The 107,845-nt window shown below is 35.0% G+C and overlaps 1 protein-coding gene across 1 annotated transcript; it reads left to right on the forward strand.

The window, feature by feature from the left end:
• The first annotated feature begins 21,300 nt into the window (after nucleotides 1-21,300).
• On the forward strand, nucleotides 21,301-101,402 carry LOC129270684 (AP-3 complex subunit delta-1-like). Its single transcript, XM_064106430.1, has 32 exons — nucleotides 21,301-21,392; nucleotides 22,491-22,652; nucleotides 28,540-28,647; nucleotides 29,347-29,412; nucleotides 30,776-30,839; nucleotides 31,259-31,398; nucleotides 32,220-32,293; nucleotides 35,717-35,766; nucleotides 36,766-36,815; nucleotides 41,120-41,168; nucleotides 41,492-41,637; nucleotides 43,265-43,413; nucleotides 44,600-44,726; nucleotides 45,415-45,597; nucleotides 46,537-46,692; nucleotides 51,723-51,868; nucleotides 53,313-53,405; nucleotides 59,117-59,337; nucleotides 60,812-60,859; nucleotides 64,981-65,067; nucleotides 70,804-70,964; nucleotides 71,928-72,007; nucleotides 72,274-72,451; nucleotides 72,995-73,153; nucleotides 76,047-76,166; nucleotides 78,655-78,792; nucleotides 79,867-79,914; nucleotides 82,319-82,456; nucleotides 87,957-88,097; nucleotides 88,582-88,667; nucleotides 94,145-94,352; nucleotides 97,205-101,402. Exons 1-32 carry the CDS (start codon nucleotides 21,318-21,320, stop codon nucleotides 97,298-97,300), a joined length of 3,747 nt encoding a protein of 1,248 aa, XP_063962500.1. The 5' UTR covers nucleotides 21,301-21,317; the 3' UTR covers nucleotides 97,301-101,402.
• The last annotated feature ends 6,443 nt before the right edge of the window (nucleotides 101,403-107,845 follow it).

Below are 107,845 nucleotides of genomic sequence, written 5' to 3' on the forward strand. Positions count from 1 at the left end.
CTTCGGAATTACGAAGTGTAACAAAAAAAATTAGCTCGCGCTTCGCGCTCGCACTATTTATCTTTTTAAATCAGAACATTGATATAAAAAGCAATTTAGCTGATCTGTTTACCCTGTATAAGTATTTTTTGATGAATAAATAAAATGAATAACTTATAATTGTTGAAATATTTATCGTCTTCATGGCTAACTGCAAACAATCCTCATATGTCCTTTTTTCGATCAGGCCAGATTATATTAAAAATTTCTGCTTGTGCTTCGCGCTCACACTAATTAAATACGCATCTTCTTCAGGATCACAAACATTGCCGGGAATGTTCAATTTTCAGAACAAAATACAAGAAATTTCCACCAAAAAAAATTAGCTCGCGCATCGGGCTCGCACTATTTGAATAGGGCTTAGATTAAATATATTCATTTTGTTTTAAAAGAATAAAGCTAAAAAGTGACTGTTACGACTACCCCTTCAAATAAACAAACAAAAATCAACTTTGACCAGCCTATCAGCCCAGGTAAATATTAGTGAAAATTTTGTCGCCCCCCCCCCCACTGGCGGAAAGCTGGATCCGCCCCTGCCCTGGCCGTTGGTGAATGGGTATTTCAAGTTTCTCATTTGCAATGTCTTGTATTCATTTTGCCAAAAATAAAATAGATAAATATATTTCTATAACAACACTACTATATACGAACAAGTATATTTTACATCATAATATCGGGATAAATAATACTAAAAAAAAAATAAAAATGAAGCGACATTCAAAAGGGTGGTAAAACAAACGGGGAGGAGGGCACACCCCAAACCCTTGGTCGCAGGTAGAGGTAGAATTTAAAAAGATAATGTCATGCATAAAAACATGAACTTGTTATCCTATTTCATCATTTTTTTTTAATTTCTCTATCCATCTGTTTCTAATGATATCTAAAAGGTACAGTTTCATTCATTAACAATAAGTAAATTCAGAGAAGAAAAAAATGATGATGATCTTCATGCGTGTATACGACAGTCAATGCTAACATTACGATCCGTCAGCCTATACTCTTCTAATCATGATCTTGTCATACGATCCTCATAAATATTATGATGTTTAACGGCAAATTATTGGACACGCCATATCCCCACCTGACATGGGGAGATACAGGGGCGGGTCCAGGCTTCGCCAATAGGGGAGGGCCCGGAATTTTTTCAGCCATATTTTCCTAATCGGCCGCTCGAAGTTGATTTTTGTTTGTTTCTTTGAAGGGGTAGTCAGTCCTATATAGTTTCTTTTTAGCTTTATTCTTTGAAATCAACATAAATATATTATAATCTCATAAGCCTTGTTTAAATAGTGCGAGCGCGAAGCGCGAGTAGAAATTTTTAATGTACGTTTTGATCTAATCGAAAAGTGACCTGTTAAGGACTGCTTGCAGTAAGACATGAAGACTTTACATATTTCAACAATTAAATAATGCGAGCGCAACGCGCGAGCTGAAAGTTTTTGACATTTTTACCAAAAGAATGGAGATTCCAAGAATTTTTGTAATCGTGAACAGGATAGGAAATTGATGTGAGCGCGAAGCGCGAGCGGAAAAATTTGAAATTTAGACTTAAAACGGGACACTCTATTCATGTTTTGTAAATCATGAAAATGATAAATAATTGGGGATCTTCCTACATTGATAATGCAAGCGCAAAGCGCGAGCTGAAAATTTTGACATTTCTACCAAAATAATGGAAGTTACAAGCACTTTTTGTAATCGTGAACAGGATAAGTATATAAATAAAAATTCGAGATTCAGACCACCAAACCCTATTCATGTTTTGTAAATCATGAAAAGGATGAGTAATTGGGGATCTACGTTAATAATGCGAGCGCAAATCTGAAACTGGATAATGATTGAAATAGAGAACAAGCTGCATGCTTATCTGAATAAACATGCGCGCACGTGCATGTGTTTCAGATTTAGGGGGTGTTGCAAGAAAATATTTGCGATCAATAATATTGTAAATATTCTGTTTCAATTTTACAACTGATAGATCAACGTTAGATGTAGCAAATCAGATTAAACTTCTTGTTTCAAGGAGCAGATTAGCAACCAATCACTAATTTACAATTAACTGCAAGACATATGATTGATTTAGGGACCAATAATTGACTTGCAATTCATCGCAAGTTTCTTGCAACACCCCATTAGACTTAGAATCTGGGCATTCTGAATGCATTTTTTATCATGAAAATAAATAAAGCGAGCGTGAAGCGCGAGCAATAAAATATTTGATATTCCGATCTAAAATAAAAGGGTAAATTTAAGCTCTATATTTCAAGTACTCTTGTATAAATTATTAGGGGGATATGGATCGCACTTTATTTTTTAATGACAAAGAGCTGATATTTTTCATTATCTTAGCCTCTTGTCGAGGCCTTGGTGGCTGCTTCCCGAGCTCGCCGGGCCTGCCTAATTTGCGAAGCGAATTAGGAAATCCCTCGCTTCGCTCGGGAAGCAGCCGCCAGGGCCTCGACAAGAGGCTATCATTATCATTGCTTTGTGTTTTGATATATATAGGACCGGGACATTTGTCATATGAAAATGATTGCTATCTTCGTAAGCGCGAGATGAAACTTGTTGATATTCCATTTTGAAAAAAGGACAATTTAATTATTGAAGTAATATCTTAATAATTAATTATTAAGCCTGTGAGAACGCAGAATCTGGAAATTTTAAGCACTTTTGTAATTATGAATAGGATGCATGAGTTGATATATTATTAATGCGAGCGCAAATCTCGTGCCGAAATTTTTGATAAACTGTCATCATGGTCATGAAATGGAAATTTTAGGTACGCTAAAGAAATAATATTGAGATATACATAACTCACCAATCAAAATGCGAGCGTGCAGCGCTATAACTGACACTTTTTGACAGTCATACCTGAATAGGGATATTTCGAGAACTTTATGGAATGCACGAAAATAATAGGTACCTGACAAATCAAATTTCCCGAGCGCACAGAAAATATTCATATTCAGACCATAAAACTGACAATTTTACAAAGCACTTTTAGAAAATCAATTTGTAAATCAGTTCTATTTCCGAGCTGAAATATTTTTTGTATATTGACTTCAAAACTTGATATTTTAAGCTCTATATTGAGCAAGATATGTAAATCACCTAATAGGCAATGCGAGCGCGAAGCGCGAGCGAAAATTTTATATAGTGACAAGAATTTTTAAGTCTTCCCTCATCTTATTTTTTTCGCTCGTCTTCCTTCTCTTATTTTTATTTTTTTCTCCTCTCTTTTCACTTTTTTTTCTTTCCCCCCTTTTTCTTTTTTCCCCTCCGGCAATAGGGGGGCCCGGGCCCCTTGGACCCCTTGGATCCGCCTGTGGAGATATATCCCCCATTCCACCCCAGTGATCGATACCCACGAATGAGCCCCCCCCAAAAAAAAAAAAAAAAAAAAAAAAAAAAAACACCCAAATATGATGATCATCGGTACCACTGATGATGATGATGATTATTATTATTATGTTCTTAATGTGCGTAATTTGTTAAGCCGGGAAAATGAAATAAACTCCCAAGTGGAAGTATTCCCGAACATGTCCATTTATGGGTTCATGGTATAACGCACATTGGTGTTCATATTAAAAAATCGTTGGGTATGCATGCGGTGTGCCTTTCTACTATACAATAATTGGCAAATACATTTTTCCATCACTCACTAAATTGTCATTTTTGGCAAGAAAGTGGTTCAGCTTAATCGTATCAACTGATGAAGTATAAATGGTAAAATACAATACAATTCATTTCGAAACAAAAATGCAAACAAAGTCTATGACTGATATCGAAGGGAAAGGCTCACTATTTCCTTATCGACGTAGATGCCATTTTATACCTCTGCTTTATTTTCGCCTCTATCATTTTTACTTTTTTTTCTGTCATTCTTTCCTCTGCTATTTTACAGGCTGCCCATTTCATACTTCCGCCATATTATTACCTCTACCATTTTTACCTCTGGTCTTGCATCTGCCCATTTTACCTCTGGCCATTTTTATCTCTGCCATTTTTACCTCTGGTCATTTTTTTTCTGGTAAATTTTTACCTCTGGCCATTTTTGGCCATTTTTACCTCTGGCCTTTTTACCTCTGGCCATTTTTACCTCTGGCCATTTTTACCTCAGCAATTTTTACACCGACCCTTCAATTGCCTATATTATGAAATAAGATAATTCCTTGCATTTACACGACTTCTGTTCTTGGCATGGGTGTTGATCGGTATTCTTGGTTGGGGGGGATGATTCACACAAAAGTTCTTGTGGATGGGGATCTTTCAACATTACCCCCACTAAAATCACAAGTTAGGACATTTTGGAGTAATTGATATGCATGGTGTTCTCGGAAACTCCTTCATTGTTGTAGTGTACTGTACTTATATAATTTTTTTTGAAAATTCAATTTGTGTTACAAGTAAGCCTATTCTAAACTCATACGAAAGAAAAAAATGACAAAAATTGTCTGGACCATGTGCATAGTGATCTGTTTACTGAGCATGATGTATACACAGGGGCGTCGATCCATTTTTCAGATTGGGGGGGGGGGGAATCATGAATCAACGTTCCAAAGGCGCTCGATCATACAAAACGAACAAACTCACCCACACACTAGGCCTATATTATATATATATATGCATACATATATTTATGACTCATGAGAAATAGACACATATCTTACCCTCACCAACAATGCGAGCGCGAAGCGCGAGCTGAATTTTTTTAGTATGACACGAAAACAGGAAAAATGTACCTGTTTAGGTTTGTTTGTAGTAACTCATGAGGAGCATAAATACATGAATCTCACTAGAGAGCGAGCTAAAAATTTCTTTATATTCTGACGTGAAAGCTTGATATTCTAAGCATTTTTGGTACCAATGATTAAGATGGGTATCTAGAAGAACAATAGATGCGAGCGCAAAGCGCCAGCTGAAAATTTTGATATTTCGATCTGGAAAAAAAAGACAGTTTAATGGACGCTTTTAATAAAGAACAAGATATATATATCCATCAAAGATTATTGCAAATCGAAGCGGGAATTCTTTTGAGGTATAGAACTGAAAGCGGGACATTCTATTCACCTATTTAATCATGAAAAGTATGGGGTTTTGGTACAGAAATGATGCAAGCGCGAAGCGCGAGCTGAAAATTTTTATATTCCAATCTGAAAAGCAGACATTTTGAGCACGATTTTAAATCAAAATCGAGTTGGTATCTCAATCTCGCTTGCTGGTTTCAGTGTAGCATTACAATCTTATTTTTTAGTTGCAAATGCGGAATTATTGGGAGGTGGCAAAACGATATGTTCCCCCCAAATATTTTCATTGGTGGGGTGATCGCCCCCCCCCCCCCCGAATCGACGCCTCTGTGTATACAATGTCTCTCTTAAATCTAACCCGACTGGCAATATCTTTTTTCTTAATGCATGATGATAACATGCAGATTCGGACCAATTAAGACTAGCACAAATTACAAACTATGTGGCTTCTCGTGCGCCATCGGGCTTACCGTCATTCCATAGAGCTATTACTGTATGTAATAGCTATATGGTCATTCCTTAGACGATTTATCTTGCCACCCTTTTACTCCCGTTTATTGTCCACCCTTTTGAATTAATTGATGTATTAAAATTATTTTTTTCACCACTGGTGGGATGGAACACCCTATCAACAAAAGTTGTTTTTCGTTGGGGTCCTTTTATGTCATGTGTTAAAAATATCATATACAAAAACATTTCACTCTTTTTCATCCTGAACCTCCACCCATCTGTTTAATAGTCCTGAAAAAGAATGTTTTTAATTAATAACAATATACACAAATTGCGAAGGAAACAAACTGATTGATGACATAATCATCACTATAATTATCATGATCAAACTTTTAATTTTTTCATCATCATTATTATAATTTTTCTACCCTAAATTATTGGGGGGATGATAATACAGGCCATCCCCCCCACTTGAAATATTGGGGGGGATATATCCCCCCATCCCCCCCGTGATCGACACCCATGGTTCTTGGAACTGTCACAATAACTGGAACCATACACCAGACGATGGCCTGTACTGCAGGCCACCTGGTGATGCAGTGTGCAAGTATATACATCATCCGATTAAAAAAAAAATGCTTACACCTCTTTGTTTGCCTGGTGGGACGGGGGGGGGGCAGTCAAATATATTGCTGTACACACGCGTGACCAAGGAATTTCCAAACACCCCCTAAACGATCGAGTTTTTCTCTGTGTGCAAAATAACCCCCTAAAGTTTTTCGCCGGCTTTATTTACACATTTTGGCCCCTAAACAAGTTGTCGCAAATATATGACCTCGTGGAAAAAGCTTGGGGGAAAAATACCCTAAAGACGTTTGGATAGTCTTTAAAAAAAGCTTTTGGGGAAAAAACATACCCTAAATACGTTTGACCCTGCGATTGACCATTGACCAGTCTTTCAAAACCACCCTTTTTCTTGAAATTCGGTGTTTTGGGTATACGAGTTCACGCGCGGACTGCGTCCAAAACTGAAAAAAAACACCCCTTTAAGGACGTTCCACAGTTAAAATGAAGTCCATGTAATTTTCACCAAACTTTGCAGAGAGATACTTTGGTATCTATGCATTAAGAAAATGCAAAAAATAATATAGGTTCATGTGCTTATTTTTTTTCTACGGGTCTTCAAATTCGCCGTATTTGAATGATATGCAATCTTGCGCAATCAAGAGAATTAATGCCTCTCTTAGACCTCACGAATTCACCAAATGAGTTTAAATCATCTTTACTCAGTGGATACCGCATCAAACTTCATCAAATTTTCAAGATATATAAAAAAGTGTATACCAAAGTAAGAAAAAGTATTTTAATTGGTAAAACTGTATCCATTTGGAGTCAGCAGCGCCCTCATTTGGCAAGAATGGTGCAAAAACTCGGAAAAAACAAATCTTCAAAGACGTGAGTATACTCAAAAATTAAAAAAGTATTTTGTAAGCTGCACTTTTTTCAAAATCCATGTCATTTTCATCACATTCGGCTAAATTGTAGAGGAATGCATATCGAAGGTGTAGGAAAGTTAAAAATATGGGGTCCAAGTGCTCGTTTTTTAACTATGAGTGTCCAAATTGATGCGAGTTGGCATGAAAATCGCCTAAAAAGCGCCGAAAACATGCAAAAGTCTCTTGATACCCTTTAAAATGCAAATGGTTCCATATTTCGCTCCCAAACGTTCAAAATCCATGTCATTTTCATCATACTCTCTACATTTGTAGAGGAATATATTCTAAAGGCATTGAAATATTAAAAATATGGGGTCCATGTGCTCGTTTTTAAACTATTGGTGTCCCAAATGTTGCAAGTTGGCTTGAAAATCGCCTAAAAAGCGTCGAAAACATGCAAAAGTCTCTTGATACCCTCTAACATGCAAATGGTTCCATATTTCGCTCCCAAACATTCAAAATCCATGTCATTTTCATCATACTCTCTACATTTGTAGAGGAATATATTCTAAAGGCATTGAAATATTAAAAATATGGGGTCCGTGTGCTCGTTTTTAAACTATTGGTGTCCCAAATGTTACATGTTGGCTTGAAAATCGCCTAAAAAGCGCCGAAAACATGCAAAAGTCTCTTGATACCCTCTAACATGCAAATGGTTCCATATTTCGCTCCCAAACATTCAAAATCCATGTCATTTTCATCATACTCTCTACATTTGTAGAGGAATATATTCTAAAGGCATTAAAATATTAAAAATATGGGGTCCATGTCCTCATTTTTAAACTATCAGTGTCCAAAATGTTGCAAAATGGCTAGAAAATATTGAAATCCACCTAAAAAGCGCCGAAAACGTGCAAAAGTCTCTTAATACCCTAAAATGCGAATGCTCCATATTTCGCTCCCAAACATTCAAAATCCATGTCATTTTCATCATACTCTCTAGATTTACAGAGGAATATATTCTGATGACGTTAAAATATTAAAAACATGGGGTCCATGTGCTCGTTTTTAAACTATCAGTGTCTGAACTGTTGCGAGTTGGCTTGAAACAGCCCAAAATGCGCCGAAAACAAGTAAAAGTCTAATAATATACCGTCCAAAATATCTAAAATACGAATGGTTCCGTAGTTCTGCTCCCAAACATTAAAAATCCATGTCATTTTCATAATACTCTCTAGATTTGTAGAGGAAAGTTTAAAAACGAGCACATATGGACCCCATATTTTTAATATTTTAATGTCTTCAGAATATATTCTTCTACACTAAATCTAGAGAGTATGATGAAAATGACATGGATTTTGAATGTTCGGGGGCAAAACTACGGAACCATTTGCATTTTAGAGGGTATATAGACTTTTGCACGTTGGCGGCGCATTTTAGGTGGATTTCAATATTTCAAGCCAACTTGCAACACTTTGGACACTGATATAGTTTAAAAACGAGCGCATGGACCCCATATTTTTAATATTTGAATGCCTTTAGAATATATTCCTCTACAAATCTAGAGAGTATGATGAAAATGACATGGATTTTGAATGTTTGGGAGCGAAATATGGAACCATTTGCATTTTAGACGATATTATTAGACTTTTGCACGTTTTGGGCGCATTTTCGGCGATTTTCATGCCAACTCGCATCACTTTGGACACTCATAGCTAAAAAACGAGCACATGGACCCAGTTTTAACTTCCCTACACCTTCGATATGCATTCCTCTACAAATTAGCATAATTTTATGAAAATGACATGGATTTTGAAATAAGTGCAGCTTACAAAATACTTTTTTAATTTTTGAATAGATTCACGTCTTTGAAGATTTGCTTTTTCCGAGTTTTTGCACCATTCTTGCCAAATGAGGGCGCTGCTGACTCCAAATAGATATAGTTTTTACCAATTAAAAGGCTTTCTCTTACTTTGGTATACACTTTGTTATATATCTCGAAAATTTGATGAAGTTTGATGCGATATCCACTGACTCATTTGGTGAATTCGTGAGGTCTAAGAGAGGCACAATTCTTTTGATTGCGCAAGATAGCATATCATTCAAATACAGCGACTTTGAAGACCCGTAGAAAAAAAATAAGCACATGAACCTACATTATTTTTTGCATTTTCATAATGCATAGATACCAAAGTAACTCTCTGCAAAATTTTCATTTCAACTGTGGAACGTCCTTTAACGCGTTTTTTCCTGGTCACGCGTGTGTACAGCAACTATATTCAAATTCAAATTTATTTATTTCACTTCCATCAATTGTACATACATGAAATGTATACCATATATAAACATAAATATTTGACTGCCCCCCCCCCCCCCCCCGGAGGAGCGCCATCGAAGAGTACACAATAGGCAATAAAGAATATCGAGAATTTACAGACAACATACTAAATATTGGGGGAAAGACTTTATTTTGGACCCAAATTTCCCGGCCAAATTTGCTAACTGATTTTAAGCACATCTTGTGTTGTCAGGGTTGGGTTAGGTCACTTAGGTGATGTTATAGAGAAAGTGCTGCTGCCCGCCGGAGTGCTGCATCCCGCATCATAGGCCTGCATCACTGCTTTCATCAAGAGATGTAAGAGCTAGAGGGGTGTGACGTGTCCCATCTGCACAATCACGTGACTGGTGGCTCTGGTATAATAATGAGCGACTGCTCGCTAGCTATGCTGCTGCTAGCTAGCTCGATCTATATCTCTGTAGCTGTGTGTTTGTAATTGCGATGTGGGGAAAATTGTGAAGCGTACGCGATTTGTCAGTCACGTCAGGGCACAGAAATGGCGATGGTGAAGTAGAGTATACGTATGGTGGACAGAAACCATATGATAGTCGAATTCGTTTCCATATTTTGGTGAATTGCACACGCTAGGAGAAGCCTAACAATGGCTGTGACACTAAAAAAGGTGAAAGGGAGCTTAGAGCGAGTGTTTGAGAAGAATCTGCAAGATTTGGTCCGTGGTATTCGCAGCAACAAGGATAATGAAGTAAGATTAAGAAGAAAGATTTTTGTCTCACTCTTGCCAATGTTTGTTTGTCTTTGTGTGCATGAAACCGTGATGTGTCTCTCTCAGTCTGACTGAGTAAAGACTGTTTTCTACTGAATGAGACCTCAGAGATTCAGGGAACCCCCCCCCCCAAAACCACTAAAACCATAAAAAATGTGACCTAGCCTAAAAATGATCTAAAAATCATGAAAATAAAAGATTGTTGTGACAATGCAACCAGATCGAGCTACCAAGTCTCACGCATTGTGCGTGAGACTCACGCATTCAGGGTCCGTCTCACGATCTCACGCATGGCACCAATTTTTCTCACGCATCGGGACCCGACAGAAAAAAAGAGAGAAAAAGTAGCATTATTCGCTAGATTATACGCACTGGCCGACCGCCTTCGCACGCCGTCGCGTCTACCCCGGCACGCGAGACGAATCGAGAGTGCAGTCAGCGCACAGCTAGTACGTGATACGATGAATCGCATGTGTGCATCGCATGGTTTTGTACTATGGATCGATATCATGAAGCCCATATCAAACGCGCGCGCACCTTTTCGAAACGTACAAGTGTAAGTACTGGTCGCGCGCGCGCAGAGACGCTAAGTCATGAAATTCTCACGCATAACATTTTTTTTAACTTGGCATCTCTGATGCAACGTGCATTCTGCCCAACTTTGGCAAAAGGAAGCAAGTGACACATCACATCAAGTCATCATTTGGGACTGGGGCCCGTTGCAGAAAGAGTTGCAATCAAACGCAACTCAAAAAATCTTGCGCAACCTGATTTTCAGCCAATGAAGCACCCGTATTCGGGACTTGCGCTTGATATGTCGACTTGCGTTTAAACGCAACTCTTTCTGCAACAGGCCCTATCATGATCAGTCAAATTTGAGTTGGATCAATTGTTGTTTTCTGAAACAAAAAGTATGTTGCACGTTCGGGCAAAATTTGGAGAAGAAATGGTCGTTCTATGGAAAAATATTGAAGAAAATATGCTGTTAGATTGCATATGAACACACATTGCTCATTTACAACAAAGAAATGATACTTAAGCTTATATAACTAATAACTTGCTTCCTTTTGCCAAAGTACGGCAGCATTGACTTTCTACATGCTACATGGAACTGAAAACCTTTTTCAAATATCTTTTACGGTTTTTGCTGAATAATTTGAATTTCAGGACCATTTTCAATTAGAGAACATATATTTTACATTATTTTGGATAAATTGGGTAATCAAAAAAATGTTTGACATTTTAGGTTCAAAATCATCCAATTTTGTGTGTCAAGGTGTAATAATTACCAGTAGCAAATGTCTTTATCATGGGTATTTTCCCCGGAGGGGCCACTTCCATTGACGAGTGGATACCATGCGCGACCTTGGGGTCTCGAAAAGCACCCTAAACACGTATTTTCCATATTCTGAAAATGCACCCCTTAACAAGTATTGGCGTCTGAAACCCTACCCTAAACAAGTATTGGATACAAAACGATACTCTTGGCAAGTATTCCCTGAAATGAACCCCTAAACAAGTACAGCGATATTTTATTGTTGTCACGGGTCCGTCGGTCGTCGGTTTTACCTTTACACACCATTTGGTTTAGTACGGCCCCACCTTCCACACCTCGCGCAAATCGGACTCTTAACAGGTAGTGTCTTATCATCCCCGCAAATTTGACCCTTAACACGTAGCTTTCCTAGCGAAATAGACACCCTTTTTTCATTATTTTTGTGTTTTTGACACCCTTATCACGTTACGTACGTAACGTGCCCTATCTTGAAAAAGACATCCTTTTTACGTGTTTTATTGGTCGCGCATGGTATCCACTCGTCAATGTAAGTGGCCCCCCCGGGGTATTTTCAAATTTTTCATAGAAAATGTTGTTATCTACTACAAATCGGATGTAATTCCGTTACCATAAAACTGAAAAAGTTTTTCTTGTGAACTAAATCGTTACTTGAATTTTATATAATTCAGAATTCTCTGATTTCATGTGACTTACTAAAGACTTAGCAACATTTTAAAAAAATATCTTTTCTAATTCTGCTGTAAATGTGGTAACGGATTTACATGGTAACAGAATTACCATTATCATATCTTTGAAGGGGTGTGCGTTAGCCCACTTTGTTCTATTAGCATATTGATATCTTTTAGCTGTAGTTCATAGTTACGAACATTAAAAGCCTTCTGATTAGCTATTACACTCAAAATCAGGATGATATTATAAAATTACTTGGCAGCAAGCTCCCATTCAATATTACATTCAGAATAAAGGCTTATAATGTAAATTGGCATTAATAAAGTATATTGATGGAGCATACAATGTAGGTGAATGCCTTTCGAATGATTAATGGGCAATCACTTCTTGGGTAGTAGAAGAATGATGTTGCAGGATGATCCAAAGAAATTGTCATTCAGATGGATTTTGCCAAAAATGTCACTGCCATGAACAAGTTCTAATGAGGTCTAAAATACTGGACGCACAATCACAAAATGACCATGTTCACTGTGTGTGCCTAGGAAAAGAATGGCATTCACTCCTTTGTAATTGCCTCTGATCAACTCAACCTCAACAGTATGCAGTGAACTTTTCTATAAAAAAATACAAATTCTTGGATGGCTGGAAGTATTTGTATACTCCAAGGAAGTGGTTATATTTTCAGATGGTGTTGCCTAATAATTTAAGTGATATCTTCTATGTAACTCTCGAAGGTCGCAAAGTTGCATTGGAAGATCGGAAATTCTTTGCAACAAGCCATGGTGAGGGGCCAGAATATGGCATTGGCAAACAGTGAAGCGAGCAGTGAAGTAATGAGTGGAAAAGGTGAAGTGAGATCCATAATTTGCAGATGTTACAAGGGCCACATGCCAAAAACATCAACATACTAAATCTTGATATGGATGACATTTACCAAAGTATGGTGGAATTTGACAAAGATGTTGAAGTTGTCTTAATAATTAGCACCAAACCAAGGGCTCTCTGGCCCTATGCAATGGATGTTCAGAAACATGCAAGTTAGTATCATCCAATAATCACTGCTTCATGGATGGAGCCAGTAACACTGATGACCCTTCAAATAAGGATGACACACAGAATGAACACTCCTCGAAGGAGAGGATGGTGATGATGTTGAGACCAACAGTGTCATCAATAACAAAACATTTGAGAACATTAAAGACATATATTACAGAAGACAAACTCAATTGGAAATGGGTAGAAATGTACAGTGTTCTGCTGTGAAAGAAATTCAAAGAGGGACGGGTGGTATTCTGAGATAAAATAAAATATTTTATCTCCGTTAAAATAAGTGACATAGAATAACCTTAAATCCTTTCCGAAAAGGTATTCTAATAATCATTTTATCTTCATTTTATCTCTGTGACATATGCCTATTTATGAAGCAATGTCCAATGAGAAAGGCTGTTTTATAGCTCACTCATCTCATTCAACCAATGAAAAGCCTTTCTGCCATGAGGTTCGGCAAAGGAGTGAGATTGCACCAATCAAATTCATATGTGCTTGCACTATACACTAACGCTTCGTTACAGGATTCTTAAGAAAAAAATGAATAACACTTTATTTTAGATGTCGATATCACATCATTTTATGCCTCATTTCATTTCAAAGACAATATTAGTCAATAAAGTCTTTTGAAATATTTCTTAAACCTACAAGAATAATGTTAGAGTATTACTGTCAATGATTACATAATTTCAGGGTTGTAATAAAAAACGTTTTTTATTAAAAAAAACAAATAAAACGTTTTTTATTGTTTTAAAACGTTTTAAATCGTTTTAAAACGTTTTTTTCCAACGAACGATGAAATTTTCTGTAAATAAATTAAACTATACACTTAATACAGTACAATTTAAGCTGTTGATGTTTTAAATTCATTTTTAGAGTAAGTAAAAGATAACTACATTTTTTGTTACTGAATTTCCAATAGAAAAGTTCATATTTTCCCCAAAATTACTAAATCATTGAAATTGAATGCAAACAAGTAAGTTGACATTTTATAAGTTTATTCCTCATACATTTACATACATGTACATACTTTTGGGTCTCGTCAATCTAGGGGGTGAGAAGAATTCGCACAATGTAAGAAAATAACATAATCTATAGACTATGTGCTTTCAAAGCTTAAAGGAATGGTCCGGGCTGAAAATATTTATAGCTTAATAAATAGAGTAGAATTCACTGAGCAAAATGCCGAAAAATTTCATCAAAATCGAATAACAAAAACAAAGTTATTGAATTTCAAAGTTTAGCAATATTTTGTGAAAACAGTCGTCATGAATATTCATTAGATTAGGTGGGGAGATGATGTCACGTCCCCACTTGTTCTTTTGTATTTTATTATATCAAATTAGGTTTATTCAAATTTTTTCCTCCAAGAACTAGAAAAATTGGATTGACAACTGATTTAGTGCATTAGATATTCACTGCTGCAACTTATTTCATTATAAGGGAGACATATTATTCACACAAGTATGAAATAATGAAAAAAAATATGACTTTATGTAATAACATAAGAAAAAGGAAAGTGGGGATGTGACATCATCAGCCCACCTAATGAATATTCATGACGACTGTTTTCACAAAATGTTGCTAAACTTTAAACTTCAATAACTTTCTTATTTGTTATCCGAATTTGATGAAATTTTTCGGCATTTTGCTCAGTGAATTCTACTCTCATGTATTAAGATATAAATATTTTCAGCCCGGACCATCCTTTTAATTTGATTTTAATCAATTTTACCAATTTTAGTGCATGAAATACAAGTTTGGGTTTAAATTGATAAATAAACCCCCTGAACTGCTTATTTTTTTAATTGAGGAATTAAAGAATTTAATTTTGAGGAATTAAAAAATTTAAATATTTGTACAGTTTTTTGGTTAGTTTTTTTTTTTTTTTCAATCGTTTTTTAATGGAAATTATTGGCAATATTTTTCCAATCGTACAAATATTGATACAGATACGAATGTTGGCGAAAAGTTCGCATTGGCTTTATACATGAAATCACGTTATTGAGCAATTCGGGGTCTGACATGCACTTGTGTAATATCATAATCGCATACCCATGCATCCCAAAAATAGTCTTGAACAATATGGCATGGCCCTGTCGTGCTTATGGATTTATCATAGAAATTTTAGGGGGCCATTACAGTCCCCTTGGACTGTTAGGGTTAAAGGTCAAGTGCACCCCAGAAAAATGTTGATTTCAATCTGTAGAGAAAATTCAAACAAGCATACATGTAATGCTGAAAGTTTCGTCGAAATCAGATATAAAATAAGTTACATGTATGACATTGTAAAGTTTCGCTTTTATTCACAAAACAGTAATAACATCTCAGTGATATGCAAATGAGAGAGTTGATGATGTCCCTCACTCACTATTTATTTTGTTTTTATTGTTTGAACAATACAATTTCAATTTTTTCAGATGACCTACTTGACTGAACCAAAAAATGTTAAAACAATGGTAGTTCCATATGTTCAGGGAAGAATTAAACTTTATTTCACATGACAATGAGAAAATAACGAAATACAAAATAAATAGTGAGTGATGTCATCAGTCCCCTTCATTTGCATGCCGACCAAGATGGGCATATAACTGTTTTGCAAAATTAAGCAAAACTTTATTATTTTGCATCTGATTTTGACGAAATTTTCAGCATTCATTTTTCTTGGGGTGGACTTGTCTTTTAAGGTTTGCTTGCTGACTATTTTATACTGAATTTAAGTACTTTTCTTCATATTTACAAAGCGCAAAGTTTCACCTGCTTTTGTGTGTACCTCAAGAATACAATGTCAGTTTTACAGTCTATTTGTAAAATATTATGCTTGTGCAACACTTCCATTTCATTCAAGTTCCATATTTGAGCTTATTTTAAAGCACAACACTCATGTTTGTTATAATGAGAATATTCTTAATATAGATTGATGTGCACAATTGAACAAGAGGATTTCAAGGAACATGACAAAGGGATGGAGAAAGGGGGATAAGGGGGGAAAGAGAGAAAGAGTGGTGTCGAGAAAGAGATCTACTTAGAAGAAAATAATGTGCCACTTAAGAAATAAAAGTATAAAAAAATATTCATCTAAAATCACATCCATGACCATGCATATTTATAACACACAAGTCTATGAGGTGTTTTAAAACGCGTTTTAAAACATGTTTTAAAACACACCGTTTAAAACGTGCCAACCCTGCATAATTTCCATTATTTTTATTTCAAAATTTTGAGCAAATTCACCAAGAAATATTGCTGAAATTCACAATGGATAGAGAGGATAGCCTCCATCTGATTTAAGTTCATTTTATTTTTTCTTCAAAGGAACATTGGTGCAGGCACATCATCTGTGTTCCAATGGTTGGATACGCCATGGAAATGTCTACACAGGCACTGCTTTGTCACATATCTTTAGATACCAAAGATAGAAATTTATCTTGGATATATTTTCATACATGTATTTTATATGAGAGGTAAAAACTTTAGAGATAAAAATGAAAAAGTCATGGCCTCAGAATACCATCCCATGTCATAGATATGACAAGATGATCATCAAATCACTGTAGTTTCTCAGTGTCACATTTGGGAAATGCATCTGTCCAGAAGATGATATTGACAGTTCTCAGATAGACAAAGGCATCTTTACCTTTGAAGAAAATTAGATTAATTGCTACATGTAGTTGTCCACAACATTCTTTCAAAATGTGAAAGTCAAAACTACATTATTTTCATGTAGTTTCATCATTGTTTCTCGTTTTCAGTATATTGAACTACCAGTAAGTAGAAAGTTTTCAGTTTAACTGTTTTACGATGCCAATTGTATGTTAAACTATGTTTCTTTTGAATATTTAATGATTTTTAGAATATCTTACACTACCATTTACAGAAATTTTTGACTAAATATGTATATCTGATCACATGCTGTCCTCAGTTTTTGTAAAATTCCTGATGTACATGTACACACATACATGTATGGCTGTAGTCTGTGTAATTCCGTTACCATGGGTATCAACCAAAAAATTACTTTTTTTCTTTCCAGGGCTCTTTTTGGAGAAACTTAAAAATTTTCCAGGGCTACTTTTTCATTTTCCAGGGCTCTTTTTCCACTTTCCAGGGCTACAATTTCTGGAGCTATTTCGCGGCTTTTTTGCGTTTGTGTGTGTGTGTGTGTGTGTGTGTGTGTGTATATATACACGGTAGCTAGCATATACCAGGGAAGTATAACACTTCCCTGGTTTGACCTTCGCATTGTTTCTTCGAAGTGATGGTTTATGATTTTAGTGTTGTGATGATAGATTGATTTTGATGCTTGAACGATATCTGAGTTGATTCATGGACCTAATACAGACCTATTCAGATTAAATCATGGAGGTAGAACCTCCATGAATTAATCCAAGTTTGAATGTTTGATACTTGGTTGACGTGAGCTTTGCGTGTTTACTATTTAGTGTTATAGCCCATTTGCCAAATTAATCTAGAAAGATCTGTATTCGTGTCTAAAGACAATGTAAAAGAAAAAGAAAAAGAAAAAGAAAGTTCTGAATTTGTACAATTCTGAGGTAATTTATTTTATCATACAATATAGGTACCTGCAAATGTTATGAAGTTGAACAAATATCCTTCGTACATATTTGACTGAAAGTTATTTAAATGACACTTTTTAAAAAAGACTTAAAATTATTCATACAAAATAATGATATAAGTCATAAAGGTCATTGAATTGTTAAGCCTTTCGTATCAGTTACACAGATTCATGACAAAAAGACCTACCAGAACCAAAACTGGCAATTTCCATCATCCATCATGAATTCCTAGCCTTGCACGGCCTCTAATTGAAATGAACTTATCCACGTCTTTGCAAATTTTACCTGACCTAATTTCTCCACACAGTGAGAGAGGCCATGTGGCAGCCAAACCAAAACAGAATGAAAAGGGCGGCAATCTCGTACCCCCCCCCCCCACCACCACCACCACAAGAATATCAGATTTCCAAACATGTGCTTCTCAAGATTGTGCAATACATGACGGAGACAAAGAAAGTTATGTAAACAAATTGCCGAGGGTTGATGTCCCTGAATTAAGGGGCTAGTCTACGTTTTCAGTCACTTAAGAAAATGGCGAACTGGCCAAAGGTGAAATACATCATTGAAAAAAATTAATGTTTGGATTAAAATAACGAAGATTAAATGAAATATGACTGAAAAATATCCATAGTTGAATCTCTACTTTTATTACTGACAGAACAATAACATCATTTTTTTATTAACTTCTTGCCAATATTCCAATAAGGCAAGACTCCCATTTAAGACTAGCAAGCAAATGTTATCAATGGGATTTTGGAATGAAAGAAAAAAAAATCAAAGCGTGATTTTTTTAAAGGGATAGACGAGACTCTTGTTTTGAACAGAGATATAAAAATATTTAAAAACAAACAAGAGGTGATAAACACTTCTTTAAAATTATAATGAAGTTCGTAGTGAATTACAACTTGTAAAAGGATAAATTAACAAGAATGATAGGGAAATAAAGTTTGGAAGAGAAGAAGGAATGAGGAGAGACAAGCTTTGGGGGGAAGGATCAAGATGGGTGGCTGCAGCTCGACATGGGGCTAGAGAGTGTACATAAATGGGAGGGGGGGGGGGAGCAATCATCTATCAAGTCGCCCAAAATCTTACACCTTCACCAAACTTCTCACACAATCCACACACAAATCCCAGTTCATGATACAATCACAAGTGTCGCTCAACACATGCGCACGTGGTCTCTACTGGCATTTTACAGTCACACACACAGAAATACACACAATGCACACGATGCATCACCATACCACATGCAGTCACACTGAGCCTAAAGCACACAAGCAGAGAAACGTTCTGCTCGAAGTATATGACTCCTCGGCTCCAAATTCTACATTTATTTTATCTCAGTGCTTGGAGTCGGCGCTGGGGCCGATTTTCGTCCATGAATGAGAGAGCATGGCAAAGACTCGAGTCCCTTTATCTCAGCTCAGAACCGCCGCCGCTTGGTACTCGAGTCTCCAGAGATCAGGGTCGACTCCCCGACTCTGGCATTGAGAATCGGGTAGACTCGATTACCCGGCGCTGGCTCCCAAGCCTAGTTGACGGGGGCGATTATGAGTTTTGCAGTCGCCCTCGTGTGAATGTTTTTAGCCCTTTTCCGGGGCTCTTTTTGGACTTTCCGGGGCGAATTCGCCCGCCGCCCCCGTGTAATTTTTTGGTTGATGGGTATAATGAGGATTCTTGGTCCTTGCATTATTCTTTTCATCAGCACAGGAGGCAAAAAGTGGCTAATTACTCCTAGTACCCCTATAGTTGAAAATGAATTAAATTTTGATCACCACTGATCCCTAATATTTTGAAAAATTGTGTTTATTCATGGTAGAGCCACTTATTACATAATATATGTATTTTATTTGATATTATAGATGTGAAGGACTAAGTTTGTAATAAGTATTAGAAAAGAGTACATAAAGAAGCTTTAGAGGCATTTCTTAAGTCATAAATGCCTAAAAATAACATTTTCCTTCATAAATGTCAGAGGCGTAATTCTGTTACCATTATGTGTAATTCCGTTACCATGTACTTCCCCAAAAGAAAGACCGATCATAGAAATTTGTTGATGATATTTGTGACAAATTTTCTTTCAAAATAAAGTTGACATTATAATGATTTAAATTAGACATTAGCTTGGAGCTAGTGTGTTTTAGATTTCAGAGAAACTTTACTTATACTTATAGATGAGCACAGACTAATACAGTCCATAGGATAAGTGAGCATGCATCAAAAGTTGGAAATTGAAAAATGCAATTTCCATGTCACATACTCATTTTGATGGGATATAAAATGAATAATGGCAAATTCAGTTTCAAATGTGACTTAGTTGTTGTTCATCCATCTTTTTATCACCTCACACTTTCCAAACTTTTTTACACTTTCATGGTTGAGCAAGCACACTTGAAAACTTAGGAATAAATACTATTCAAATTGCATAAATGCATTATTTTCCAAACAATTTCTCAGGATCGGTTGAATTTTTGGACAAATCAGTGGTGGATACAGAATTTGAAAAATGGGTAGAGGGAACAAGCTATTGGGGGAGGGGAGCCACTAACTTTTTCAAATTTTAACATGTATTTTTTTTTAGTTATGGAGGATACTACCATAAACCCCTATGATGATACATCACAAAAAATTGTGCTCACTCAACCATTAACATACGCTATCAAAATTTTGTGTGGAGTGGCTAAATGAGCACCTTTAAAATTCACCAAAAAACAACCTTTGCCCAACTTTGTATATTTTACACAATCTGAAAGACGACTCTTTTGACTTTAGAAAATTGTCATTTTTAATTCAATTTTTGATTACTCATGCATGACTCAACCGATCAATTTCATTTTTAAACAGTAGATGCTTAATGAGTGCAGAAAATCATCTACGAAAAATAAAATATTATATCTTAAAATTATTCTGTTCATAAGTTACAGCATTTTGATTTAGGGGGACTTACTTTTTTTGTTGAGTATATTTCCACACCTTAAATTGAACAAGAAGAGCTTGAAAATAGTAGTACTGAGCAGAATTTTTCAATTATCTTGCTTGAATTCATCCACTTGAAACGTTATACCTGTTCCATTTTGTTCTGTTTGCACTTTTAGTTACTGTACTCCACTGCAGAGATTGCTGCAATATCGATAGATCCCTTCTCCTCTCCATCTTTTTCTGTGCTAACATGGCTATATGTTTATGTTCTCTTCAAGTAATAAAAAGTATCTTGTGAGGGAAATTTTCGACAATCACTTTCTCATTTTAAGGGGAAGATTTTGCTATGCTTTTTAACATCCAAAAAATTCAGATCATCGCCAAAATAGATCACAAAGCAGTTTTTCCGAATTTTCCTAACTGCTGGCTCTCTCACTCACGGAATGTATAGCTTACATAAAGGCCCTGTCGCATGTTCTGTGTTCTGTGCAAGCCTTGCGAGTGAATTGTGAGTTACTAATTGTGAGTTATGATCTCACATGCTATAATTTCATGAAATTTGAACATTCATCCATTCTTTCATTTAGAGTGGGATAGATACGTGTATATGCTAAATGCACAATATTTTTGTATGTTTTTGTAATATTTCTTTGTTCTGAGATAGTGCCTGTTTTTTCAAAAGGGAATGTGCCTTTTTCCCTGCCCCCCCCCCTCACCTTAACCTTTACTCTGCTGCTCCTGATTAATGTTCACATAATTGTAATTTGTCTTAACAGGCTAAATACATCTCATCATGTATGGAAGAGATCAAACAAGAGCTCAGGCAGGAAAATTCTGCAGTCAAAGCTAATGCAGTGGCTAAGCTGGTGTATGTAAGTATACATTCCTTTCACAACCAAAGATTATCAAGAGTTATTTATTCAATAGAATTAATTTTCAATATATAGATTCTCAAACTGTAAATTTGTTTAAGATATAATTGTAATATTCTGAAGAGTAGAGCTGCGAAATCAATATTGATACCGAGTTTTTATGGATACTGAAATGTGTTAAATTCAAGGTCTCTTCCTCATGCACATGAATCCCTTTCATTATCTGTTACATGTAGATGATAGTCAAACATGACTGGTTAAACAACAACATCTGAAAGATATTGTGTAATTGCTGAGAAAAAGCAAAATAAACATGACATTTCACCAAATTGTCTGGTCTTTTTCCAAACAATGATAGAGTGTCCTACTCCCAAATGTGCTTATCTGTGTTAGCAGTCTTCAATGTGATCAATTTTTAGCTGAAATAGCAAGATTACAAGTTTTCAATGTAACTGTCCCAGATCTAAATGTAGATCTAGGATGACGACATTTAACCTTGGTTTTACAGACTTTCTCATGAATTTATCTTTACTACTTCAGCTACTTTCATTTTAAATCTTTAAATCAACCAAAAACATTTTTAAATGTGACTTTTATCTACTCCACTACAGAATTTGCAGTGGAGTAATAAAAGTTGCAACAATACCCAATTCCCAAACAGAACAAAATGAATTCCCATGCAACAGGAATTATTAAATTTCAGACCAATATGTTCAAGCAAGAAAACTGAGAATTCCTGCTATTGTTATTTTCATAGCTGTACTTGGTTGCATTAAGGTTTGTAAATATTGTTTCATTTTGTAGTTTTGATAAATTATGTGCGATGTTCTACCAAAGGAGGGTTCCCTGCAAAAAGCCTGGAAAACATTGCTATGTACTTGTCTCTGTGAAAGACCAAACAAATTTCAACTTGTGCTTGAATTTTTTCTCAGCAATTATATGTACACAATTTCTTCGAGAATCCTCTGTTTGGCAAATGTTACATACACCTGTGGTCATTTCATTGGACTCTGTACAAATTAATTATGAAATCACTGTCTATTAATGTGTGAATGCTTGTAAACGTTTAACCAACATGTATGTATTTTTTTTTCAAAGCTGAACATGCTGGGTTATGACATCAGCTGGGCAGCTTTTAATATCATTGAGGTGATGAGCTCTCCTAAGTTTACCTTCAAACGAATAGGATACCTAGCTGCAGCTCAAAGCTTCCACGAAGGTACAGATGTACTCATGCTCACTACTAATATGATTAGAAAGGTATGATCACATTCTTATTTATTTGTCTGACATTTGATTTGCATGTTTTGCATGTGACGTTTGATTAATGATAGTAATTTATAAATGCTCTTTGAAAACAAAACAAAGAATACACCCTGGCTGAGAGCTCACCACAAATATAGAAATGTCTGATTTTATTTGGTGTTTTATTCAACATGATAATACCAATTAGTAAATATTCTTGAAATATGAAATAAAGAATCTTCATTTATTTACATGTTTTATTCAGCCAAAAAAAAAACGTGCACAGGGTTTAGGGCAGTATTGAAATGTCCAAAATTGCCCTTGTAAGTTTGAGAATAGCCAAGATTTTATGAAATTAGCATTTGATGAACTGAGCCTAGAAGAGAGAAAAACAGCCCCTTCACTGAAAATATTTTCTTCATCTGTCCACTTTTGGAAATAGATTTTATATTCATAATTTGAGTGAAAATTCAACAAGAAATCCAATGCAATAAAACAATACATGTACTTGGAAATGAAATTCATGAATTGCAAATGGTTGGAAAATCACAAGTTAGAGCAGCCAACACTTTGTGTTGGTAATTACAGAATATAATTCTGTTGCACCTTGTATACTGTACTGATGATGATCACATGACTCTCAGGAAGTGAAGCAAAAAGGTTTTGATCTCACTCATCTTCCTACATGTACTACCTTTGAAATAATAGGGGAACTAGTTTACTTATCAGTGTAAGTGAACTACAAATAGCTGATTCAAGTACTGTGATATTCCTTTATTGTTTAAATAATAGAATATTACACTGTAGTTCTCTATTATTAAAAAGCAGTTTGAGTTTTTAATAATAATAATACCAACATTTCTATATCACCTTTTCTAAGAAAGGTACAAAGTGCATTACATTTAAGGTATTTACAGTACTTAAAACAAAACGTAAACATGAGAATGAAAAGTATAGAACATTGAAAGACCAATGCTGGCAAGCAGGCATTAACAAAAAAGACACTTTCTTGTTTCAGGTTAAGCCTTGAACAATTTGCTACAGTTTTAATGGAATTGGAGTCGTACAGTATACATAATGTACGTTGCTTGACTGTTTTAGGGCAAAAGTTAGTTTATCAAACATTTTTGACAAACTGTTTTCTGATTTGTAACCAAATCTTGTAGAATTCTTGAATACATACATGTACATATATTTAAAATGTTCACGCCATGTATCTAGAGCCTTTTTTAAATTGATAATTCAATCAATTTATCGTATGAACATGTTCATGTATTTATTACATTTTTTATTCATTTTTGTCTCGCCCACCGGAGGTGAAGGCGAGTCTTGGGGATCCAAATGGTGTCCGTCCATCTTATGACGTACATGTATAACTTGTTATTGGTGGTCTGATTGCAACCAAACTTTGGGTGGTAGATGCAATAGGGGTACTATGATGTTGCGGTGTTGTCTGAGGTAACATACATGTAGTGTGGTCAAAGGTTATATGGGTCACATCGTTGTAGAGTACTTGCAGGTTTTTTTTTACATATATCAAAGTTTATTTAATAATAATAATAGTAATATTGGTATATTTACCCAGGGTAGCCACTTCAGTTTCGAAAACTGTTCTACCAGCGGGCCCTGCTATTATTATTACCCCGGCTTTAGCTGAGCTGCCTAGGCGCTCAAGCATTCAAGGAATTTTTCCTACCGGGTACCCATTCACCTCACCTGGGTTGAGTGCAGCACAATGTGGATGAGTTTCTTGCTGAAGGAAATTACGCCATGGCTGGGATTCGAACCCACGACCCTCTGTTTCAAAGTCAGAAGACTAATCCACTGGGCCACAACACTCCACGTTTGCAAGACTCTAATACATGTACATAACACACACTATTTGCAAGACTCTAACACATAACTTGGCTATTTTGTGGTCCAATGGCAACTAAATTTGATGATAGATGCACTAGGAGTAACATCATGCTGAGGTGCTGTGGGAGGTCACATGGTGAGGTCAAAGGTCATTTGAAGTCATGTGTTAACCTGCAAGACTCTCTTATGATGCATAACTCGGCATATGTTGCTCCAATAGAAAATCATCTTTGGCAATTAGGCTTGAGTGATTACCTTTATTTTGAAAAAAACGTTTAAATGTTATTAATAAACAAACAAAAAATATCTTCCTCTAAAGTTGCTGAAATTTCAAATTGTATATCTTTACATCCATGAAAAATGGCCTTCTATTTTCTGCATTTCTTTGAAATTAGTTTAGTTAGAAAGTATCAAGAAAGTGAAGAGTATCCCCTTCTTTCTTGATTCTGAATTTCTTAAAGATCATTTTCAGTTTATGTCACATGAGATCAACCAACATCAATATCTACATGTGGGACCAAACTATGAAAGTTTTGGGCAATACAAATATGGTCATTCCATAAATTGACCTAAACCTTACATTTTGAGACCATGGACAAGAAAAGAATAAGGGTTTGAATCATTGATATCAAACTCATTTGCATGCCTTTTGGGTCCTTTTCTCAATTTGAAAAAAGTAAGTAAATAAAATATTGCTTAAAGGTATTGTTTAACTTTGTGAGCAGCCGATTTAAAAAATTCTCAAACCAAGATGAAACATGTGTACAAGTGCATGTATTAGAACTAATAAACCCTGAAAACGACCATTATTGAGAATGAAAAGCTAAAACTACAAGGCAAACCCCGATTTTGTAAATAGGCGTCTTATAGACGCCTATAAAATAGTACACATAAGTGTATGGGATGAAATTAAGATGGTGTTTTCGGTCACTTTATATTTCAATTTTTGAAGCACTAAATAATTATTTTCGAACGCAATTTTTTCTGGGCTTCATTTTTGTAACATATCACAGACACAGGTGACAAGTGTGACCTTCTAGCTCAGATTTTTAAAAGTAAAACCAATGTTAACCAATCACTTTAACCCATAATGCATGCTACAAATCCAGGTGACTTATTCTTGGCTTATCCATTGGCACAAAATGTAAGTTTAGGTCTATTTATGGAATGACCATATTTGTTTTGCCCAAATTTTTCATACTGTGGTCCAACATATAGATATTCATGTTAGTTGATCTAGTGTGACATCAACTGAAAATTATCTTTCAGAGTCTAGAAAGAAGGGATATTCTTGATTTCTTGATATTTTACACTTAAATCTACTAATTTCAAGAAAATATCAGAAGTAGCTGAATGTTTCTTGGATGTAAAAATGTGAAATTTTATAACTTTTGGGGATTTAAAAAATTTATCCCTTTATAACTTTATATGGTTGTCACAACACCTGTCTTCAATGGTTGTTTGAATGGCGTTTAAACGTTTAGAATCGGCCCTATTGGTGATAGATGCACTTGGGATTTATTCATGTTTGTTTGGTGCCTCCAGAGGTCACATGGTGAAGTCAAAGGTCATTTTAGGTCAAATGTTAAATTTTACCTATAGCACTCATGTGGCAGATAACTTTGCAACCCTCGTACACTTTGGTTATAGATGAACTGGGGGAAGATATGTGTAACGCGGCCATTAGAGGTAACATCACAAGGTCGTGTTCATTTGAAGTCAGACTTTTACAAGTGCCAGCAAGACACCGTTGTGAAATCAAACTTGGTTGGGGATGATGTACTAGGGAAATCTTCATATTACATACATGCATGTAGTCATGGGTGGGCGAGACACAGTTTGGCTTTTCTGTTTTTTTCTCTTCATTTGTCTACTTATTCAGGTCTCAATGTATTGATTTATTCCATTGTTTATTTATTGATATATTATGTTTCAAGTGGGGGGGGGGGGCAGAGGATGGTACATAATTTGTATTGAGATGTTTTCAGAAAATTCCCATTGCTAAAAATAAAACACATTTTGTTGAATTGATACATGAATGATGAATTATATTGCACCGATGAAAAACAACAGGATTTGAATAGCCACAACCAGTATGAGACAGGCATCGCTATCACAGGCTTAGCATGTATTTTGACCTCTGACCTTGCCCATGATCTGGCCAATGATATCATGGCGCTGGTAAGTTTTAACTGTGCCATCTAAAGCGTTGTGGATCAGTCACTATTATAGCCCAACCTCTGTTTTATCCGCTGTGGTATTCTCTGTACTGATATCTGTTACAGAACATGGAATTATCAAACATTTAAGAAAGGCAGTTTAGCTGCTGGGGCCTGGAAATAATTTTTAAAGAGGGCATGCTGGTTTGTTAAAAAACTTTCAACCCCCCCCCCTTAAAAAAAAGGTTTCCACTTTAAGTTTAAACAATGTCATTTTGGCCAAGAAATATTTGACAAGCAAAAAAAGGTTTTTGTTTCCCACTCACATGTATGTATGAAGGAGATTTAGGTCAAATCTCTACATCTCTACATTATATCATACTAACCTCATTTCCAGGGGGTGCTACAGCATTCCAGGGCCATGCAAAATTTAGAAAACCGGTGCAATAGCAGAGCATGTACACAGAATACCTTGAGACTATGTTTTTGACATTGTGAAGTACATGTTTGACCTTTAGTGTTATTTGTAGGATGTTCTTTTTATGGTTAAGACAGTACTCTTTTGTCTTTTTCCTAAAATCGTGAAGCCAGTTGAAAGTTGCTTGAATTTTAATTGTTGCTAATCGATTGACTATTAACAGCCCCTCTATTGGATCCACTGTTTATAGCCATTACAAGATTGAGAAAAAAAATGAGAAAATAACATTTGCAGCATTTTGATAAAACCTATTGCAGTTAGTATTTTATAAGGACTAAAAAACATTTTGGTGAGGAAATATATTGGCTCTATTGGTCATCAGTGGCTCATATTTGTCTTTTCTGTCAATCTTTATTTTAAGCTGGAAACATGATATAGGCTTGCTATTAGTGGGAGTGTTAAGCCTTGGACCCTACTGTGGTTAAACCTTCTGTCCTTTGTCTAGATCTTTCAACTGGCTCCATGATTTACTGAAATTACCACATTTTAAGTATTAAACCAGTGAAAAGTGTTGATATTGTGCTTTCTTTACCTTTCTCTTCCATTTTTCTTATTCCAATTCTGATTTCCCACTTTTCCTCCCTAATCCCTACCTACTTGTATCCTTCCTTCCCATATAAACTCATGTTTTCGTTTCATTTGAGTTGATCCTTTACTTGTTCTTTGCACCCCTAACATTGCTCCAAATTAATGTTTTGTTTTGAAAATCATCTTTCATCATTATGTCTTTAAAAAAAAACTCACAATTTTCTTACTTTTGATATTGAAAATTCTAAATCATTCCAAATTTCCTTTTCCCCATAATATGGTGTTACATTTGTCAAATTTTTACTTATAAAACTATCCTCCCCACCATGTACTCTCTGTTATGCCTATACTTACGGAATTCCTATCTTTCTTCCCACTTCCTAAATTCGTTGAAGCAATGCCTATATATCTAATGCTATCTAACCACCCACCTGCAACCTTATTCCTCAAACTCCTCTTCTTCCCACCACATTCATTGAAATTTCAACAAAACTTCTGTACATTGCTCTTTACATATAAAAATCCTATCATTGATTTTCCTATTCACGATTTTTTGCTTCCATAATAACAACTCTACCTACCCCTTCCCTTACCCCCAATTACATCCATTAATTGATCATCTATAATATATTTGCCCATATACATGTTAACCATAAATTAACATCCCACCCTATTCATCTTGTACCCCGGATCCCACTTAATTGCCTCTCTTTCATCTTCTCCCACATGCCTCTAAATTTCTACCCCTTAATATTTTACCCCATAAACTTTTCTGTCATCCCATCTATCTAAACCACTCCTGCATTTCCCCCTTGTTACCCCCACTGGTACCCCCTGTCTACCGACCCCCTGCCTCCTCTCCTCCGTACCCCCTTTGTAGGATATTAACAGTGTCAGCCAGTATGAAGCAGGTATCGCCATGGCAGGGCTTGCATGTTTCACTTCCCCTGATATTGCCAGAGATCTGGCCAATGACCTCATGAGTTTGGTGAGTTGATATGACCCCCTTTGACCCCTTATGACCCCCTTTGACCCCTTATGACCCCCTTTGACCCCTTATGACCCCAACATGAAGTACCATTGACATCCCACTGTTTCTTTGTCCTTATATAGGAGAGCTTACATATTTTGTAAAACTTGTGTCATTTGTATTTTTCTTCCCTTAATACATGTAGTATTGTCTTAGAAATTGTGATATATATTCATATCAGTGTTCTGTATTCTTATTATATTCCTGCACAGTGCAGTGTCTCTATCTTTGTTTTACCTAGTTACATAGATTTTGGTATATATACATACATGTAGTCAATGTTGATTTGAGTGTGAATTGTGTTTTCATTATGTTATTATTTAATAAATGTATCCCTAGAATTAAGAGGGATGTTTACAATTTACTATAATACATGTATGTTTTACTTTTAACTGCTATATCCTTTATGATATGTGAAATAATCATACTATACATGTACTTCTGTTTTGTTTATGACTAAAAAATATTAAATATAATGAATGAGATGAATTTTCCCTACTTAAGAAAAAAATTAATGAACGTTTAAAGCAAATTAAAGAAAGAGCTGTAGAAATATGAGGAAACTACTTGTTCATTTCTGTTCTAATGATGCATTTATTGAAATTTTTGTTGGTTTTTCTAATGTTGATTTTTTTTCACAACACTTACAAATTATAGATGGCATCTACAAGACCCTATATCAGGAAGAAGGCAGTGCTCCTTATGTACAAGATTTTCCTCAAGGTAAGTGATATATGTTGGGGCATTAGTCTACTGGTCACAAGGTACCTTTTATCATGCTTGAGTCTATTCTATTGAAGGTACTGACTCTTATGAAGTATGAGTTATCATAATAATGGCCAAACAAAGCTATGTGTATAATTTTTTTCCTTGTTTAGTGAATCATCATCTCAAAGCCATGACAGGTCTTAATGGTTTCTATGAGAAAATATACTGCTTTATATTAGGCCTGAAATGATTGTGTAATAAAATTACATGATGTTTGGTCCCTGATAGCCTACAAAAAGCAACTACCATATTTTCACAAGAACTTGTATTGGAGCTGCCTGTATTTCTTGCACATTCAGTAAATCAAAAAATCCCTCAAGAGCTGTTAATTTCATATGGTTCAGAAATGTTTTTATATTTGGAGAATGTTAGAAATCTTGTTGAAGACTTGACCCTAAAACCGCAGGGGGGGTTGAATCAACCCCCCCTCGACATTTTCTGCGCCAATTCCGCTGCGCAAAATTTTTGTCCACACCCCTCGCTGACTTTTTACTTTGAAGTCTTGCGCATCTTTAGAGACCAAAATTGCTCCTGTGTACAAAGTCAATGTAAATTGAGTTTTCTCATTTTATTCATAAAGATTATTTTTACCTTTATCAGCTAAAATGAATTAATTTAGCATAATTATTCTTCAAAAAGGTTTTGCTATAAATTTAGTGAAAAAAAACAAAGAAAAACAAAAGGTTGAAAAACAAAGAAATGCATTAGATATTCATAAAACAATAAAAGACATGAGAAATTCATTGTCATTTTTTTATTTGTAATTGTTAACAACGGTATAAAGAATATTAACACCAAAAATTTGCATTCTAGGAGCTTTTATAGTGAATTAAAGCAAAAAATTGAAATTTATGCATAAATTAGCATAATTAATTCATGTAATAAAAAGCCGATTGTTTTAGAAAAGTCTTGTAAATTACATCCCACACTATTACCATGTAGATTTTCACAGCGTTCGCGTGATTGGCAGCCGAGATCTCAAGGGGGGGGGGGGGGTTGATTTAAAAAAATCCCGGTCTGGTTAGGGATAAACATGTATGTGTATAAAAGCTTGAGTCAGGTGATGGTTAATGCTCTGGGCAGTTTGACCATCCAATCTTAATGACAATCAAGTCCTTCCTAAATAATGACAACTTTGATTTTTCACTTGTTTCAAGCCATCATCTGATACAGTCCTGACTGTTATAAGCTACTGAAATCCTTGCATCTGATTGGGTCAGAGCAAAACTATATTAAAGTGAAACTCACCATTTGTTACATGAACTGCTCCCATATGATACAGTCATGTGCTGATTGTGCTTGTCTTTTTTTTGTTTAGTTCCCTGATGCCCTCAGACCTGCCTTCCCAAGACTGAAGGAAAAACTTGAAGATCCAGATCCAGGTAATGTCACAATATCAAATTTGACATTTTTGCATTCAGTATGCCCTAAATATTCAAGTTTCATTGAAATATTGCGGGAGAGCATATAACTAATTGTATTTTTTTTCAATATAATTATGTACAAATAACAGTAATTTTGCATTGTTACCATTGATATAAGACACTAGAAGTAATCCATAGTAATAGGAATTTAACCCCTTGGCCTAGAGGTACAGTGTGTCTTGCTATCAATCAGGAATGTGATTAATGAAAAATTGAAGCTATACCCAATGCAGTATGTGTTGCCATTCCTGAAACATTATCATTCCAGAAAATAGATGAAGGGAGGACATCAGAATAATGTTTTTTCACATCTTTTTGACTGGAAGGTTAGTGCAACAGAAAGATAATATATCCAATGCATTCTTTCTTTGGTTTAGGTGTCCAGTCTGCAGCAGTCAATGTCATCTGTGAGTTAGCTAGAAAGAACCCTCGCAATTACCTATCTCTAGCTCCACTATTCTTCAAACTAATGACATCATCTACTAATAACTGGATGCTTATCAAAATTATTAAACTGGTATGTATGTAGTTTTTATGGTGTATGTTAGAAATTATATTCTATTGAACATAATGGCAGTTGTAACTTTTTCAAAATTCAGAATCCATTAAATTTTCTAATTGATTGTAGACCTAACTAAAATATATATACCAAATGATTTAAGTAGATATTGTGTAATTGTTGAGAAATTAGCAAAATAAAAATCATTATGGCATTCCAATGATTTGGTGACAGATAACCTTGATTTTAAAGGGGAAGTTGGATTGAATAGAGTAAAAAAAATATACCGGTGAAGGTTTGATGATAATCCTTCAAAGAATGACAGGATATGAACTTTTTAAATTTTTGATTTGTGACGTCATATGCGAGCAGCTTCCTCATATGTTCTGGGTCCCGTAACACAAAGGTTTAGTGATTGATCGTAAGCTTGATTTTCATGATTGATTGTACATTGTAGTCAATGCAATCAATTGTAGAAAAAGTTTTGCGATCATTGCTAAGCTTTGTGTTATGGGCCCCTGTAGTATAAATTCCATAAATTTGAAATTTTTCTCGCCTGCAGAGCTGAGCATGACTATAGACACAGCTTTTCTGTTTGCAGCGCACCGTCGTCGTCAACATTGATATCTTACAATTGTGTGTATGCATTGAATATTTTGTCAATTTGCTACAGCCAAGCTTTTATATCAACACATGATCTCTGTAATGTTTTAGCACATTACCATTTATTGAACAACTGCACATAGAGTGTATTCAGTGACCCAAAACTGAAAATATTTCCTAAAGAAAAAACATATCTTGGAAATTCACATGTGAATATATTGATTTTTTTTGTTTAGTTTGGTGCCCTCACACCGTTAGAGCCTAGACTTGGAAAGAAATTATTAGAGCCCCTCACTAATCTCATTCACAGGTAAGACTGCAATTATTAATATCTTATAAAATGTACATGTTTATTAAGACCATGGACCTGAAAGAAATGGACGATTAACGCGAGCATTCTTTTGATGCAATCATAGTCGACGTATCCTGATTATGTGCATGTTATACCTCATTCACATTTGCTCTACTGCGGCCGTATAGCGAGTCGAAAACATCCGTTCTAACATTTTTTGTACTAGCTACATTTACATGCAGGTTATTTTAAATTTGAATAAAATTGAATAGAATGGTTGTTTTTTACTTGCTGATGGCCACCGTCGGGAAAATGTGACTGAGGTATTAATGAGAACATACAGGTGTTTTGACAATAGCGGCTAGTAAGGCGTATCTGAACTTTAACAAAGGAATCTTTTTCCTAGTCTTGGCATTTGTTGGCTGTTGCCTTTATCAGAATATACCTTTCTATCAATATGCTTCAGGTAATTTGGAGCAGGAAAATTGAAAAGCAGACAATTTTTGTGATACAAATTTGTTATCCATTTTCAGGCTTCCGCACACTAATAATGACTTTAATAACAAGAGAGACGTGTCCCCTAGAAGCTGTGTGCCATTTTTCTCTGGAATGTTATGAGGAAATGTTCAAAATTGTGATTATGGGCTAGTCCACAGGAAGGTGGACGTGACACTAAAATTTCAAGTTCATCAAATTGTTAAGAAATTATCCATTATGATTTGCACACACTCTGAATTTACAGAAACGAAAAGAATTACATCATTTGATCAAATATTTTCTGAGATACAGCAACAAACATGGGAAAGATTTTAGTCACCCAAACTGCTAAAATTTACATACCTAACTAAAATTGTATTTTTTTTAATGGAAAAATATTGTTAAGACTTCTACTAATTTGATTTATACTTATGCATATAAGGTCTCCTTCAGTCCCTAGAAGGAAATTTCTACATCACAACCCAAAAATATCTCGCCATCACAAATAAAATATGCACTTGAGCCATGTAACACGAGTTACCAAAAATATGATTTTTCATTCTGAAAAAATCAGTAGAGCTAATTTGTTGGCAATCATGATTTTCTAAATTCATTACCCCCTAATCCTGTATTAAATCAAGATGTTTCCTCAAATAAACACTGTTATTATCTCTTAAAATGCCAACAAAAAGTGTAACGCCAGTTACCACATTGTAACGCGAGTTACCACATTGTAATGCAAGTTACCATATAAAAGTTCCCACCAGCATGAGCAGCTCTCGACCAGTGCATGTACTTGGGCTAAATAAAGGTGTGGTAAACATGAGATGTAGTGTTATGCAGACCATGATGCACTGTAAAGCACAAGATGGCAGCCTAAATGAGGTCAATTAAGGCATAATCAAGATCATACTCAAGGTCAAAAGAGCACATGGCACATTCCTGAGCACATGGTACTTTCACTTTCTATGTACAAACAGTGAATGAAAACCAAACATTTGAAAACCAAAAATTCATCTTCTGTATTAACAACATCAAGACTAAAGGAGGGTATTAAAGTCTATTTTATTAATCTTTACCTATATTTTAAAAGGAAAGAAAAGTTTAAAGATTTAAACAGAATGTTGAGTTCTGGAAATGATGGGGAAAAAAATTTCTCACAGAATGAACATAACTTGAACTAATTTTTACATGACATCTTTCAATTGATTTTTTGAGAATATGTACGAGTAGAAATAGTATCAGTAATAGTAAAAGTAACAGTAGAAGTAGTAGTTGTAGTAGTAGTAGTAGGAGTAGAAGAAGAAGTCATAGAATTACTAGTAGACTTTATTGGATGTCTTTATATCGCTACATACATTTGTGTGCATCTGTAAAAACACTTAAAGGAGAATGAAACCCTTGAAACCAGCTGAATCCATATCAAAGAGAAAAATCAAAGAAACATATTGTTGAAAGTTTGAGGAAGATTGAATGAATAATAAGAAAGTTATGAGCATTTGAATATTGAGATCACTAGTGCCATGTAGATCCTCCCATCGGCAATGCGACCAAGATCTGTGATATCACACACGTACAACTCCCTCATTACTTTAGTACTTATTTTACTTATATTTTCACTTTTATAGAGTCTATCACAAGGTGAGGTGTTCTCTTTATAAGATGACAAGTACAGAGGTTTCACAACATTATATAATTGATGAATCGTTTGTCATATGATTAGAATGAGCAAAAAGAGATGTTTTGGGGTATATTTTCACGGTCCAAATGGGAGAGTTGTACGTGTGTGACATCACAGATCTTGGTCGCATTGCCAATGGGAGGATCTCCATAGCATTAGTGATCTCGAAATTCAAATGCTCATAACTCTTTTATTGCTAGTCCTATTTTACTCAAAGTTTTGTTGATCTTATTCTTTGATTTTTCTGCTTTCACAAAAGCTAACTTGCTCCAAGAGTTTCATTCTCCTTTAAATCAAGATGCAGTGGCAACAGAATAGTTGTCTCCCATTAATGTGTGTCAGGCCATTTGAATAGACATAATGTAACGTGAGTTACCTATATATTTGGTACCTACACTTTACTTGTTCATTGTTTATTAATTTTTATATTGTAAAGTTATGAGTCATAACCTACTATCAAGTCAAGGTAGGAAAGCTTTCACCAAGATTGGCTAGTATGAGGAGACTTTGCCAAAAGTTGCTCTTACAGGATTGACCATGTTCTTTTTTTTGTAATGCTAGTTACCAAACTTGAACGATTCAAGAATCGAGATATGTTTTTCCTTTGTTTTATTTACTTGGTTCATTTATTGGTTCATTTAGTTCTTCTATGTCTACCCTACCCATGTTGAAAAAAACAATCCTAGCAATGACAAAGATAGAGGCATACTATCCTGTTAATGTACCCATTACTGTATGTGTTACGCTAGTTACCATGGAATGGCCCTTATAAATTATAAACAAGCTCATTTCAGCCTTTATCTTGAAATATGCATACATTTTTTTTCAAATAAAACATATGGAAATAAGATTAGCATTTGTCAACCAGAACTGCACATTCATTTTTCAGGATTTAAGTGATTTGTTATCTTCTGCACATACAATTTGTGTAATATTTTTGTCTAATCACGAACACCTCTTTTAACTCATGTCCTTATTGACAGTGACCATGATGGGATCACAATAAATAAATATGAAGAGAATGTTATTAAGATGATAGTCAAATAGTGAATTCATTAATAACCGATGAATGTCCAGCTCTCTCCGGTCCATGTTTAAGAAATTAAAATCAAATATGCCTGTTACTAGGGGGCAAAAATCTTGCTAACTATGCCCTTTATAGTAACCACCTTAGTTTGTTGTTTTGCAGGCATGGTCAAATACACTGGTCAATCAGATGATTGGATTATTTGATATTTTAAAGAGTGGTTTATAAATATTCTATTACTATTTTCACTCCACAGTACTTCAGCTATGTCCCTGTTGTATGAGTGCATCAATACAGTCATATCTGGTAAGAATACATACCCTTGTTCATCTCATTATTTCAGTACTAGTATGAGGGGGCTAGACATGGCGTATGGGACAAAAAAATGTAATAGCTGCGAATGAGTGAGCAAATTTTGTAATCTTCTGTGATACAGAAAATAAAATTCTGTGTTTTTGACGAAATAATCAGAAAATTATGTAATTCTTGTATTTCTTCCCTTTTTTTTTTTTTTTTTTTTTTCCTTGGTCTCATTTTTTTTTTTTTTTTTTTGGGGGGGGGCATGGCTTCCAAGTCCCCTCCTATGTGTATGCCAGTGCTTAATAAGAACTTAGCTTATCCTTGATAAAAGTCATTGAGCAAATTGATCAGAGTGATCAGTGGATAGATATGTTTTTTAGTGGACATTACTAATTGAATTAAGCTCAAGTCCCCAAACTATTGAAAAACCCTGAATTATTTGAAAAAGATATATATATATATATATGAAGAAAAAAATTTTGGATATAATTTTGTTTACAAGTTGGTCGTCTTATTGAGGGTCCAAGAATTCCAAAATGATTATTTCAATTGACGTACGTACTAAATTGTGAAGATTTTTAGATATGCACCTGCACATGTGTATACATCCACTGTTTAAAAGGGCATGTACATGTAATTGAGGATAATCTTTTTAACTACCATTTCTTGTAGGTAAAGCTCATGGACGTAGTATGTCTTTTCTTTTAATTTAAGCCAGTACATTCATTGTACAATTTCTGTTTGATGTAATTTCTACATGTACTATGATATCTGTTTAATTGTCTGAACGTTTTCATTCGTCTGTTTGATTTTCAGTTAAATTTTTTTATACAGGATTATTGTTTTTTACTTCAGGGCAGTGGGAAGTGATTGAAGCTTTGCAATTTTGTTCTTCCATCCTTTTTTCTCACTATTTCCTCACCCCTTATCTATTCTTTGCCCCTTTCCTCCTTGTTTACTTTCATCTGGTTTCACTTTTTAAAACTATCTTCTGATAACCTGCAGTTTTGATTTCGTTGTCTTCAGGAATGCCCGATCACTCTGCATCGATTCAGGTAAATTGGCAACATTCTTGTTTTATTGAGAATGAGGTGCAGTAAGAAATAATATTTGGTGTGTTGAACAATGCTACAACTCATGCTTGGTATCTCTAATTATTCAAGAGAGAAAGGGAGAACTTTGTTGATAAGTAATAAATTCCATAGTACTCATATTTGCCCTATTATACAGTATAGAACGGAAATGATGTAAATCTTACATGGAAGGGTCTGTGTAAGGAAGGCCTTTTGTCTCAATGATGTGCCATGTTTTTGACAAAGTATATGCAGACCTGTTGTATTGATCAATTTACTTTTAGCAAAAGTATTTTTGAAATAAATGATATCATATTTTCTTGTTATTTATTGAAATTGAGCTAGATGATATGCTTGCCAATGTTTACTAAATGCAATCAGCCCCTGAATTATGGAAAGCCAGCTGCTATAATTTGTTGTCTTGAATACACACATCTGATCCCTGAAAGATGATGTAGATCTGTACACCTGTCATAGATTTCACCACATATATTAATTGACCTTACAATTTTCTTTTAAAGGATACTCGTAATGCATATTGCTTCTTGATGACAAATTATGACTTCACTGGCTTTCCATATTTGGTATTAATGTGAATTCATCACAATATCTTCTTTAAACTGGGCCCGTATGTATGCCATGGACCAGGCTTGACTCTCCATGAAGAGATTAAAGCTGATGATTGAGAAAAACCTATCCAAACAGAAAAGGTTTTAAGACTAATTAGTGGTTGTACATGCATATTATCCTGGTTATTGGTTAACATTTATTTATCACATGATACTGAAATAAAATCATTTCCATATGATGGCACGGTTTACAATCATTGTACAAACTTTAAAATTATCATCTTCTCTTTTAAATACCTCTATCATTTGAAACTTATAGATTTAAACAATAATCAAGTGACAAAGTTCTTTCTTCCTCTCATTTCATTCTTTCTCATCAAAGGGGGCATGTAGAATTGTATTTTAATTGGATTCAGAAATGTCCATGCTGTTTTACAAGATATCTGTAGTCATTAATAGTACTCATTTTAGAGCATGCTATATTTATATCTTCAAGATATCTCATTTATATCACTGGCAGAGATTCAAGAGGTGTAACTATCATTCAAGTGGGGGGGGGGGGGGGGGGTGGGGTTTAAATAGGGTGATGCCACTAATCTCTGTCCTTGCCTAAAAGTGTTAAAACCTTCTATTTTTATTCCCAACTCCACCATTAATTACTTTCAATTTTATTGAAGTGCTACTAACAGAACCATCTAAAAAAAAAAAAAAAAAATATTGCACTTGCACAAAACTTTTTCAAGCTTCTATGATAAAATATAACTGCCCAAACATCAATATATTTAGTGTGATATACTATTCACAATGTAAACATAAATTTAGCTTGTAATCCTAGGGGTGTTTCACAATGATTTAAGTATGACTTAGAGTAGCATTTAAATGCCAATTCATATATGATTTACAGCGTGCAATCTTATTGGTTGATACGCAGTAGTATGCATCCTCTTGGTCATGCCTTTTATAATGCATGCAACAGGACATTTAAGCGCGACTCTAAGTCATACTTACATGTAAATCTTTGTGAAACACCCCTGATAGCTTAACATGAAAGGGGAGAGGTATATGGTTCTTATGTACTCAGTGTAGGTTCTTTTTTATTTCAAAAACAATTGTGAAAATACAGAACAAGTTAACCTGCGTGTTTAAACTGAAACATGTATAGGTGAAGGGGGTAGGAAAATTATTTCAATTAAAAGTTTTTATTTTTAATGATTATTTGCATGAAGGAGCTTGCACTGCATGAAAAAGGAGACATTTAAGCATTCATTAAAATGTTCTTTTTCTTGTTCCTCATTTTAAGCATGGGGAATGTGCATTACTTTTGGTGGTGTATTATCGATTGATTCATGGACATAGTGATCATACATGTCTCTTTGTGCATATGTTTCACTTTAAGAGAGGGAATATGAGACTAATAAGTTTTTGTCAGTTGCTGACATACATTTCTACACCAGTTTAAATGTATTATCCTTGATAAATTCTTGGAATTTTGTAAATATTTAAGATTCAATATTATTTATTGGTCCATGAATGCAACCATACAAAGAAATTTTGTTTCCAAATTTTTCGGATGATGTATACACATAAGATGGAAAATACAATATACCATAATAATGGAAAATTATACATAAACAAAATAACGTAATGACTCAAATTAAAGGCCTTGGGCCCGTTTCATAAAGCTGTTCGTAAGTTAAGAGTGACTTTAAGAACGACTGGTGATCCTTTCTTGTGGTAAATGATGTTTACCATCATAATGTTAGTGATTATTTAGCACGTAAGAAAGGATCACCAGTCGTTCTTAAAGTCGCTCTTAACTTACGAACAGCTTTATGAAACGGGCCCCTGGTCCCACTGACCGACGGACTTATTCATAACGGATACAGCGGACAAGCAAAATTTTGGGGTGGCTCCATCCGTTTTTATCCGCTCCAGATAATGGACAAAATGGGTGGACAATGAAATCGCAGTGGACGGATGCTCGATGGATATAGCTCTAGCGTATGAAACGTGTATGCAAAGAGTACACAATGGATACATAATGTTTTCCAACGGATGGCAAGATTCTTCTCCATGTTACATCCTCTCTGCATCCATAAGAATGCATGTCACCAAATTTAGACCTTTTGTCAATAGATTTTCCTGAGATCTTGCTGGAAGGGCATTATCCAAGATGGTTAAATATTTGTTTTAGAATGTGAAAATAAAGCCTTTGCCATCTAATAGTTCCAATTGATAAGAAGTTTGCATCAATTGATAACATTTGGTGTAATAGTTATTTCCCAAACTGTGAACTATTATCATATGAAAATTATGTAACATATTCTTGGAGAAGGAATCTGAAAATATTTGTTTTTTTAAATAAATTTGTTTGGGAAACATGTAGATGTATAAAGGATAATGTTTATTTGGTGCAGTTTGATTGCCTATATAAGACTTGCTGGTAATCTTGATAACACCTGCATTGATTTGGTCAGTGCATTACTGGTAATAAATACCCTATGGGAGTGGACAAAATATTGATAATCTATAAAAATTTACATGATCTGTCTTATCACATTCTGTCTGAATTGTGCTACCACATCTGTTATATTGATTGTTTCTACTAGCTATGTATATGTATAAATGCCTTTAATAATTTGATGAAATGTCCATCTAGGCTGTGCCCAATTTTCTGTATCACCATTGAGTGTATAAGACAAACTTCCAATAGGCCAAATGAGCATGAGACTGAATTGGCGTGCTGGGACATGGTTGCCAAGGTGGTCATTACCTAGAACATTTGGCTTACTGGGCAATTAAACAAAGCCTTAAATAGTATATCAATAGTGTTTAGCCATACTGGCATCCGACAAGATTGACAAGTGGTATATAATACTAGCCCACTATATCTGTACACAGTTCATACAACAATAATGGTGCACGATATATATATTTATGTAACCACTTGATTAGCTAGAGACTTACATAGTCTAGTAACGAAGTGGGTCATCTGAAATCCATCATTATGCTTTTATAACTTTGAGTGTAATTTTGTTTTCCCCATCAATGGCAAATGTTATGCATTTGATTTTTTTTTTAATTTGAAATGAAATTGCACTGGACTAATCATTCACATGATTTTGAGAAAGAGAAATTGGCTTAAACTAATAAATGTTGCAAATTTAGTGAAATTATTAGTTTTGTGATAATATCTGCATAGTATGAAACATACTAAGTTCAAATATGATGGAACTATTAGCCCTGTATATTTTTCTTTAGGTTGTGATATTTAAACATAATATTTTGTAAAGGATGTTATTTATTTCCTGTATTTTTTTATGAAATCAAACATGCTATCCCTATTTGTCAAGATTAACAATGAAAGCTTTGTTATCTGTATTATTAAAAGAGAAGTGGGTAGAGATGCTTGAAAATTCTAAAGCTGATTTTCTTCTTTATGAGGTTTGCATTTTTGAAATAACATTTTCATATTACATTTGTTTTAACTTTAACACTTGTTTTTTTTTCAATAAATGTTTTTATTAAATTCTTGAAAAATATTAGTATGATACTTAACATAGAAACAAATGCATATAATATGTGTGTTTGTATATATTATAATTTTTTTATAATATACATTTTTCTATTTGCTGTCTAGCTTTAAGAATTTATTTGCTCAAATCTTTTCCATTTATTTTGGTTTGTTCTGTATGTATATGGTCTCTATCTTTTTAGCTATGTGTGCAGAAACTGAGGATTCTAATTGAAGATTCAGATCAGAATTGTGAGTATTCCATTCATATTTTTGAGTACCATAAATTTAATACATGCATGGTGTTCCTAAGTTTGTATATTTATCTTAAAGAATATAGAATTGAGGAACTTATGTTGTTACAAATTTCAAGCTGACACTGTAGGCCTATACCCCCATGAAAAATATGAATGTAATGATTTAAGATTCCTTGATCGACTATGCTATCTACAAACTAATAAAGTCTATAGTCTCTCGAGCTAGAGGACACCAAAATAAGTAAAGTATTTATTGTCACACTAATCAGATAAACATTTTCTTTGCATGATATTGTTCGTGTACATTTTTTTTTCCAGTGAAATATTTGGGTCTCTTGGCCATGAGCAAGATCTTGAAGACGCACCCCAAGTCAGTCCAAAGTCATAAGGATCTTATCTTAGACTGTCTAGATGATAAAGATGAATCTATCAGATTAAGAGCCCTTGATCTTCTCTATGGCATGGTAAGACCATCCTAGAACCTCTTTCTATTATGGTTAGGTCTAAAGTCATAAGGATCTTACCTTAGACTGTCTGGATGATAAAGCTATTTTTGCGCATGCGGTGGGGTTTCCTCAAGGTTATCACAGGTTGATGTCACTGCCTAAGCATGGATCCGGTCGTATCTCCACTGCAGATGACAAATTGTGAATATCAATTGGACTTTGTCAGAGGAGGCTCTCTGGAAGTATGGTGTTCCACAACGTTCCGTCCTTGGACCGCTACTCTTTACTCTGTACACTGCACCTCTTGGAGATATTGCTCGTCATCATGGATTGCAAGTTCATTTCTATGTGGATGATACACAATTGTATGTCACCTTCGACCCAAGGGTGAGAGATAATGATGCTGATGCTCCTTCGTGTCAGACTACCTCCCTAGCAGAAACTCGGCAATGGATCGTATGAATTTTGTCAAGCTGAATGATGACAAGAATGAATATCTACATTTAGTCTTTTCTTCACCACACAAGAATCAAGATTATCTCACGAAATCTTCAAGTTGGCTGTGTGTCTGTCCCTCCTTCAGAGAATGCTCGTAATGTGGGTGTCTTCTTTGACCAGTGTATGAAGATGGACAAGCATATTTCCAAGGTATGCCAAGTGACCTACTACCAGCTACGAAACATATGGGCTATTATAAGATCACTATTCGCTCATTATTCAGCAGAAAGCCAAATTTATTCCTTAATCACCTCCAGGATTGACTTCTGTAACAGTCTGCTGGCTGGTCTTCCTTCCACTATGCTGAACAGACTCCAGGGCGTTCAGAATGCTGCTGCTCACTTGCTTACTGGTACAAAGAAATATGACTACGTCACCCATGTTCTCATGGAGTTGCACTGGCTACCAGTTCTTACAGGATCGAATTCAAAATCCTTTTGACTTTCAAGGCTGTCCATGGTTTAGCTCCAGCATACGTGACCTCCCTAATAGAACAATGCCGTTTACGTCCTGGCTTGCGCTCATCTATTACTGGTGTCGCTCTTGATGTACCCATCACACACCTAAAGGGATATGGAGATCCTGCCTTTTCATCTATTGCTCCACGCCTTTGGAACTCCCTCCTTTCTTCGCTCTAGGAAATTGATAACATTGATTTCTTCAAATCGTCCCTCAAAACTCTCTTATTTCAGCAGATGTGTAGTAATTAGCTTAATTTGATGAGCCTGTGCCTATGAATGTTTTTAACAGAAATATGGCACAATATAAATGCTGTGGATCATCGTCATCACCGTGCGCATGCAAAATACACTAACGTAAAGATTAAGGACTGCACTGTTTGCCAGTTTTATGAATTTTTTGCATATTTTTCAAAATGATGAAAAATGTAATAAGTCAGTGGGTTTTCCTAAGGTCAGTCAGGTTATGGCAAACATTTTATTTTACCCTAAGCAGAGTCTGCAAATATATACTAGTGTACATGCCTCAACATAAACCAACCTATAATCCATGGGTCATGACGAGGTTAGTCTATGAAACAAGAAACAAAGGTCATCTTTTATACTGCCAGCACTTGAATGCATGATTTCATTATTGAAAAAAGATTGCCACTTATTTAATTTTAAACGAATGTAATTCTCAACTTTAGGTTTCTAAGAAGAATCTGATGGAGATAGTGAAGAAGCTGATGATTCACGTTGACAAGGCAGAGGGATCGATGTACAGGGATGAGCTTCTAGCCAAGATACTAGAGATCTGTAGCCAGAATAACTACCAGTACATCATCAACTTTGAGTGGTAAGTTATTCATACTGCAACCTGTAGAGCACTGTCACATAAATGAGAGGTTGTGGGTTTGATCCCTGGCAGAGTCATATCAAGAGTTTTAGGTCACATGACCAAGGTCAAAGGTCATTTAGGGTCAATGAACTTTGGCCATGTTGGGGGGAAAAGTTGTAACGTCTTTTACAAAGACCCTTTTTCAAGCCTTCTGAACATTGTTCATGATGAAAATGTGGAATTCGTTTCCGATAAAATGGAATCAAAATCATGATATTAGGCTTGTGACTTTTAAAAAGTGAAAATTTTGCCTTCTGGCGATGCTCACTGAAGCATGACATAAAATATGTCTGTAATATTCACTTGGAGATTAGCTAATAACATTACATAAATGCCCATGTAGAATGATTTGTAAAACTCCTCTTGGTTCAGAAATTATGAATGTTTGAGGGGGGACTTAATTATTATACTTGAGAAAAAAGAAAATGAGTTTGCCTCTTAGGCAGGGTTTTCTTTTCATCCGGGGCTTTTTAATGACGGTAAATAATTTAATCACCCAAAATCCTGCTATAGGGGGAGGCAAAATCTTGCAAATTGTCAGGGCTTAAGCACTACAAATATAATTTTCATATCATTATTGATGTAATCAGGAATGAAATGCAGGATATGCCTATGTAATTTTGCATTGAGCAGTGGCTCTGCAAAAAGTAAAGAGAACAATGCTCTGGGGATATAAACTTCTACATTACACAACCTTCATTCTAGGTGATTGATAGAAAATGCTGTTTATCATATTAGAGTGCCCTGGGATCAAATCATAGTCACCACAGATCATAAAATGTTAAAACTAGTCAATTGCAATATTCACATTCTCTCCAGGATGTTTCATCAATCTGATTGATCTAGTGTCAATTGCTTGTTGACAATTGGCCAGGCAGCTCAAAGCTCTTACACATGGCTGACACACATCCAATCCAATTCAATAGTCATTCATTCATTTGGTGGTGGTGATGATCGGTGACATGTTCTAGTTGCATATGAAGTGGTGCATAACTTAATGAAACATCACAGAGTTGATCAATTGTTCATTATAATTGGTTATTCCTATATTACCTGGTATGGATTCATTGCAATTGTTTTAGGCTATCATACTGTTATATTCTGTATTCCTGTAATCCAGTGTATATGTTTTCATTTCTTTAAGGTATGTGAGCATCTTGGTAGAGCTGACAAGGATAGAAGGTACTAAACATGGTCACCTGATTGCATCTCAAATGCTGGATGTAGCAATCAGAGTCAAAGCTATCAGACCATTCGCTGCACGACAGATGGTAAGATGGAAAACTACTTATTGACCATTTCTTACAATATTGAGTTTCTATGGATTTCCTACAACTTAACCATTCTAATTTTAGGGGATACAAGCTCTGACCAGTTATTGAGTTTTATTTTTTCCTGGAAAAAAGTCTTTGTTTCCTTTTTGTCAGTAAAAGATTGTAGGAATTTAAAAACAAATAAAATATGAAAATATGCTATAATTGTATGTTATTTACAATTGCAGATACATCACTTCAAATGCTATGATATAAGAATGTATACAGCATGTAAGAAACTAATAGATACAGAGAGTTTTGCTAACCATACATGTTATCAGGGGAGCTACAATCATTTTGTAGGACATACAAATTGATATTTAAATTTACTTTCATTTTATATTTGACTTGTTGAAAAGAGCGATGAATTGATGCTGAATGTAGAATTCATTATAGTTTAGACTTCACATTATAGGAATATTCCCTCAGGAGTAGAGATTGTTTGTGCATTCTATTTGGCTAGCCAGAATACAATGATCAGGGTTATAATGTGTCTGTAAACCACTTTAAGAGAAATCTTTCAGATGTGATAAATGCTACATAAAAACAGAATATATATTCATTGTTATTATTGTTGTGGGATTGAGGAAAGAGCACAATTATTCCTTTGGTTGTATCCTGATGCTTATTGCATACTCACACACAGGCTACCCTACTTGAAAACACTCACCTACTGATTGGTACTGCAGCACAGAGGAACGGTATATGTGAGGTGCTCTATGCTGCAGCATGGATAGTAGGGGAATTCCCTGAATATCTGACGCAGCCTCACACAACCCTGGAGAATATGCTTAAACATAGGGTGACTGTACTACCAGGCCATATACAGGTAACTCCATTTCTATGGTTGTTATATATCCAAGGCTTTACCAATTTCAAGGAACATAGCCATCCTAGCATAGTGAGCACTTCTTGCATGGTTTATTATGAAAAGAACTCTTAATAATAATTTTGATAATTATGATAATAATGATAGTGGCCATGTTTCTGTGCTCATGGCACTTCAAGAAAGCAAATGTACACATGAATGATAGTTGAAATGGAAGAGAAATGGAATAACAAATAGAAATGTCCCTGAACACAATATATTATTATATCATTAATGAGAGAGGAATGCTTATGTTTTCAGTTGGGGCTTGAATGTTTCTGTTGAAAGTTGGCGTAATGCGAAGGTGAAAGATTTGCATAGACATGTGAAAAAAAAATGTTAGAAATACCACATGATGAACCCAACTGTAGTACCACTATGGTTAAAACATTGATCTCATAGCAATCATACATGTACATGCAAATATGTGTTAGTGTATTCATGGAGAATCAACACCTGCAAGTAACACACAAATGCATAACATTAAGATGGTCTTGTAAGTGGCATTCTGACTTGATGCTTCATCCTTAAAATTGAAAATAAAAATCCATATTTTATTGTCTGAAGTACAAATCTAAAATAGAAGTAGTACAAAAATTCATTTTGCCCAATTGATCATGGGCCCGGCACTCTCTGTGCAGCAGCAGATTGACAAAGCTCTTTCCCTTCAATGTTGAACGCCTAACAGGGTAGCAACAACTCTCGTCTTTTTACTTCTTTTTTGTCTTTCGCGGCTGGGGTTGAAATCCTGACATCCCTGTTGTGAGACGGATGCTCTACCGTCAACATACTGCCTAGTGTGTGTGGTAAACCGTCATCCCTGAATATTGTTTTTACCTCCATGAATGAAAACCTTTGGAGATCATCTTTTTAATATGCCAGTTTGTTATTTATCCATAGGGTATCTATGTCCAGAACATCCTGAAGCTTTATAGCAACATCCTAGTAAAGATGGAGGAGGATGAGAGCAAGGAAGATGTAGCCAGGGTCACCCAGCTACTTATAGAAAAGCTACCATCGTTTGCTGAGAGTGCTGACCTTGAGGTTCAAGAACGGGTAAGAATTAATATCTCTGAGCATACATTCTTATCTATTTAGTTGTCTTTGCAAAGTAGTTCAAGAAAATAAATTTAGGATGAACTATGAGGGACACTCGGCTTCTTGTTATACCCCCACCAAACAAAGTTTGAAGGGGGTGTATATAGGAATCATCGAATGGTTGGTCAGTTTGTCCATTGCAAATGCATTCCACATCCTCAATTTTTGTCTCACCTGCATAGCAGAGTGAGACTATAGGCGCCGCTTTTCCGACGGCGACGGCGGCGGCGGCGTCAACACCAAATCTTAACCTGAGGTTAAGTTTTTGAAATGACAGCATAACTTAGAAAGTATATGGACCTAGTTCATGAAACTTGGCCATAAGGTTAATCAAGTATTACTGAACATCCTGCCTGAGTTTCATGTCACATGACCAAGGTCAAAGGTCATTTAGGGTCAATGAACTTAGACCATGTTGGGGGAATCAACATCAAAATCTTAACCTAAGGTTAAGTTTTTGAAATGTCATCATAACTTAGAAAATATATGGACCTAGTTCATGAAACTTATACATAAGGTTAATCAAGTATCACTGAACATCCTGCATGAGTTTCACATCACATGACCAAGGTCAAAGGTCATTTAGGGTCAATGAACTTTGGCCGAATTGAGGGTATCTGTTGAATTACCATCATAACTTTGAAAGTTTATGGATCTGATTCATGAAACTTGGACATAATAGTAATCAAGTATTACTGAACATCCTGTGCAAGTTTCAGGTCACATGATCAAGGTCAAAGGTCATTTAGGGTCAATGAACTTTGGCCAAATTGGGGTATTTGTGGAATTGCAGCCATAAATTTGAAAGTGTGTTGGTCTAGTTCATAAAACTTGGACATAATAGTAATCAAGTATCACTGAACATCCTGTGCGAGTTTCAGGTCACATGATCAAGGTCAAAGGTCATGTAAGGTCAAAGAACTTTGGCCACGTTGGGGGTATTTGTTGAATTGCCATCATATCTCTATAAGTGTATTGGTCTAGTTCATAAAACGTGGAAATAAGAGTAACCAAGTATCACTGAACATCTTGCAGAGCTGCCAAATAGTACGATTTTGTCGTATTCCGTACGATTTTTCACTTAAAATACGACACTAGGATTTTTACAAATAAAATACGATTTTTTGAAAATATAGCTACTTGTATGGTAAGGCTCGACATAACAGAAATCCACCTCGGGCAATCATTATTGAAAAATGTTAAGTTTTGGTGGCCCGAATCGGGCAACCAATAATTTTCAAAGTAGCGCAATTTTTCTCCCGATTTTGCACCATTTATCAACTTTATACAGTTCAAATTGCAACCAATTCGTCATGCGCCCTTTTTGTTGATCTACACACAAATACACACACACATGACAGTACATAGGCTTACCGCTCTAGCATACAGTAGCTATTATGCAGCCGGCCGGCTGGCGTGCGTGAGCTTTGCATGAAACCACTGCAGCTACATGTAGCTATCTGTGCGCTATCAGCCTATTCAGACTCGGGGAGCTACGATACGAAATGTTGCTGCTAAGATATCTTCCACAGAACTTTGAAAATCTATTTGCAAGCATTAAAAACAGGAATTATGACCTCTCTTTTGACTCAAAAAGACCGATTTCCAAATGTATTAATACACATAAAAACACATAGGTGAGTACATCACAGTCCCATATGTGCATTTGTATGTATGTTGATACTTGGTTTCTTTCGAAGCTGTGTCTTTTCTAGCAAAAAATAAGCAGACAGTTTTTTCCTTTTTGTCTCACCTGCATAGCAGAGTGAGACTATAGGCGCCGCTTTTCCGACGGCGACGGCGGCGGCGACGATGGCGACGGCGGCGGCGGCGTCAACACCAAATCTTAACCTGAGGTTAAGTTTTTGAAATGACAGCATAACTTAGAAAGTATATGGACCTAGTTCATGAAACTTGGCCATAAGGTTAATCAAGTATTACTGAACATCCTGCCTGAGTTTCATGTCACATGACCAAGGTCAAAGGTCATTTAGGGTCAATGAACTTAGACCATGTTGGGGGAATCAACATCAAAATCTTAACCTAAGGTTAAGTTTTTGAAATGTCATCATAACTTAGAAAATATATGGACCTAGTTCATGAAACTTATACATAAGGTTAATCAAGTATCACTGAACATCCTGCATGAGTTTCACGTCACATGACCAAGGTCAAATTACAGTGAGCACAACAAAATAATGAGATGTATAGTAGGAAAGTACACGACGGGTATGAATAGGATTTTTTGTCTAAAAATAGGATTTTTTGGGTGAAATAATAGGATTTTTTGTCAAGTGTGGTTGGCAGCTCTGATCTTGTGCGAGTTATAGTAGTTTTCAAAATCAGCACTGCTGCTATATTGAATCGCGTGATGCAGGTGAGACGGCCAGAGGCATTCCACTTGTTATGGAAATTTGGCTCACACTTTGGTCTTAGGATAAAGATGTGCAAGAAACAGTTTTTGTATGTGTTGGATATTGTGTTGCCATGGTATCGATATATCGTGGAAAAAAAAATAGGTAAAAATATTGCATTTTGAACTTTTTTCTCAGTTCTTAACCAGTTCTCATGAAGTTTGGCACAGACATTGGTCTTGAGATAAAGATGTGCAAGACATATTGTTTGCATGGGTTGGAAAAATAGTGTTGCCATGGTAACAATGTATTATGAAGTGAAAATTGGGTAAAAATCTTGTGGTTCAAATATCATCAGTTTTCCACCAATCCTCAAGAAATTTGGCTGACACATTGGTTTTGAGGTAAAGATGTGCGAGACACATTTTTTGTCTCACCTGCATAGCAGTGTGAGACTATAGGCGCCGCTTTTCCAACATCAAATCTTAACCTAAGGTTAAGTTTTTGAAATGACAGCATAACTTAGAAAGTATATGGACCTAGTTCATGAAACTTGGCCATAAGGTTAATCAAGTATCACTGAACATCCTGCCTTAGATTCATGTCACATGACCAAGGTCAAAGGTCATTTGGGGTCAATGAACTTAGACCATGTTGGGGGAATCAACATCAAAATCTTAACCCAAGGTTAAGTTTTTGAAATGTCATCATAACTTAGAAAATGTATGGACCTAGTTCATGAAACTTGGACATAAGGTTAATCAAGTATCACTGAACATCCTGCATGAGTTTCACGTCACATGACCAAGGTCAAAGGTCATTTAGGGTCAATGAACTTTGGCCAAATTGGGGGTACATGTATTTGTTGAATTACCATCATAACTTTGAAAGTATATTGGTCTAGTTCATTAAACTTGGACATAAGAGTAATTAAGTATCACTGAACATCCTGTGCGCATTTCAGGTCACATGACCAAGGTCAAAGGTCAATGAACTTTGGCCGAATGGGGGTATCTGTTGAATTACCATCATAACTTTGAAAGTTTATGGATCTGATTCATGAAAATTTGGACATAATAGTAATCAAGTATCACTGAACATCCTGTGCAAGTTTCAGGTCACATGATTAAGGTCAAAGGTCATTTAGGGTCAATGAACTTTGGCCAAATTGGGGGTATTTGTTGAATTACCATCATAACTTTGAAAGTATATTGGTCTAGTTCATTAAACTTGGACATAAGAGTAATCAAGTATCACTGAACAACCTGTGCGCATTTCAGGTCACATGACCTAGGTCAAAGGTCAATGAACTTTGGCCGAATGGGGGTATCTGTTGAATTACCATCATAACTTTGAAAGTTTATGGATCTGATTCATGAAACTTGGACATAAGAGTAATCCAGTATCACTGCACATCCTGTGCGAGTTTCAGGTCACATGATCAATGTCAAAGGTCATATAAGGTCAATGAACTTTGGCCAAATTTGGGGTATTTGTTGAATTACCATCATATCTCTGTAAGTGTATTGGTCTAGTTCATAAAACGTGGACATAAGAGTAACCAAGTATCACTGAACATCTTGTGCGAGTTATAGTAGGTTTCAAAGTCAGCACTGCTGCTATATTGAATAGCGTGATGCAGGTGAGACCGCCAGAGGCATTCCACTTGTTTTGTATCTGTGTCGGAAATTGTGTTGCAATGGTAACTAACAATATATTATATGACAAAAATTAGGTAAAAATCTTGCAGTACGAACTACCTCCTCAGTTCTTAACCAATTCTCATGAAATTTGGCAGAGACATTGTTCTTGAGGTAAAGATGTGCCTTGTCCATGAAAAGTGGGTATTTGGGTATCAACGCAATACAGAACAGCATATTGGTCAATAAATATTGATTCACTTTTCATGATCAAGAATATTATGGTCATATTGTGTTACCACGATATATCTACATAATCATAAAACCATTATCATATATTCAATTTTTTTTTTTTCAATATCGCATATCGATAATGTCAAAATATCACCGTGCGCTAGATTTCTTTGTGTATTGGGTTGATCTTTTTGGTAGTCATGTTAATAGAGATTTCTTGTTTCAGGAAGTAATGAGGGAGTCATGAAAGACATTTGTACCAAAAATTGCTATTTCCTTAGGCTTTATTTAGTGAGAAATGCCCAAATCTATGATTTCTCGCATGAATTAGCATAAATTAATTAAAAAATAAAAGGACTTACGGTAAATTTAGCTATACAGCTTTGTAGATTACATAATTCTTGACCCTTATGCAAAATTTTGAGGCAATTGTGTGACCCATGGTTGAGATCTCGGGGGAGGGGGGGGGAGGCATAATGGCCCCTCCCCGGGAATAACAAGCTTTGAAATACCCCGGGAGTATTAGGGTTAATGTCCAACAGGGATTGTATTATCCAAGATACTGAAGGTGATTGATTGCCTTGGTTGCATGGCATGCTGCCTTACAATTTGACTCATTACAGATTCTGGTTTTAAGGCAGTATTTCAAATAACTGAAATGCCATACTGAGGGCTATTTCTGGGGGCTAATCTTGATAACATCATATTAGTGCACATACCATCTTTCTCCCATAGATCTACTGTTTGATTTCCTTTCTAGGCATGCTGCACCTTACAGCTGTTAAAGTATGTCAACAAGCTCCTTGAGAAAGATGAGTGTGTAGCAACAGACCTAGCTGATCTCTTTGTAGGGGAACTCAATCCTGTAGCACCAAAGGCTCAAAAGAAGGTTCCTGTACCAGAAGGGTAATGTATTTCTGCTTTTAAAACAAAAAATTCAAAATCATTATCTATATAGAGTGTTTTTATTGATGCATTAAATATGTGTATCTTGGTTTGCATCAATTCCCTGTTCAATACGAGAGCATGTTGAACAAAGTACTGAAATATGACGAATATCCCATAGGCTACTGTACAAAACTTGCTGTTCAATGTTACTATATTGAACACTCAAATGCGCAGAAAAATACAAGGTATACAACATAGAAATGTTAGCTTGTTGTACGCAAGCAAATGGAACTCTGAATGTTAAACATTAGTAGCATTGCACACGTACCATCCAAAATATCTTGACATCTTATTATGATTCAAATCATTGTGCTTAGTAAATAAATGCAGGTACAATATGCATAGGGCTTATCGGCTAAAAGTGCATTGCTGCTGCAGATCAGATGCACGTTTGAGGGAGTTTGCTTTGTTTTCAATATTTTTTTGTTATTTTCATAGATAATCATTAGAAAAATATTGAATATTGTTTGTATTTTCGCTAACATCTGTGGCGTTGTACAACACAAATAGCGAGGCTTTTTCTTGCAATGGTGCAACATTTTGGATTCGGTGAAAGAAAGAGACACTCTAAGTCTCGTTGAATAGAGCATCGTTCACCTCATTGGAATCTTGTATCATCACACTCATGCATATTCGCTATTTGTATACAATGGGATGCACAGCCTCGAGCACAGTGATACTTAATAAAAGAAGGTAGATTTTGATTGAGCAAGTCATATCATAAAAAATTACATGTAAGTCGCATTTCTATGGTCGAATCGATCCTATTTTATGAAGTAAGACCATATGAACTGATTGTGATACAAGTTAGTGAAGTGACTTGCTCAATCAAAATTTTTCTCTTTTTTTTTTTTTTTGGGGGGGGGGATGGGATAGATAATAATGATTTAATTGGATAGCTTTATTTCATAAAATAAAGAAATATTCCACTCACTCGGGCCAATATTCCACTCATCTGCGATTCATGGAATATTGGCCCTAATTCTTGGAACATCTCTGATTTTCTATATTTAACTATCCAATATAATATAAATAACAAAGAATCATTAAAGGTATCAACTTGGGTCATGTTTACATATGATATTTGATGAGATACTAAGGTCTGAGGTCACACAGGTCATTGTATACAATATGAAATTGATGTAAATTGTAATTGCTTGTATTAAATATCCATGTAGTTTTAAACAGAATTTATTTACATTTTCTGTTTCTCTGTTTTTTTTTATATTCATGAAAATGAAACCATAGAACAGGCTGATATGTATAAATTAGAAATGTGTAACTTACTTGGAATAGGTTTTTATGCTATACAGAGATAAAATTGTCTTCTTCTTTCAATTCTTATATCTTGACATGTAGTATTTATCCATGCAATTCCAATGTGTGTGTTTTTCTTTTAAAGCCTGGATCTTGACAAGTGGATCAATGCTCCTCCATCTGATAGCTCTGATGAAGAGGTTACCATAGATACCATGTTTATCCATGATGCTCACAGGTAAGAATAGGGCGCCCTCTAGCTCACAATGTTTTTTGTAGTGTACTGACTTAGGATGGCAAATCGCTCCATTCCTGCTGCTAAATGCATGTTATATGCTTCAAGTCAACAAAATCATGATGACATAATGATATGATTATGGTGTCATGAGTTGTTTTAACCTTATCTAGGCCGGGGTATTTTGGGAGATCATATGGTTGGGGGGACCTCACAGGCCCCCCTTGAGATCTCCGCCATCGATGGCGTGATCGCGCCGAAAAATTGACACGCAGGTTGTCTGGGACATAATCTACAAAATTTTATCATAATTTATTTCATGCAAAGCCCTATTTAGTGATTATGCTAATTTATGCATAATTAGTATTATATTTTTCCTCTAGCACCCTAATTAAAGCTCCAAATGCTCAAATCTTTGGGATATAAACTTTTTGTGGTGTTCTTAGCAAATGTGCAGGAAAAAAATTGCGATAACAGATTAATTTCTTTTGTAATATATTGTTTTTGCAATTTCCTATGTATTTCGTCATTTTTAGGGACCTTTTGTTTTTCATTGTTTTTTGATGAACTTTGTTGGGGACTCTTTTATATATCATAAACAGCATAAAACAAATCCATTTAGAACAGCAAAACTAAAAATAATAATACTTTCATGATTTTTGTTTGAATACACAATTTGCATTGACTTTGTACACAAAATCACGTTTTTGACCATTTTTGGGTCTGACATGCACTTACAAACTGTTGCGTAATTTTGAAACCGTGTACCCAGGCATCGCAAAATTGGTCTCAAAAGTATGAGGCGCCGAATGTACCAATATTATATAGAACAATTATTTGTTATATAATCATTATTTATTAAATAATAACTATTATTTATATATAATTTACATTTTATTTGTAAATAACTACTATTATATAAAATATCATTTCTAATTATTTATATACAATTCCAAGTAATACTTCATTATTTGTAAATAATAATAGTTCGACATTCCATTATTTATAAATAATGATTATTTGTTTTTCATTATTTATAAATAATGATTATTTGTTTTTCATTATTTATAAATAATGATTATTTGTTTTTCATTATTTACAAATAATGATTATTTGTTTTTCATTATTTATAAATAATGATTATTTGTTTTTCATTATTTACAAATAATGATTATTTGTTTTTCATTATTTATAAATAATGATTATTTGTTTTTCATTATTTATAAATAATGATTATTTGTTTTTCATTATTTATAAATAATGACACTACATACTTCATTATTTATAAATAATTGCAATTCGTTTTTCCGTTATTTATGAATAAGTTTTCTATTATTTATAAATAATAATTATTTATTATCAATGCCAGTGCACATTTCTTTATTTATAAATAATTTGTTGAGTTTTCCATTATTTATAAATAATGATTATTTGTTAAATAATGAAAACGTCTACTTCATTATTTATAAATAATTTTTTCGAGTGCACCATTTTTCTCATTATTTATAAATAATCATTATTTAATGTTCGAGTTTTCCATTATTTATAAATAAAGATTATTTGTTAAATAATGAAATATCTACTTCATTATTTATAAATAATAATTTTGTTTCAATATCCCCATTATTTATAAATAATCATTATTTATAGACAATTTTTACAGTTTGCCATTATATACAAATAATCATTATTTATATACAAATAACCATTATTTATTAAATAATGCCTTTATTTATTAAATAATGCCATTATTTATTAAATAATGGAAAACTCGCTATAACATGCAAATGTGGGACCGCCCATGATATGAATATTCATGATGCGATTTCCTTTTTCGTGATTTTTCTTCACAAATTTTTGTCCATTTCCTTTTCATAATGACATTTCTTGAAGCTATTTTCTAGGGATTTGGTCTGATTGTAATATTCTTCATTTTCTATATAACTTCGTCTTCGTAGAAATATCAAAAAGTGTAATTTTATACGATTTTTCCTACAGTTCACAATCCCCATAGGCGCGCGTGTATCGTAGGGACAACCGGTGAATCAACGGAGTGCTCTTCATCGAAATACTACGTTGGTTGGTCCCCGGAAGTGGCGGGCGGAATTTAGCCCGAATCCTCGATGGAAGTCGATCAAGTGCATATGAGCTGAGAGAGTGAAATATCAGTGTACTTGTACAGGCCCTTCTACTTTTTATAAATATTTCTTGTTGCTTTTTTTGTTAAGTTAATTTTTCCTGGTGTAGAGATAAGTTTCAGTTCTAATAATGCACTTCAAATACATTTTGGAGTGTCTGTTTGAGGCGTTTGGGGCGATTTCACCCTGGCCCCAAAATGCTCGCAACGACAATACGGGGGCATGATGACCCCTAAATTTTTAAAAACTTATTTTTCTATTGAAAATTATCACAAAATTCACCAAAAGTGTGCACGAAAGCCTTCGTATTTCACTTTTAAAACTCCAAAAAGTGCCCAAATGACAAGCTTGGTCGCTTCGCTGTGTCGCTTTCAACTTGAGAAAGTTTACGCGTCTGATTCCCCCCCCCCCCTCCTCCGAAAGAAATTCTGTATACGGCCATGCTCTAAAGAGCCTGGCACATTGATTTATGTATACTTCATTTTCATTATTTTTATCTCATTATCATCATGGCCTTACGCATAATTTTTTCCGGGGGGGGGGGGGTGGGGGGAGCAGGACGCGCGTAAACTTTCTCATAAAAATCTTGAAAAAGCGAAGCAACCAAGCTTGTCATTTGAGCTTGGTCGCGTCGCTGTCTCGCTTCCAAGATTTTTTTGAGAAACTTTACGCGCGTCCTAGCTGCTCCCCCCCCCCCCCCCCCCCCCCCCGGTAAAAATTCTGTGTAAGGCCATGATGATAATGAGATAAAAATGAAAATGAAAGTATGCATAAATCAATGTGCCAGGCTCTTTAGAGCATGGCCGTATACAGAATTTCTTTCGGAGGAGGGGGGGGGGGGGGGGGGGAAGCAGACGCGTAAACGTTCTCAAGTTGAAAGCGACACAGCGAAGCGACCAAGCTTGTCATTTGGGCACTTTTTGGAGTTTTAAAAGTGAAATACGAAGGCTTTCGTGCACACTTTTGGTGAATTTTGTGATAATTTTCAATAGAAAAATAAGTTTTTAAAAATTTAGGGGTCATCATGCCCCCGTATTGTCGTTGCGAGCATTTTGGGGCCAGGGTGAAATCGCCCCAAACGCCTCAAACAGACACTCCAAAATGTATTTGAAGTGCATTATTAGAACTGAAACTTATCTCTACACCAGGAAAAATTAACTTAACAAAAAAAGCAACAAGAAATATTTATAAAAAGTAGAAGGGCCTGTACAAGTACACTGATATTTCACTCTCTCAGCTCATATGCACTTGATCGACTTCCATCGAGGATTCGGGCTAAATTCCGCCCGCCACTTCCGGGGACCAACCAACGTAGTATTTCGATGAAGAGCACTCCGTCGATTCACCGGTTGTCCCTACGATACACGCGCGCCTATGGGGATTGTGAACTGTAGGAAAAATCGTATAAAATTACACTTTTTGATATTTCTACGAAGACAAAGTTATATAGAAAATGAAGAATATTACAATCAGACCATATCCCTAGAAAATTGCTTCAAGAAATGTCATTATGAAGAGGAAATGGACAAAAATTTGTGAAGAAAAATCACGAAAAAGGAAATCGCATCATGAATATTCATATCATGGGCGGTCCCACATTTGCATGTTATAGCGAGTTTTCCATTATTTAATAAATAATGGTTATTTGTATATAAATAATGATTATTTGTATATAATGGCAAACTGTAAAAATTGTTTATAAATAATGATTATTTATAAATAATGGGATATTGAAAAAAAATTATTATTTATAAATAATGAAGTAGATATTTCATTATTTAACAAATAATCTTTATTTATAAATAATGGAAAACTCGAACATTAAATAATGATTATTTATAAATAATGAGAATAATGGTGCACTCGAAAAAAATATTTATAAATAATGAAGTAGACGTTTTCATTATTTAACAAATAATCATTATTTATAAATAATGGAAAACTCAACAAATTATTTATAAATAAAGAAATGTGCACTGGCATTGATAATAAATAATTATTATTTATAAATAATAGAAAACTTATTTATAAATAACGGAAAAACGAATTGCAATTATTTATAAATAATGAAGTATGTAGTGTCATTATTTATAAATAATGAAGTATGTAGTGTCATTATTTATAAATAATATAAAAACAAATAATCATTATTTATAAATAATGAAAAACAAATAATCATTATTTATAAATAATGAAAAACAAATAATCATTATTTATAAATAATGAAAAACAAATAATCATTATTTATAAATAATGAAAAACAAATAATCATTATTTGTAAATAATGAAAAACAAATAATCATTATTTATAAATAATGAAAAACAAATAATCATTATTTATAAATAATGAAAAACAAATAGTCATTATTTGTAAATAATGAAAAACAAATAATCATTATTTATAAATAATGAAAAACAAATAATCATTATTTATAAATAATGGAATGTCGAACTATTATTATTTACAAATAATGAAGTATTACTTGGAATTATATATAAATAATTAGAAATGATATTTTATATAATAGTAGTTATTTACAAATAAAATGTAAATTATATATAAATAATAGTTATTATTTAATAAATAATGATTATATAACAAATAATTGTTCTATATAATATTGGTACATTCGGCGCCTCATACAAAAGTTGCACAAGACTTGAAAGTAAAAAGTCAGCGAGTGCTGTGGTAAAAAAAAATTTGTGCGGCGAAAATATTGCGTGAATCGTTTAAGACCCCCCTGGCCTAGATAGGGTTAAGTCATAGTCATTGAGTGATGTCATCAGTTTTTTCTGTGCATTTTTTAAACATTTTTTTTTTATTCCTCATATCCCATTGACCATGTACACATGTTGCTGAGCCTTGTTGGACCAAATCTTTATTTTATTTTCTCTTGTCTGAAGCAACTATGGACAAATTATCTATCTTCACCCAGGAGTCTCTTTTGAGGAATTTTTTTAATGGATCCAGTGTTTTGCTGCCTTGCAGACCCCCCCCCCACAACTCTTTCCTCTGAAACATTTGTTGACACCTCATCTCTTATATACTTGTACACAAAATGTTCTGACCTTTATTGTGCCATCTATGAAGAAACCTTTAACTTGTTTTCTCTTGTCCATAGCAGTGTTTTGTGATTTTCACTGATACAAGCTATCTGATTAGCTAAGAGCAAATTATTTCACTGACAAATGATACAAGCTATCTGATTGGCTAAGAGTGAATTATTTCACTGACAAATGATACAAGCTATCTGATTGGCTAAGAGTCAATTATTTCACTGACAAATGATACAAGCTATCTGATTGGCTAAGAGTCAATTATTTCACTGACAAATGATACAAGCTATCTGATTGGCTAAGAGCAAATTATTTCACTGACAAATGATACAAGCTATCTGATTGGCTAAGAGTGAATTATTTCACTGACAAATGATACAAGCTATCTGATTGGCTAAGAGTGAATTATTTCACTGACAAATGATACAAGCTATCTGATTGGCTAAGAGTAAATTATTTGGTGAAATTAAAACAGTCCCCTGAACAAATCTCTGCCTTGTTTTTTCTTGTCCAAAGCAGGGTCAACCATCAGAAGGTAGTTTATGAGGAACTAGATGAAGAGGAGCTTGAGAAGCGTAGAGAAGCTCGACGTGTTGAACAGGCTAGTAACCCACATTACCTCAAGGACAATCGCAGCTCAAAGAAGAAGAAGCTTAAAGACCTTGCTGCAGAGAATGATGGTGTTACTAACAATATTCCTGTGGCACAGATTGACCTTAGTGTGCCTCTACACGTCCCAGGTAGGAATGTCTTTCAGTCTTTCTCCTATCTTTCCCATAGATATCTTTGTTTACTAATCAATTTCTTTTTAATCCTTTAGGATTTGCACATAGACAACCTGCTACCATTAGGCAACTGGCTCATTGCTTTTTATTCTATGTTGCATATTACTACTATTTGCATCAAGACTTTCATGCACTAGATAGATATTTTGAATATATTTTCTAGGAAGCATTATTTTTATTTCACCGACGCACAATCCAAATTTTGATGGGTCCTTACCCAGCTGTCCTAAAGGGAAGATATTTTCTACTCACTTCAATGGATTGAATGGGTACCTAGTAGTTACACAGGTAATGATTAATGCAGATCATTGGCAAAAGATGCCATTGAATATGACATGGATATCCATGGTTACAAATTTTTTATGATATTTATTTAATTTTTGTGTACTGTTGTTAGATTTTTGAGCTTCATTTCTGAATAACTTCATATTTAAAGTACTATTATCATTCTTTATCATTTCTGTTAGTTAAAAAGGGACCTTGTCTATTTGGAGTCCTTTTTGTAGTGATTTCTTTGATCAACACAAATCAGTGCCCCTATTGCTTGAAATAGAAACTACATTGCTTCTCATCTTGTGACATTAAAAAGATGTAAATGTTATTTTATTACAATAATGTACAATTCAAGATCACTGGGGATGTTATGCAACATCAACAAAAAAGACAGAAAAACACGATTTGTTTTTCTGTTTCAATAGTTGCACATATGTGTATGATTGTTAATCATTTCTTATATATTTTTAACTGAATTTATCCTTCCTACTCATACTATATACTGTATTTGCACAATTTGAACCTTTCATTCTACTTAATGTATTTGATGTATCGCATTCATTATCACTTCTCTTTGTATATATTTCATATTATGTAATGGTCTCAGTATCTTGCTTTGATTTGCCTTTTCCCTTTGAATCTGTTTTATTGAGTTCCGTAGTAATGTCCTTTGCACTCCTTCATTGTTACCCTAAGAAATGGAATATGGCGTATAGGTTTTACTCTCAGCGACAGAGCAATGAGTTCATGAGAAGGTCAAAATTGAATGTAGGAGCTTAAACTGTGTCAAGCTTTGGGTTTTAGTTGATTTTTCGTAAACCATTGAAGTATGTCACTCTTATTGGAAATTACAGTTTATTTATTCTTTTTGACACTGTTTTTGCAATCAATGCTTGTAGAATGATAGATAGAGGCTTTGAGATGCTTTGAAAATGCCCACTGCCTAATATTTCATTTTGTCGCTGTCTTTGCTAAGCAACAAAAGTATAATAACCACAGGCAAAAAATCAACTCAAATTTGGTATTGACCCAAGACATAGTGCAGTGGACGTTGCTACGGGTGTCCTAACCCCTCAAACATTTTTTACTTGCATAATTATGGACCACTTTTTCTCAAATTTTACTTGATCCACTAACACACTTACATGATGTGTAGGCATGAAAAAGGGCCGGCCTAAGCCCCCAGCATACGACGATATTCCAGGTGACGTGCATGATTCTTGATTGCATAAAGCTTGTGCTCCAGCACTTTCTTCCCTTCCCTCCTCTCTTCCACACACACTATCACATTGCACTTTAGTACTGACTGTCATTCCCAATGCAGAAGACCATTCAAATTAATGTACCTCAAACACCTTTAGGAAATTGTGTTGGATCTCATAGACACATTGTACTACTGAAGATCTTTTTGTACGCCCGTCCTGACGGGAAGTATAATGGTATCACGTTTGGGGTCCGTCCGTCCGTCTGTCTGTCCGTCCGTTAACTTTTCCTTGTAAACGCGATAACTTTAGTTTAACTTAACCTAGGCTCATATAATTTGGTATGTATGATACCAGCATGGGTCCCAGGAAGCCTATTGATTTTGGGGTCAAAAGGTCAAGGTCACAGTGACATATTTTCATCTTACCCTTCTGCAGTCGTTGTAAACGCGATAACTTCAGTTTAACTTAACCTCGGCTCATATAATTTGGTGTGTATGATACTAGAATTGATCCCAGGGAAGCTATCAATTTAGAGGTCAATAAGTCAAGGTCACAGTGACATATTTTCATCTTACCCTTCTGCAGTCGTTGTAAACGCGATAACTTTAGTTTAACTTAACCTAGGCTCATATAATTTGGTGTGTATGATACTAGCATGGATCCCAGGAAGCCTATTTAGTTTTAGGTCAGAAGGTCAGAGGTGAAGTCGCCACCTTCTACTTTTCTTGCTCGACCAATAACTCCATTTTCCGCGTTACAGGCGGGCGTATAATGTGCTCGCCTTAGCGACACTCTTTTTCTTCATATTCAACCCTAAGATTGCTCTAGCTATCTTGAATGATGTATTGAAATGGACAATTTTGCTAGACTATTATAGTAAATAATGCATTACCGGTACTTGAAAGTTGCTAATTCCAATCAATTATCTATTAGACATTAAATTTTCTGAATTTTTGCAATGTTGAATCTAGTCAACTGAAGCGGCATTGGGTATTAACTGCATTATTGCTCATTTTTGTTGCAAACATTTTGACAAAAAATATTTAGCCAATATGTGGAATTCAGCTTTATATCTGACCCCTTCCTGCTCAATTTGAAAGAGCAACTGTCTCATGATACATGTAGATTCCTTCTGCTGAATATGAAGCATGCTGTCAACGTATGATTGAAGTCACTCACCTTTGAAGTATTGTGTACATTGATGTGAAGCTCTATTTCTGCTTGGATGTACTGTACATTTAATTTTATATGTGGTGGGCGTTCTGCTAGATTGCTTTTATTGTCGTTAATAAAGTTCTTATCTTGCAAACCTGTCAATGTGCGGCTTCATGTCTATGATGAATTTATTTTGTTTCATTTTTGTCTCGCCTGCATAGCAGAGCGAAACTTATAGGCGCCACTTTTCTGACAGTGGCGGTATCGTCAGCATTGAAATCTTAACCAAGTTTTTGAAATGTCATAACTGAGAAAGTTTATGGATATATTTCATGAACTTAATGGTGATAAGGATCACTGATCATTCTGCATGAATTGCAGGTCACATGATCACGTTCAAAGGTCATTTAAGGTCAACAGACTTTGACCATGTGGTATCAACAAATTTTTAACTAAGGTTAAGATTTTGAATTTTTAAGATAACCTTACAAGTCCCTGTTCTAAATAACTTTCAAATAAATATATTGGCAAATGAACAGATGTAATTTCAGGTCATTGAGAAAAGGTCAAATGTCATTGAACTGAGAGATTTTATTATCAAATGAATGTTTTATTTTACTCTATTTAACTGAAGAAATAGAAATAGTTGTTTTCAGAGTCAGCACTCCTGCTATATTGTATTGCATAATGTAGGCGAGATTGCCAGATGCTGTCCACTTTTTTTAATTTATTAAAAAAAATATTTGTTTTACTCAGTGTATGTTTGATAAATTACTTATCAGACGTTATTGTGATTTACTGTATTAGCGGCTGAATGGTACGTGTGATGGCAGTACATGTACACTGCAAATGCTTTACACAAGTGATATACAATGTACATTGTTCATGGAATGATGTCTATTAGATATTCTCATCTTGTTGCAGATGATGGGAATCATTATTAAAAAGATTAATATAATTGTTGTTGTTAGCAGCATTATTCTTATTATTTTGTAATTATATCATTATTAAATTATCACTGCATAGCAGATGTGAGAACTTGAAGCTGTTGGCAGCATTAATTTGATGAGTATAATTACAGATTACTGGTTCAAAATCTAAGTTTATTTTAGTTCAATTAACCTTGAACTAGGAATGAGTATTATGTTCATAATTTTCAAAATACTAGATCAAATTAAATGAAACTGATATGAGATTGTCATTTGATATCACAAAAGATATGAAATTAATAACAAGTTTCTCAATCAAGGTCAAAGGTCATTTGAGGTCAACAAACTGAGTGCATTTTTTTCTCCCTTTGGGAAAAAATATTAATCTTGGTTGTTTTTTAAGTCACCACTGCTGCTATGAAATTGCATAATGCAGGCAAGACTGCCATAGTTCTTCCATTATATCGTTATTTCTCCCCCTCCTTGGGGGGGGGGGGGCATCTCAGAAATAAATTAGTATTAAACATTGTTGGTTCCTGGACCTGAGTTTACCCATCTAACAAAGACTCAAGCCAGTGCAATAGCTGCTTGGTTGATTAGTCTGCTATGCAAACCCTTCACTCAAGTAAAGTGGTCTGAATTTACAGCCTTAACCCTATCTAGGCTGGGGTATTTTGGGAGATCTCAAGGCCCCCTTGAGATCTCGGCCATCGATCGCATGAGCGCGCCAAAAATTTGCACACAGGTGTTTTGGGACATAATCTACAAAGTTGTATAATCATTTATAACATGCAAATTGCTATTAAGTGATTTTGCTAATTTATGCATAATTATTATGCAAAATCATACTTTTTTCCTCTAACTCCCTAAATAAAGTTCCAAATGTTCTAATTTTGGCATAGCAACTCTTAGTGGCGTTCTTAGCAAAGTTGAGTGAAAAAATTGTGATATCCAACCAATTTCTTGTGTATTATATTGTTTTTTGCAATTTCTTATGTATTTCTTTGTTTTTTGGACTTCTCTTGTTTCTTTTGCTGGCTTAAATGGATTCATTTTATGCCCAATTTATGATTTCAAAAGGGTACCCAACAAAGTTCATCAAAAGTTCAACAAAAGTTTCATCAAGCAATGAAAAAAATTGAAAAAACAAACAAAGTCACAAAATAATAAAATGCCACAGGAAATTCATTACGTTTTGGTCATTTTTTTGTATACGATTGTTGTTAGGAATGTCAACATTAATATTTGCACCAAAAATTAGTATTGTACTTGCTATTTTAAGTGAGTTAAAGGCAAAAACATAATTTCATACACTTATTTACTTACCGACGAAGATTCTGCTAGGATCGAAAGCTTAGGCCCCTTTTGACTTTTGACTTAATTAATTGACAGATATTTAAAAAAAATGAATTAAGAAGAAATTTACACCTTTTAGTTTACGGTGATCTGAAGGGGGGGGGGGTTCTATTTATAACACTGGTTATTATATACAGCAACTTGATATCATGAAATAGTTAATAATAGTTCTTGTATAACATATCTATGTGCTTCCAAAGCACTGGGATATTATTACCCCAGCTCTAGCTTGGCAACTGTAATTATTTACAGCTCACAAAACTATGCCATGGATGGATTTGAACCCATGATCCTCTCTTTTAAAGTCCAGAGACTACTTCACTGGGTCACAACTCTTTTCTATTGATATATCATTCAGTAGTTATACAATTTAATCCAGAAAAGACATTTACTTGTATAGTCAAATAGCAGTTCTGGCACTTGTTGGCCTAAAATTGTAAAGATTTTAACAGTAATGGTCAAACAAGAAAAATTAAATACCTCACCTCTGGTGAGACAAAGTTTATAGTATGACTTATAAAGTGCCATATCCACTCTGTAGAGTTTCCAAGGTTCTTAGAGAATTAAGAAGTTGATAGAATCATGGACATGATAGAATCTACATTAAAGTTGATCACATTGATGTGAGGTATTCTCTTTATCTCCTTGTTAATAACTTATTATTGTTTTATGCTTTCAAGATGTGGAAGATGAATTTAATCAGACCTGCCGCCTTTTAGGTGGAACAAGTAGTAGTTACAAACCATCTCTTCCTGGCTATCCATCTTGTAGGTATTTTCATAACATAATTTGAAAACAAAATGCATTTTCTGAAGAGATCCACAAAGGGGCATGAGGGTAAATAGATTTAGATCCTGCATGTAACACTCAATTTTTGGGAAAAAATTTTAAAAATTAAATTCTTGATTTACAATTAGATTCCTGGCAGAACAATTGTTAATAAATGCAGCTTATAGCAATAAGTTATTTTTTGTTTCTCATTTGACTGATTTTCAAAGAATATTTTTCATTCTGAAAATATATCTGAAAATATATACATGTATGAACATTTTTGGAGTTCAGAATAAAGGTGTGTGGATAAGTCAAATATTGCATGTTGTAACTTCTCCTTTCAGATTGGGCTATCTAGCATAGTTATATCTATTTCGATTTTTTAGTATAAATTTTATACTGTAGAACATTGCTGCAGGAATATAGAGATTGTTAACATCACTTGTGATTATCTTGAGATATTAGTCAATTTGACAGTCCCATAGGCTCAATATACCACCTAGAAATGCTCTTTCCCTTGTTGAAGTTTTTTTCTTGATTCATGTTCCTATGAGGTTCTAGAACAAATTCAGCATGGTTGTCCAAATAGCAACTCTCAACAATTTTGCTAACTTGCATGAATCCAAAATGGCCGCCAGGTTCATATTGAAAACTTAACTTTTTACCCCTTGCTCTAGAATGATGAGGAATACATGTACATCTTTTTAAGGTTTTTGAGGTATGTAGAATCCATTTCTTTTATCATTTTTGCCATATAAGGTCATCTCCAGCTCAAATCCAAGATGGACTCAAGGTCAACACCATTTTGAAAAATTAAATTTTGAATCATCTGCCCCAGAGTGATGAGGAATACCTCTTTTATGGGTTTTGGGGCGTGTAGAATCCATTTGCTGTTTATTTTACCGTATTGGATCATCTTCAGGTCTAATTCAAGATGGCCGCCAGATGTCATCTTGAAAACTTCAGCTTGATGACCACTTATCCCAGACTACTGTATAACAGATCATTATAAGAGGTTTAGATAATACATTGAATTCTTCTTGAACAAGTTTAAGAAGTTTAATTGATTATTCTTAATCTCACTCGTCATCCTCTTCCTCGTGGTCTTGACCATCTTGATCTATTAAGACAAGGCTCAAAAACCTCCTCCTCGACATTCTCCATCTCAACACTTTCGTCATTTCTCCATGGTAGCACTTCCTTAGATCTGATCACATCCATCCAAAGACGTTTGAGTCACTTTACATTTGGTATAAGAAGATTGTTGTATTCAACAAGTACAAAGAAATCTCTGCCAAGGATCAAGAGAGAATGCGAAGGGCTGGTGAAGTTATTATAGACTATGAGTTCTCCATCAACAGTAATCTGCCTATGTCATCATGAAGAGCAAGAACAACTAACGGAGTATGGCAAGCGTGTTGAGTACCTTCAATCTAGGAGAGCATACAACAATGGAGACACCACTTGACTATGATGTTGAGGCAGATGTCACTATGATCTCCTATGTCTTCCAGGCTACCAGCTGTGGTCAGAAAGGGATTCATATGCTTAGTGATGACTGACATTTTTGTCCTGCTTATCTATTGGGTTTATCAGGCGGAGCTACAGTGCAAAGTACAAATATGGAGCAGTGGGATGGTACAGTTCTGGATATCTATGCACCCTTTGTTGACCTGGGATCAAAATGTTTGCAGTTGCTTGGTGTACATGCCCTCAGTGGATGCGACACAACATCATCCATATGGCAAAGGCAAGATAAGTGCACAGAACACACTAATAGTAATAATAATAATCCGCTTTTATATAGCGCTTAATACATCTGAACGACGTGTCTAAGCGCTTTACAGATATATTATTACCCCGGTCATCAGATTCAATCAGTCATTCCCGCACACAATGTGTGCACATCCTCCACTCCCTGGGGAGTATTCCAGTCAGTTGCCTGTGAGGCACTCACAGTACTGGACAAGCTACAATGACTTTCACATCCTACCGGGTACCCATTTAGCACTTGGGTCGAGAGTGGCAAAGTGTGGATTAACGCCTTGCCAAAGGACGCCAGACCGCGATAGGATTCGAACACACGACCCTCTGCTTACAAGGCGAGAGTCGGAACCACTACACCACGGCTCCTCCACTACTTGCTTGGGATTTTCCAGGTTTGTCTAATATACTTAGAAATTTAGAGACCACTACCACAGATCTGATGGAAGCAGCAAAACCCTTCTTTCTTGCTCTGTATGGTCAGCAACCAGACGTCTATGGAGTCAGCTCGCTTTGCCCTCTTCATAAAGAAAGAGAAGATCCTAAACTGAGCAATGGCCCTGCCTCCAACATGCAATAACCTATTGCTGCATGAGCTTCAAGCTTATTTACATGTCATGTTGTGGAGAGCTGTAAATCTACTGGTCAGCCCCACCTGAGGAGTCAACTGATATTTTGGATGGGAGATCCGAGATGAAATCCCTGTCATTGCTCAAGGTGACCCTGCTTGGCCTGAACTGATTGATGTAATTCACTGTCAGTGTAGGGCACATGATAAGCAATGTACACTGGGATATGTGGATGCCACAATTAGCATTTCTCCTTCTCCTGTAAGACATATTGTAACTGTTCTGGTATAAAAGTGAAATGCAATCCAAACACTGTCAGTCACAATGTCCAAGTTGGAAATGACGAAAGTATCAAGATGGAGGATGCCGAAGAAGAGGTTTTTTAAAGATTTGTTTAGATCAGGATGGGGATGTCCCTCAATACCTTGAGGACAAGTAAACTTCTCAATCTTGTTCAAATTAGAAATTTGTTTTGTGGTTTTTTTCCCCCAAAGGCTGAAAAACACCCTAAAAAGAGTTATTACTCATTCTGGGGCAAGGAGGTTCAAATTTAATTTGCAAGATGGTGTCTGGTGGCCATCTTGGATTTGACCTGATGATGACCTTATATAGCGAAATGAGAATAGAAATTGATTCTACACACTCCAAAACCCCTTCAAAGAGACATGTCTTCCTCATTATTCTGGGGTAGGGGTTCAAAGGTTAAATTTTCAAGGATGGCATCTTGTGGCCATTTTGGAGTTATGCAAATTAGCAAAATTGTCCAAAGCTGCCATTCTATGACCCCATGGGAACTTAAATCAAGAAAAAATTTCATAGCAAAGAATATTTCTAGGTTAAAAAAATGTCAAATGAACAATAGTAAGTTGTTAACATTGTAATTGCTGATCACCTCAGATAAATTGTTACAACGCAAAAATATAAATAAAAAAGATTTTAAAATCTGAAGACAAAGTGCTATACAGCACGTCCCAAAAATAATGTCCCTCTGACATAGGGCTGGATTAATTATAAAATTTTGTAGTATTCTCAAATACATGTTCATGAGTGGAAAGGTCATCTCGTGATCTAACTTCTATTAAAATGTCATTGTTCGCGCTTTAGCGGTTTTGACTACACACTCTTTTACGTAACAGTGGTGCATTGTCTATGGCATATTAACCCCCAATTTTTACATCCAGGATCTGAGCAGGGACATTTCCCTAATATCCAGGCTCATCAAATTATAAACTTGGGCATGTTCAGAAGGACAAGAAACATAAAATTAAGTTTGTTTGATAAGGGGAATCAGTGCACCATCTTGGAAAGAAAATGTGAATGATGGATGAGTAAAATAAGCTGAAAAATAAAGGGGAATCCACAAATTAATCACCCTTTGCAAAAAGGAACTTTACCTGAGAAATATTTGTTTTTTTTTTCTTTTTAAAAGTTACATTGAATTAACTTAACCACAGTAGCTTTTTAACTAAAAAAAAGTAATGAAAACAAAAGCCTGGTTAGATCATGGAGATTGCCCTGGTCAGATGAGGGAATTCCTTGGTCAGAATGTTCAAAGGGGGTTGATATGCTAGAAAGTGCAGAACACACAGCAGTGCTACATACGTGCAAACTTGGAATGGGCTGAAAAGCACCACTGTTACATAATAGACTGTGTATTAAAAACCACTGAAGCGAGACCAATGAAATTTTTATAGAAGTTAGAACATGATGTGAGCTTTCTTGTTCCATACATTTCACTGAGAATAATTTTTATTTTTTGAAGTAATTTAGCTGCATATCAGAGGGACATTTTTTTGTGACGCGCTGTATTGATGAATGGATGCACATACCCTCCTCTCTTCTTGTGTTCATAAATCAGGGTGCTAGTAACCTAAAGACATTTATCCTCATTACCAAGTCCCTCTGAGAAAACTGTTCTCTAAATAAAGCATTTTTGTTTTTATTAGCAGTCAGGTAGATAGCCATTGCCTCCACACACATATCTTTATCTGCTTACTCATATGAATTTTTCAGTGCTTTGTTGTTTTATGTTCTCTTAAATGATGTTAAATCATCTCTTTGTCTTGCCTCTGGAGGTGAATCCAAGACTTAGGGATCTAAACAGTGTCCATCCGTCTGTCACAAATGTCTTATGACACATAACTTGGCAACTGCTGGTTCAATTGCAACCAAACTTGGTGGAAGATGAAGTACATGTACCATCATGTTGCGGTGCTGTAGGAGGTCAAGTCAACAATCCTTTGTTGTAGAGTACCTCCAGGACTTTTTTTTTTGTATGTTAAACTTTGCTTGCAAGTCTCTCTTATGACACATAACTTGGCTATTAGATAGAAGTGCATTGGTTCCTTTCCAAACTGAGATCAAAAGCAGTCTCGAGCCTCCTGAAGTAAAGCTTGCAATAAGGAGAATTTGAGCAACGGCCGTTACCAGCGGTCTGCTTCTTGAAGCAGACTTAATTGTCAAGATCATTCCATTTCATGTGAGGCTTGTTTAGAAGTTATCAGTTCACCAATTATCACCTTTGGTTTTGTTCATTACTCAAATAGAATCAATTTATAGACAAAATTTGAAACTTTATTTTTTAAAGTGCTTGTTTCGAATGCATGAGTCTCAAGTGTTATGGTGAGTTTGTGTCAACTGCAATCCTGTTTGTGTGGGTTTATGTTGCCTAATGCAAGTATTCAATTTGTGTAAATTTGTCTGCTTAAAAATAAATTTTCTCCTTTATTTTTCTAAAAAAAACACAAATTATTTACGCAGGACATGTACAGTAATTATGTGTTAGCTTTCCAGTAAAGATGTAGCTAGATGATAAATGCAAAGTTACGCACTCACCCCTCCCCTTTTTGGGGGAGAATTTTATCATCATTATACTTTCAGATCTTCCATTTTAGTGAAGAATTTTTAAAAAGTTTTTTGACCGGTAGAATAGATAATGAACTTTTTAAATATATATTTTTATCTGTCATAAGCATTAATTTTGTTTCTCCTTTCGAAGTGCAAAATAATGTTTGCTTTTCTCTAGCTGCCTAAAAAAAATTATTTCAATTACATGTACTGGAAATTTGTAGTTTGTAGTATTTTATTGAAATTATATAATGTGTCTCTTTTTTTCCCCCTTTCAAACTCTCATCCCTCATTCCGTGGTTCAATCTTTCTACCCCCCCTCCCCCTGCCATGTATCCACAACTGACTTCTCTCTCCTTTATACCTTTTGCTCCTTTTCTGATTTTCCTGCTTCCCTACCTCTCTTTGGGTTTCTACGCTTTTCTGAATCTACTCACTTATCCCAAACTTCATCTGTCTTTATATTGCGCTTATTTTCTTTTTTATTCAATGCCCTCCCCCCCCCCCTCCTCCCTCTGTCATCCCTTTGATGTTCTCTCTCTCTATATTTAGGGGTTAATCTGACAGATCAGTACATGCAGCAATCCAAGCCTGGTAGCAAGAAGAAACACAGGAAGCATAAAAAGGGCAAGAGAGGGCGCCATACATCTGTATCCAGTGATGACATTCCAGTTGCTCACCATGTGGACATTGTTGGAGAAGAAATGCCAGAGGTAACCCTTAATTTTAATTAAAATTTAGACCCAATACGAGAGCATTGTGTGGTATAATTTGAAGTCTGCACTGAAACCTAGATTTTCTTGAAAAGTTTTGTACATTCCTACCGGTTAGTTACATGCTTAATGTATAAAGCTTTAAATCCAATTCTTTTACTTATACTTGTCACAAAGGTTTGTGTAAATTGAAAAAAGGTTTAACCCTAAAAGGCCCGGGGGGGGGGGGGCGGATCATTACCTATATGGTCCACTGCAAATATCCTCATTGTGGTCCCACATGTTTGAATTTGAGTGTGTTTATCCGAAGTTGAGATTGCAAGCATCATATGACCCATCATATTATGTCATTTCTCATTATTCGCCGAGTCCAAATGGCTTTGTAAAGGCCTGTACAAAATTATGATTTTCTCTCAAAATATAAGACTGGCAACACTGTCACCAGATTATGAATGAAGCCTCATGAATATGTATACATGTAAGTACTTTTTACCCTTGTCAGATTTGTGATACGGTTAATAATAGAGGGGTGAATCTTTTGGAAAACGTGAGAAAATCCCAAATTTTTCCTAATGTTTTTATAATTTAATGATTTTTTAAAGTTTTAAGTACATGAAAGACAGCTAAATGGAAGCAATAAGAAAAACAAGATATTGACTTGGATCCACTCTGTGTTTGATGCATGTAAGAAGTTTGTTGGGAATTCAAATTACAAGTACTGTTAATGAGATGTAAATTTGGGTCTTGTGCTCATGTAACAGTGATTTTGATCAGTTGATAATCAGAACTTGCAAGATAATTTTGATATTCCATGACCATTTTGTGATAGCAAACCTTTGTGCTGCAGGGCACTGAAGTCTGGATAAAAAAAAAAAAAGATATCTGTTGCAAATGGAATCATCCCATTTGGTCACCCTAATCTACACAAGAGAATTAAATTGTCTTTTGATTTTTCTTTGACAGGGGGCTGTGCTATCAGATCATGAAGAAGATACAAGAGCTCTAGATGATCCTCATAGAGCATTGGACATTGATTTAGAGAGGTAAAGTAGTATGGACTATTCCTGATGATAGTTGTGGTGATGATCATTGATGATGATGATGATGATGATGATGATGATGATGATGATGATGGTATTGATGATGATGATGATGATGATGATGATGATGATGATGATAATGGTGATATTGAATAATGATAACAAGTATATTATCTTTTGTTCCAGCATTGATTCAATACTAATATTGGGAAATGTATACCCCCACTGTGTCATAGCCATATTTGTTCACTTTTCTTGACCATTAACAGGCCACTGGATGAGAGTGACCGTCTCCCAGTGAGGGTGCATCGGAACGCACCTGAACTGACCACCACACAGGAGGAAGTAGAGGTCAGCAAACTCCAAGATAAACCAAAAAAGAAGAGATCAAAAGAAAAGGAGAGAGAAAAAGAGAAAACTAAGAAAATTTCCAAAGAGAAGAAAAAGGTACTTTTAATTTGTAATATTCATAGTTTTGTTTACTTTTATTTAACATCAATAAGATAAGTACTCACCATTTCATATAGAATTACTTTTATTTTACATCAATAAGATAAGTACTCACCATTTCATATAGAATTACCTAAAAAGTAAATTATATGCATATTATTTTTCTTTCATAGAAAATTTATTTAGGTTTTTTATTTAAATATTTTGAAATTAAGAATGTTTCCATGGAAATCTTCCACACATTCCTTACAAGTTATGAAATGTAAACTGCATAAAAAATTATCTGAAATAGAGTGTGGTACAGTGTATGTCTAATATTTCCTAACATAATGAATATTTGTAAGTTTGTCAATGTCTCTCTCTCTTGAGACAAAATAGTATTTCCTGCTGTTGCAACTATTGTTTTGTCAGGAAACACCTTTTTACAAAAATTTGTGTATCATAAAACATTTTAGATGATTTTGTCGTATTTTGAATAAATTCTTAATATCCTGGAAATTTATTCAATAAAAATGAGGGATTTATATCTTGCTCTTGTAGAAGAAGACTAAGTCAAGTAAAACTGAAGAAGGAGGAGCTCCAGCTGACCAGGATCTAATGGGAGAAGATACAGAGGAGCCTACAGTCAATGGTGCAAAGGAAGAAGCTCCTTCTACCTCTCCCTCTAAGGAACCTATCAAGGCTCCTGCTGAACCAGCGGTATGTCAATTCTTTCTGGCTTGCTTATTTTATCATGTAAATTATGATACCTTTAATCTATATATATTTTGCATGATTTTACAGTGTGTTTATATTGGTGTAAAAATGTTTAGTGTTGGGTTAAGGATGTACTGCAAAGTGAAGGGAGATATAAAGGTGGTTTGCTGTGAGATGAAAGAAAGTTGTCTAAAGCATTGAAAGTTTTTTGAAACACCATACTTTGTTTTTAGTAAGATGCATCAGTCCATCAAGAAATGCGCTACAGTCCGTAAAGAGATTAATCTGATTGGTAGAACTCAAATAAAACAATTTTTTATCTTTCCACAATCAATTTTGTTTTTACCTTGTGAGCTTTCACCTACTCGTTCAGTACTTCAGACTAGCGCTGACTCGCCATAGATGGGGTAGTATTGGTAGCGCGGCAGTCCGTGAGAATGGGAATGTACGTAGTTGTCCAGCGTCTTGGTTCATGGAATGTGCCTGGTTCTTATGGATGTGACTGGTTCTTCTGGATGTGAATGGCCTTCCTGATCCATCTTGTGTATTTATTGTCTTCTCTAGCTAGGATTGGCTATTATTCCAGTTTTTGGTGTAGTTCTTTGGGCTACATGGTCACTGATAGCTGACTTAGAAATGGTTGACTCATTCTCCTTCTTCCTCGAACTTGTGAATTGGACTTTGCTCAGAGTCTGTTTCTTCTTTGAGTTCAGACTTCCTCACTTCAAACTTCCTTGCAGTTTTTTTCGATATACACGTCGTTGCAATCTTTGCAAGGAATTTGGTACACTACCTCTGTTGAGTCCTAAGCTAATCTTTTGTCCTTTGGATGGACTAAGGACGTTGCGGGTTTAGCGAGAGGACGCATAATGATGGATACATTGTACTTGTTGAAGGTCTTTTGTATGGCATCAGATGTATCCTTTCTACTACCATTTGGCTTCTTTTGTGTCTCGGTTACCGGCTTTATCAGTTCTTCTGTCTTCTGAAAAGACGCCCAGTCTGGATAGGCACATTTCTTCAGACTATTTGATGATGTCTTCTTCAGTCTGAACATCATCTGGTTTTGAGATGATGCTATGTGCCCTGTCAAGAAGAGTGAGGTAGACTCCAACTTTCTGATACGGTGAGTCAGCGCTAGTCTGAAGAAGTCTGCAGAAACAAGTAGGTGAAAGCTCACAAGGTAAAAACAAAAATGATTGTGGAAAGATGAAAATTTGTTTTATTTAAATGCGCTACAGTCACTGTGCTGATGGTTTATCATTGGAAATTTGATAGCTTTAATGTGGTCTGTCTAGTTTGTAGGACGTTAGTATACATTCAAATATGATGTAGCATGTTGGTGTTTGTCCCGAGGCACAAAACTATTTCAGTAAAAATAAAATAACCTTCATATGGCACTTTAGAATGATAGACTCTGCATATCATGTTTTCCTTTGATTGTAGCATGTGTAGTACATAAGACAAATTCACCTGAATGAATATAAACTGGGTCCCAAAAGAACTCATCAAACTTCACAAGTGCACTCCACAAATTCCTCTCAGTCAAAATGAACAAAATTTGTATACAGTCTAGCTTCAGTAATTTTTAATAAGCACATATCATTAATTAAGAGATTGGTTTAATCACAAAGAGGCTGTAGCCCCTCAAATCATCGGTTCTGGGAAGCGTTTCATGAAAGAACTTGTCGGACATTTTATCCGACAAGTCCTGTTTTATCCGACAGTTACCATAGTAACAGTGCCTCTCAGCCAATCAAAACCAAGGAAAGTTGTCAGATCTGACATCTTGTCGGACAAAAATATTGATGAAACGGTCCCCAGGAATCCAAATTCACAAAATGGCAAAAGAAAGACCAATGAAAATAAGATGGGATTAAACAAGCTTTCCAATTTATTAAAGTTCACAGTATGACCATTGGCACTTTTAATTGAATGCCTCAATAACTAAGAAGTTACAAGAAGTTCAAATAAACATTTAAAACATACCTATTGAGGACAAAGAAGCATAATGCATGGATGGACAGCAGTTAAACAAAGAATGACATGGTATAACCATATCTCATTTTCATTGTTCTTTCTTTTGCCATTGGTTTCCGGAACCCATTGATTTGAGTTGCGCAAGACTTGAGAGTAAAAAGTCAGTGAGCGACACGGTCAAAAAAATTTGCACGGCGGATTTATCGCTAAAAATTCATTGTTCTTTCTTTTGCCATTGGTTTCCGGAACCCATTGATTTGAGTTGCGCAAGACTTGAGAGTAAAAAGTCAGTGAGCGACACGGTCAAAAAAATTTGCACGGCGGATTTATCGCTAAAAATTCAGCCCCCCCCCCCCCCCCCCCCGTTTTCTTAGGGTTAAACAGGTAGAAGGATGGAGCTATTTTACGCAACCTTCTGGCCATATATTTTTCTTGTAGTGCTGTGCATTTATTGTAAAGCACTTTGCATTTTGGGTACATAATTCACCCATAACAGAGGTGCCATCTGAAATACACAATCAGTCAAAGAAATGGCAATGATGGTGTGCTTAATACCTGTGTGCATTATAGATACACCTGTAATGTCATTTGATAGAAAGCACATGTGATCTATTCATCTTTGCCATCCTACAAAAGTTGGAAGGATTCAAACAAACTTCCCACTACAAATTCAAGTTTTAAAAAAGTAATTAATGTATGTTTTAAAATTTGTAATACTCATAAATATGCATTCTTTGTATATTATTAGAAGAAGCAATCTTTCTATTGTAGCCAATATCACACTCGACAGTTAACTATGGAATATTGACATATTTTTATAGTAGATATTTGCATGCTCACCTCTTTATTGTTTATATTTTGAAACACCCTGTAGCATGGCATTGTGAGATGTATGTATTTCTTTCTTGTGTGACAGGTGGATGATCTAAGCTTCTGGTTATCCCAAGATACATCCCAAGTCACACCCATTCAAACCCCAACCCCCACCCCTACCACCAATGGACAGGGTTCCCTGCAAAGTTCTATTGTAGACCAGGTTTGTTCTTTTCAAATCCATGTTTGATCCATTAAAGCTGTAGAAACTGTAGACAATTTATACCTCAGTCACAATTGCTCTACGGCGGTGGTACAGCGAGTCAAAAACCACCTATATGTACCTATTACAAAAGAATGTTAAAATGGCAATTTTCGTCTCGCTGTACGGCCGCCGTAGAGCAAATGTGACTGAGGTATTAGACATTGATGTTGTGGCATGTTGTTTTTTCTGCATGTTTAATTACACGGTATCTTCTTGAAAATTAATGAATATTAAGATACATCCAACACCCATTTTTCTCCATTCTTCACTTGATTAACTACTTGATGTTTCGAGAGCAACTTTTCGTACATGTATGAACTAGCTCATGTAGATGCCAATCATTTGAAACCTTGATATTTATCTTCTATTTTCTCCTTTTCTTAAAAAAAAGATCTGACAATAAGCAGAGCACTCCGTTTTCTGTGTATTTCACTTCACTTTGATTTGTTTTGTTCTGTTTTAGGGGGCCGTGAGAATCCCCCCATGTGCAATTTCTAATACGGATATTTCCAATAGGGATATCACAATTCTATGATTCAGTAGTTCAAATTGCACAGGTGGTAGATCTCTCAAGTCTAACACATTTAATGAGCGATTATACTAACCTCGCATTGACGTGATCTGTCATCTAGATCTATCTTTACAAATCGGATCCTATTCTTTACAACATCAAAAATTTAAGTTGTGAGTAACTTGTAACTTAGATTTATTTTAATTCCTGTTTGGGGGGTGACTTCCACCTAAAAACGTCTAGGGTTTATTCCCTTGGGTATATTCACTTGTACACTTGTGCTGCCAGCTAATGGCAAGAGAGGCAATGGGAGACCTTGCTGCCTGCCTAAACTTATGGGGAGAATTCTATCAGTTAGGCCTCCAGGCTGTTGATCTTCCGGTTCATATTATTAATTTATATTTCATCTTTTTTTCAACAGCTGATAAAGTTTTGATGATTTCTTTATTGTGATGTATATTTAAGTTATACATGTAAATGAATACTTTCTCACCGAATTTAGACTTTCTAAGAAATAAATGCATTTTCTGTAGAGATCTGCATTTTCAAGTAATTTCTGAAAACGTAGGATATAAAAGATATATACTGGTTGTAGGCTGTGTAGTGATACTAAGAGGCTGCTGTACTGGAATAGGCAGAGTAGAAATTAGATCTTGAAATAATTTCTGAACTGTCCAAGTTTGCCTCACAGTCACACACACACCACACACCCATGTTAAACATAGATTTTTTTTTTTTTGGGGGGGGGTTAATGATTTAAGATGAAAAATAAATAAGCACACATTTATATTTCTATGGTGATGTGTGGGTGTGTATGGGTGTGAGAGTGTAAAAATGTATTTTTTCAAAACTTAAATCTAATTTCTAAATATCTAATTATGACAATGCTAAACATGTGCCAGCCAGCAGGAAAAGTTGTGCTGTGCAATGAGGACACCATTTTCTATTCATTTTCAAATGTTGGCAGGCTTGTTAATCTGAATTCTGATAGAAGTTGTATTCATCTGCCCACCATAGGTGTTGCCAGAGGTATTATGTTATCCATTGGTCCTTCCCGTATTTGCTCTCAAAATAACCCAAGAAGCCTTTGATGGATCAATTTCATATTTTGATTACGTGCTTATGGGAGTAACATTGACCTGCTTTGGGATATGGAGGTGAGATACTCAAGGACCTGGCAATGGAGGAGGCATAAATGTTGACCATGTGCAGTTGAGAATTCATCTAGTATTATTGACACTGATCCTCTAAAATATGACCCTGCTGTTGCAATAAATCCAACCTGAGTTGAACCATTGAAATTTTGAGCTAATGATTTTATGAAATTTGCTTTGGCTGTAGTTGTTTTGATAGAACAGGAGCACATTAGATATAACCTTTAAACCTAACTTTTAGCCTTACCTTTATCGTAATCCTATCACATTATTCTGATCCCTAAAAGCATACCGGAACCTAGCTCTAAACCCGATGGGTGGTATTCTTAACCCTAGACCACACTTTTTTGAAGTGCTTGTTGTTATCTTATTAAACAAATTAAAATTCTAATCCTCCTGCAAAAAGTTATTCAAAAATTGTGTTGTGAAATGGGAAGAATTGGATAAATAGATATATGAGTTTATAATTATTTTGATTACCGGTAAATATATGGTACTTTATTTTGCCATGAATTAGGAAGAATCGAAGCCCAGCATTCCGTAGAATTGTTTAAATTCTTGTTTGGTCTAGGGTTAAATCTAGGGTTAATTATCACCCATCGTCTTCTGAAAAAAAATTCAAGAGCAACGTAATAAGTAGTAAAATAGTATTTATTTTATAAACACATGAAAAACCCCAAAATCATTGAAGAAAGAAGTATCAGGTCACCCTTGGGATCACCTCCCATAAGTTCAAGATGATTGGATTTATTATTAAATTTGCTATTGATCCTAATAACAGAAGCCCTCCAAGAAACATCGCAAGGACAAGAAGGGAAAGAAGGATAAAAAGAAGAAGAAATCAAGCAAGGAGAATTATGAAGCAGTAGGAGAGATAAAAGACATCTCAGTAGAACAAACACCAGATCCAATCATTCCTGTAAGTCATCATGAGAAGGATGATGAGGAGAAAGAGCAGCAGAATGATGGTGATGAAAATGATGATGATGATGCTGATGCTGATTATGATGATGATGATTGATGATAGTGATGGTAATGATGATGATGTTGTTGATTGATGTTAGTGATGGTGATGATGATGATGTTGTTGATGATGATGATGATGATGATGATGGTGATGATGATGATGATGATGATGGTGGTGATGATGATGATGATGATGATGATGATTGATGATGATGATTGATGATAGTGATGGTGATGATGATGATGGTGGTGATGATGATGATGATGATGATGATGATGATGATGATGATGGTGGTGTTGATGATGATGGTGGTGGTGGTGGTGATGATGATGGTGATGATGATGACGATGATGGTGGTGATGGTGATGATGATGATAATAATGGTGATTATGATGATGATAATGATGATAGTGATGATAATGATGATGGTGGTGGTAATGGTGATTATGATGATAATAATGGTGATATGATGATGATAATGGTGATGATGATAATGGTGATTATGATGATGATACTGATAAGTGATGATAATGATGATGGTGGTGGTAATGGTGATGGTGGTGGTAATGGTGATTATGATGATAATAATGGTGATATGATGATGATGATGATGGTGATTATGATGATGATGATGTTAATGATGATGATAATAATGATGGTGATGATGATGGTGATGATGTTGATGGTGGTGGTGGTGATGGTGGTAATGACGATGGGGTTTGGTGGAATAATGAGGTTTAGGAAGAGATGATGATAACCAATAATTCTCTATGAACTTTATTTCATGAAAGTTGTTTGGACTTTGAGCATTGAAGTATGAATTAAAAAACAAATACAGTTATCATTTCATTGTATGAGGAGTTAAAAATAGTTTTGAAAGCATTTTTAACCTTTCTCCTTTACATGTAGAATAATATTACTCTGAATCAAATTTCTTTACTTTTATGTGGGATGAAATTTGGAGATAAATGCAATGTACCATAATAGTCTTGGTAATAAATGTTATTTGCTTTAAATTTTTTTCAGGCCATGTCAAGTTATAGGCTTCTTGCTGAGAATGAGTCTATTAAGATGGTAAGTGATCACAATGTCTTGCTTTACTTCCATTCACCTCTTTCATTCTTAATTCAATTATTTCGCTAAACTTTTGACAGAATGGAACCAATTATAGAACTTTTCGTTTTGCTTAAATGAATGAATGAAGAAACGTCATCACACAAAATGTTCATAGGCATGGAATACACCTACTGATGAACAATTGCACCTAGTCCCTATTTAGTAATCTATTTAGAATTTAATAATAATAATAATAATGGTGGCTACTTATACAGTGCGTCCCAGAAAAAACGAAACCGAGATTTAGCGATGATTTATCATAACTTAATCATAAATACAATAGACAAATGACCTACCAATTTAAAGCTTAGAATCTCCTCTATCATCTGAAATTACTTAGATTATTTATTATTCACGCATGAGTGAGCAAAAACAATTTGAAGAGGGGATACCAAAAAGTCACTTGGCAGGCTGTATCTGGGTTTCAAAAAGAAAACCACAATTTTAAAAAATTCAATATCTGCTCTTTAATTTGATACCTCAATTACAGAAAATGGTCAAGAAATAACAAAGTTCTGGCTATTTGAAATAAGGCTTGAATTTCAATAATTTCATAAAATGAAGAGGTTTTCACCGGTTTCCCACAGAAGCTATCACACAGTTAACAAAAGACTTAATACATGGCTGATCGTCAACAAAACGGAGTGTCGAGTGAGTTTAAATGCTAGCCTGTAAAACCTCTTCATTTTATGATTTTATTGAAATTCAAGCCTTATTTCAAATAGCCAGAACTTTGTTATCTACTATTTACTAAATCTCGGTTTCATTTTTTCTGGGACGCACTGTATAGTGTACAGGTCCACCTATATGGTGCTCATGGCGCTTTAAAAAAGGCCCTGTTGTTATTATTACCTCGGCTAAGCTAAAGTTACCCTTACTATCTATGCATATATCTTTAGTATTCATTAACTTTGAAAGCATCAAAACTCAATATGCTTCAGCCAAAAGCACTGGTCAAAATTGATGACATAATGCTACAAATTTACAACATAATTATGAATTATCTTCTCCTTTTTTATTCATCAGGAAAATGAAAGGGCAAGTCCATCCTAACAAAAGGTTGAAATCAATAAAAAAGAGAAAATTAATCAAGCACACCCCCCCTAAAAAAAAAGAATCAAAATTGGATTGAAATAGGTAGTTAAGACGTTTTAAAGTTTTGCTTAATTTCACAAAACAATTATGTGCACATCCTGGTCAGTATGCAAATGAGGGGACTGATCACATCACCAACTTGCATTTTCTTTTGTATTTCATTATATAATACATGAAATATCTATTTTCTCATCATGCTCTTGTAAAACAAAGTTTTATTCCTCTCTGAACACGTGGAATTACCATTCTAACATTTTGTGGTTCAGTCAAGAGGATCCTTATTGTCAAATCTGGAAAAATTGAAATGTTGTATGATTCAAACAATAACAAACAAACTCTCTTATTTACATATCACTGAGTTGTGCATATAACTTTTCTGTGAAAATAAGCGAAACTTGAAAATGTCATAACCTTATTTTACTCCCGATTTTGATGAAATTTCACAGTTATGCTTGTTTTTTCTTGATTTTTCTTGTTTCAAATTAACATTTTTCTGGAGTGGACTTGACCCTTAAGAACAAAGTCCATTTAATTTTTGTTTTTAGTCTCAATAATCTCCTCTACATTTAGTGTTTGTAGGAATAGAATAAAGTAGAGGGAGTGGGTGATTTCTTTGAGTGTCAGGTGAATCTGGCTACACCTGTGTTCGGGGACTTAACATGATTTAAAACCTGTATTAGTACTACTACTACTTTTGTGGTTTGATTTTTTTTTTTTTATGCCCCCACAGACGAAGTCCAGAGGGGGCATTAAGCGTTGCCCCTGTCCGTCCGTCCCCCCACTTGGTTTCCGTGCAATAACTCGAAAAATATTAATGGATTTTAAAAACTTTTGGTGTGTAGGTACATGACACCAACATACAGACTAAGTTCGAATTCGGAGTCCGCAGGTTGAAGGTCAAAGGTCACAGCTCATTAAAAATGTGAGTTGGTTTCCGCGCAATAACTCGAAAAATATTTAATGGATTTCAAAATTTTTGGGTGTGTAGGTAGATGACACCAAAGTACAGGCAAAGTTTGAATTTGGAGTCCTCAGGTCAAAGGTCACAGCTCATGTATGTGCGAGTTGGTTCAAAGGTCTAAATTTGTTAATTATATATATGCATTTTGGTTTCTGCACGATATTAAGTTCAATTATATTGAATGAATTTCTGATCGCGTAAAGCGGGGACATCTGTGTCCTTTGGACACCTCAAATTTCTAGTTTTTATTTGAGTCTTGGCTCTTGTATGATTTAATTATGCTTTTGTGGAATGTTATTTTGATAGACATATGAGACAAGGGTAGATCCAAAGCAGAACTCTCAAGTGGTCATCTCTGTCATCTTTGCCAATCTTACTTCATCACACCTCAAAGCTTTAGAATTCAACGTTCTTGATTCTCTCAACACCAAGCTTATACGAGAGGTGAGTTGCCAGGTTGAAGACATTCCAGTTACCATGAAATCCATGTCATTTTCACAAAATTTAGCACAGAGTTACTTTAGCACCTAAATATGCCAGATATTTCATGTGCTTGGTTCTTTGCTGTGAAGCTTTGAAGTTTACCCAAATAAAGTTTCTTCAGAATTATGTAATCAAATGAATTGGGCAGTTTTAGACCTCATGAGATTACAACATTGACTTCCGCTATTATTCTGTCAAAGTTCATGTAAATTTCATCAAATTGTACGGTAGAATTCAAAATTGTTTACTTAAGATACAGAATCTCTTCATATGGCTATTCATTAAAAAAATGTAGTGCGTGATCACAAAAACTAATGAATCTCAAAAAATTGAAATCTCCAGAACAAATTTAAGAAGTACAATGAAAGCTGCAATTTATTCAAAACTCACATCATTTTCTTTAAAATTTTGCATAGTTGTAGAGGAAGGTATACTTCAGAGGTGTACTAAAAAAAATGGGTGTTCATGTGTTTGCTTTCAAACTATCACTACTTTTGATAGAGCTAATGTGCTTTTAAAAATACGAAATGGATTGGAATGTATGACTGAAATTGATTTGAATCAGTCCTGACTCTTTGATGAATGGCTTGGAATGTATGACTATGAGTTTGATTTGAATCAGTCCTGACTCTTTGATGAATGGATTAGAATGTATGACTGAGTTTAATTTGAATCAGTTCTGACTCTTTGATGAATGGATTGGAATGTATGACTGTGAGTTTGATTTGAATCAGTCCTGACTCTTTGATGAGTGGATTAGAATGTATGACTATGAATTTGATTTGAATCAGTTCTGACTCTTTGATGAATGGATTAGAATGTATGACTATGAATTTGATTTAAATCAGTTCTGACTCTTTGATGAATGGCTTGGAATGTATGACTGTGAGTTTGATTTGAATCAGTTCTGACTCTTTGATGAGTGGATTAGAATGTATGACTATGAATTTGATTTGAATCAGTTCTGACTCTTTGATGAATGGATTAGAATGTATGACTATGAATTTGATTTGAATCAGTTCTGACTCTTTGATGAATGGATTAGAATGTATGACTGAATTTGATTTGAATCAGTTCTGACTCTTTGATGAATGGATTAGAATGTATGACTGAATTTGATTTGAATCAGTCCTGACTCTTTGATGAATGGCTTGGAATGTATGACTATGAGTTTGATTTGAATCAGACCTGACTCTTTGATGAATGGATTAGAATGTATGACTGAGTTTAATTTGAATCAGTTCTGACTCTTTGATGAATGGATTGGAATGTATGACTATGAGTTTGATTTGAATCAGTTCTGACTCTTTGATGAATGGATTAGAATGTATGACTATGAGTTTGATTTGAATCAGTCCTGAATCTTTGATGAATGGCTTGGAATGTATGACTGTGAAATTGATTTGAATCAGTCCTGACTCTTTGATGAATGGATTGGAATGTATGACTGTGAATTTGATTTGAATCAGTTCTGACTCTTTGATGAATGGATTAGAATGTATGACTGTGAGTTTGATTTGAATCAGTCCTGACTCTTTGATGAGTGGATTAGAATGTATGACTATGAATTTGATTTGAATCAGTTCTGACTCTTTGATGAATGGATTAGAATGTATGACTGTGAGTTTGATTTCAATCAGTTCTGACTCTTTGATGAATGGATTGGCATGTATGACTATGAATTTGATTTGAATCAGTTCTGACTCTTTGATGAATGGATTAGAATGTATGACTATGAATTTGATTTAAATCAGTTCTGACTCTTTGATGAATGGCTTGGAATGTATGACTATGAATTTGATTTGAATCAGTTCTGACTCTTTGATGAATGGATTAGAATGTATGACTATGAATTTGATTTGAATCAGTTCTGACTCTTTGATGAATGGATTAGAATGTATGACTATGAATTTGATTTAAATCAGTTCTGACTCTTTGATGAATGGCTTGGAATGTATGACTGTGAATTTGATTTGAATCAGTTCTGACTCTTTGATGAGTGGATTAGAATGTATGACTGAGTTTGATTTGAATCAGTTCTGACTCTTTGATGAATGTATTGGAATGTATGACTGTGAGTTTGATTTGAATCAGTCCTGACTCTTTGATGAATGGATTAGAATGTATGACTGAGTTTGATTTGAATCAGTCCTGACTCTTTGATGAATGGATTGGAATGTATGACTGTGAGTTTGATTTGAATCAGTTCTGACTCTTTGATGAATGGCTTGGAATGTATGACTGTGAGTTTGATTTGAATCAGTTCTGACTGTTTGATGAATGGATTAGAATGTATGACTGTGAGTTTGATTTGAATCAGTTCTGACTCTTTGATGAGTGGATTAGAATGTATGACTATGAATTTGATTTAAATCAGTTCTGACTCTTTGATGAATGGATTGGAATGTATGACTGAGAGTTTGATTTGAATCAGTCCTGACTCTTTGATGAGTGGATTAGAATGTATGACTGAGTTTGATTTGAATCAGTTCTGACTCTTTGATGAATGGATTGGAATGTATGACTATGAATTTGATTTGAATCAGTTCTGACTCTTTGATGAATGGATTAGAATGTATGACTGTGAGTTTGATTTGAATCAGTCCTGACTCTTTGATGAATGGATTAGAATGTATGACTGAATTTGATTTGAATCAGTTCTGACTCTTTGATGAATGGATTGGAATGTATGACTATGAATTTGATTTGAATCAGTTCTGACTCTTTGATGAATGGATTAGAATGTATGACTGTGAGTTTGATTTGAATCAGTCCTGACTCTTTGATGAGTGGATTAGAATGTATGACTGAATTTGATTTGAATCAGTTCTGACTCTTTGATGAGTGGATTAGAATGTATGACTGTGAATTTGATTTGAATCAGTTCTGACTCTTTGATGAGTGGATTAGAATGTATGACTGAATTTGATTTGAATCAGTTCTGACTCTTTGATGAATGGATTGGAATGTATGACTGAGAGTTTGATTTGAATCAGTCCTGACTCTTTGATGAGTGGATTAGAATGTATGACTGAGTTTGATTTGAATCAGTTCTGACTCTTTGATGAATGGATTGGAATGTATGACTATGAATTTGATTTGAATCAGTTCTGACTCTATGATGAATGGATTAGAATGTATGACTGAATTTGATTTGAATCAGTTCTGACTCTTTGATGATTGGATTAGAATGTATGACTGTGAATTTGATTTGAATCAGTTCTGACTCTTTGATGAATGGATTAGAATGTATGACTATGAGTTTGATTTGAATCAGTCCTGACTCTTTGATGAGTGGATTAGAATGTATGACTGAGTTTCATTTGAATCAGTTCTGACTCTTTGATGAATGGATTGGAATGTATGACTATGAATTTGATTTGAATCAGTTCTGACTCTTTGATGAGTGGATTAGAATGTATGACTATGAATTTGATTTGAATCAGTTCTGACTCTTTGATGAATGGATTGGAATGTATGACTATGAATTTGATTTGAATCAGTTCTGACTCTTTGATGAATGGCTTGGAATGTATGACTGTGAGTTTGATTTGAATCAGTCCTGACTCTTTGATGAGTGGATTAGAATGTATGACTGAGTTTCATTTGAATCAGTTCTGACTCTTTGATGAATGGATTAGAATGTATTACTGAGAGTTTGATTTGAATCAGTCCTGACTCTTTGATGAGTGGATTAGAATGTATGACTGAGTTTGATTTGAATCAGTTCTGACTCTTTGATGAATGGATTGGAATGTATGACTATGAATTTGATTTGAATCAGTTCTGACTCTTTGATGAATGGATTAGAATGTATGACTATGAATTTGATTTAAATCAGTTCTGACTCTTTGATGAATGGCTTGGAATGTATGACTATGAATTTGATTTGAATCAGTTCTGACTCTTTGATGAATGGATTAGAATGTATGACTATGAATTTGATTTGAATCAGTTCTGACTCTTTGATGAATGGATTAGAATGTATGACTATGAATTTGATTTAAATCAGTTCTGACTCTTTGATGAATGGCTTGGAATGTATGACTGTGAATTTGATTTGAATCAGTTCTGACTCTTTGATGAATGGATTAGAATGTATGACTATGAATTTGATTTGAATCAGTTCTGACTCTTTGATGAATGGATTAGAATGTATGACTGTGAGTTTGATTTGAATCAGTCCTGACTCTTTGATGAATGGCTTGGAATGTATGACTATGAGTTTGATTTGAATCAGTTCTGACTCTTTGATGAATAGACTGGAATGTATGACTATGAATTTGATTTGAATCAGTTCTGACTCTATGATGAATGGATTAGAATGTATGACTGAATTTGATTTGAATCAGTTCTGACTCTTTGATGAATGTATTGGAATGTATGACTATGAGTTTGATTTGAATCAGTTCTGACTCTTTGATGAATAGACTGGAATGTATGACTATGAATTTGATTTGAATCAGTTCTGACTCTATGATGAATGGATTAGAATGTATGACTGAGTTTGATTTGAATCAGTCCTGACTCTTTGATGAATGGCTTGGAATGTATGACTATGAGTTTGATTTGAATCAGTTCTGACTCTTTGATGAATAGACTGGAATGTATGACTATGAATTTGATTTAAATCAGTTCTGACTCTTTGATGAATAGACTGGAATGTATGACTATGAATTTGATTTGAATCAGTTCTGACTCTTTGATGAATAGACTGGAATGTATGACTATGAATTTGATTTGAATCAGTTCTGACTCTATGATGAATGGATTAGAATGTATGACTGAATTTGATTTGAATCAGTTCTGACTCTTTGATGATTGGATTAGAATGTATGACTGTGAATTTGATTTGAATCAGTTCTGACTCTTTGATGTATGGATTAGAATGTATGACTATGAGTTTGATTTAAATCAGTTCTGACTCTTTGATGAATGGATTGGAATGTATGACTATGAATTTGATTTGAATCAGTTCTGACTCTTTGATGAGTGGATTAGAATGTATGACTGTGAATTTGATTTGAATCAGTCCTGACTCTTTGATGAATGGATTAGAATGTATGACTGTGAATTTGATTTGAATCAGTTCTGACTCTTTGATGAATAGACTGGAATGTATGACTGAATTTGATTTGAATCAATACTGACTCTTTCTGGGCCCTGTAACAAAAAGAACGATTCTTATTGGTTCCTAGTCAATCTACTCCGCAAAATGCAGCAATGATCTTGATAGGCCCTTTTATTTAGTGATTAATCGTAAACTTTTAGGTTGCAGGCCCTGGTATAGATTAGTTACCATATTACATTCAAAGATTTCAGTTCTCTATTACTTCAAAATGAGCTATAGATTTTGAAAAAAGAAAAGAAAAAATATTTTGTTTTAACACCTCTTTAGCTGTAAAGCCCAAGTCTATTTTGGTTGTATTTTGGAAGACTGATTTGTTATTTTTGTATACAGGCTGGAGCATCACAGCATGATGGAGTGAATGTTCCATTCCAGCTTCCTCCAGAAGCATCTAATGAAGGACAGTTTGCATTCACCATCCATGCTATCACCATGCCACAAAAACTCAAAGGAACACTCACTTATATGGTCAAGGTAAGAAGTCTGACACACTGATTGTCAGAGTTTTGTAATGCATGGCTGCATTGGTCATATAGTGTACTACTGTGTATATTGAGCTCTGAGATTATGCATTTATTACTAATAAAGCTAAAGCCGGGGTAATAATAGCAGGGCCCGCTGGGAGAACAGTTTTCGGAACTGAAGTGGCTACCCTGGGTAAATATGCCGCTATTATTATTATTATTATTATTATTATTATTTAAATACTGTGTTATGTGCACTTTGTCTTCGACTTTTTTTAGTCCAATATAAATCTTTATGAAACACCCCCGTAAATTGATAATCATTATTTTCAATATTTTGCTTGGAGTTAACTTTGACTGGGAGACAAAAGAAAAAAAAAATAATTCATTGCTTGTAACCCTTGGGTCTCTCGTCCCAAAATTGCTTCCCCAATTGAGTTACGATTGTGTTCATAACTATTAGAGTTGCCTTTCTTTTTGTTTATCCAATATAGGATGATAAAGGCTCAACCAGCGAGAAGATAGATTTCAAAGTTAATCTTCCAGTCTCTGCATATATGCTAGCCACACCATGCAGCAGGTAAACTTCTTATTATTTGACCTTTAACCCTATCCCCCTCCCCTCCACATTTTTCACAATAAATCTGTGATGCGAAAAGATCGCAATGTCTTGTAATTTTTTTCTTTCCAAGTCTCACACAACTTTTAAGACCAAATTTGTGAGATACCAAGTATGCGGTTCCGAAGTTGCGTAACACTTTGTAAGTGCATGTTAGATCCAAAATTGCTCAAACATGTGATTTCATATGCAAATCCAATGTGAATCTGTATATAGCCAAAATTCATAAATGAATCGTTTTTATGAAAGCAATAGATTTCCGGTTATTTATGACTGAAATAGTGTTGGCGACGATTTCTATCGAAAAAACAATGAAAAACATAAAGTAAAAAACAAAGAAATACCTAAGAAATTCAAAAACAATAAAATACATTAAAAAAAATTGATTTTGCCAATTTAAAAAATAAATATCTGATAATAATCCTTTGAAGAAGAGTTTCCTGACCAAATTAATAAATAGCCCAGTTAATTTATACTACAGTCACACTGACATTTATGGTATCCGTATCCATCCGTAACTCAATCCCCAGATCAGCAGCAACAATTTTGAAAATATAACAATTTTGCTGCAGATGAATTATAAGCATCGGCAGAATATGCATTATCCATTCGTAAAATACATGAGATATGTAAACCCATCTGAACAGTACAGAAGATATGTACATGTAATTGATCCACACACTTAATTATCATTAAGTAATTTTTAAGTTTTAATATATTCAAATGGGCTTTATACACGTAATAACTTTTTTACAAGTCTATGGCTTTTTGACACTTTCGAGGGGGGGGGTTGAAGTTTTAAAATCATTTAAAACATCTAAAACCACCTTTTTTCTATACAATATTGAAAGGAAAATAACAGGGTTTTTTCCATCACCATGACATGGTATTACATATATATCACATTTCTGAACAATAATTGCTATCTTTTAAACCAAGCACTTTCTTAAAGAAAATGTTTGACATTGCGGATATTATGGAAACAGATATTCATTGTAACTTTCTTGGTTATTATTGTGTCATGTCTTCTTTACCTGTCCAATGGTAAAGCAAAAAAAAAACCCTCTTAAAAAGATGTTCATTACCAAGTGGAAACTGGCGTGAACAAAGTAATGAAAGGATTAATTTATTAATTTATTCATAAAATATGTGATGAGAAAAACTTACGCTATTTCACAAAACAAATGATGGAACATTGTTTTAAAACCAATTGTTACTTGAGACAAAATTTATGTTCTTTATCAAGAACATTTACATGTAGATATTTACAATATACAGTAAGATTCTCCATATTATCCTGGGTGTTAACAATTATCTGAAAACTATTGGTATATTAAATTCTGATTTGTGTTTCTTTTGTTCAAAACTGTTCCCCATTTATTTTGGGAATGCCCCTTGTCGATTTTTAGATTATTTTTTTGTCTCGCCCACCAGAGGTGAAGGCGAGACTTAGGGATCCAAATGTCGTCCGTCCGTCACAAACCTGTAATGACACATAACTCCACAACCGTAAGTCACTTTTCAACCAAACTTGGATGGTAGATGGACTTGGGGGACCTGCATGTTATGCTGCAGTCGGAGGTCACATGGTAAGGTCAAAGGTCATTTTCAGGTCAACGTTAAAGTTTACATGTACATGCAGGTCAACGTTAAAGTTTACATGCAAGACTCTAATATGACACCTAACTCCCCAACCGTAAGTCACTTTTCAACCAAACTTGGATGGTAGATGGACTTGGGGGACCTGCATGTAATGCTGCAGTCGTAGGTAACATGGTAAGGTCAAAGGTCATTTTCAGGTCAACGTTAAAGTTTACATGCAAGACTCTCTTATGACACCTAACTCCGCAACCGTAAGTCACTTTTCAACCAAACTTGGATGGTAGATAGACTTGGGGGACCTGCATGTGATGCTGCAGTCGGAGGTCGCATGGTTAGGTCAAAGGTCATTTTCAGGTCAATGTTAAAGTTTACATGCAAGACTTTCTTATGACACCTACCGTAACTCCGCAACCATAAGTCACTTTTCAACAAAACTTGGATGGTACAGGTAGATGTACTTAGGCGACCTGCATGTTATGCTGCAGTCGGAGGTCACATGGTAAGGTCAAAGGTCATTTTTAGGTCAACATTAAAGTTTACGTGCAAGGCTCTTATGACAAGTGTTATTCCATCCCAGTCATTTTAAATGAAGTTTCGATATAATTCTGATGTGTGCCCTCGCAAATCACGATATTTCTGGTTATTTTCATAAGTGGGCGAGACACAAAATCGCTTTTGCCTTTTTATTTTTTGTGTGAAAAATTCACTCTTAAAGTGAAATAATGTTATCTTTTATGATTTATCATATCTTAATCACAAATACAATAGACAAATGACCTACCATTTTAAAGCTTAGAATCTCCTCTTTCATCTGGTATTACTTAGATTATTCCTCATTCACGCATGAGTGAGCAAAAACAATTCGAAGAAAGGAGGCCAAAAACTCATTTGGCGGGCCGTATCTGGGTTTTAAAAAGAAAACCACAGTTTTTAAAAGTTCAATATCTGCTCTTTAATTTGATACCTCAATTACAGAAAATGGTCAAGAAATAACAAAGTTCTGGCTATTTGAAATAAGGCTTGAATTTCAATAATTTCATAAAATGAAGAGGTTTTACAGGCTAGCGTTCAAACTCACTCGACACTCCATTTTGTTGACGATCAGCCATGCATTAAGTAGGGACAGTGATTTTCCGTTTCAAAAAATTGCCTTTTCCGTTTCAGAAAATCTCAAATTCCGTTTCAGCATGTCAGAAAACGGAAATTCCGTTTCCCCATAGACTTTGTACACACGGAAAACTGACAATTCCGTTTACACATTGAATAGCAAAATCACAACACGCACACTCGCACTGGTCAAAATTAGTATCTGCTACTGTACCAACAACACAATAAAATCCATTCTAATCGGATCTATGCGGGTGCATAAAATATTTTTACACACCCATTTTGCATGTATACATCCTCACCTTTCATATTATTAGCATTATTTCACGGTGAAATGATATTTCATCGATAATTTGGGGGGTTTTTGGACATCGTTATCATCAGTCAACGGCTTTTGCCAATCCGCCGTCTTGGATTTTAAGACCACGATATCGTGCTGTTACATGTACATCTTCAAACGTAGAGGGCAGCAACACACGACCGTGTACATGTAGTTGAACGATATGTGTGCATGTGAAGCCCAACCCGGCCGGCCGGGTACGGGTACGGTGCGGGGTACAATCAAGTGTGCTGATGTCGAGTGCAGTCACGATGTGTGAATTGTCATGATAGTAGCGAAGTGAGATCGTGTTTTCTGGGGTTTTTTGGCCATTTAATATTCTCATTTTGTTGTGATTTTGGAGTAATTTCTGTTGCTATTCTGTGTATTTTGAGGGAAAATATGTTTTCCGTGATTTTCCGTTTGAAATGCCACTTTCCGTTTCAAAAGGCCCTTTCCGTGAATTCCGTCCGTTTTCAATCACTGTCCCTAATTAAGTCTTCTGTTACCGTGCAATAGCTTCTGTGGGAAACCGGTGAAAACACGTTTATTTAATGAAATTATGGAAATACAAGCATTGTTTCGAGGGATCATAACTTTTTAATTCTTGACCTTTTTCTGTGATTAAGGTATCAAAGAAAAGAGCAGATATTGAACTTTTTAGTCGTGTGATTTTCTTTTCGAAATTCAGATACCCCCCTCCAAATGAGTTTTTGGCATCCTTTCTTCGAATTGTTTTTGCTCACTCATGCGTGAATAAGGAATAATCTAAGTAATACCAGATGAAAAAGGAGATTCTAAACTTTACATTGGTAGGTAATTTGTCTATTTTATTTATGATTAAGTTATGATAAATCATCGCTAAATCTCGGTTTCGTTTTTTCTGGGACGCACTGTATAATATTGTTTGTAACATATTACATGCAGCTTGCATTTGATTATATAATTTGTGGAGAAATATTGAATAAAAACTTTCTTTGAAAAAAAAAAACAGTCTGTAAGTGTATTAAAGCACATTTTGGTAAACATTTATAAAAACAAAGTATTCTAGCTCGCAGACTTGATGAAATGCGACTGAAGCAAGTTCCGATCCATGTGGGTTTATATGCGGATGGTGCACATGCCAGAGGAAGTCGATATTCGCAGACACGAGCGTAACTTATCCGTATCGTACGTAAAATCCATAAGTCATTCGTTACATCCCTAAGTCGTCAGTGACACGTGTCAGTGGGTTGGCAGCGGATGGGCTCATCCGCAGGTTTTACCCGCAACATCTGTAATTCATATGTAACATCCATAAATAATCCGTGTCTTCCACATAATGTAGGAAACTTTTGCTCAAATTTTCATTATTGGGGGGAAAAATTACGCATTTTCATTATCCAAAATATACGCAGGCATCCAAAGGTCCGTAACATGGCCGTGTGATTTTAGAATTAGGGTTAACGTAAACTAATATTATTTAGTCAGTACTTTGACCATTAACCCTAACTAGACCATGCATTTTCATTATCCAAAATATATGCAGGCATCCAAAGGTCCGTAACATGGCCGTGTGATTTTAGAATTAGGGTTAACTTAAACTAATGTTATTTAGTCAGTCATTTGACCATTAACCTACATGTATGCTATTTTGTTCATTTATTTGAACATAACTAATGTAGGCCATGCTATTTTGTTCATTTATTTGACCATTAACCCTAATGAAGGCCATGTTATTTTGTTCATTTATTTGACCATTAACCCTAATGTAGGCCATGCTATTTTGTTCATTTATTTGACCATTAACCCTAATGGAGGCCATGTTATGTAGTAAGTGGCAGGGGCAGGGTTAGTATTTATGTATTTGTTTCCTTTCTAGTTGTTTTATTCTGTTTTTAATGGAAACTGCCAGCAACATTATTCTCCTCACAAACACCATGCCCCCCCCCCCCCCACTCCCCTGGGGCAGTTAAACTCAGTTGGGTGACTTGAACATGAATCAATTTACAGTTCTTGGTGACAGAAGCAGATTAGGGCTTCTTCTTACAAAGAGGTATGATTGAACAAATCAATCTCAACTGTATGGAAATCCATCCATACCATATTTTTTTCTACAGGAAGTTTGCACAATCTCCTTAGTAAACAAAGAGAATTACACAAGAGAACAACGAATGAATGAACCGTCAATAGTTGTGATTGATCAGATCAATTGCAACTCTGTAAGACGGGGGCCCAGAAAATCAATTGCAAAGAAAATAAATATTGCAAGATATACATGTATGAATGAGTTTGGAAACCCAAAATATATTTGTAATTGATCGCAAGTTTCTTGCAACACTCCTTTGGTGTTTTCTGTGTTCTCATTTTGTACATTAAATTTTACTTTTCTTCATGAAATTAAAAACTTTAACTTGTTTTGTCTTTACAGAGAGCATTACTCTGAACTTCTTGGAAAGGGCGAGTTGTCAGCCAAGAACTCATTCAGCACAGCCCCTTGTTCTGTAGACTTTGCTATTGTCCTTGCTCGTGTCTGTTTCTTCTCTCACATGGCGGTGGTAGAGAGGGTTGAACGTACTGCATCCTTGTTTAGCTGCTCTATGAAGGGACATCAAGTCTGTGTGCTAGTCAAGACTATGGTACGTCAATATTTGTATTGGGTGTTGTGGTAAAAGCTTCTTCAACTTAGGCGTTAAAAACTTGTTTGTATTCCATAGCCGACAAAAAAAAATATTAAGCATCAGTCGGTCAAGTCTCTTTTTTTACATTGTAGGTATGATATCAAAGAGTTCTTTTGATCCTCTTCTTCTTCCATCATGTCTTGTAATATCAAAGTCTGGTACTGAAACAAGACTATTCTACATGTATATGGATCCATTCAACCAAGTTTCACATATGCATACAATTTCTAACTTAAGTGACTGAAGCATGAAGCAAATATCTTCTATTTCATTGAATAGACTTTTCACGTTTAAAAGTCCAATCTTTAGACCTTGTTGGTGCCTTTTGAAGATTTTGTAAACAAATAGCATAATCAGTGTTAGAGACGGCCCCTATTTGCAAATTGGCTGACTCTTCATTGCCGAGATCTTAGTACCTAGTCATCTGTGTAGGTTGTGAACTGTAATAGCAAAATTTGGATATGTATTGGTAAGAAGAGTTCAGAGCTTTGATTCTTTGGATTGCATAATTGATTCGCTCAATTTCATCTTTGCATTGCCTGCTGATTGTGATCAATGATACCAACGGACATTCTTTGAGGATTTAATCGCTAAGTATTTCTAAATTGGTCGTGATAATTTCAGGTTGATATATTATTAGTACCAACGTGAAGAATGACATTGTGGACAGAATGGAGAGGTGTTTGTTCTCTCGAAAATGTTGATTTTAGCTCCTGGAGCTCTTTGCATTGGATAGCTTCTGTGGTTGGATGGGACGCACCATAGAGTCCCCAACAATGAGTATGTCTGCCTTCAACTTTTCATCTGCGCTCATTTTTTTATGTCTTTCTCGATAGTCTGCTATCTGTTTATCAATAATAATAATATGCAACATTTATATAGCGCTTAATACAAATGTTTCTAAGCACTGCATACTATTACCCCGGCTTTAGCACGGCTATCCTGATCGGACGCTCGAGCATTCAAGGAATTCCTTCCTACTGGGTACCCATTTACTACACCTTGATGGAGAGTGGCAAATGTATGCTTTGCCAAAGGACGTGGGTGCTATGGTGGGATTTGAACCCTGGACCTTGTGGTTCAAAGTCCAGAGACTTACCCACTGAGCCACAATACCTTTACAGTGCCCTTATTAAGGGTATTTGCAACAAGCTCATTATACAATGACTGGAGTTGACTTTGTAGGATTGAAAGCTTTTTGGAGCAATGCACTCTTTTCCTTTGATTTACTGTCCTTCGGATTGCTGGCAATGTCATTAGATTTGAAGGGTACATGTATGTCACTATCATCAAGCTGATCATACTCAAATATTAGAATAAAAATGGCGGCAAATATTTGTTACTAGTGATGACAGGATCTCAGAAATCGTGTCATATACATTTTCTGTCTTATTCTCTTGCCTTCCTAGACCAATGACTCTCATATCGGACAGCTGTCTGGATAGTTTGCTTTGTCACAAATTTAGGCAGTTTATGCTAAAAGTTTTCTGTGTTCTACTTGAGTGATTAGTTTTTAATTTTGCCATATACAGGGTTTGGTCAGTATAAAAAAATTTCAGTTCATGATGATATGTATTTAGATCACTTCGCATTATTATTAGCTCAGTAAAAAAGTTTTATATCAAAACCATCGATTATGGTGATAATATCCCAGAATACCATGTACAATATATTGATAGTAATATACCAGTGTCAAGGTGATGTTTAAAGGAGAATGAAACTCTTGGAGCAAGTTAGCTTTTGTGAAAGCAGAAAAATCAAAGAATAAGATCAACAAAACTTTGAGTAAAATAGGACTTGCAATAAAAGAGTTATGAGCATTTGAATGTCGAGATCACTAATGCTATGGAGATCCTCCCATTGGCAATGCGACCAAGATCTGTGATGTCACACACGTACAACTCTCCCATTCGGACACTGAAAATATACCCCAAAACATCTCTTTTTGCTCATTCTAATCATATGACAAACGATTCATCAATGATATAATGTTGTGAAACCTCTGTACTTGTCATCTCATAAAGAAAACACCTAACCTTGTGATAGACTCTTTAAAAGTGAGAATATAAATGAAATAAGTACTTAAGTAATGAGGGAGTTGTACGTGTGTGATATCACAGATCTTGGTCGCATTGCCGATGGGAGGATCTACATGGCACTAGTGATCTCAATATTCAAATGCTCATAACTTTCTTATTATTCATTCAATCTTCCTCAAACTTTCAACAATATGTTTCTTTGATTTTTCTCTTTGATATGGATTCAGCTAGTTTCAAGGGTTTCATTTTCCTTTAAGTGTATAGGACTATTGTAGTCACTACGGTGGTTAGCAAGACGGTCAATTGGGAACCCACTCTTTTATAAGGTGAATATGCCTATTTGCGAATGAAGATGTTGAAACCATGGACAGTGTATATTAGAATAATTAACAATCTGTTTTGATGAATAAAAATTCAGTATTATCCAGTATATGCAAAATCATGAAAATCAAGCACATTTTTGAGGCAAGAGAAGAAAGGTCCATGTCCCTGTGTAATAAGTATAATAATAATAATGACAAATACTTCTTATAATGAAAAGATTTTCATTTGTCATTATCCACCTGACTCTGATGATTTTTTTTTAAAGTTTTCTTCTTTTTTCCCCCATAGATTCAACTTAGAATTTGGGGAGCCATTAATTTTAGTACATTTGCAATATCAAGTATCTATATATATTTGTACACATATTTTGCTTTATTTTGTTTAATCATAGCATCTATATCTTTTGTTTTCATAATTTTTTAAAACCATTTTTTTTCTTTTCTGTAGGATGGTGGAGGTATTTCAGTGGATGGAAAGTCTAATGATTCCAGCTTATTGTCCAACTATCTAGATGAAATCAAAGCAACCATTGTGGAATCATAGGACAGAAGGCTTCACCAAAATATATGTAATATTATACTTTAACAAGTCTCTCATCTTGTGAAGATATTATCAGAACATTTCCAGTACTGAACTAGGGGTCTGTTTCATAAAATGGTGGACTTACCATGGAAACTTGGTTATGATTGGTTGCTCAGCCTTGTTTACATGTTAATTACCATAATTACAAGGTTTTCATAATCGTAAGTACTTTATGGAACTGTCTAAGAATATCAGCATTCATTCTGAACCTTGTTTTATTGAAAGCTAACATGTAAGAAATTAAACTATATGTAAACCCGCCCTAAAAATGCTAAGAGCAGATCTGTATTTGAATTGAATTTGGTGAATAATGCAGCAAAGTATTACTGTCAATATTTAAAAGCAGACGAGATACAATATGTTAATGTACTTACTGTTAAAAGATTGATCTGCCTGTATTGTAATATATGTGCAGAGCTGCCAAGTAGTACGATTTTTCCGTATTTAGTACGTTTTTGCAACCAAAATACGGCAGTACGTTTTTTCTTTAAAAAATACATGTTTTTTTTTTTTTTTAATCTTAATTTATTGAGAAAAATCATCTCTATATGTCTCTATTTCATAAAACGTACACAAATATTGTTATTAGATCAATGTAATTTGAGGAAACTTGTTTTTTTTTTCAATCATTTTGTAAAAACCAGGGTGAGATATACACAAGTTTCAATGTTTTTTTTGTTTCATCTGCAAGAGCAGTGCACATTTTAGCTTGCATGCAGCTTGAGCGCCGTGATGGGCGAGTGCGCTAAGCATTTTATTATGAAATACACTTTTTTGGGGAAATATACAAAATATTTATCTCACACGGTAAAAATACTGATTTTTTTGTCAAAATACTGATTTTGGGGGATAAGAATACTGAAAATGCAAAATACAACTTGGCAGCTCTGTATGGGTATTCGGTTGATATGGGACTAGTGTTATTACAGGTCACATGTTCTGAATGAAGTTTGCCCATTGGTTAATGATCCTTGTGTGTCATGTCTATGGCTTGGATTTACCACTATTGAAGGCTGCTTATGAATGAGTGCAAGTACTTGTACTGGATGGATAATATAGGCTTTATATTGTTTCTTCTTCTTTGTGTTTTTTCTTTAAGATAGCCTCCTTCCAATTCAATTCAGCTCAAGGTTTATTAAAAAAACATGAAGCCAAATGGCTGAATTGGTCGTGTATGCAAAGTATAAACAATTAATAGACTCATTACATATTTCAAACATTGAAAATAGTAACATTTGCATAAATACTGAGATAAGAAATATGTATGTAAAAGGCAAGACTAAAAAAAGGCAGTGGAAATGAATATACATGAGATAATGAGGAAGTGGTTAAATAAAGAGGAACAATTCTCATACATGAATATTTTTGCAGATAATTTTATGTACATTCATACTATCCCAATATTCAAATACCTTTTTGTGAAGTTTGCATTTCATAAATCATATGTATGTTACATGTATGATATCTCCTTCGTCTGCATAAATGGATTATTTATCAGTTCCTTTCAATATTTACCAGGTTACAGTGCCCATAAGGAGAGATGATTTTTTAAAAAAAATTGGTTATTGGTAAAATAATTTATCTTCTGTAAAGCCCCTTTTACACCTTCAAGGATGCACCACGGACCATCACGGATGTCAGTCCGTGATGATCTGTGGTGCAAAACTGATATTTTTCAACCATGGCCGGAGTGAATACGGATTTAAATGGGTATTTACAGGGAAACGTATGGGAAAGTACGGTTTCTTCAAGGATAGACAAGGTAGCACTAGGGATCTGCTTGATAAGCTACCGGGAGTCAACACGGAATACACGGATCTTACTGGGTCCTTACACAAACCTTCAGGGAGGCTACGGTCTCTACTGGGATATCTCTAGAGCATTAGCCAAGATTGAAGTTTCTATTCTTTTTGCAATGGCTGAAGTGTACACATACATGGCCATGAACACAGACTTTTGTTCATGTACGCAAACAATGGAAAAATTAGACCCGGATAAAGCCAGTATGAACAAGGACCTCCCGGTTCCTACAGGAAGCCTCCCGGATGCATTCGGTAGCTTCATGAATGTATAGGGTGGCTTACACGGATGGACCCGGATGGTTTCCATCCGTGTACTCTGGGATGAAAAATTGAACATGTTCAATTTTTCTCCCGGATGTGCCGGTACATCAAGGATGGCACCGGTAATGCCGGACTGTACACGGTAATGCCGGACTGTACACGGATGACCCTGGATCGGCAATCCGGGATGATCCGTGTTGCTTCCATGAAGGTGTAAAAGGGGCTTATAAGATTTTTGTTATTGACAGACTGCTGATTTGTTTGAATTCATTTTTAAAAGCGTATTGTGTACTTGCAGTAGTGTCTTCTTTGTAGTACATGTATGTTAATGAGTGGTATACCATACAAGTATATGACAGGTTTGTCAAAGCAGCTCATATTAAAAAGGTGGTTGTTCTGTTTTATTCCTTTTATACAGTATACATGTGTAAGGTTCATGTACTATTGTATCTCAAAGATAAGGGAATTAGGAATGCAAATAAGGTGACATAAATATATATACCTAAAAGTTGTGTGATTGTGGTGCCAAAAATTAAAATTTATTAAGAAGATACTTGTATTGCCTAGAGCTTTATATACTCATTGGGTAAGAATTCTCTACTATCTTTCATTGGCTTCAGTCATATGAAAAAACAACAACATATAATTGAAAGTGAGAACACTTTTTTTGACTTTTGAATAAATAGACTCATAAGCTGATGAGACCCCCTAAAAAACACCTTCTAAAAACAAACTGCTTGTAGCATAACTACCAAAACACTATACCCAATATGATAGTTTCTCCTCTGACAGTGTTTATACACTGGTGGCTTCATTTTTTAGAAAGAGAGAAGTGACCGGGTCAGGCAGTCAATTGATATATCTACTCATTAAAAAGAAATTATTCTAAACATTGTCTTTTAGTCTTGCTGACAATAAATCCATTAGATGTCTTCAGTTTATTTATCCTTTTTGCAGTGCTTCTTTTTTTCACAGAAATTTCTCTTAACTTTCATAACCCAAAATGAATTCTGCAATGAAGCATGCATAATTAAAACCAAATGTTTTATGTACAAAATATTCCTATTACTCTTATATTCTGTTTCCTTTATTCAATGGAAGTCTGAACTGTTCTAATATTCAATTTAATAGCTAACAATCCTGACAATTTTCCTTATTCATTGATGTATTATTATTGTGAGAAACTTGCAATCTGCACTATCTTGCTCCTGTTCTTATGATACAAAAATCAGTCTATTTGATACAAAAACTAATCATAATTATCTTCATTGTATGACCTTGCTGTTTGAAAATATTCTTTCTTTCATCTTACATGTTGATTATTAATTAGAGGGCCCTGTGACACAAAGCTTTGCAATTAATCATAAATGGTAATGGCCAATCAAAATCATTGTTCCATGTGCTCTTTCTTGCAATTAATCATAAATTTGTAATGGCCAATCAAAATCATTGTTCTATGTGCTCTTTCTTCAACATATTAACTATTAACCTTTTTTTTTTTTTTAAGTTGTTGCCATTTGATAGCAAATGCTCTGTATTACATGGGCCCTGACTTCTGTTGTATACTGACATGTTGATATATTGTGCATAGTTTTATCATGTTCTAATAATAAAATTATGATATTATTTGGGTTGATGTTAAACTACTAAATCGTGCAATATAGGGCATATTTGTTGCACATCTAGAATTGATTTAGAATTTGACATTTCTGATATGATAATGATAAGAATTACTTTGTGCATGTCACATTTAGGACTATTTTAGAGTTTTGTATTGTACTTGTATTTAATGAAAATAAATGTATTATTTCAGTTTTGGGCATCTTTACTATTATGATATTTAAAAAAATTGATTTTTTTGTTTTACAGCTTTTATCATCTGCTGATAATAGGGATGGCAGTGATAGAACATCTACATCATTATTGCTGTTGATAGCAAAGTTACCATTAATTATACATATAATTCTTGCAGCAGGGCCAATAAAGATTATTTATGACAATGTTTGTATTTATTCAATAGCACAGAAGTGGTAGATTTTAAACCCTAAAAGGACAGGGCTATTTGAGATTTAGGACTGAGGGGGGGGGAGTGATGCCCCCTTCTGATCTCAGCTGCCGTTCGTGCGATCGCGCTAAAATTTGACATGCTCATTCTTTTCCACATTAACCATAAGCCAGTATAAGAAAAAATTTATTTATTATGAATAAAATATGCAAATTTATTCATGAAAAACATTATTTGCATATTTAACACTCGATTTCAATTCAGATTTTCACTTTTTCCCTCCAGATGTCATCTTTGTACTTTTATTTAGAGGTTTCCACAAAGAAAAATTAAAGCCAAATTTTTCCTTATGTATTTTATTGTCTCGCCTGCATAGCAGAATGAGACTGTCGGCACCGCTTTTCCACCGGCAGCGGCAGTGACGTCATCAACATTGAAATCATAACCAAGGTTAAGTTTTTGAAATGTCATAACTTAGAATGTATAAGGACCTAGCTCATGAAACTTCGACATAAGGGTAATCAAGTATTACTGACCAAGGTCAAAGGTCATTTAGGGTCAATGAACTTAGACCATGTTGAGGGAATCGATATCGAAATCTCAACCAAGGTTAAGATTTTGAAATGTCGTCATATCTATTGGACCTATTTCATAAAACTTAGACATAAGGGTAATGGTGTATCACTTAAGATCCTGCCCGAGTTTCAGGTCACATGACCAAGGTCAAAGGTTACTTAGAGTCAACAAACTTTGACGATGTTGGGGGTATTTGTGGAATGTAATCATAACTTTGAAATTTTATGGATCTAGTTCATGAAACTTCATGTAAATGGACTTTGGCCATGTTGGGGGTATTTGTGGAATTGTCATAACTTTAAAAGTGTATGGATCTACATGTAGTTCATGAAACTCGGACATAAGAGCAATCATGTACATGTATCCCTGAATATCCTGTGCATGTTTAAGAAACATGACCAAGATCAAAGGTCATTTTAAAGGTCAATGAACTCTGGCCGTGTTGGGGGTATTTGTTGAATTGGCGTCGTAACTTAGAAAGTTTATGGATCTAGTTCATGAAACAAAGACATAAGGGTAATCAAGAATGAATTATTGTTTTGCATACGTCTTAGGTCACATGATCATGGTCAAAGGTCATGTTTGTTCAATGGACATAGTATTTTATTATCATATGAATGTTTTCTTTTGTGAATAATACGTGTAGCTGTTCTCAAAGTCAGCACTGCTGCTATATTGAATCGCACAATGCAGGCGAGAGGCGTTCCACTTGTTTTGGGATTTATGTATTTGTTTTTATATCTTTTACTTTTCATTATTTTTTTTTCAATACAAATTATTACAGACCATTTAACAACTGAATTAAACCCTAAATTAATTAAGCAGAACAATTAGACTGAAAAATAATCACCCTTATATGAATTTTATCTCCCATACACAAAACCATTTTCAGCATGACATTGGTACAGATGCATAAAAAGTAGAAATTTCTTGCAAGCATTTGCTTCAAGCACAATCAATTGCTAGCCAAGCTAAACATCATAACTTAGCAATTGCTTTATTTTGTATGCACAACCTTTAGCTTGTGCTTAACCCTGAATAGACAGGGCTTTTTCAATGCCTAGGAAGACTGGGGGTGATTCAGCCCCCCTCCCCCCTTATGATCTCGGACGTCAATCGCGCGAGCGCAACGAAAATTGGCACGCGCATTACCCATGGCCCATTGGATTAGTCTCCGGACTAATCCGGACACCCTGATCAAGCAAACGTTCAAGCTGCTCTGACGGAGCTTGGAAAATACCAAAGCAAATGCTTAAAACGAACAAGCAAAATGTTTGCTTCATGCATATGCTTTTTAGCAATAGGTTGATCATCAAGCAAACACTAGCAGGCAGTTAGCAATTGCTTGAGCTTACTAGCAAAAGCATTTGCTCCCTCATTTTTATGCATACGAAATCATTCAAGCTAAAGCCAAGCAAAAGCATTGCTACTTTTTATGCATCTGACCCAATGTCTCGTTAAAAGTCACATGGTGTCGCGATGATGCACCCTTACGTCACAAATTTTATCTCAAAAGTAGCACGAGACGTCAAAGAAAAGTCATAAAATTTGCAATGCTATCTTTATGCACTGCATGAATATTGCGCGAAGTGTTAAGGAGGAGGGCTATCACCCCCAGTCCTTTTAGGGTTGATCCATCCATAGAACAAGTCTTCCCTCATAAACACCATGGTCCAATCTTAACGGATTGACTATTGTTTGATTGTGGTACTCAAAAACCTAATGTAGCATACTGCTGCTAATGTTAAAAGAAACGCAAAATAATGGCTTGTTGGAAAACAAGTTGCATTCTATCTATCCAAGGGAGGTAAAGTTTATCATTGAGTCTTTCCTCAAACCATTCTGATCCATATTGTTTTTTGTTCAATGTACAATCAATATTAAGCAATTATAAAAAAAAAATTGGCATTTAAATTTTTCATTTGACCAACTTTACGTATATTCACTTGTTCATCATCACATTTCACATAATTGTGGATTTAGTCTATTGGTAGAAATAAGGTCTGTCATCTTTTATATGAAGAAAAATGACATCTTATGAAAGACAAGAAAGTTAGTTATTTTTGTATTTAAAAATTCATCATAAATCATCAATCCAGAGTTTATTTCCCTCAGGAACATGGATGATAAGATTCACCTTACACTCAAAGCAGTTGCCCTTACCCCCTCACTCCACTTTAACCCCATTAATTGCATCCTTAATCCAACATTCCTACTCTCTTCATCCAATTGCCTCTTCCATGTTTTCTTTGGTCATCAACTAACCATCCACCTCAAACTCAAAAGCCCTGCTTAAAACTTGCTCGTCATCCCTCAGCACATGCCCATACCAACGTACCCCATTCACCTTCGCCAAGCAGTCCACTGCTTCTTCCAAACCCAACGTCTTGCATCACGTGCTCAGTCTTCTTCCAATTGATCAACTTCACACCATACATCACTCTCACCATTGCCCTCTCTGTCCTCAAAATTCCCTTCTCATTTTCACTCAGACACCATGGTCTCACTTCCATACAGTATCACCATGGTCTCACACAACTCTTGTCAAAGCCTAAAAATACTCAAGAAATTCTCTGTGTAACAATGTACTTTGGACCAGGGAAACTGCTTTGTTCTAACAGGAATCTTCCTTCACCAGGATTGGAGATTCAAAATAAGACTTCTTGGGACAAGAAATAGCACTAATACCACAAGAACATTTTATCCATTGGATAATTCCATTAACTTTTAATTGTAGTTTTGCATTTATGTAACTATCGTGAAATTCATTGTCTCATAGAAGAAGAAATTATTGTGTATACTTTGCTATTTTTTTAAATACATTACTCCTTTAGGTCTTTCCCCCAGTAAGAGTAGTTTACTGAAGTAAAGAAAAGCCATGCATAGTCTGTACAAACATACATTCCCTTGGATGTGACCCATTAGACTAGAAAACCCTGCCTGTTACTTAACACACCAAAATATATTTGTTTTGTTGTAGACTGTATTTGACATCAGAGAATGGTTCATTTTTCTGTATTTTCTGTAGTAGGTACAGAGGTGTGTTCATGATGTATTGTGTATCTAAACTTTTTTGTAATATGAGATATAATCATTCAATGTCATACTGATTATCCCCAGTGAATATTTAAGATGGAGAGTTTATTGAGACTTATATTTACATACGTTCTGTAATGTTTACTAAAAAGAAGAAATAAAATAGAATTTCCTTTTGAGGCAGGTATGTTACTGCTACCACTAATACAGTATATAATGCTATTTTCCAGTAAAGGTATACATAGAGTGATTGAATATTTTCTTGCACCCTTGTCCTGCATGCATAATTGTGAATTGTGGGATACTACTGTTTTGACATTGAGGGCAGTTCACAAAAAAGCACACCTCACATAAATATAGATGATGTTAATAGAATTTGATACTTTTGATTAATAGGAGTTTATTGTTTACTTCAGTATTGAAATTGATCAAACATTATGGCCCAAATTCAAAGAGGTGGTATTTAAAACCATCGGTTGAACCCATGGTTTATGCAGATTTCCTGTATAAATTATGCTTAATTGCTGCGTATGTTAAAAAATTCCAATGCTGATGCGCGCGTTTGTCATAGTGCGCCAAGTTGACGCCTTTTGCCGTGGTTATCCACTCTATTTTATTCATGAGTCCACTGTTTTGAATTAATGAGTCCACTCTTCAAACAGTGGACTCATTAATGAAATAGCATATTTAACCATGGCAACAGCCGTCAGTTTGGCGCACTGACAAAAGTATGCATCAGCATTGGACATTCTTTAATACACGCGGTATTAATAAGCGTAATTTATACAGAAAATCTGCATAAACCATGGGTTCAACTGATGGTTTTAAAAACCACCTTTGTGAATTCGGGCCTGTGTGTTTGATGAAGAGGATAACAATAGATAGTGGTTGTGAATGAAACCCTTTCAACTAGATTACTCCATATTTTCTCTAAAAATATGTTGATTTTTGTTTCATCACAGTTATTTTAGTTTGATGTCACCATTTTTTATATGACAAGCCTTAAAATCTTTTATGGGCAACTGATTGCAAAATTGAAATCCTTTTTTTTCCAGATCAAAGTTATATTTTGTTGTTTACTTTGCAGCATTTCTGGTGGTGTTTATTTTCAGAGATAATGATAAGAATTTTAAAGGGATTGAATATGGTTGCTCAGTTAATAAATAAAATAATTTAATTCTGTCCTGTAAGGTAAAAGTTATTTCTAAGATACAGACATGTTATAGTGTATAAGTAAAGGTTGTGGACATAAATGCCCTTTTGGTATTCAACTAAATAATAGTCATAAAGTACTTGTGATATCAAATGGTTATATTTGTAGGTATGTATGTCAATCTGAATCATAATAGCATTTGTACATCTAAATATAGGAATGTACATGTATTGTCTAAAAGAGATTAATTACTATGAAAAACTATATATATATTGATATTTAGGTCTAGCTCTATTTATTGAGCAATGTGATGTGAGTGAAAGTGAATGATTCAATCTAGATGGGCAGATGAATGAAAAAAATTATAAATGTTGAAAAATAAAATATCAGACTGCATATATACATTATGTAAAAGAAGCTTCATTTTGTTGTTTTAAAGTCAATGTATTTGAGTGAAGTTGAAGCAAATTATTTTCAAGTACGGAAAGCCAGATATATTTTCTATTATACAACTCCCAAGAATGTTTTTGTAATCTGATTGGTCCAAATCGGATCACGTGATATTCAGCGATTTGCACTATTGCATCCAAAATGCACTATCCTGCACTCTGACGTCATACCAAAAGTACTATCCTGCGCTCTGACGTCAGAGTGCAGGAAAGTGCGAGGTCAGGAATTATCTAGAATTTAGATCAAATACAGCATTCGGGGCAACTCAGTTACATGGGGGAGGAGGAGGGTTGTATGAAACAAAAACAAACAATGCACGCATTCTTGTGCATAGAGGACCTAAATATTGAACTCTGTGCTCGACTCACCAAATGGATATACCGCACTCGGTCATGCGGACCTCGATGCGGTATATATCCATTGGCTCTTCTCGCACATCGTTCATTATTTGGCCCTGCATGCACGCGCTTACGTGCATTATATGTATATTTTATCCTTCATGAATTAAATCCTGCATAGTGATTGGTTCAAATAGCATCACATGACCAAACATATTCTAGCTAGGCTGTTGTAACAAAACGCCCACTATTAAAGAAAACACTATTCGGTTACTATACGTCGATGTTGACGTTGTGACATTGACGTCACAGATCATGCAATCTCTCGGGTGCACTGGTCAGCGAGGTGTTTCTCCCCGGGCAAGTTCCTTGAAGGGACAGCGCAGGCATGTCTAATCCGTGTTCCGCTGAGCGCGTGGCTTCAGGAAAAGTAGGTCAGTCAGCGCAAGTAATGCAACCATGCTCTGCAAACCCTATCTAATGTATATTTTGGTTCAGATCAATGATGAACTATGAGGATTAAGATCTATTTTTCTAACTTATTAAAAGTCGGATATAAAACAAATATACCAGGCTTTGTTTCGAAAGTATAGAGGGAATTATTCATCCTCGGTCATACTGGCATTGTACTTGCACTGGCATTATTATTCTCGGAACTTCACCCCTCAGGAAAGGTAGTAGGGTGGGGTGTCCGGACACTTAATATTTTTGAAGCCTTCTTTTTTGTCTTTGGATTACACTAAAAATACAAATTCAATAGTTGTAATCATCTTCTGTTTTGTTCTCTATAATATTACCTAACATTTCGTACTAAATATTTCATGAAACTTTGCTTGTAAATTTTTCCAAATGACTTTCTAAAACTGATCGTCCGGACACACAACC

The sequence above is a fragment of the Lytechinus pictus genome, chromosome 11 (genome assembly GCF_037042905.1).
Source record: "Lytechinus pictus isolate F3 Inbred chromosome 11, Lp3.0, whole genome shotgun sequence".
Classification (NCBI taxonomy): Eukaryota; Metazoa; Echinodermata; class Echinoidea; order Temnopleuroida; family Toxopneustidae; genus Lytechinus; species Lytechinus pictus.

Excerpts from the sequence above, each read along its gene's own strand:
- LOC129270684 (XM_064106430.1), top strand. The coding sequence starts at position 21,318 with ATGGAAGAGATCAAACAAGAGCTCAGGCAGGAAAATTCTGCAGTCAAA. Across the intron at positions 22,653-28,539 it reads CTACTAATATGATTAGAAAG|GATATTAACAGTGTCAGCCA; the intron begins GTATGATCACAT and ends CCCCCTTTGTAG. Across the intron at positions 41,169-41,491 it reads TGAAGATTCAGATCAGAATT|TGAAATATTTGGGTCTCTTG; the intron begins GTGAGTATTCCA and ends TTTTTTTTCCAG.